The 144,179-nt window shown below is 37.5% G+C and overlaps 1 protein-coding gene across 1 annotated transcript; it reads left to right on the forward strand.

The window, feature by feature from the left end:
- Positions 1-3,120: 3,120 nt before the first annotated feature.
- Positions 3,121-117,232, forward strand: LOC127643218 (SET-binding protein-like). Its single transcript, XM_052125857.1, has 4 exons — positions 3,121-3,626; positions 29,463-30,105; positions 100,974-104,313; positions 113,576-117,232. Exons 2-4 carry the CDS (start codon positions 29,635-29,637, stop codon positions 113,968-113,970), a joined length of 4,206 nt encoding a protein of 1,401 aa, XP_051981817.1. The 5' UTR covers positions 3,121-3,626; positions 29,463-29,634; the 3' UTR covers positions 113,971-117,232.
- The last annotated feature ends 26,947 nt before the right edge of the window (positions 117,233-144,179 follow it).

Genomic DNA, 144,179 nt, shown 5'->3' on the forward strand with positions numbered 1-144,179 from the left:
GATTATGAGGGAGAAGAGTATAGTGGAGGTTAATGTTGATTCTGTGTATATATGTTTTGTTTTTCTATGTTAATTTACGTGAATCAAAAAAAATAAAAATAATTGGCATGCAGACCTGCAGCAGATGTGTTTTCCAATTTGAGAATACAATCAAGTTCAAGGGTCCATTGCAAATGTAGTGTCATGTTTTACTAATTCTGTTCTCTGAAGAGTTGATTCATTTCTTAACTACTAGATTTGATAGTGAGTAAGCAAAAAGGTACCAAATCAACTTCCTCAGTCAGAACACTCATTCTGAAAATCGAAACAGAACCTTTAAAGGGGTTTTTTGTGATGGGATGATATTGACATTGTAATACATTTTGCTGATCTCATGAAGTGAGACTTTAAATGCTAATCTTTGGGTTAATAATATAAATTATATTATGCACACTGAAATATGCCTATTTTTTTCCATGCTTACACAAAATAAATCTTTTAACAGCAAAATACTATTCTCAAAAGCATGATATGAGCTGGTCATATTGTTTCAAATAATTAGCTATACAACACAGCAATGTGAAGCCATATCAGAGCAAATACTGAACATGTATTCTGAAGAAGCATCCCTTGCACGGTGAGACTTTGCATACTGTACAACACATCTGCTCTGTGTAGAGTGCTGTGGGTAGAACTTACACTAAAACCACATGTAAGTGTGAGGAGCAAACTGCATAGATTAACCTGTTCTTTATCGGACTCTTCACAGATCTGACTACGACCTCAATGTTTGGTCTCAGTTTCATTTCTTAAGGCAAGGTGCAACTCAAACATTCTATATAGGCTACTGTATAGTCTTCATAAAAGATCATGAGCATTCAGACAGTTGGCAGGCATATACTGTACATGTCCAGGTCCATTATACACACCACTCAAACCTCTGCACTCTTAATCCGGTACAAAGTGTGGTATCCATGACAACATTTCCACAAGAAAAAAAAATGAATCTCCTTGAATAATTGGCAGCATCATTGATTTTCAAGGTTGACCCATGAGAAATATTTACTAACACAGTCAAGACATTGATTGACTGTCGAGGGAGCAGATGCTGACCACTATATTGGAAAGGTTTCAGAGTGTCATCACATTCTCCCTCAATCAATGCCCAGCTCAGATATAAACACTCATCCTGTCTAATAAGGTAAATAATGTGGGGATAAGCGACGACAGTTTAGCATTAAACATGCTTTTTATAAATCACACAGTCTCACTATTTACAGTATTTATTTACTACCAGATACTTTTGTATGTCAGTTGGCGAGCTGAGCAAACAAAACAATACTACGAATATTCAAGAGGCCAATAAAGTCATACCAGTTCACTTTGAGAAAGAAGCTTAATATAGGGTAAATTACCACAAATTAAATTGTTTTCATGAAACTACATCACATCATATGGAAAATGAAATGTGTGTACCTGAGCTACTTTATCCAAAACTATTAGGATTGCATAGATATAAATAACTGTGCCCAATGATGACACTAATATACACAAGTTAATAATACACATAATACACTGGACAGATATTGAAAATCAGTTAAGCATTATTTTAATAAGCATTAAGTAAACAGGTGATTCTCACAAAACATTGTCAAAAACAAAAATGTCCTGGTCCTATTTGACTCCAAAATTGAGAGAAATTATATATTGCATATAGAGAATGAATCCTATCTTTAGGGCCTTTAAGATTTTTTTCATTGTGACATTATTGGCATGACAGCTATGCACATTTTACCCCCCAATTATAATTATCGCAACATGTAAAAGATGGTCATTATAATATTCCCCTAACTACAATGAGACAAAATTATGTTTTTTAAATTGTAGCATCATAGCAGTACTCCCTGGGTAGGCCAATTGCTTTTCATTTGAGCTGATTTGAATAATAATAAAACAAACATTGTAAAACAGCATTTTTTGACACGACTCTGACTCTATGTGTTACGGTAATGAGAATTAACCCTTAACCGTATCCGTCAGGTACTTAGTGACCCTACTTTGTATCCCTCAACCCTATAAATAGTGTAACACAAAAAATGCCAAATTTGCAACAAAAAATAATAATTATAAAATAATAATAATATATATATATATATATATATATATATATATATATATATATATATATATATATATATATATATATATAAAACTGCTTAATTACCAAAAGTGTATAGGGTCATTAGAGACCTTAGGTATGCAATAGTGCCGCTTTTTTAGGCACTTCCATAAATCATATTTTTATGATATTTTAGATATTTCATATCTATATAAGTTTAATTTCAGAGGATATATATTTATTTGATTATGACAAAACTATGGAGTACTATACTCATACAAATGTATACTATATCATGTTGATTTTTTGTGCAATGTTGGTGAATCTTCAGGATTCCATATGGGTGTACACACAAATTATACATGCAATTTCTTACTCAAGGTGGTGCTGGTGTTTCAGTGATTGACTTGATTTACATTTGACATTGTTACTTGACGAAGAAGCACCATGAAAGCCAACTATAGCAAGTACAACACATGAACAGTATAAGATTTGGCTATTGTCATTTGGGTGTACTACTGAAATTATGTAATTTGTGTTAATAATGAAAGAGTGTCTATTTAGACTCAATAAGTGCCTGATAAAATGCACGTGTAGCTTTTGTGTATCTTAGGTGTTATATGTAGCTCGATACGTGTTTGACTGCCAGTTGCGTCTCATGAAATTTCCTGATTTGCTGATCTCTTTGATATAAGAATATTTGTTTCTATTATTTTTAAATCGTATTGAAAATTATTTGAACATTTTACACTATCTGGGCAATTTGTAGATTCACTGTGATATATACAAGTCCAGTATGCTAAACATCTGAGTATGCAGACAGACAGACAGACAGACAGACAGACAGACAGACAGACAGACGGACGGACGGACGGATGGATGGATGACTGACTGACAGATGTTGTTAAAAAGTGTTGTGCGCTACATTTGGCAGGCAGAGGGCGCCGGTGAGCAGTCAGTGCATTTGGTGAGAGCAGGGCTGACTGATCAATATCAAAAACTACTGCGGGAGTCCAGGAGGACTCACATCACACTCGTGATAGTCCGGTCAAACACGTCCAGAAACGGGAACGACAGCATCCATAAAGCCCTGGAAATTTGCCTTGCGTGGCCGCTCGGAGCCTGTCACCTAAAGCAGGACTTTGGATATTATCAAGGATCGCAAGAGAAGATTTGTTTTCTCCGCAGTGGGAAGGCTTGATCCACCCCCGAGCCTGATGATTTGAAGGGAATTCAATGCAGTGAGGCTGTACTGTACTGTAGCCCCACAGGTCACCATATTCCTGCTTTAATCCGCATTTCATCAGAATTTGCTCGCGCGCGTCTACACTCGCCGATTACAAATCAGTCTTTCTTTACGTGTGTTTCTCTTTTAAACAAATCTAACCCGAGATTTCAACTGACGCCATTTTAACGCTATAAACGCCGTTTGGTTGAGTTTGAGGGATTGTAAAGTGCTTGTCATGATCTCGATGTAAGTGGATGGATTTACTCTCGTAGACTTCAGTAGCAGCAGCTTCAGAAATGGGTGAGTTCACGTTCGCGCTCCTTCAACGAGCAGTCTCTAGTCAGCATTTACCAAGCATAACATTTGATTTCATCAAAGCATGTCGTTTTCAATATATTGTATTTACGTATGGTGTTGAAGCTCCTGCTGTAATGGAACTGAAAATATTAAGGAGATAGGGTTGTTTTGGATTTAAAAATACTACTGGAGCCCTTTTTGGTGAAGAACTTAAAAACTGCAAAGCTCCATCTTTTACCAAAGCAAAAAGTGGACTAACGCCAATCTGCATTTGAACATCAGAGTCTTATATTTTATAAACCTTACAGTCATTATGTTTGCCAATAACAGATGTGTAGTTTCATACCGAAGGTGGATGTTTATGTAACTCACCATGTGGGACACCAGCATTTGCTATATCTATATGTATATGTATTGCAATATTAAAGCTTAATTTACTATAATCGTGACCATGCATCAGTTTCCCGCTGACAGAGAGTAGGCGTGTATTTGCACTGTCAAGCGCCTATAGTAATTTCCACTGTAAGACGCTTACCATGTCATGTGTGTTCTTACTCATTGCTGAATGGCTGTGTCTCAAAACCTGGTTTGTTGCCCACTTAGACAGCATTTTTGGGCATCATACGCACGTTCTAACGTTGCGTTCTGTGATGACGTTAAGGCTGTCAGGTAGGCAGCTCGTTGGGTTTTCAGACACAAAAATAATCTTGTGTAATGGGTAGCAAATGCGTATAAAATGTTTGCCGTCTTCTGCTTGTTTCCATTCAAATGGCCTTTTATCGGTACAAATGGTGTGCGTTATGACGTCATGCTTAAACCACACTTTGTCGCATAAGTTTTGGTTTATAGCAAAAGAAATCTGCCCTTAAGACTTTTCCATAAAAGGGAACAGTTGCCCCTCTGATAGGACTGTAATATTGGTCCTGATGTTGCTTTTTGCCACTGGTTCCGACCGAAAGTGAGTCGTCATGGCCCTGTTCCAGCTGGCAACCTGTACCAAGTAGTGGGGGAAACTTTAGGTCTTAGTATAAGGAGCATCCATCCATGTGTATATTCTGTGTGCACAGCTATTAGGCTAAACAAAAATGGATGCAGCGTAATATCAGTGTTTACATATTCATTCCTGATTAGGGCTGCAAATAATGTTTATTATGACAATCGATTAATCTAACGATTATTTGAACGATAATTCAGCGATTATTACAATGATTAATCATTAGCTCATAACTGATTATACAGCTTGTACCCTGACTTAAAGGGTGTATTATTTGTGCTTACTAACCATAAAGAGAAAAAAAAAATCATCTTTTAAAAATGCCTCTAAATGACATTACTGAATTAAACTTAATAAAAAGTATTCTTCACTTTAATTCAGTGAAAGATATTCACTGCAAAAAATCCCATTTGTCTTGTTTTCCAAAGGTCTAATAATCCTTTAAAAAAAGATGCATTCACCTGAGACGCAGCATTTAAGATTTTTAGACTTAAAGAAAATGTGTCTTAAAAATAAGTGTATTTTGAATATCAGTGTATTTTTTTCACTGATTCACAGGAAAAACCCAGACCTTACTTCTTAAATGCAGTTACATGTATATTTAATGCGTTATAGCTGTATTAAAGTTAAAATAATATGGAAGCAGATCATGTAAATAACTACAAACTCCGAAATTGTCATTTTCCTGTGCAGTCAGCACCTCTTTTATGAGTTGCACGAATGCCCCAACCTAAGGGGAAGAGATTGAAACTGCATCCGGCTGATGCACACTCTGTCGTGGAGATGCTCATCCCTCGAGTGCACATGCTTAATGCAGCTAGATTATAACATGATGGCTCATGACTTATTGAATCATGATATGTGTCACTGGGCATAAAGAAAATAGAGAGTTTGTTTTTTTGTGAGTTTAAGATGGATTGAAGTGAACAGAAAGGTGAGAGAGTCTTCGCCCCATTATACACTGCAACAAAATATGTTTTTGATTTGTTTTTGTTTTGGCTTGTTTTCCAATATAAATATGTAAAACTCTTTTAAAACAACTTACATTTTTTAGAAACTATACTGCAGTAGAAAAAATTGTTATCTGAGAATGTTGAATATAATATTAAAAATACAAATATTTGCAAATATCTAAAAATCCTTTAACAAAAAAGATTAATTCAACTGAGAAGCAGCATGTAAGATATTCAGACTTACTTTTAGAGAATAGATCTTGAATATAAGTATATTTTGTCTTTACTGCACTCGCAGAAGTATAACCAAGTGAAAAAAATACACTGATATACAAAATACACTTATTTTTAAGATACATTTTCTTAAAGCAAGTCTATATATCTTATATGTTGCTTCTCAAGTAAATGTATCTTGTTGAGTACTTTTAGACATTTGTAAATGCAAAACAAGACAAAAACACTTGATAACAATGGGATGTTTTTATTTCTTTACTGAATTAAACTGATAGAAAGTATTTTTTTCCCTTTAATTCAATGAATGTCATTTAGAGGTATTTTTAAAAGATTATCTTTTTCCTCTTTATTGTTAGTAAGCACGTTTAACACAGTTTATGCGCTAGAGTAAAATGGAAAAATATTATGACGACACTTGTGAAATTCTAGCGATAATTTGCGTTTCCATCAGCTATATCGGTAAACTTTTTAATGCATTACACCATTTGCCGCAAAAAACCCTGGATGGAAATGTAGTTAATGATAAAACTGTTGTTGACCTAAGTACTTGGTTTCCTATCAGGTGTGTCATTAGTCTTTTCATCTTGTGTATGCCAGATACAATGTCACATTCACCTTTGTTGACATTTACTAAGATCAGATAAATCATATTGTTTAAGAGGGAAATCAGTTTACGTAGCCTGTAAGTTTAGAGTCCTGCACTAATTCCAGAAAGGGGAGGAGTTATGGCAAGGTGTTGCTATTCTAGGTGGTTGTCTCAGTATCTTTCTCTTGAAACTAATGTTTTGCATGCTTGTGCATTTTGTTTTTACAAGCCTATAGTTACTGCAAGCATACTTTGCAAGTGTGAAAGAATGAACAACTGAATAGTTAACAAAGTGACTGACTATCTTTGCACTATCCCATGAACTAGGGGTAGTAATTCTTTCAGATGCACGTTTGGCATTTAATTAGATGGAAATCACACAAATGCATAACAACTTCTCCTTTAGTTGCACCAAGGTTTGGTCAATGGCCCTGGTTAAACCTATACCCTCATTGGGGCCTTATGTCATGGATGAACATTTTATGTCATATGGTTGGAAATGAAGACTAGTTAGTAGGTTAATAAGTGCTGGGATAATATGAGAAATTAGAAAGTTTGTATGAGTAAGTACTTATGTAACATTTTGTTTATGTATTTTATGCATAAGCAGTTGAAACTGTCTTGATTTGAGAGCTGTGGTTCTGGCTATGACTTTATTGGTGTTTTAAAATGGAAGAACTGTTAGTAACTTTTCATAATTTAGTAGAAAGCCACTGGAAAAACCCAGGTCAGATGAGGAGACCAATCGCATTTATCATCAAAACATAAACATATCTACTACTTGTGGAGTGTTTGCCCACAAAAAGATTCCTTAAAACCTATTATATACATATATAGAGTATAGGATAACACAAAAGAACAGTATTTGAGCAAAGGATAAATCCAAAGTGATGTTTATGTATGTGAATAGATATCCCTCTGTTTCTGGCTATGGCTAGTTGCACTGGAGGACAGCCAAGTCCTGACAGGAGACAAAGTAAAGAGGGAGATATCCAAGGACATATCTAATTTTTGGCAGCCGATCCAAACCAAATAGCAGAACAAGAACACCTTTTGGCAGCATGCTATAAAGGGGGAGGTGGAGGGCCATTTAATTTTTTGACTACAGCCATTTTGTTTTCTCTGTGTTTGAAATTCCTATCTCTCCTCAGTTTAGAATTTACATTTTGGCAGTTATCATTTGCTTTTGTCATAGAAGAAAACAAGACAAGCATAGTTAGTCTTCTGCAATTTCAAGTGAGAAAGACTGCACAAAGTGTATGTGATCTTATCCAGCAAAATGTTTTTGTTACTCTGGAGGGCCAGCACCATTGATTTTGATGACTGATTACTTGCCGCTAATCAGTGGTCAAATTCAGAGTGGATTGTACTGCCAGCTCTAATCTGCCTTTTTGAGCTCAGGTTGATTCATAAATTAGATAAATTAACCTTATCTATCACAGCTATTGAAACCATTAAGAACATATTTTTTCTTATAGTGTGCTATGCTTTAAATAAATGGGAAGCCAGCAACTGAATGCTTGTATCCTGGGCTGCACGAATTGGTCCAAAAGTCATGTTTTCCCACATTTTGCGATTGCTATTTAAACTGCAAAACATTTGACATTTTATTTTGTTGCTGCCTGGATATCAAAACTAAAAGCACAAATGGCAAAAGAATCACAATGTAACAGCAGTTTTCAAGGTACATGAAAACTACTTAGCAGGCAATACTACAGTTTTGAAGAATTCCACATTCCAACAAATCAGTGTTGCGTCTTCTCTTTGACCAGTTTGTCCAGCACCACTGGATAGAATTTTATTTGATTAATTGTGTGTATTTTGTTTTTGTAATTTTTTTCAAAGCCTAAGTGTGTATTATATGTGCAGATAGTTCCATCACAAACTCATGCTATTGGTTGAGCCAGTGTTGCTGTTTCAGGCTTGTCGGGATGCTCAAATATACAGTTTGATAGCGCCACTAAGTGTTCATTGTTTTTTTTTTTCAGGGAAATCGACCTATGAATGTCTATTTATTTATAGCTTTCTCTCTGCATATTAATCTGGGATAAGTGAATGTATTTTAACCAGGGACTAAATATGGTTCAAGGAACGAAAACAGAAACAGAAAATGAACAAAATATTTAACAGAATGTAACCGAAAACTTGAACAAAGTGATTTTCAATTGCTCTGGAGTTAAAACGTATTAAATTTTAAATGCTGGTAACCGGTTATAACCGGTTAATTTTGTTCAGATAATTTTTTTCATGAAGTCAAGGTTTCTATCACAGAAGATGTTTGGTTCTACACCACTTCATGTTGCCCCAAAAAATGTAACGTGGTTTGATCCTGAAGGAAACTGCTGCATCACAAATGTTTTTGTCTAATTGCCTGTTGTGGATGAATCTTTTTAACAACTATGTTTAAATACTACATATACTGTACAAGCACAGCTAATCCAGATACAATGAAAACATTATTAGAGGTAAAAAGGACATGTCTCAGTTCCATTCTTCACTGAATTATTGTTAGATATGATGCATTAATACAGATTTGATGCTGCCGGGTTTTGACTCCAAAGCAAATCTGTAAATAAAATTCCACATAACTGTTAATTAATTGCTAGTTATGATTTCTATGCAGATAATTCCACCACACAGGAAAGCTCAGAAAAAACTGAAATGAAAAACTATTTTGTTTTTAAGTCCCTGATTTTAACCAGGGCTGGGAAATGTAACACAATTTCAATATTTTTTAATGCATAAACAACAACAACAACAACAACAACAACAAAAAAAAAAAAAAAAACAATTACGCTATTAAAGCAGTTAATGCATCTGTTTTTGTTTTGTTTTGTTTTTTTTAACTTCCTTTGACTTCGTGATAGGAGAAAGGTGTCCCAAGTTGCTGGAACAAACCCAGGCAATTTTTACAAATGACCACACTTCACTAATGTTTTTCCCCAATTTCAGTGGCTAACATTGGCATCTATGAATTTTCAGGAGGTACTCGCTTAAGTTAAGTACACATCCTTGCACAGAAATGGATTGTGTGAAGCAGTGCATGCTTATTCATTAATTCAGCTAATGGATTCTAAAGAAGCCAATGCAAACAAGGCAAACATGCCTTCCATTCTCTTTAGCAACTTGTCTCATTAGTGATGTCTGTTACGGCAGCTCTGTTATTCAAGAAACAAGATTTCCTTACTAAAATCAAAGTCATGGTCAGCCTGCCACTGTGCATGCCTTTGTGCTGCTGTGATTTTGTCTGGTCAATGGAAAATAAATCATGATTGTTAGACAGCACACACATTATTTGTTTTAATTCCGCTTCAGTCAGCCTCATACAACCAGTGTCTGTATATTTTTGTCTCACCACTGACTTAGAATATACTTTGTATAGCTGCCCAAAGCTACGGCACATAGGGTGCGTAATTGAGCTGTCATGACCATTGATGTCTGCCTTGGAACAAATATGGCTAGGATTGTGAAGTTTTCTTTTGTGCGTAGGACTGCTAGGCATGTGTTGACAGTGCCTCACATGTGGGGCCTTTTGATGGTAGTCACTTTATACACCTTATTTAATCCATGGATGAAAATAACACTGAGAGGGATAAAAGTAAAGTTTGTTCAATGTGCTCTGTTGTGTACGTTGAAATCAATCCCACTCTTCATAACTGTATATTAAACATCAAATATGTTGTGATTCCCTATTATTGTGCTGTGTCACACTGCAGTTTCACTTTCAGTGTGAACAGATAAATTGCTTGTCGCAGGAAACTTGTATGCTGAAAATTGTGCATTAGGATACGTTGTAAGATATGACTTAGGACTTTAAGACAATATGACATATTGAATGGACTGTACTTCTATCTCTCACAGCCTTTTTTTCATTGACTTCCAATTAGGGCTGTCGAGTTAACACATTAATTCAGTGCGTAGCCAAGATCGCTTTTGCACTGATGTTCTTGGCCAAATTGAGAATAGATACCAAGGATTGCTGCAAAATATTTACATTCCCACTGCAAGTAATGTCCTTCATAAAGTCAATGGAATGAGTAAGTTATTTTGTGATACTGTCTATGCAGTCAAGTGGACCTACATCAATGAACATTCACTTGTTTGTCCAAGGAACTGAGCGCCTTTGTTTTTTATTGAGCTTAGCGGCTGGAGTATGATTTGTGGAGTAACACTCCTTCGGAACAGTTTGTGGATGAATCTGCACATTATTTGTTCTTATGCCTCCTATTGGTTGGAGTTTGTTTTCTAGAATATTTCTTGCCATTATTGGAGTGATTAAGGTACTTGTTACTGTCATGTATCAGCCGAGTGGACCTCACTGACTGAACATTCACTTGATTGTCCGAGGAAACTGAGCACCTTTTTTTGTTTCTTTTTGTGCTGGTTCCGCCTATTGGCTGGAGTTTTAGTAGAGGAACACACCTTCAGAACAGTTGTGGATCTACACATCTTTGTGTTTATTATTAGCTATTAAGTCTACTATTATTCACATTTCACATTCTTAAAATATTGACCCTAACTGACCTAAGATAGGGAATATTTGATTGAATTATTAAATTTCAGGAATTGTGAAAAACAGGAGTTTAAATGTATTTGGCTAAGGTGTATGTAAATTTCTGTCTTCAGCTGTACATAGTTTACAAATTTTAAACCATGACTTGCACTGCACACAAGTAACTAATACTGGCATTATATTCATGCTGTCTAGCCTGAGGGAAACTGGCCCCTACAGTGAGCCTGGCTCCCTCTCAAGGGACTCGAGCTGCGTAATTGCTATGTGGTTATGCCTTGAGTTTAACATGGTCTGAAGCTCTTATAAAATCACGCCAATTTATTTGGCTAATGGTGCTTGGCGACGCCACCATGGAGCTATGTCACAAGCTCCATAAAGGCACACCATTCCCGTTATACCAACGACTCACGTCGAAGCAAGTTAGTGTACAGCGTGAGATGAAGATCCAGTTCACTGCCCTGCCGGTACAGTGCTGGAATTTTTAAGTTTTGGGGCTGGGTTTGCCTAAGTCTATATTGCCACTATAGCGGCTGAGCAAGTGCTTATTAATCGAGTCATTGTCGGTGGACATTCTCTTGTCTCTTGTTTTATGCATGGCGTACATAGGCTTTGACCTTTTTTCCTGTCCGCGTTCCCTTAGGGGATTTATCTGTTGTTTATGAGGCGCTCTCGGGAGCCTTGTTTGAGCCCCTGGCAACAGTTGCTGATAAGTTTCTGACTTTCAGAATGGCCCTGCTGGTGACATTGGCATCGCTTAAGAGGGTTGGTGATTTGCTTGCCCTGTCGGTCAATCCCTTATGTATGGATTTTATGGCAGGGTATTCAAGGGTGGTGTTAATACCTCGCTTGGGCTATTTGCCCAAGGTTGTGTCTACATCCTTTCGCTTGCAGACTATTCATTTTCAGGCTTTCTGTCCTCACTCATTTGAGTCTGAAGAGCATGAAAGGTTACATATGCTTTGCCTAGTTAAGGCGCTGCAAGTTTATTTTGACTGTTCTAGCCGGTGGGACAAGACAAAGCAGTTGTTTGTCTGCTTTGGTGGCCGCAACAGAGGTGTTTCATTGGCTTTGGCGTGCTTACGAAGCACACGGTTTATCTTCGCCTTCGGATATTCAAGCCCATTCTACAAGGAGCATTGCTTCCTCATGGTCTTTGGCTAGAGGTGCATCATTGGAAGACATTTGTATGGAGGCAGGAAATCAGACGCGAATGCACGAAGCGAGAGCCTTTATGGTGCTCGTGTAGTAGCTCCCTGGTGGCTTTGCTAAGCTCCATCAGCCAATAAATTGGTGTGATTGTATAAGGGCTTCAGACCATGTGACACTCAGGGCATGTCCCCATAGCGATTATGCAGCATCTGGTTAGCTCTCAGGCAACCAGGGTTATGCTTCACGTAACCAAGACATTTTCCCAAGGTTATTTTTTCCATCAACCAACATCTTATGGAGTTTTGTGTTTCTTGCCACATTAAGCGTACAGCTCTAAGAGCACACGCTTAATGTGCTCTTAGAGATCAGTTTTTGTTCTTAGGAGCTAGGACCATCCTGAGCCGAGATATTGAGGTTTCTTTAAATTGCAACACAAAGATGTGTTAATTTGTGATTTTGTGCATGATGCAATAAAAAAAATAAAATAACATCCCTGAATCGCCGATCACAGATTTTAGATGAAGATCGGCCTATTTAAATAGGTGGATGATAGATCTGTGCATCCCTAGAATCCATATAAATCTTTCTCAGGACTCTGTGACTGCCATCAGACTATATCAAACTCTGTATTCTGCCAACAATGTTGTGCAAAGATGTTCTGGTCAAAGAGGTTGTGAATACATCATGAGGGCTGTAACTGTCAATAGTTTCCTTTCTTCCCAGTTATGATGCCCCTATAAATAGTGCAATAAGACACAAACTGAATACAGCAAATTTGGCTGCTGGAAATAGGATTAGGGCTTTTTACACAAACCCTGGTTCAACATCTTTTTATACTTTCACTTAAGACCAATTATAACACTGTCATTCATGTCTCAGATGTGAATTAAAACGTGAAGCTGCTTTGTGTGTTTTTTTTAAATGATCTAATTCAATATGGCTTCAAAATGAATGTTTGAGACATAACTGTTTGTAATTTATGTTGTAGAGCAAAACATCCATGTATCGTCAAATAGTGTTGTTAACCACAGACCCTCATATAAAAAGATACATACACTCATATAAAAAGATACATGGTAGTCTAATAAAATTAATAATTTACATACTGTACATATATTTATACTAAAACACATTTTAATGAACAGGTTTTGCAAACGCTACAACTTCAATCATTTATTTTTTGGAACCCAGTTGAATATTATAGTTATTGTGGGACCCAGTCAAATGTATTATTATAATAATATAATACTGAATAAGTATACTATTATTTGAAGAGTTAAGATTTGTTTTATTCTATAGTAATATATTTGTCATGTTTATATCACCTGAAGCTTTTTTTTTTTCTGCTGAAAGTGCAGTGTGTATTTGACAGTTTAATGTTCCTCATTCCAAATCTGGTGAAACACTGTCATCTATATTTCTTTTATACTGTGTTGCTTTTTAAGATTCGTATAATAACATGTAGCAGTTGCAAATGTTTAGAATTGCATACATGTGTGAAGACAAGTTTGAATGTGTAACTAAACATGCACTTCTGTCTGGAACCGGACCATGGATTGCTTATTTTGACTGCTGATGCTATAGCACACGATGCTGAATGTTGTTAAACTCACCTCTGAGTTTTGTGCACAGACCGCTCGAATGTTTAAACTGTGACAAGATTTTTCAAAATCAGATAAAAGGGATTGGTGGACCATATCTAATCAACCACTGAAAATAAAGAAGATTATTAAATAAATAAATAAATAGATTATATCATACCGGGAGACTCTGAACAGTGGTGGTATGCAAGAAAAAGTGCTTCTACTCTGTAGACTTGAATATAGAAGTGCAGCGAGTACCCGTTAAATTCAATTATATTGTGCATATATATTGCCAAGCCCTACTCAGTGCTTACCTCTTTAAATATTTGCAGAGTTGTTGTATAGTCACAGAATTATTAGCTTAATGCGGGTTAGTTATAGCGTCTGAGGAAACCAGTAAAATATTTTGTTGAATTTCAAAAAACGTGGCAACTTTCCACAAATGTACAAGCAGTTAACTAAACAGATTGCATGCTTGTCGCATGCTGTACTTGTCAAATCTACTTTAACCTCATAAATATGCAAATAAACTGTAACAAACTCAGGCTTTACAAGTGAGCAGTGTGAAATTTGAGAAATTATAGAACTATTTCTGTAAACAATTAAGAATAAAATTAATCTCTATTGTATCTTTTTTTTTTTTTTTTCAAATTGATGATGCTACAACAACTTTTCTTATGCGTTTACAATAGGACCTCAACAAAGTGTGAACACATGGCGTGGCCAGAATTTACCTGCTATATCTGCATAGTTACCATAAACTTCACTACTTTAGGCTCTGCCTAACCAATCATCACTCTTAATGCCAAAACCTGAAATCCAATCCGACTCAGAGTAGGGCTGGGTTTTTTCAAGTTTGACAACTGGACACACTGCCAAACAAACTGCACATCGGAAAGCAAGCCTGAGGTAAGTTAGCTTACAATGTTAACTGTCCTGTCAGATACAGTGAAGTTGCCAATTTGATTAATTAACCCACTGTTATTAACCAATAATTTTAGCTAAGCTAATTGTTCATTTATGGAGACGAGTGGCAGCAACCTGGATGTAATATAGGCTAACGTCAACAACAGGATAAAACGTGTCGGTATCTTTCTCTTGTTGCACGTTATCTATACAACATGTAAGCTGATGCAAGCAGGAGCAAGCTCCAATCTGCTAGATTTTACAGAAATGAGCCTGACCTCCGTTTTACATGTTGAATACGATGCTGATAAATGAATAATGCACTTTATACATTTTAAACGATCATGGCCAGAAAGATACAGATTTTAATTTAATAATTGTATTGGCCCGAATATAAGACAATGTTTTTTCCCCCTCATAATCAAGTCAAGTCAATTTTATTTGTATAGCGCCTTTCACAACACACATCGTTTCAAAGCAGCTTTACAGAATATCAGCATTAACAGACGATAAAACTGTAATGTCTATGAAGTCGATTAATCATCATTGTGTAATTTAGATAAAATACGATTTTTAATAGTGTTTAAAAATAATTAAATGATAATTGTATTAATAACCCCAGTGAGCAAGCTGTAGGCGAATGTGGCAAGGAACACAAAACTCCATAAGATGTAGATTAATGGAGAAAAATAACCTTGGAAGAAACCAGACTTACTGTCTCCATCGCTGTGCAATGTTTTCAAATACTTTTAATATGCAGAATGTTAAAATCTCAGTCACAAAATTCAAAATGTACATTGATTAGAGACTGTCAAAAATTGTAATTGTTTTCTAAATTCTATTCTATCAGTCTATTAACATTTTTATTGCTTCTTTCCAATTAACATTTGTTTGTTTTTTGTACAGATAACAAAGAAAAACAAAACATAAATACACTGAATCAACATTTAACCCCCACTATTACCCCTCCCCAATCACCAACCCCACCCTGACCCTCAAAGAACATCCCTGTGGTCACATATAGGTACACACACACACACACACACACACACACACACACACACACACACACACACACACACACACACACAAAAAGCAAAAATAAATAAATAAATAAAATATATTAATCATTCAGATTTAAAACTATGCTTCTCTCTCCACAGCCCCTCCCCGAGGGTCCCCCAAAAATGGTAAATAACTGCCCCATTTCCCATCAAACTTCTACATGACACCTCCTTGAAAGCCACCACCCTCCTCATCTCCTTGCACCACTCCCGAAATTAGGGCGCTCCAGCCGACTTCCATCCCCTTAAAACAATCTGTCTGCCTATCATAACACTGGTCAGGACCCAATTTTTTATGTGTTTTTATGTATTAATTCTTGGATTTTAACACACCACCAAAAATCATGTGTTGTGTCCCCATCATCTGATTGGTATCACCAGCAGGTGGGGGTGTCTTTAAGACCCAGCCTATACAATCTAGAGGGGAATCTTTGTAAAATCTTAAATTACACTAGGAGCACCCTTGCATCCAGTGGTTGCATTAGACTTTCCCATCGTCATCACGTTCATTCTTTTTTTACCTTGTTGGATTAAGAGAGTGTCATGATGTTCAAGATCAAAAGTTAAAGGATTAAAGTTGAAGAAATCTAAAATAAAGTTCAAGAATTGGTTATATCTTAAATATTTATCAGAAATGGCCTATATTATAACCAAATATTGAACTACTTTTAATATTATCAATGCACCTAAATACCGTAAAACCGTAATACCATGGTAATTTTTGTGACTGTTATCACTGTTACACCCCTATTAGGCAGCAAAGACGGTGACAGGTCCACCTGCACTTGACCCATGTGTGTGCAGTTTGATTGACATCAAACACAGCCCATTGATGACAGCCTTCCCTGCTTTCTTCACAGCCATTGGATACAATTATTTTATTGACATTTTAGATTCGTTTCCATTGAGATATTGAGTTTATAAAGTGACTTTGCTGTTGTAAACATTACTGTTGCTACTCTAGAAATAACATTCTTTAAAAATAACATATTTTTAGCAATTATTTCGTAAAAAAAATAATAATCATTAAGAGTGGGACAACGTTCTTTATTAGTATATTAGTTTTTTGTATCCAGGTTGGCAATGAGCACGTACAAGCACTCTGCACAGTTTAACAGCCCCAATTTGGAAATGGTTGTCCCCCTGTAAATAAATACTGATGGCAGCTGAAGAGGAGAAGAGGGCAAGGCTGAGACATGCGGCCCTGGGTAGATCGCATGCTGCAAGAACATCCGTTCAGCAGGAACCACTAACAAACGAAAGCAGCAGCAGAGTCTGCTTGAAAAGAGACTCCTCTGTGGCCGCAAAGGATCCAGTAGGGCTCAGGATCTCAAAAAACAGGCAGCTGAAGAGGAGAAGAGGGCAAGGCTGAGACATGCTGCTAAACAGAGAAAACGGGCCCTTGAGAATATGGTTCAGGCAAAAAATAAAAACAGACCCCTCTTACGCTGTGCGTTATGTGGAATGACTTGCCTCCACATATTAGAATGGCCCCCATATTTTATGTGTTTTATATGTTCAGCACTTTGGTAACCTTGCTATTGTTTTAAAATGTGCTATATAGATAAAGTTGATTGGATTGGATTTTTTGCTTGCGTATCCTCACCCTCTACCCCTGACCAGTTTTCATGCCTGAAACATGTTCATGTCCATAAAAGGGACTGAGACAGCGAGGAATCTTTCACCATAGCACACAATCTTGAACACCCAGCTACTGATTGTGTCAGTTCAGAAAAGTGTTTGAGCTGTCCTTAGGCCAGAGGCTTTGAACAGATGCCCAGAACACATATTTCACCTCTAAACAATAGAATATTACATGTGTGCCACTTTTCTAAGTTCCAAAATACACAAAAAAAAAAACAACTTTTAAATGAAGTTAATCATGGACAGTGGTTCCACACAACCAAAATAGATTTATTAACATTACATTTATTTTTGCAATATATGCAAACGTGTGTTGTGAAAACACAACTGAAAAGTGAAAATCTATGTGAAATAGTAATGTCCAACCAAAACAATTTAATCACTTCCCTGCAACTTAAATTCATAGTTTTTTTTTTTTTACATATTTCTGTTTATTTGAAACTCTGCAAAAATATTTCACTTCACCAATGTAAGATGATTTCATTCAAACTACTCATTGATATTATGGACCGTGGTTCCAGTTCTAGTTACCTTAACTCAAATATTTTTCATTCCAAATCCCTTTATTTATTTTTAATGTTTTGTATAGTGAGTCATAAAAAGAACGCAAAGATAAGTAACAAATGCACAAACTGTGTTTATTGCACTCATGTGTGTGTTTAGGATATATGTGTCCCATTGGTACATTGATGATGTCCCGAAGAACTTCTACATTCTCCAATACCACTCCAACAGCTGCTGAGCTATCTTCAATATCTGAATCTTCAACTCATATCACACAGATTCCCAACACATTCTTCTGGATCTGTGTCCTACAGAGGAAAATTAAAAAGACTCGGAGTACACTGAAGTTCCACAGTGTATTAACAAACCATATCCATCCATCCATCCATCCATCCATCCATCGTCAACCGCTTATCCTGCGTACAGGGTCGCGGGGGGCTGGAGCCTATCCCAGCTAACATTGGGCGAAAGGCGGGGGACACCCTGGACAGGTCGCCAGTCCATCGCAGGGCAAAAAACCATATAAAATGATTGAAAATACAGCCAATGTTCAGGGACATATACATAATAAGACTGTTAGGCTCTTTATTCAGGTAGTCAAAGAAACAAGGGCATACATTCTCTCTTCATATCAGTGTCATCAGTCTCACATAAGTATGAGAATACCTAAATAAATCAATGAAGAATCAAAGCCTTAAAGTAAAGCAATAGTTCACCCTAAAAGTATTTACTTCAACTTATACTTTCACAAACTTTAAAAACTTTCCTTCTTCCATGGAAGGTATTTTGATGGAGATATGAGGTGAACATGCCCAGACAATTTACGTGAATGGGGGCCAAATTTTCAATCTCCTAAAACCACATAAAGGCAGCATAAAAGTCATTCACAAGACTGCAGTGGTTTATTCAATGTCTTCTGAAGCGATCCAATCGGTTTTGGGTGAAAAACAGATCAAAATATAATATTTTTTTTTTTCCTTTGTGCATCTTGCCATTGCAGTCTCGGGGCGCGATTATAATTTCAAGATTGATTGCACTTCCTAGTGCATGATGCATGTGCAGAGTGCTAGACGGCGCTTTAGGAAGTGTATCTGGCTGGTTCGATCCCCACAGCCACCACCATTGTGTCCTTGAGCAAGGCACTTAACTCCAGGTTGCTCCGGGGGGATTGTCCCTGTAATAAGTGCACTGTAAGTCGCTTTGGATAAAAGCGTCTGCCAAATGCATAAATGTAAATCTGAGCTTGAAATCATGATCTCCATGGAGACTGCTAGTGTCTAGATTTACAATTTGGTCTGTTTTAACCCAAAACTGATTGGATTGCTTTAGAAGAAATGGATTTAACTATTATGGATTGCTTTTATGTGATTTTTGGAGCGTCAAAGTTCTGGTCACCATTTACTTGTACTGAATAGATATTTTCACATCATCACTCCATCAAAATATCTCTGTGTTCAGCAGAGGAAAGAAAGTCATACAAGTTTGAGACAGCACAAGGGTAAGTTAAGGATGAGAAAAATTTATTTTTTGGGTGATATGTCCCTTTACTATGCAGAGACAACTATAAGCCATTCATAGGTCAAAAACTGTAAACACGGTGGCGCTATGAAAATTTCCCTGTTTGTTTTGAGCAGCCTGTCTAATGACGCAATAACATTTACACGAACAATGGCTTGAGTTGGGGTGGGACTATCTTTCTGTTCAATCAACTGCAGATGGGAGCTGTATTCGGAAAGCTGTTTTGAAAACCATGTTTATGTTTGCAATTCCATATGGTGGTGTAGAAATTGCACACTTCAGCTTTAAAGGGATAGTTCACCCAAAAATTAAAATTCTCATTTACTCACCCTCATGCCATCCCAGATGTGAATGACTTTCTTCTACTGAACAAATTGGAAGAAAAGCAGAAAAATAGCTCCGCTCAGTGTGTCCTTAAAATGCAAGTGAAAGGCGATTCGACTTCGGAAGCTCCAAAAAGCACAGACAGTCAGCAAAAACGTCAGCCATATGACTCCAGTGGTGTAAATAATGTCTTATAAAGAGAAAAAAATCATTTTAATGTGAAAAATATCAATATTTAAGTACTTTTAACTATAAATCGGTCAGCAGCAGTATGCGTGTGTTATGTAATCGCCAGAGCACTGAGTTCAAATGGTCCCTCATGTGACATTTGCGTTTGCATTTTACGGACATAATCTCATGTTCTTCTCTTGGTCGAGACATCTAGGATAAGCACACAAACACACCATTGTGAAAAACATACAGATACAAATACAGATCTAAACCAAAACCAACAAAGCTTCTGTAAGGCATTCCTCCTACTGCTCTTCCTGGTGTCGCCCGTGCGTCAGTTCTCGCGTGAACATGCCAACGCGAATAAGCGCTAACCTGAAAGTGATGCTTTATAGTTAAAAGGTACTTGAATATGAATCTTTTTCATACCAAAATGATCGTTTGTCTTTAGAATTTAACCGCTGGAGTCGTTTGGATGATGTTTATGCTGACTGCATGTTCTTTTTGGAGCTTCAAATGTCGAAATCACCATCCCATTTTTAAGGACCTACTGAACTGAGATATGTTTCTATTTTACTTCAAATGTGTTCAGCAGAGGAAAGCAAGTCATACACACCTGGAAATGGCATGAGGGTGAGTAAATGATGAGAGAATTTTCAGTTTTGGGTGAACTATCCCTTTAACACAGTACAAGTGTTGTTGAGTGGAGTTGTTCATACCTGTGTCATAGGCACCAAGAGGATTAACATTTTTTTGTCAATGGATGACTCCTTGCTTTGCAAACATCCATAAAACAGTATAAGGACGGGCAAGGTGGAGGCGGGAACCGGCTGAACAGTCAACATAAAGGTTTAATGATATAATGAACTTAAAACAACATAAAACAGAAAAGAACAGACACACATGCAGTGCGGCCACGTGCATCTCTCCCTCGATCTGGCTCATCTTTATCCCCCTCCCGGTTGATTAGCCCGAATCAGGGCCAGCCATGTGTCCTCATGGCCCGACCCGGCCCCACCCTCCTTCTCTTCAAGGTAATCTGTTACCATTAGGGATGGACACGAGTACTCGCGTACTTAGACGTGGCAGCAATGATTGATCATGAAAACAATGATCGATGGTGATCATGCATAATGTGACTTTTCACTTAATTCAAAATTCACTGACAATTACCTGACAACTTAACAAAAACATGTCAAAATGGGAGCTTATTTTTAATTTTGAGATTGATTACGGTGTAGTTTTGAGGGGTACATTGATTGTCAGAGACGTCTCATAGCAACCAAACTTATATACGACTTTGCAATGCTATTGTTACGATAATCAATAGAGAGTGTAATTTACCTGGTCTCAGCAAAAGGTTTAATAAACATGTTTTTATATACTAAGAACTTTGACTCGTCAATGGATATTATTTAATATGTGAATGTTTGTCACTGACTGTAAACCTCCCTGCCCTGGGTGCTGAAATGTTTGTGGGACGTAACACACACCTGCATCTAGACGAAATTGGAGTTGAAGATTTCCGCATGAGTTTCCAAGTTAGAAGTCCAACATAATGTGTCATTCAGTTGCACTTTCCCCAGTTGAAAGGTGGAAATTCAGACTCTCTGAGTTGAATGAAAGGCTTCATGAATCAACAGAGCAACATTAATATGGAGCTTTCTCATCAGGAGCGAACACTTGGGAAGACACATACACACAGTGGACTCTTCACATAATGACAAAATATGATGCATTATGCAATCTTTTGTATATTTTGTAACAGATTATTTTATAACAGCCTATAATAATGAATTAGATGATACACTGGAACAATACACAATGCAGCAGACAAAGACGTTTGTCAGGCATGTTATTATATATACAGTTATGCACATGTCATTCCCCCTCGAGTACTCAACGAGTAATTAGTCAGAGTACTCGAGTAGATAAAATGACTAAAATGCCCATCCATAGTTAACATGGCACCCATAATGTTTCATAGGGAAGACTAATTATTCACTTAAAAATGTTCACTTAACCTCTTCTGTTCTAAAAGGGCAGGCCATCTGGTTTTAAATTCTGCGACGTAGTGATTCCGTATCCACCTCATGCCTCCTGATTGAAAGACTCTTGTACATCAGCATTCTCATATTTGTACTCGTTGTTCTCTCTTCTTTTGGAGAGTTTTGGCTGTTTCTCATTGTGGATAGGAAGGGAATTTTACATTTCCACATTTCTAGAAGAGAAAATGCACAAAAGCATGACAGTTTGTTTATGGCAGAGGCAGATAACAACTATTGTAACTAGAGATGCAAAACTTGTTAACATGAAACACGAGTCAAATACAGTAAACATTTGAAGTGAAATGAACTGTTGTAAATTCACATACTGCTCCAAGGGGTTTGACCATTAGGCTATCTCACGATTCATTATGATGTACTTTCATGATTTAGTATAATCTCGATAGTCGATACACATGGAAGAGATGTTCTGTTTTAATTTCAAGCACTTAAAAAACAAGCTGATTATCTAGATATATCTAAAAGCTAAATGCTATCAGCACTTCAAGGACCTTGTGCGAACCCTTTAAATAGTGTAGAAAAAAGCAACAGAGCGATTTTGATGTATGACTGAACATTTCATTACATGGACAGAAAACAATTTTGAAGTTTTATGTTGTCTCATCATTACTGAACAAGCAAAAGAGCGCCATTTCGACTCACTGCATAACATCCATTAAGCACAATATATTGCGAAATATATCAAAGCTATACTTAACCTCTCATTCTATTCAACAAAACAATAACGCAACCCAAAAAAGAGCAATAAATTCAAGTTTCTGATTGTACAAAAATACTTTAAGAAAATTATTTTCTTACCTGGGATTTCTCACACTTTCTCCAACTCCTTCGCACAGTCTTCATCAACTGTCTGCGATGTAAATGGTCACATCCGTGATGTCATAAGTATGTGTTAAACAATTAATTTAATGAAACATGAATAATGTTTTGAAAGAACATACAATATATGAGTGTTTTCAATAGAATGTATTCGGATAAAACAAACATGAACAGTATACCAAATGTTTTGTCAACGGAAAGTGCAACTTTTGGTTTAAAAATTATTATTTTTTTAATTTTGAGTGAATATTTTTTTGTGTACATCAACTTTGGTGTCATTAAATTGTATAACATATATTACCATTATATTGGTCATCCCGTGAAATCAGTATTTACAGTTGGCACCTGTAAAAAAACAAAAACAAAAAAATACACCTGTATGCAACTACTTTTCCGAAGAATACCCAAACACCAGACATTTGATAGATCATTTTTTTTATAATGTTATCATTAACCCAGCTGAGCTGATTTTGTGTGGCAAGACAAATTCATTTAGATGCCTTCCAGTTCTATGATCATCTTAATTGAGATGTGTCAATAAAAAGGGCAGATCAGTAAATAAAGCCCCTTGAGGACAAGCGCCTGAATGTATCACCCTCTTTTGAGTCTGCCACAGGCAACACTGCTTACACAAAACTGTTTTATGCATCTTTTTGGAGGAGAACCCATGGTCTGTCCTGGGCGTATTTGTGATAATAATAATTCTGTTTATGAGCTGATTTCTTACACAATTAGTATGCCTACTTTGCCAGACAGGGTTTTTCATTACATAAACTGAGTGTTAGGGTTTAGCATTGTGGAAAGTGAAAAGAGTAAAGCCATTATGTTTGAGTGTGTGGATTAGACTGTCACACAATCAGGAAATCCTGAGTCAAGAAATCTCCTGCCTTGATTAGTGATTAGCCACAGAAATGCTGCATAGTTTTGAGAGTGACATATATTTGCAGAAGTATATATTTTTTATATATATTCATTTTGTAATGAAAAAATTGCAGTCTAAAAACATTTAGAAAGTTTTTCTGCCACAACTACCATAATACAGTACAATTAGTGTTACTGCAGTAAATCCATGGTAAAGTTTTGTAAATGTTGTGATCTTTGAATTGAAAAGTCATTAATTAATTTTTTCTCCTGTTTTCTTTGTCAGTGCCATTTAGTATGTGGGGACTGTTTGTTTTAAATTAGTTTCATCACCGAGACATAAGATTTTTGCAACAAACAATTCTGTACTGCATTCAAGCGGGTTTCGCAATCCCTGCAGCGCATCTCACTGCTTCACAGGCCCATTTAAAATCTGTGTCTGTGTGGTTTAGACCAGTCCGCGAATTACCGCACCTGCTCTGCCCTCGTGCTGCTATGATTAAGCCGTGTTAATAATTGACCCGTGTAGCGCTGTTTCATTCCGTTTTTGAAGCAAGCAAAATGCACTCCAAAATAATACAGATGAAGGCTCATTTATATTCACAAGGAAAGCACTAACTGATTGTTCAGTGAAACGTTGTAAACACCTGCCATCCTACGTTTCAGAAATGAGCTTGTGGGCCACTTGAAATGAAGCGAGTATGACATGTTGTTTTGTGGTAGCGTCACTGTGAGTAAGTGCATGTGTGTGTGTGTGTGTGTGTGTGTGTGTGTGTGTGTGTGTGTGTGTGTGTGTGTGTGTGTGTGTGTGTGTGTGTGTGTGTGTGTGTTTGTGTGTGTTTGTGTGTGTTTGTGTGTGTTTGTGTGTGTGTGTGTGTGTGTGTGTGTGTATGTGTGTGTGTGGTGGGGTCCCTTTCACAGTGTAGTAAGCGCACAGTTGACTGGGGCTGGCAAGCGTTATGCTTCGTCAAGAATATTAAATGAACCATCGGCGCTCAGAATTCAGCAGAGGCGCAGCATCGCTGCAAAATGCATATGGGGAAACACTGCGTCATCACCAAAGTTGTTTTTGAAACGGCGTGCATTTGAATGGACCATATTGACTGGGTTACCCTTAGATAAGCTTGTTTACATGTTAAATTTGTTTAACTTGTAAACTTGTTTGCTTTAACAAGTTCTCACATGTTCACACGAGAATTTGTGTATTTTAGTGCTAAAACAGTGCAAGTTCTCATGTGAACATACGTCACTGTGAATGAGTTTCTCTCATGCACTCATAAACGCCCAATGGATGTCAAGATTTTCACTGAAATCAATGATTTCTCATCAAAACCTATCCTATGTCTTCAGAAGACTTTGAATAAAATATAGAGTCCCATGGACAACTTTTAGGATTCTTTTGAGTCAAAACTTGCTGCAAGAATGCCAGGGTGTTGTGTGTGGTTGCTTGGACATTGTTTTGTGGTTGCTAAGGTGCTTTGAGTGTTTTTTTGCATGTTGTTATGCGTTGGTATGGGTGGTTGCCGGGGTGCTCTGCATTATTGCTAGGTGGTTACTGGCCCAAGTCAAAAGTGTTCGCTCCTAAGCCCAATTATGTTTTAAGTCATATCAATTCTGCACAATCAAGCTGCACAGTCTTGAGTTATTGTGAATGTCTGCAGCAAAAACCATATGAGTCCACAGCATAAGTTGCGTGGCAAAGTTTTATTCATACACTCAAAACTAACAACTAACACTCACAATTAACATTCACAATAAGAGAAATTATGACTGTATTTTGCTGCAGTGTGTACATGGCCATTGAGTTGAGTCATATTTTTGTTTTGTTTCGTTTTTGCCAAATTTCTAGAACACCCAAGATGTGCAAGGAAACTACTCGGACAAACCAAAATATAAACATTGTCAGTGTCATTGATGGTTTGTGAGTGGCTGTGTTTGAGTCTGCATGGATAGGAACATGAATCATGCCATTTTGACTGTCATGATATGATAGATAGATTGAGCTGTTTAGTCTAGCGTGGATCCAGGCTGTCTTGTGATAGCTGCTGTTGTTTTCAAAAGCCTCTCATCTGTCACCTGTCTTGTAGTTGAAAGGGTAAATGACACTGAGCTTTGTCTGACAACAGGCCAACAGTAGATGAGAGACTGAGCTCAACTCGCTTAACGCACTGTGGATATACATCAATACATACATCATGCTGCTGACACTCGTGGAATTGATTGTGTTGAACGTGTCTCCAAAATAGAAACAAGTTCTGTCTAGCTTTTGTCAACTTTGTTTTGTCAGGCTTATCAACTGCGAGTATCTCAATTAACATACACGTTATCAAGTAACGATTTCTTTTGTCTGTGCAAATAAATTACATAAATTTGATGACTAAACAGAAATCTGAAGAAACTGCCATCTACCACTTATTTTTTAGCTTTGTGTGAACAAGTAAAACATTTTTTTTTAGCAATTTTATGTTTGCTAATACTATATTAAATGTGTAATATATCGGCATTGTATCGGATACCCTGCTCTCTGGATATCACATCGGCCATTAAAAAAACCATATTGGTCAACCACTATAGTTATGTAATCAAAGGATTATGTAATTTAATTGTTAGTCATGGTTTGGATTAAAAACTGAAATATTGAAACCCAGTAGCCCATGTTTGTCATTACTGAATGAAAGAATAGTGCTAAATGAATTTGCCATTTGATGCTAAACGTCTTGGAGGTGTTATATTCTGCACTAATTGAGATTTTCCAGGTTGTGGTCTGTTTGATATCTGCAAAGTGTTTATCATTGAGCCAGAGGCCTCATTTGTTGACTCTCACACTGTGACTTGGATTACTCAACTGATCACTAAAGCAAATGAGCTGGTCACCAATGTAATTATGGTGCCTGGAGCCAGTGATAGAACTGTTCCAGGTAGAAGGCTGCATGCTTACAGATTATCCTGATTAATTGGTGGGTTGACAAGGACACATTTTTCTTGTTCAGTATTTTGCATTGCCTACTTAGCACAGAATTATGAGGAAAAGCATTTCTAGGCACTGGGTTTGATGTACTGAAGAAGAATATGCATAGCTGCTTCACAGAAGCTAAAGAAACATGTGAAAACGTGTCCTAATCAGGCGTGACAGGACAGGTAATTTTCCTGTCCGTACTAAAAGCAGAAATGCTGGCAACTTAACAAAATTACAGGCAATCAGAAAATGTTATATGTGCACAATTTTTATTGTAGATGATACGATTTGCGATTTTTAATTGTGATTTAGGGAAATCTTTTTCCTTATTCATACTTTTGCAGTCAAACATTTCAGGGCTCAAAGACACATGTCAGGAGGAAAACAATTGTCTTCATAACTGCTTGATGATAGTGCCAGTTAGATTGTGTCATCTTTTTTGTTTTTCTTTACTCTTTATCCACCTTCCCAATTTCTGTTCTGTTCTCTCACTGAGTTGATCATACACCTTTCACTATAAGAAAAGATCACAGACAAATAAGCTTTCAAACATAGTGGGATACATTCAGGCTGATCAGGTGCAGAACAAGCAATAGAACTGAACAGAACCTGTCCTGAAAAACGTATGTGTAAGAGAATATTTTATTTTCATTTGTCACTCATCATTATTATAATCACATTTTAACTTTGTAAAAAATAAGGCATTCTACATTCTATTAATTATTATTATATAGGGCTGCAACAAATACATTTTTTGATTATCGACTAATCTATTGATTATTAGAACGATTATTCGACTGTTTGGACGAGTATTGCAATGATTAATCATTAGTTCTTAACTGACTATTCAGCTTGTGTCTTGACTTAAAATGTTGTACTACTAATGTGCTTACTAGCAATAAAGAGGATCATATCATATATAAAAATACCTCTAAATGATATTCACTGAATTAAAGAAAAGAAAAATACTTTTTTATAAAGTTTAACTTATAAAAAATTCACTGCAAACAATCCCATTGTTATCAAATGTTTTGTCTTGTTTTCATTTAGAAATATCTACAAATCCTTAAAACAAGATACATTTACTTGAGAATTAACACATAAGATATTTAGACTTGCTTTAAGAGAATGTATTTTGTATATAAGTTTATTTCTTCTTGTTTATACTTCTGTGAGTGCACTAAAGACAAATTATACGTATATTCAAGATATATTCTGAAAACATCATATCTTATATGTTATGTAATATGTTGCTCCTAAAGTTAATGTAAATTTTTTTAAAGGAGTTTTAGACATTTATATTGGAAAAGAAGCCAAATCAAAAACATATTTTGTTACAGTGTATAATGGGGTGAAGACTACCCTCTCTCATCTTTCTGTTCACTTCAATCCATCTTTACCTCACTAAAGAAAAATAAAACTATCTTCTTAATAAAGCTGTGTATTGTCGATTTTCTTCATGATATGATACACATATACTGTATTAGTCGCAAGCCATCACATTTCCTTATAGCTGCATCAAGCGTGCGCACGAAGGAAAAGCATCAAAGTGTGCATCAGCAGGTTGCAGTTTAAATCTCTCCCCCTTAGATCGGATTACTTCACGTGACTCATTGAAGCGGCAGTGACTGCACAGAGAAAGTACTTTTTCAGGGTTTGTACTTATTTACATGACCTGCTTCCTTATTATTTTAACTTAAATAAAGCATGCATTAAAGATTTAATGCAGACTCGCTGAGGTGTTATCTTTAAAGATGCTCTGACATACAAGCTGAACGGCAGCTCCGGCTCCACTTCATTTCACAACGAGAGTGCTTCTGTATTTACTTATTTGTATTTTTTTATAATTTCCTAATACTTTGCGATCTACGTCACCTGAAGCTGTTTAGAAAGTCTGGACAATGTGTAAAAACATTGAGTTTATATTAATTTGTTTAAGAAACGTTAAAAAGTTACTGTCACTTTTAGTTTCAACATGCATTTCAGTGTTCTGGTTCAGTGAACATCAATGAGAATCTCTTGGTTTCTTTAGCACTTCGATGCTTGAGATTAAAATGTATATTTCTTTATACTTTTCTATCTGACTGTAAAGAACAGAAAGGATGTTAAGACACATTATTCCATGAAAGTGGAGTCACCTCATCTTCGATCGACACACACACATTACATGGAGGAAACAGTCAGTTTAAATCTCAAGAACTTTTCATCAAAACAAGGTGATTTTCCAGGTATTCCAGTACTTACATTTCTAAAAGCTAAATTCAAGCACTTTAAGAGCCTAGTGTGAACCCTGTAAACAGTGTAGAAAAAAGTGCTGTAGTGGTCAAATCAAAGAGATTATGATGTTTCACGGGTCATTTCATTTATGATCCCATGGACAGAAAACAATGTTGCAAAATTTGAAATATCGAGTCATGATATTGTTTGTCCTTTTTCGATTTTTGGTTTGTGATGCATCGAAATTCAATATATTGTGCTATCCCTACTAGACAGTGGCAGGTCTGTTAGACTGCATTTCAGGGGGTGGAGCAAAAAAGTTGAAAAAAATGCTGCTGAAATTCAAAATTTCGGTGCAAATTTTATTTTTTTTATTTTTAACATCTAATATTTTGAGACAGTTGTGCATATTATCACAAAAAATGGTAAATCTGCTACATGGCATGGCTTATACATATATTATGAATGCATGCTAAGTCAAGTATATCAGGTATTTGACATGAAAGAGCCAATTTTGTATGATTACAAAATAAATGCCTTTATAAAGGAACAAAATGCCCCAGATAATGAAACCACGAGCCAAAGATTGCCTTTAAAATAGAAAAGTACATTTCTGACTTGCAAAATGTCTTGTTGCTTGCTGTGGCTATTTAAGACATGGAGTGTTAAGAGGGTGGTTTGGGTATTTAATACAGACTTTTCTTAACTTTGTCTTATGATGGCATGTGTTGTGCTTTTAAAAAACTGATATTTTTTTTCTTTAAACTCTATTTTCAGTTTCACCTGGGAAAAATTCCACCTTAGCAAGATTTGTAAGATTCCGGGAGCAGTAAGGATACATAAGCCATCACATCCCTCTCTGATTAAACTCGATCACCAAAACTGGTGTCCAACTGTCCTTTTGGCTCCCTTTGCTTCCTCTTTCTTGAACCAAGCTTCAAGATTGGCAATGGAGCAAAGAGACCTTACTCGGACGGCACAGCCCAAAGGGAATGAGGAGTTCTTCTCCACTGTTACCACCATCAACAGAGCAGACCTTAGTGAGGTGGGTCTTCTGGCCAGCCCGATAAAGAGCCTCCCTCTGCCTGGGGAGCAGCAGGACCATGAAGAAGATGAAGATCTTGGTCTGGGGAAGGACGTAGATGCCATTTCCAATGCAGACAGTGAGAGATGGTGTCATGGAGATGGGCTGGAAGAGCAGGAGTTCTCCATCAAGGAGGCCAATTTCTCAGGAGGCAGCCTGAAGCTGAAGATTCAAACGACAAAGCGGGCCAAGAAGCCTCCAAAAAACCTGGAGAACTACATCTGTCCTCCTGAGATCCGTATCACCATCAAGCAGCCTGGGGAGCAGAAGACTACGAAATATGGCAAGAACAGCAAGGGAGCAAAAGAGGAGAACTTGGGACCCCCCAGAAAGAGGGTTAGTGTCACTCTCATGATGTTAAGAAATGTGTTTACTTTGTTGCATTGATGTCATGTAAATCATGTGGTATGGCTGCTTTAGCCACAGGTGTAGACCTTGAGTTGAAGGTTTATTAAATTTGATGTGAACGAAAATGAGGCTGTGAAGGATAGTTTGTTAAAGTGGTAGTGGTTCTCAACTGGTTTTGCTTCAGGACCCAGATTTTACATTGGATATCAAGTGGCGACCCACCATAGTAAAAAACATAACCTGTATTTAATCTGTCCTGGGTATAAATGCATGTAACAAGTGCATTTAAAAAAAAAATGATGTCAACAACAAAAGATACAGGTAGCTTTCTCTTCCCCCTTTTAAAAGTTGATGAGCATATGTATTTATATGAGCCAGTTATATTTATTATCCAGTTTATTTCCAAATTTCAAACATCATTCAAACAAAACATTTATTACACAGGAGGAAAACTTTGCTCATAATTTGTCCACAAGCCTTAGAGGTCCAGACGTAAAGCCCTTTATGTAGGCCTACTGGCCCATATATTTACCTTTCAATGACATATAAGCACAGGTAAGTCAGGATAGGTAGCTAGTCTTTCTACTACTACTACTACTACATAGTAATAATAATAATAATAACAACAAAAATAAACTATAGTTTTTGAAAAATAGTATAGATTCTACCCAAAATATTATTTAATATAAAACTAAAACATTTTTGGTCAAAATATCACAGTTACTGCTGTAAAATCATAAAATAGTTTAGTAAGGGTGATGATGTGTAATAATAATAATAATAATAATACACTTTTTTTATGGTGCATAGCACAGTGTTGCTCTGTTCCACTTCACTGCTGTTTATAATGTCGGGGCTGCTATTTTGAGAGGTTTTATTTCCTCCATAACAATTAAAACTAGAAAAATCTCGCTAGAATTGAAATGGCCATTGATGTGCACATGAGCGCCAGAGATACAGTGGAGCAGTGCAGATCATTGACATGATTTGCTCCATTACACTCGTGGGAAAAAACAGCTTTAATTGCACCGCGGAAATACCGCGTTGCAGATGAGAAGCCTTTAGCGTCAATTAAGCACTGAACTCGAGATTATCATTAAATTAGCCTCGGCATTCCTAGATGTTACTTAGGCTCCACCGAAAAATTTTAAGTGGGAGAACCATGGCATTGTTCTTTCCCTGCTGTCTGCAACACACCCCGAATAGACCTGCGACCCACCAGTTGAGAAACACTGTGTTCAAGTACAGTTAATTTAATATGCTGTACTGTTATACCAGAGTGTTGATTGTTCAGCTGATATATGAAATATTGAGAATATATATTTATATGTCTTTCCAACATGGCCAGGTGTAATGAAGACATTCCAAGTTTGTGTACTGTAGTAACATAATATTTTTGAATTTTTACCTTGGAATACCTTGTAAATACAACCATTGTACATGAATATGGTAATTTTTCGTCAGTAGTACCATAGTATTTATTGAAGTACCATTGTTTTACCATCTGATACCATAACTGTATCATGGAACTGCCACAGTATTTTTCTTGTAATGGGGGCTATAGAGGTTTCTGCTTATATTATTCAGTGTGTGATCACATGAGACACTAGAATGACATTTGGTAAACACATTCTGCACACCACAGTCTGCAGTGAATGAAGATATGTTGCATTTTCTTGCTTGAAAGAATGAAGGATTGTGGGAGAGAATGGGAGAAGCTGGTGATACCACAGTCAGAGTCTGTAATTTGACCATAATTAGGGTGAAAATCTGTGCTTACTGAAACTAAGAGGAACTACCAGCATCAGCATCTTTCAGTAAACGCACCACAGACTCAAAAGTAATCATGTTTTTGAGGAATCTCTGGCATTGAAACGTTCTCCTATATTTTTATTGTTACAGTAATCTCTTAGGGTATTAATTATTTGTAATGGAGAACTGACTCCTGCTGTTTCATGTGATGTACATTTAAAATCTTGTCCATTACTGCCAACTGCATTTTACTTCATCCAACAATTGATGGTTTGATTATCAGCCTTAAATATTGTATGTGGGTGCATGTTATCTGATTTCCCCATGGATTTCTCTTAGCTTGGAGTGAAATGAGATTGTTGCCATGTAGCCAAAGGGTCTTGACATTTTATTTTTATTTTAACTCTGAAATTTAGCCTTCAATAACATGATGAAAATTTCATCTGGAACTTATTGTTCCAAAAACCTAAATGCTTTTATTTATTTTTTGGAAGAATTATTTGGAAGAATCATTTGACGGCTCTTGCCATTGAGTGATGGCTCATTTATTGTCAGCAGGACTACCTTTTACTTTTGATATTTTTATGATGCTCTTTGAGTTTGACAGCCCCTTATCACTACAAATTTCTTAACAATAATGTTTTTGATTCCTTGACATATAACAAAGGAAAAACAACATATATACATTGAATCAACATTTAACATTTAACCCCCACTATAACATTTAACACCCCTAGAAAATAACAATCATGTATAATTAAAACTAAACTTCTCTTTCCACAGCCCCTCCCTGAGAGTCCCCCAAAAATATGAATAAAATAATTGTCCCATTTCCTATTAAAAAAAATCCCGAACCCCCAGCCTTCTGCTTGACACCTCCTCGAAAGCTGCCAGTGAGAGCGCTCCATCCGAATTACATCCCCTTAAAATAATCTGTTTGCCAATCATAATACTTCATAATAGCCAGAACCCAATTTTTTATGTGTTCATCCCCCAAATTTATGACTGCCTTATTGCCCAAAATGAGTCTGATGCACTTTAAATTTGAATGAGTCAAATGAAATTGGAGTGCTCAAAATGTCACATGTAAAACTCTTGAAACTCTTGAAAATTGTAAAACCAAAATTCTTGGATCTTAACACACCCCCAAAAAACATGGGTTGTGTCTGCTCCTTCTGATTGGCATCACCAGTAGATGTTGTGTCTTTAAGACCAAGCCTATGTAATCTAAAGTGGGTCCAATAGAATCTATGTAAAACTTTTAATTGCATAAGGTGAACCCTTGCATCTCTAGATGCAGACTTGACGTTTTTTTAGAATCCTAGCCCGCACTCCCTCATCCAATACCAAGTTTAAATCTTTCTCACATAATATCTTGATAGACACGACAGCGCCAACCTACGTCCATCCCTCTAAACTCAAACAATCCATGCATGCCTACGAGAGCCCCCGCAACAATTTTGCTGTCAGATTGCTCAAGTCTAATATGACAGAATAAAATCTATAAAACAAACTCCATCCAATAGGCGGGATAAATACAAAATGTTTAGATTCTTCCACATAACTGTCCCAAAGGTGTGTTCCTCCACAAAACAAACTTCAGCTGCTAGCGGAACCAACACAAAACAAAACAAAAAGCCAATCAATTTCCTCAGGCAGTCAAATTAATGTTCAGTGAGGTGGCCCATTGACTGTTACATGAGTGCAACAAATGACCTAATCACTCCAATTTCCTGCAAGAAATACTCAACAAAACAAACTCCAACCAATAGGAGGCATAAGCACAAAGAACGTGCAGATTCATCCACAACACTGACCCAAATGAGTGTTACTACACAAAACAAACTCTAGCCGCTATGCAGAACCAGCACAAAAAGAAATTAAAAGGCGCCCAGTTTCCTCGGACGGTCAAGTGAATGTTCAGTGAGTCATGCCCACTCGGCTGCAATGTGAGCATCACACAATGACTTACTCACTCCATTGACTTTATGAAGAACAATGCTTGTTGGGTAAATACTTTGCGGCAATCCTTAGCACCTATTCTCAATTTTGCCGGGAATATCAGTGCAAAATCGACCTTCCGTTGATGTAAGAGTTTCTTGCATTCCTAGAATCGATCACATTTCTCTCTCGCCAAAATCACAAAGTATGGGAAAAAGAAAATGTTGTGGTTCTTCCAAGAAAACCTTCCTTTACTCCTCGCCTCACGTAACACAAGATCTTTATCAGATTATCTTAGAAATTTGGCCAGATTCTCCCTCAGCGAATCGCCGAGCAGGAACTCTGTGTGCTCCCTCGATTTCCAGCTTATGGCCTGTTATGTCGAGCAGACTCTGAAAGAGCCCGGCCAGTTATTCCACCATATTCTGACCCTCTGTTCGCTCAGGAATTCCAACAATTCGGACGTTTTTCCACCGGTTACGACACTCCATATCTTCCAATTTTTCCCAAACATGCTCCAAGTCCACCTTGGTCGCTCGCTAGTGGATTAGCAGCTAATTCCCTCACTGATGACTCCAGATAATCGCCACTCAACATCCGCCACTCTTGTAACCATCTTAGTGAATTTCGTCTTCATGGCAGTGATTGAGCGACGTATTACAGCAATCTCCTCTAAGTCAGCATGACCTTTGTCAGCATTGCTGACATGTTCATCAATTGTTGCCTAATTTCCTTCACGTCACCGGCCAAATCGACTCCCGGGCATGCAACCTGCTGTTTGGCGGATTCAGCTTGAGTACATTAGTGTCTTTTAATGTCTCCAGAGCCCGAGGATTTTGAATTATTTGACATATTGTCTTCCTAGAAAAGCTAAGAATCAGGGTGTATCGAGTCTCACCGGTTTATGACACAAAAAGTATTAAAACTAGCATAGTGCGCTGAGCTCACTGTTCACAACAAGAGTTTTCAACCGTATCAGTGCATCTCTGGCGCTTAGACACACAGGTTATGAACAACATGAGGGCAAGTAAATAATGATTTTTTTTTTGGATTAACTATCCCTTTAAGAGCAACAGGGAGTGAGGCAGGAAGACTGAAGTGCAGCTGTCTCTTTCTGGCAGTCTCCACATTGACCACAGACAGAGTCAAAATGGGCAGAAGGAAGAACAGAAGAGGTGGCTTCATGCCAATGTCTAAATTGTAGCCATGTCTATTGAAAACCGCTCCAAAGAGCCAAAGAAAAGCTTTGCCCCATCCCCCTCAACACACACACACACACACTACAGATGGAATTCCATTTACTTTGAGAAGGGACAGTTCCACAAAATCCTCAGTTAAAGCCATCAAATCCCATTCTGTCCTCTCTGTTTGGAGCTTAGGCTCAAGCCCTGCACCTTTTCACATCTCTCAGTTACAAGCAGCGTGGGGTCAGGGGTTAGTGCGTAATTGAAACCGGCCAGGACTCGCTGAGAATAGGGGCTTACATCAACCCTCTCGGACTGCGACAGCTGCTCGCTGTGTCTTCAATTCGTGGCAACAACCTTTTGCCCCCTGCTAATGTAATCAGAATACTGGGGCCATCGCAGTTTAGACAAACTAGTCACTCTGATGAATTAACCTGATCGGCTACTGTGGATTAGAAGCACTCATCCACACATTCCAGTTGATGACCAGTTTGCACTTTGAGTCAGCATAAGTGTTGTCGTGGGCTGCAGTGCTGGAAAATTTGTGTAAAGCAGCAGAAGTTTGCTGCACTTACACAGTAGTTTGACAACGCAGCCAGAAATAGATTGCAGACTTCTCTCTGGCATTATAAAAGCACACAGTCTGGATGTGCAATTCGACGGTCTGAATATGCAGAGGTCAGGACACAATGTGTTTGTTGTTTCCATTAGGACTTAACCAAGATATTTTGAAAATTACATCTATTATTTTTCCTTTTTTTTTACCAGGCACTTATGAAAAGCATTAAGTATGAGTTTTATTTCAGTATGAGTCACAAAACTACTCAACTGCTATCTTGAAGGTGATGTCATTTATTCGATGTTAAAATATTTTCTCTGTTGCTAACTCAGCATGTAGGGACAACTACAAGTAAGCCATTTGTAGGTTGATTTTCCCTGCAAATTGTAAACAATGGGGTTCTGTGGTGCTATTAAAACATTGCTCTGTTTGTTTCAAGATCCAGAAGAGCCCAAAATGGCTTAATTGGCTCAAGAAGTTGCATTAGTTTGAGGCGGGATTATTTGTTTGACTGACCAATAGAGCTGTTCAGCCTTGACATCAATTTGTAGGCAAACCTGGAAGGCTAATTCACCATGGGTTCACTCAGGATTTTCCTTTGGGTTTTTGTATAGCTAATGGGGGTTTTCAATTAATGAGTAAAATACTGTAAGATCTGTGGTAAACATTACTTGATGATGCTTGGACGATTTGTTCTACAACATAAATTTCACACAATCACAAATGTGACTTTTTGAAGTGGCTATGTTTTTATGAAAATGTTGCTAACAAGTTGCTAGATAAGAACTACTAATACCACAACCATGTGAATGAACGTGCCTGATGAAATGCATAACCGTAGTACTTATCTAGCAACTTGTTAGCAACATACTTTCGACGGATTCAAAAATCTAATTTGTGGTATTACAATGTGTAATTTATTTGTAGCGCAAAAACTCCCAAGTACTGTATCTTAAAGTAATGTTTAACACAGACCTTATTTTACTCATAAATTCCTAACTGCCATTCTAAAAACCCAAGAAAATCCAGAGGAAAATCATAGCTCTCAAATGGTCATTCTTTTTCGGGTTTTTGAACTACAACCTGAACTACTCTACTGGCTGCGCTAACAGTGTCACCAACTGGAATGGCTAAAAATAATAAATATTTTCAAACAGGTTTACCATATGCTGATCCATCTAGCATTGGTTCGAATGAACAGATAGTCCCGCCCCAAACTCACATCATTGATTGAGGCAATGTTAATAACCGATTAATGAATCGAATGCTTAACAAAAAGAAAGACATTTTGATAGTGCCACAATACCTCAGTGTTTACACTTTCTGGGAAATCAACCAGCAGATTGCTAACTTGTAATTTCCTTGCACATTGAACAAAAAACCTGACAATTGTTTACACTTGCTTAAAATTATTATATATTGGCCAGATCACAGTGTTGTGTTTTAGATGTAGGACTTGTCCACTGCAGCCCAGCTGACTATAAGTTTATAATGTATTTGTATCCAGTATCACCCCTGTGGTATAACACAGTCATGAGTTCATTGTGATGACAAGCCAGATAGAAGCCAGATCAATGTGCAAGCATGTGCTTTCTAATGGCCAGACATCAGCGATCTTTGCCCTGTCACTACACCTTGTTTGACGACAACACTTTGATTGTCAGCCATTTCCGCCGGAGTGGGCATGCTCACTGGTGCACGTTCGTCAGGGGAGCGTGAGCAAGGCTTCGATGACTTGAGTTTCGACTTGAGGAGGGAGCTGAGTGGATAGTTTTCCCAGTCTCACCCACCACCCAACCAGACCTGTCAAGATGAGCTTGTAGGGCAGAATCCAGCCATGTTAATGAAAGTCTGTCAATTTCTCCTAATGCTTGATATGTAGTAGTTTAGTTGAAGAAAACTGGTTCATAATCAGATATAAGGATGGTTTTCTCTCCGAGGAAAGCAGAGAGGATAAGAGGTTTGAAAACAGCGGATTGTGTAGCAGGGTAAATGCAGCTTTTGTGTCGTAATGATTGGGGAGTCTGGCAGGGAGCAGATGGGATATCTCTCTGTCTCATTGTGTCTGACTCTTTCTTTTTTCATTTTGGCTGAACTAAAATGCCAGATGGTGGCAAAGAGGAAAGGCCAACGAGTGAGCCGGGGCATATGGGGAGCCTGGTTAAAATGGGACCCTACTGCGGCAGGGGATGGGCGAAAGATGTGTGATACAATAGCAGGTAATTAAGGGAAGGACTTGACTCCGCCGCTGAGCCTTTGTGCATGGCAAAATATTTTTCAGAGGACCTGCTGTCAGCATCAGACAACACTGCTGTATGTCAAATTATTCCAGTGATTTTGCACAATCAGCCATGATTCTTTTTTGAACGTCCACATCTGTGTTTGGGCCTTCATTAGGTGGGACAGTCTTTTGAGTAAGTCGGTTCATGGTTTGTGGCAGCACACTGATGGGAAATGTTTAGTGGCTGATACTGATATTTAGAGAGCATGGTGACAAATGTAATATGTCAGTATATAAACAATTCAATTTGATGATAGCACATGAGTTGCACAAAAAATCCTGAAATTAAGTGAAGATGGTTATCAGCCGAAGCTGATAATTTAAAAATGGTAAATTTATAGAGAGCAACTGTGTGGTTCCGGAAGTAAAAATCCCATTTTTTTCTCCATATGCAAATAGCTTTTTAACAATAACTTATAAACATTTAGGCTATGTTCACACAGGCAGACAAAAATCAGGTTTGTTTTTGGCCTATTTGACTCAAACATAAAATCAAATTTTTACAAGCCTGATCCAAACTACATTCATAGGTGGTTTGGAATCTGATCATGTGTTTGTTTGTTTTTTTTGTCAGTCATTGTGCGCGGCGGGTTGTTTCATCAGATGTTGTGATGAGAAGACAAACTGAGTTCCAATAATAATGGCCACTCTGTAGGATCTTTACAAGAGTATTTTCGATACACAATTTTCAAAGTTCACAATGACGTTTTATTACACCTTTCAGTTCTCCAACAGTAAAAGGAAAAATCTATGAGGGGAATATGGCATAGAGTAGGGATGTGCAAGACTAGTCAAAAGAAACCATTAAACTGTTCAGCATTTGTACAAATGTACGTTTCGCTTCATATTTTTTTACAAAGGCTGCTTTAAATATATAAAATATTAAAAATATGTATCAATTATATTAAATGTAATTTATAAAATATTTTAAAAGAGGATATCTGGAGCAGGTGTATACAAAGTTTAATTTCACCTCAGGACGTGCAAGCTTTTTCCCACTGTTTTGACGTGACTGACGTGTGCAGGAAAATATCCTCTCTCAAGATTAGCAAAGTAGCTATGGAAATCACTGAATGTTTTAGGCTAGGTATGCCATTGTTTTCTACCTGCTGATCAAAAAGTCTATTTTCAACGATGTGCCTTAACTGATTTTTTGGGTCTTAACAGGTTTATTGGTTAACAACTGAACAGTTGTCAGATTAAAGTAGATCATATACACATCAAGAAATACACGCCCAACTTTTCAGCGCATCTTGTAGATTTAGGTTACCTGTTCATTATTTTCAATAATGTCCTGAATGTTTTAATATGTTAAGTAACTTTTACTTGGTGATTTTTGTTTAGAACAGGCCATTCCTGCACTATTGCATTAGGGCTGGGTTTTGAAACAGATTTCCCAATTCAATTAGATTCCGATTCACAAACTCTTGGCTCGAATCTATTTTGATTTGATTCAATATTGATTCATTTGGGTTTATTTAAGTTATAATGTCCCTTTTCCTTACATATAAAAGAAACTATCTCCCAGCTAATGCTGTTAATTATGCATAGGACCTTTTAACTAGGTTCATTAGGAAAATATTGATTTTACTATTATATTTTATTACCTTTTCATTAATTTGGCTTTTAAAAATTAACAAATTAATGTATTCAATAAATAAGAAATTATATTTAATATGTTATTTTTGTTAAAATGTTATTGTTAAATTGCATAATTTGTACTGTCTCTTTAACATAAAACAGTATTTCTATAAACAATGGCTAAGAACAATTTAATGAAGGATTTTATGAAATTCCTTTTAGTAAAAATTTGTGCCCGGCCGATATTAGCCTTTCGCCGATATATTGGTATCAGCATATGTTTACTGATATGCGCAGATATTAAAACTTTTTTTCAGAACATATAATGCAGAAAATAATGTTTTAGAATTGGTGTCATAATGTAGTTTGTCCAGCAGAGCACGCTCCGAATCCATTGTTTACAGATCTGAGCTGACGGTGGTTCTGCAGACAGGGGCCGAGTTAAGCGGCGCGGAGTTAAGCGGCGCGGAGTTAAGCGGCGCGGAGTTAAGCGCGCGGGGTTATGCGGTGTCTTCTCGGTAAGTTGCTAACTAGTTTGTGAAATACATACTGGAAAGTTAATAAACAATGACCCCATCATTTTCCCTTTTCAATATAACTAATATAACATTAACCGTGTCCCTAACAACCATGTCACTCATGTTTATCACATCTGTTTGCTATGTTAGTCAGCTATAGTTTGTCAGTGCAGTCAGTAATGTAGCAGATTGAAAGGCAAACATCAAATCATCTTTTTGCAGCTCAGCAGACAACCGTGCAGTGGTGGATTGTGTCTGTTGAGTGTTGATTTCATGCTATGTTGTTACCTAGTTGGTTAGACGCAAAAAAAGTAAATAAAGTAAATAAAGTCCATCTTTTACTCTCTGTGGCAACAAGCTTATAGCTAACTAGCTAACTACGTAGCTACTTTCATTGCATGCCAGCTGAGTGGAAGCTAATGTGTAATTACAAGTATTTACATTGATTTGTTGAACATGTGCTAAAACTTAAAGAGACCGGTACAGTCTCTTTAACATAAAACAGTATTTCTATAAACAATGGCAAAGAACACTTTTATGAAGGATTTTATGAAATTCCTTTAGTAAAAATTTGTGCCTGACATGTACTCGCCAAACTGTTTGTTCAGGATTCACAGTTTGGTACCCCTTCAACCGAACAATTCCAGTTATTACATTTATAAAATTTAATATTTAAAAGTCTGGTTTTCCACCATTGAACGTTTCCCTGAACTTGTATAGCAGAATACAGTGTAACACCGCTGCCGCTGTTTATCTCTTGTCTCTGCAAAGTTTCTTGTCTCGTTCTTGTTTTACAACCTGCCCCTAATTGACTGGCAGTATTAATATAGTCAGTATTTGCCAGATACTAAACAGTACTGATGTTTATTTAGCTATTTATTGTATTTTTATTTATTCTTTATTTTCTCAGTGTTCAGTTCTAGAATTTGTTGACAATGTATAATAATAATTTCAAATATTCTTTGATAAAAATATTTGTTTAAGAAAGCAGCCTTCTGAGTACTTTTGCATAGTCATATCGGTGCAAAATCGGTGAATAATCCACATAGAAAATGTCTGTTTTCATTCCAGATCAAACTTTATCAGCCACCATATCCGTAATCAGTGATCCCCCCCCACCCTAAAAATCAGTATCGTTTCAAAAATCCCATATCGACCTCTGGTAAAATTGAATGGGAAAATTTACATTCTGAACAAAGACAGCTGAAAAACTGGCCGGGCACTGTTGCATTTTTTTGCCCTGAACAATATTTTGGCATGGCCCATTTTATCGGTCAACCCCTACTTTTTGAAAATGGTGCATTTTGTGATATATTTAAATTTTAATCTGTCTGTCTTTTGCATGTTATAATGTGGTGTCAAGTCACTGGAAAAGGTGGAAGGGTGTGTGTCTGTGCATGTGGTATGTTAAACTCAGGGTTAAAGCCCCTGTGAGACTTCCCCTCTCTGTTCAATATGTATCACTTCAACACCTCAACATCCACATCCACACACACAACACAGGCTCATCACTCAAGGTTACAGCCCATCAACTCTGTCTCTGTGTACACAAGCTAGTGCTTGTCCACTCGCCAAAAGTCTTGCCTTCATTCCCAAATGCATAGCTCACCCAAGTGATATCCCATGGACATATGTATCACATTTACTTTTGGCCTGTGTCTCCAAACCATAGTTGCCAGTGATATTAGGTATGTTCCAAAACCTAGTGAGCTGCCTCCAGAGGCAGCACTTTAAAACAATCATAGGCATGCTCCCTTTGCGAAGGCTTTTCCGAAATGTAAGTATCTCAGTTATACTTCCTCCTAAGATATCTTGATTTGGCCAGATTTTGCTGTAGCATTGTATGTATCCTTCAGTAGGCGATCCCAGAATGCACCATGATGAGCTCGGTGGAAAAATAAATCCATGATGGTGGACGAAGTGAGAGAAATTCTGGTTATAAATATAATTATAATTAATTACATACTAAAAAGTATCAATAGATAACAGTAAATATGATACAAAACTGGCACTTTTGTACAAAATGTGTGTGTTCCGTGCCTATTTTAGCATATTAGAGGATCGCAACTTTTCTCTCACGTTACCTGTATTGAATTCAGTTGTCCTTCTTAGGCTTCATTTCATTTAAGATGCAGGAGACCAAGGCAAGTCAGCTTACTAAATTTTGGAACAGACCCATAGAGTCAGCAGTAATCTCATCAAAATAAATATAGACTATCCTTTCCTGGCATTAACCGACTAGCAGGCATGTCAGGATTTCTTTCTTTTTCTTTTTCTTTTTCTTTTTTTTTATCTTGGTTTACTACCAGTATCACATTTTTCCTCCCAGTTACATGTTCATCTATCTCACCATCAGCTGGAGCTGGATTTTGGGTTTGAATCCATTTAAGGATATGTGAGGTATGATAAGAAAGCCCCTTTCAAGTGGGTCCAAAGCCCAGCCCTCCTGTTGGGTGGCCGTTTTTATGAACTAATGGCATTGGCCGCTCTCTTATCTGTCTGTCACACAACCCTTGGCTCTTAAAGCTTCATTACCCAGCACCCATGGAGTCATCTTTTAATACAGAGCTGTAATCATTAGGAGCCGAGCCAGTGTTTTCACCAGAAAATTAATTCAACATCTTGCGCTGAAGTCGATAGGTGACTCCCTCAGCCTCTTGATGTGAGGTATTTATAACAAGCTATTTGTCATTTGAGGAGTGTCTGTGGTGACCGGGGAGGAAATTGTGGGCAGTTGAGCAGTCAAATAAACGTGACCTCTGCATGTAGGAGATCGCCTGAGAAAAGCGATCCCTAAATGTGGTTTTATTTCCTTTATTTACTACTTTAGCTACTTTTTTCATTTCAGGGACACTCTAATCTGATCTGGAATAGCCTGTCTCTCTTAAGACATTTGTATTCAGAAGGTATTCATTTAGATTATTAAAAAAATAGTAATTTTTCCTAATAGGCTGGCAAACATCACTAACTCTGTTGCTCAATTTTAGGATTAGGGTTTTTCAAAATCCCTAACCCCTTAATATAAAATGTGATATTTAACCTGTGCCACACCTTTATGCTAGGGCTTGGTAAAAATACTGATTTTCTGATTAATCACAATCTTCATTTGAATGATCAAGTAATTAATTCTTTAAATCCCAAGATTTATTGTTTAATTTTAATATGAAGTTTACTTCAGTGTTGGTTGTGTTGATTATTATATCAGTTTCAAATTGCAGTTGAACTGCATAGTTTAGACCCTGTTGATAATTTTTTGTAATGTAAGAAGTTAGAAGGTTCACTGTAGAATTTAACTGAGAGCGAATTTATTTCATATGAAAGCAAAATTAACATTATAGTAGGGCTGACATGATTAGATTAATAAAATCTCAATGATTTGATTTAATAAGATTGTTAAGTTAAATGTAATGATTGTGTACATTTAACGTAACGATCTCATATGAAATTGTAATGATGACGCGAGAGAGGAGCACAGCAGCTCGTGCCTGACTGAGGAGAGGAAGAAAACACATGTACAGATGCACTCTAAACTTTCCAAACAGTTTCAGGTGATGTAGATCACAAAATATAACGGAATTATAATGCAAAAATGCAAAATAAGGAAATACAGAAGCACTGTCATCGTGAAAAAAAGCAGAGCCGGATCTGGCATTCCAAAACCTGTATGTCAGAGCATCTAAAAAGCAAACAACAACCTGGCATTATATCTTTAATGCATTCTTTATTAAAGTTCAAATAATAAGGAAGTGCATCATAAACAAACTACAAAAATGGCATTTCTCTGTGCGGTCAGCACCATAGACTTACCTGAAGGAGGGACCCTAAACATGTCTAGAGGCTAGAATATTTTATGTGGTTTTCCCACTTGGTTCTCAATCCATAGGGCATTTTGACTTGGGCCAGTTAGCTACCACCCAGAACACCCTAACAATCACATAGCAACCACCCATTACACTCTAACAAACCCATAGAAATGTGCTACAAACCACTCAGCAATGCCCTGGCAACCACTCACAACACCCTAGCACCCTGGTGGCGAGTTTTACATAGACAAGCACCAATGTAAATATATTGTTTTGACTACAGCTCTGCTCAGTCCTTTATAACATTTACATAATCTTTGATAATAGAATCTATGCCCTGTCCTGTGACTGTTATATTTTCAGTTGGAGGGTTTGTGACTTCTTGGTGTGACGGTTTGGTCCCAGGTGAAACTATCTGAGATTGCTCTTCGCATCAGGTGCTTTCAAGTGGTCCCTCTCTTTGTTTTTTGGGCCATTGGGCTGAAAGAGCTGTTTTTCTTTTTCTTTGGAGAGGTGTTGGGGGTTGGGTTTGGACTGTGTCTCTGTGATTTACTACAGCTGAAAGACCAGCTGCCTCTGTGTCAGTTTAAGCTAACCCTCCTCCTCCTCCTCAGCCAGCTCAGGCACTTTGCCATTGCATGTGTTCATCCTAGACCCGAGGGCAGTGAACATCACTACTGGTCTCTAATAAAGCTATCGCCTTTATGATTATGACTGGTGCTGTCAAATTAAATTCATGAGAGTACTATCATGAGTGTAGAATGATAGGAATGAAAAATAATTATTTTTAGATGTGATAAGTAAAAGGCCATATTTTGACCTGAGGTGAACTGTTAGGTTGGTAGGGCACTCTGGGGGATGGGCTGAGTGTGTTCAGGGGAGAGAGAAAGCCCAATTTCTGAGTGAAATACCATTTTCAGACTGGTGCAAATTATTAGACGGCATGAAGCAGACAATAGCCTTGTGTGGAAGTAAAATTAGGGACCCATTCAGCCAAAGAAAGCTTCACCAATTAGGACAAACATGAAACTGAATCTTTACATATAGAATTCAGCTGAAACATAAAGATCTAAATAAAATTCATAAAGTTGTTTTGTTATTATTATCAATAAATTAAAATGTGTCTAAAAAATTTGAAGGTAGTTTGGTACTTAAAAAGGTCTAGCATCATTTGGCACTTTTTGGACATTTTGTTATTAAATGCAATGAAATTCATACATTTCAAAGTGTGTCTTAAAAGGTAAGTTCACACAATAATGAAATTAATGTCATCATCATTTAATCTGTGGAACACTAAATGAGAATGTAAGCTTGTTAACAACATGAAGGTGAATAAGATTTTTATCCATTTTATTCCATTTTAATAGTTGGGTGAAATATCCATTCATTGCCCAAATGGGGCCACTTAATAACTCTGTAGCTGTTTGAATAGACCACATATAGGATATTCTTTACACCAACCTTTTTACCCTGCCATGTTCCTGCCACTTAGTACCACATCGGTCTATTTATTGAACTTTTTTACTTTATGCAGTTTCATTTAATTCACACAAATCTATTATGTCAGTACTTGAATGCTATGGCAATACTGAAAGCCTTACCAGTCATACCAGTAAATCTATTTTGACTGCATCTGTAAAAGACAGCCACAGGGTCAGGGTTTAGACAACTGGAATCTCCCCCCTGGTGAGACCTTTACATTTTGGTTGGTGGTTTCTATAAACAGACTGTTGCTAACCACATCTAATCTGAAAATATTTCTGTTACAAGCACACTATCCCTCACGTACACACAAAGAATATCATTTACTCATGTCTGTGTAGAGTGGTCCGTTTCAAGGCTTCTCATGGCATGCTCACAATCCCTCTGTTGTATGTATGCCAGTGCTGTGGGTGGACTGTATACATATGTTCTTATTTAAAACGTAAGCAAGCCTCACCTTACACCACATCTTCATCCAGTTTTTCAGCTTGCATGCCAATAATACATATTTTGTAAAGTAGTGCTAATCTCAATATTTTTCAAACTTTTGACAACATTTAACCTCACGGTTTGATAATGGCACTGGGTCATATCGTGATTTCGATTTCATTTCGATTAATCGTTTAGCCCTAGTTGACAGTGTAACTTTCTTGTGCTGGATTAATTTTTTATATATAGCCCGAAGAGAAACTTTTTCAATTTAAGATTAGATTAGATATACTTTATTGATCCTGTGAGGGAAATTTGTTATGTAACATCAGCATAATCAACAATAGATTAAGAATAACAATAATATTAAAAGCAGAATTGCAGATTCACATAACAAACACTGAATTCAATTAATATATATATATTATTCAAAATATTTATGTTTATTGTGAAAAGCACTAAATAAATAAATGTGTAAAAGTATACAAAACACATAAATATTGTTTTAAAGCATCTTTAAAGGGAATTATTTTATTAAATTTCCTTGTTTCTTTTATTTCTTAATTTATTGAATTATACTCTGATTTATATTTATTTGTATGGCTGTTAAAAAAATAAAATTATCTTGATTAAACTAATGATTTCAGAATGAAACGGTAATAATGTCAAATAATGTAAAGTTTTTTTACACATTTGTTCCCCACCTGAATGTTTTGTAGACCCCGTAGTACCCCCTTGCGGCCCCCAGTTTGAAAACCCCTGTAAAAGCGCATTTTCTAAAACAAAGTGTGAGGTTTTAGCCACATTTTAGTTGCTTACTCTCATACCCTGTGTCATCAGTACTCTCTCAAGCTGCTTGACTACTAGATTAATAATTTTCTTTGGCCTCTGGTCTCTGATTGATTGGAAATTGAGGTTTCTTCATGTGTATAATTCTTCATGCATATGCACAAACTGATCAAATGTATTCCTTGAATGCACTGTAAGTCAGTTTGGATAAAAGCCTCTGCAAAATGCAGAAATGCACAATAAATGTAGTACGATAAATTATAACATTTGTAATACAGGAGGGTGCTGTACAGAAGTGTGGACATACCTAACCTCTGAACTTTATGAAATAGTATGCATTTCAGCTCTTTACATGTTACCTTTTATTAATGTTTTAGGATAGGAAGTGCTGAAACAGAAGTTTGTCAATTCATATATTTATATGTTAAGCAACGGACTGCAGGCCAGTTACAAGTCGTGTGTCCTCTCGCCCCTTTAAACCTAGGCAAAGTTTCTTGCTTAAGTTACAGTTTGACCTCAATCTTAGTTACATTCTAATCGCTGGCTCACATCTCAGTGGCTTCAACTGCATTTAAACAGCTTGTTGATAGCAAGATTTTGAATTATCATATTGCACTGGTTATGAACTAGTTAAAGAAGCGCATCAAAGAGCACACACTGAGTTCTGGGCCTTTACATTGAGGCTCTATATTGCACACAATGGCAAGTATTGTGCTGTTCACTAACTACTGAACTGTTCATTTACTAGTGAAGATTCAGTAGAGTGTGAGGGTTAAAAGTATCCTACACTGCATTAGTAGTGTTTATTGTATGTGCTCCGTGGAGCAAAAAAGCGTATTTAGCCACAGTTTACATTAATATTGCCCAGATGTCAAATTACAGTTTTGGGACCAGAGAAATGCCCAAGGAATGTGGGAGGGCACCGGGTTACAGACTGTAATGTTATTGGTGTTTTGAGGAGGAGTAGATTTATTTTACACAGAGCACCACATTTCATGCTGTCTCAATGGGGATTGTGTTCAGTAGGTGGGGCAACAGTGGATATGGCCACCAGATTTTATAATAACAAATTAAACTGGCTGTATTTCCTGTTGTATAAAGGTAAATTAACTCACAAAGCCACCAATCAAATGCTTCAGAGAGCTATGGCATGCACATGTGATAGTGAGTCTAGACTATACAAAGATCCACATTGACCACATTGCCTGTTTATGTGCCATTAGTCATATACATGTACACCCTCTCTGCTCCTGAGGTTGAACCAGTGATAGAAAACTACTGTGTAAAAGGGCACTGCATTATCCTAAAGCCACCAAATTTGAGTGCTCGACGCACACTTTTGTGTCACTTGAGACTTAAGTCCCACTTCATTGATCCAGATCCCATCTTAAACCCTATAATCTCCTGATATCAACCAGTATATAAGGCTTAACATGTTGGACTTTGCATTGAAGGAACTGTGCCTGGGTTTGTTACGAAGTAGCCCATTATTCCATGTACACTTTTTGGGCTCAGAAAAATAGGAAGTGATTTATTCATCAGCTGAGGGAGAACAAATATTAGCTGTTCAACCAGATTTGGCATTGCAGCCTCTGCAGGAAGGGATGTTCACACTGATAGTGATAAAAATGATTTAGGCATTCCTTCATTCCAAATAAAATACTTAGATATTCTATCAAATAGTTTAAAATAAGAAAGAGGAACTTATAGAGGTAGCGACTGCAGTAAATAATTGAATTTGGTGATTCATTTTTTTAACATTGTCCTACCCAGCCATAGACAAATGTTGTGAAGCCCACCAATATTGCACGAGAAACATTTCATTAACGGGTCAAAAATCCCTCAATTTGGCTGGAAATTAAATGCCTAAATACCTAATTCCTTGCTTGGGCCACTGAAAGGCACCAGGTTGGAAAGCTATCTTCTGATTTAGACAAGTTCACCCTGTATCCTGGAAATTTGGAGAAATAATTAATAATTCTATGGAGGGAAGGCAAAAATCTTCTAGGGTTGTAGACATATAATAGTATATCATCTGTGTAGAGAGGAAGTTTATGCACCACACCTCCTGCAACAACACCAGGAAAATCATCTTCTTTTCTTATTGCGGCTGATAATGGTTACAGGGCAAGACAGAACAATAAAGGGGAGAGAGGACAGCCTTGCCGGTTCCCCTACACAGAGAAAAATAATCTGAAATTAATCCATTAGTTTGCACTGCTGCTAAGGTTTGTATATAAATTTACTTAATCCATCCAATAAAAGATTTCCCAAACCTGTAAATTTCCAAAATCTTAAAAAGATAGTCCCATTCCACCCTATCAAACTCCTCAGTATCAAGTGAGATGACAGTGATAGGGGTCTGATCATTCGCTACTGACCACATAATATTTATAAAATGTTTAATATTATCAGAAGAACTACGACCCTGAATAAACCCCACTTGATCTACATGTACAAGAGATGTAATTACTCTATTTAATCGATTAGATCAAATTTGAGACAATATTTTAACATCTAACTGGACCAGCGAAATTGGAACTTTTTTAGGAATGAGACTAATCAGGGCTTGTGTCATGGTTGGCAGTAGTTCACTCTTCTTTAATGACTCTGTGTAAACTTCTAACATAAGTGGAGCCAGTTCTGTGACATAAGATCTAAAATATTCTGCTGCAAAACCGTCTGGCAAGGCTTACCTGTTGGCAAGACTTTAATTACTTCTTGTAATATCTGAGCCAAGAGAGTTTTTTTGATCATTCGTCCATTTAGGAAGTTCTAATGGCTCAAAGAAATTGCTAATATCCTTATCGGTAGATGAAGACGTGGAACTATAAAGGTCAAAATAAAAATCTGTAAAGGCGTTATTAATATCTGTGGCAGAAGTAAGTGCCTTGCCCCCAGAACACTTCACTGAAGGAATGATGGAAGAAAACTCTCACTGATTTATGTATCTGGCAAGAAGTGTCCCAGCGTTGTCCCTCTTCTTGCCCTGAATAACCAAAACTGTACCTTCTGTGACAATATAGTGTTGTACCTATATTTTAGCTGATTGGCTCTCTAAGACCACTGGATGACATTCAGAACTTCAGCTCTGATGCAGCACTTTTAATATTCTTTTCCAATTCTGTGAATTCTTGTGCTTTGATATTCTTAATGAGTGAAGCATATTGTATGATCCACCCTTAAGGACTGCCTTAAGTGCCTCCCATGCCACGCCCACAGAGGACACTGAGGACTAATTGGTTTCTACATAAACATACATGACTACTGTCTTTAACATTTGTTGAAATGCTGGGTCCTGTAGAAGGGATGTATTAAAATGCCATCTACAGTTGAAGTCAGAAGTTTACATACATTTTGGTTGAAGTCATTAAAACTAATCTTTTAACCAATTCACAGATTTCATATTAGCAAACAATAGTTACATCTACTTTGTGCATGACACAAGTAATTTTTACAACAATGGTTTACAGACAGATTGTTTTACTTTTAATTGACTATATCACAATTCCATTGTACCAGAAGTTTACATATGCTAAGTTAACTGTGCCTTTAAGCGGCTTGGAAAATTCCAGTAAATTATGTCAAGCCTTTAGACAGTTAGCCAATTAGCTTCTGATAGGAGGTGTACTGAATTGGAGTTTTACCTATGGATATGTATTAAGGCCTACATTCAGTGCCTCCTTGCTTGACATCATGGGAAAATCAAAATAAATCAGCCAAGATTTCAGAAAAATATTTTGATCTCTAAAAGTCTGGTTCATGCTTGGGAGCATTTTCCAAACACCTGAAGTATAAACACCATGGGACCACGCAGCCATCATACCGCTCAGGAAGGAGACACATTCTGTGTCCTAGAGATGAACATAGTTTGGTGTGCGAAAAGTGCATATCAATGCCCGAACAACAGCAAAGGACCTTGTGAAGATGCTGGAGGAAACAGGTAGACAAGTATCTATAGCCACAGTAAAACAAGTCCTAAATCAACATGAAAGGCTACTCAGCAAGGAAGATGCCACTGCTCCAAATCCATCATAAAAAAGCCAGACTACAGTTTGCAAGTACACATTGGGACAAAGATCTTTGTGGAGAAATTTCCTCTGGTCTAACGAAACAAACATTGAACTTTCTGGCCATAATGGCCATTGTTATATTTGGAGGAAAAAGGTGAGGCTTGCAAGCCGAAGAACACCATCCCAACCATGAAGCATGGGGGTGGCAGCATCATGTTGTGGGGGGCTTTGCTGCAGGAGAGACTGGTGCACTTCACAAAATAAATGACATCATGAGGAAGGAAAATGATATGCATATATTGAAGCAACATCTCAAGACATCAGCCAACAAGTTAAAGCTCAGTCGGAAATGGGTCTTCCAAATGGACAATGACCCTAATCATATCTCCAAAGTTGTGGCAAAATGGCTTGAGGACAACAAAGTCAAGGTATTGGAGTGGCCATCACAAAGCCCTGATCTCAATCTGATAGAAAATATGTGTGCAGATCTGAAAAATCATGTGCGGGCAAGGAGGCCTACAATCCTGACTCAGTTACACCAGTTCTTTCTGGAGGAATGGGCCAAAATTCCAGCAGCTTATTGTGAGAAGCTTGTGAAAGGCTACCTAAAATGTTTGACCCAAGTTAAACAATTTAAAAGCAATGCTACCAAATACTAACAAATTGTATGTAAACGTCTGACCCACTGGGAATGTGATGAAAGAAATAAAAGCTGAAATAAATCTCTGCTGTTATTCTGATATTTCACATACAATAAAATAGTGATCCTAACTGACTTAAGACAGGGAAAGTTTTTTATAATTAAATGTCAGGAATTGTGAAAAACTGAGTTTAAATGTATTTGGTTAAGGTGCATGTAAACTTCTGCCTTCAACTGTATTTTATTTTATTTTCTCTATATGTGGCAACATCTCTAAACACACCAAATCATGATCTGAAACAAACATCCCAATTGAGCTCAAATGATCTTATGCGATGAAAAAAGGTATAATCCCTGCCATGTGGATTCAGAAGTCTCCAAATGTCTGTACACATTCTCTGAAGTGTCAACTTTGCTCTAAATGGTCTACACACATTTGCATCACTATGATCAAGGACTGGATCCATTCACAGATTGAAATTTTACCCCCAAAATATCATGAAGGATCCCAGCTGCTTGTAACTTTCCCTCAAGACCTATAAAAAAAATTCTGATGATAAAAAGATTTTGATGTGAGCGCTCAGCGTCTACGCACAGTCGAACACAAGCCTTTCAGAGTATACTCCATCTGACTGTGCGCGCATTTGCAGGAGATTGGCGCATGCAGGCTACGAATGCTGTGAGACAATGGACTATTTCTCTTCAGGAGTTTAGAGCCATACATGTCTTTGTATTCCTTCAGACTCGAGTTATACAAATGCAGGTATTTCCTGGCCTCCACTTGATGTGAGCATCCACTGTTATTTTTGGCCTTCATCTCTTATTATTTACCGGTGATTACATCATCTTCTAGCGCTTATTTGTGACTGCAACGGCTTAAATGTGAGTTTTGCCACCCTGTTGACCTACTAATTTGTGCAAATATTTCCAGACAAAATTGGGCTGCGCGCGTTCAGTGCTCGCATACTATGCTGATGATGAAATTTGCATCACACGTCCTGTATGGACTGCAGTAAGCAACTGTTTTAGACGGTGGATCATGTGAGCTTCACCATCTGCTTTCCAATTGGTAGTCACAGCATCAGGTTACTGTGTATTTGCATAAAGTAAATCTCTATTCTGTTGCATTGTGTGTGTTCCTGCCGCTCATGTCTTCTCAAACTGCCAACTCACTCAACAAAAATCACTTCAATTGATGTTTTGCTGCAAATCGCTGTCAGTGTGAACGCTCCTGTAGTCACTGCCAAATTTATAATGTTTGGTGTTTTCCTGGTGTTGGGATGCCCTTAAAAACTCACTGCAGACATTTGTTTTCTCAGCAGATGTCTCAAACATTCTTACTTCATCATTAGCTCATAACTGGTCTGTGAGTGGCACTTCATGACCTCATAGCTCAGCAGACTGGCTCTCAAGATAGATTCTGAAAAACAAAACCGTGTCAGTATTCTGGGTCGTCTCATGAATGTGACCTTCAGTTTGCTAATAGCTGGCTGTCCTGCTGGTACATTGGTAATCACTCACTACAAGCACCTGCTCTGTTTATGAGCTTCAGTGTTGGTTAATGTCAAGCGTACATACAGTTAATTTATTCAGCCACTTTGTTTGTCCTTGGAACCGATAAATTAATACTACAAAATTAAATGATCGTTATAGTGGCCACTCTCAGTCTCACATTTGCCACTTATACATGGCTTTAGGAGTCACAACATTATTTGTAAAAGTAAATCCTTTAAGTTCCCATTCCATATGTTTGCAGAAGGTCCATGATGTCACTCCTACTTCCTCGAACTTGTGATGGTTGACAAAGGATAACCACAACAACGTTTTGACACCTTGCATCCGTAAACAAGAACCTTGGATGCCAACAGATTAACTTGTTTGACATTAAAAGAATAGTTCACCCAAAAATGAAAATTCTCTCATTATTCACTTACCCTGATGCCATCTCTGATGTGTATGACACAGCATCTTCAGCAGAACACAAATAAAGATTTTCAGAAGATAGAGCTCTGTCAGGTCCTTATGATGTAAGTAAACGTGTGTCAGCAATTTGTTGGTCCAAAAATCATATTTAGGCAGCTGAGAAGTAATCAGCACAGCTCCAGACAATCAGAGAATGTCTTCTGAAGAGAATTGATAGGTTTATCTTAGAAACAAGTCGATAATTAAAATGTTTTTAACTTGAAATAGCCGCTTCTGTCCAGGGGCTGGTTTCATAATCATAGCCATTAACTTATAATTAGTCTGACTAGCTAAAGACACCTTAGAAAGCCTGTTGCATGAAACAAGCTCACAGTTGTCTTTAGATAGACTAATTTGCATTGCATTGTAGGAAAAGACACCAAACAGCTTAAAAAAATGTCCCGCAGTGGACCCTCAATACAGTTTTAATTTGCTGAACTTAGTTCCTTATTAGAGGAATACAGTGCTTCAAATTTTATTCTAATGAACAAATTTTGTGATTTTAACCCAAATAATAAAAACACATTTTGATACCATCATAGAAGTGAAATTCTCAACTCATGCTCTGTTTAGCCACTGATATATAAATAGAACTGGACACAATGTTAAACTACCAGCAGGATGTGAAGCCACCGGAAGTGTTCGAGCGGCCATCTTAGTATGCCCAACCTCTCATAGAGCATCAATGACTAACAGGAGAAAACACCCCAGGATATGACATTTGCATTGTTTTCGCCCTCTAGTGACAATCATGTTTAACGCTTGATTTGGTTGTGATGTATATAATATTCGTTACAGGGAAAAGATATATGTGATTGCCTTGAGCATTCACCTGGCACAGTGTTCAGTATATCAGTGCAGCACAAATTTCACCAAAGGAAAAGTGTTGTAATGTAAATAGGAATATATATTTTTTTAGGGTAACAATATGGGTCGAAATGGACTTTAAAAAAGTCACCAAAATGCCCGCAATTTGCTTGTTTTCACATTGAAGTGCTCTTTATATTCAGTTTAATTCATTATCCTCCAGTTGAACCCGTATCAGTTTAATTTTAACCAGTTTTGCTTTGCTTGTCTCCCTCAATCGCCGCGCCTGCTGCATGTGTGATAGAGGGAGTGAGAGCACGCGCTCTTATTCAAGTGACCGCGAGAACAAGGCACTTTTTGTTAAAAACATAAAACAAGTAACTCTGAACAAACACTTCGTTTATCACAATAAATAAGTCTGGAAATGACTGTTCGTTACTTACCTCAGTTTCAGTGAACTTGTTTACATTCAGCTGATCTGTTCGCTGATGAAGTTTGTTAGAGGTGGATACTGTTTGATATACAGTAGATATAGTACATAACTTGCTCAGGCTTTCAAGAAACAGGAAAAATTCCCAACTTTAAATACAAAGGCTATCTGGGCACTTAGTGACTTATTTTCTTAATTATTCGGCCCAAGTCATCCATTTAAAAAAACAAACATTTAAATAACATTTTAATTTTGTAATTAAATAAATGAATATGTTGGCACTATTATATTTTTATACAAGTCTACAAAACTTATTTCGAACATTAAGCATACAACTTCAGATCAAATGGTTTTTAAGATCATGAGAAACATTTCAGGCATGTGACCCCAAACTTCTGAACAGTAGTGTATATATGACAACATGGAATGTAAATGTCTCCGGTTACTCACGTAAACTCGGTTCCCTAAGATGAAGGGAAAGAGAAATTGCATTTGAACGCTATGGGGAAAATCCCTTTTTCACGACCTATTTGAAGCCCTTGTATCATAATGGCAATCTTGTGATTGGCAATGATGTTTGAGCTCCGCCCCTTTAGGTGTGCGTTTGCCCTTAATAAGCGGGCACACAAACATAAGTTCTTCAGAACTGAGGGACAAGAATGTGTCACACGTTCATCGAAACTCTGACATAGTAGTGCAGCCAAGTTTTGCAATGTCTCGTTCCCTTCATCTCAAGGAACCAAGGTTATGTGAGTAACCAGATACATTCCCTATCAATTCAGTTCACTCGACATTGCATTTGAACGCTATGGGGAATGGAGTCCCATCACACTGCACTACGTAGCATCATATCCTATATGTGCAGGATAGAAACACTTAGACAAATGTGTATATGAGGTCACAGCCTTTCATGAAGTGACTTACAAATTAACTGTTGGGTGCATCCGTGGTCACCACTTTTTGTCTGAAAACCCGACCCAGCATCACACCCTGCTGATAAAGGTTTGGAGCTGTCCATGGTGCTAGAGCTGTGGTGAGTCATGGTAATGTGTACGTGAATCTCAAGAAAAGCCTCGATTTTTAACAGTTTATTTACATGATATACTTACAAACTATTTTTTAAAGTATTTAATGCACGAGTAATTTTGCTCATCTACCCACAACAGGAAAAGAAAAGCCGTTAGTGCTCCTGTCTGATTCAATGCTTGTTCAGAGGCGTGCAGTGGGACCCTGTCTCATGAAACAAGTGCATGTAAAGAGTTATCACTCTTTTTTCTCTGTTTCGTTCAACTGAAAACTGTTTGCAAGAATAATGTAATCTTTGAGAATGTTGTACATGATCTCCGATCATCTCATGAGGTACTGCAAATTTAGTTCTCTCTTACACATTGTGAACGCAACTCTGCAGGTTCAGTAATATATTCAGGTATCTTTGCATTAAAAAAACAAAGACGAAAATGATTAAATCATAAAGTGATAAAAGACACATTCATCTTGAAGCTAAAACCTGAACCTGTTTTATTTTATTTTGGCAGCATTAACTGCATTAACAAACGCAATACAAACACATTCGATAATAACACACATTTGGCAGCATTTTTTGGGAACACAAGGGAATTTATTAGGCTTAATTATTATGATGATTATTATAATAATCTTTACATTTATAATTGTCTTTAGTTCTTAATTTGCACCTGTTGCCACATACTGATATTTGCATGATGGCAAATGGGTCTGTTGGAGATGGGAAATGTTTGGATTTGGGGAGGGGGTTATATATAATATTCTTTAATCACTTTGTTATTTCAATTGCTTTTTTCGTTTAGTTTAAAGTGCAATTTGAATTTAGAAATGTCTTTTGTTTAAGTTTTTCGTGTTTCAATCAATTAATAAAATTTTTAAAGCAAAATCAATCAAGCAACAATATTCACCATATAATCGGTTATCGCAATATTTTAAATACGATTATCAATATAATATTTTTAACATATCACCCAGCCCAAATGAAAAGTTACATTGTTCATAAACAATTATAAAAGTAAGTAGTTTTATGGAGACCCGCAAAAACTCAATTCCATATTGCAACATGTTACCAAATTAATGTTTGCTTATTTGTTTGTTTTTGAGTAGGCTAGTCTATGGGCAATATAAACATTTTATTTTATTGAAAAACTTTGTTTTTGAAAACAGTAAATTATTAGTTTGTGGTTTGGCTCTTTCGAAAATATGCATCAGCCAAAAATGTTAAAATTGGCTCCCAAGTGAAAAAAGGCTCACGACTCCTGCATTATACGGAGGTAAGATGAAAAGAAAATGCCATCGAAACTTTTCTGAAGACATTCAGTTCCCTTCAGAGATACGTTTATATAAAATAGGCATAATGGTTTGCATTCAAGGGCTTTAGTTAAAGTCTTCAGAAGTCATAATCACTATGAGAGCATTTGGATTTCATCACAAGTCATTCTGTATATTTTATACTACTTGTCACATTTAAATAAAGTTTTGTCACTGCAAATCTGCCTGTTATGTTTTTATATTGCCAACAAATGTTTATGGTGTATTGTTGACTGCTGAAAAGGTTTAGAAAAGGCTCACACACATTTAGAGGCAACGTCGGTTCATTTCAAACTTGTCGCGCTACAAAACATGAGATTAATCATGAATTAATTTAGTTAACTGACAACCTCAAACATTTCTGGATAATGAAATGATTTGCTTACCTTTCTTTGTGGTTTTAGAAATGTCTGTTGAAATTCAAGGTTGTGGTGGTTGTATCAGATATTTTTGCGTTGCATATTTTCATATGTTTTTAATTCACACTCCAATTCAAAATCTTTATATCCAAAGGAGATTCTTTTGGGAACTCAGCAATCATCTGTCATTTTGGTGCATTGTTAGCGCAGCGTGTACTGCGCAGATGCAGATCAGTGGTGCTGTCTGGCTGTAAACACATTTCATTACTCTTTATAATAAGTTATTGAAAATAATAATAATAAAAACATTCAAGTCATTGTCGAGTCATGCAGTTCAGGTCAAGTCAAGTCTCGAGTCACTGGTTCTCAAGTCAAAGTCAAGTCAAGTAATTTTCTTAATTTAGTCAAGCAAGTCACAAGTCCTTAAATTTGCGACTCGAGTCAAGTAACTTGAGTCCCCCACCTCTGGCGCAAGGAGAAGTGCTGCTCGCAGCATATGCACCCAGACTGTGGGTGTATTGTATGCTAATGAAGTGGCACAAATCACAATTTTATATTTTCTTGAGAAATAGTTAATTGCGCCAAGACTTCTGAGATTCAAATCTACTTCTGTCTAAACTGTCTAAAGGATGTAGTTAATGTACAAAAGAACATAAGCTACAAATGATCCATGTTTCTATTCTTCTATTGCATTGTATACGGACCATTTACACTACCAAATCCTTGTGAATAGGCTGTCTTTATTTAAATCAAAGTTGCTTGACAGTGAATGGAATATATAATAGGAGGCAGGCAGCACAATAACATGAGAAGAACCTCAGAATTAAATTACACTTGACTAATCCCATTCACGCTTTGTGTGCGCTATTTAGCAAACCAACTAATGCCTAAGGCTTAGCACATGCCTGCACAAAAATACCAAAATTTCATGGCCTTGACCACTAACTTTGTGTATATGACATTGCATAGCACTTAAGATGTAGCGGCCTTAAAACATGGGCCTAGATATATTTGAACTACCAATTGCTACCATAGATATATTATTGTCCGACAATTGTTAGTAAACCACCTCGGACTGAAGCGCAACTAGATATGCACCAATGTATCAGCCAAACAATGACAATCTGACATCGGACGATTATTTATCATCAAAGGGGGCAGAGAAACATGTAGGAGCTCTAGCCCACAACTCATGTTGTAGGCTAAAAAAACAGAACCACCAAACCATCAGTATTATCAGATATTGTTCTAAATAATAAGAAATCAATGTACATATTTTTTTTTATCTCTGTGCGTCCTTCGTGACAACCGTATTTAGCTGCAGTGTGTACGTGGCTTACCTAATTTTGTAATTTTAGCAACCATTACTGCATGAAATGAATGGAATGACCAAATATGATGGCATATTTACAGAAGAGCTTGTTGTGTCTCCGCAGTATAACAGCAGTTTGTTAATTGGGTCCCCAGTTAGAAGCAGAGCCCTGTAAGCTGTGAAATTGTGTTTCCTGCCTGTGCTGATGCCTGGAGGGCAGCTGCCTTTGGTAACCACAGGTTCTCTTGTGAGAGCCTTTGATTTGGTCAATAAAGAGTGTCTAGTGATTTCAGAAATCCTTTTGTGTATTTGTTGGTTTGGATTATGAAGGTTTGGGAAACCTCACATCTGGTGAGCTAGAATGTAGTGGTTGACTGTCTGTGCTCTATTTTTACTGTGTGTTTGTACATAATTGAAAGCTTTTTTAGCAGTCATGTTCAAATTCTGATTTGCATACTACTAGCTTAAAATGAATGTGTATTGAGTTTGGAATATTTGAGAATTTCAAAAATTTGTTTTTCCAAATTACTTAAACATATTTAAACATATTTGAACAAAATACAGTACACAGAAATAAATTATGGAAATAAGCACAAATAAATATCAGAAAAGTGAATAAGAGAAAAAGGAAAATATTTGACACAGCCATGGCCAAAAGAATTGGCAGAGACATACATTTTGTTTTTCGCAAATCTTTCTGCTTCAGTTGTTGTGGTGTTGATTCACATTGTTTCTAAATTATTGTGCATCAGAGTGATCAGATGCATTTTAAATAATTGCAAAAATCTTAATTGGCCAAAACAATTTACTTTATCACAAACACCCAAATTTCATAGTTTTTTGGTCCTGGCACAAAATGACCAGCCAACATAATTTCACTAATCATATCAGCAGCACCTGGGAAAGTGTGAACGGGTACTAGTCAGGTGAAATCACTCTATCGTTCTGATTGGATTATAAGAGCAGACTGATTGTTATAAAATGAGGGAAGAAGTGCTTCCAATCATTGTGTTCTTGTTAGCAATGAGATTGCTCTAAAAATTTGCATCAAAATGGCCTCACATGCAAGGAAATTGCTCCAAAGAATATTGCACTTGAAAGAACCATTTACCGGATAATCAAGAACTTCAAGGAGAGAGGTTCAACTGCAGTGAAGAAGGATTCAGGACATCCCAGAGTGTCCAGCAAATGCCAGGACCCTTTCCTACTGAGGAGTCATCTACAGAATCGTGTCACCACCAGTGCAGAGCTTGCTCAATATTGGCAGCAGGTTGGTGTGAGTGCATCTGCATGCACAGTGAGGCGAAGACTTTTGAACAATGGCCCTGGTGTCAAGAGGGTCAGCAAAGAAGCCACTTCTGTCCAAGAAAAACTTCAAGGACAGACTGAAATTCTCCAGGAAATACAAGGATTGGACAGCAGAAGACTGGTGAAAGTTATTTTCCCTGATGAATCCCCCTTCCAACTGTTTGGTACATCTGGAAAATCGATAGTCCGGAGAAGAAAAGGTGAACGCTACCATGAGTCCTGTGTTGTGCCAACAGTGAAGCATCCTGAGACCATCCATATGTGGGGTTGCTTTTGATCCAAGGGAGTGGGCTCTCTCACAATTCTGCCCAAAAATACTGCCATGAATAAAATATGGTATCAAAACATCCTGCAAGTACAACTTCTCCCAACGATCCAGGAGCAATTTGGTGATGAAGAGTAATAATGAAGTGGCTCGGAGATCAACTCCCCGGATCTTAATCCCATTGAGAACCTGTGGTCAATTCTCAAAAGGTGAGTGGACAAGCAGAAGCCCACAAAGTGTGATCAACTCCGAGCACTAAAAAGGCAAGAATGGATCGCCATCAGTCAAGATTTGGCCCAGAAGCGGCTATCCAGCATGCCAGAGTGAATTGTATAGGTTACGAAGAACAAGGGTCAACACTGTAAATATTGACTCTTTGCTTAAATTGAATGTTTTTGCCAATAAAAGACTTTAAAATTCATGTAATGCTTATCATTGTTTTCCAGTATACCATAGAAACATGTGAACAAATAATCTACAAATACTGAAGCAGCAAATTTTTCAAAACACAAAATGTATGTCACTGCCAATACTTTTGGCCACGGCTGTATAGATGAAGTCTAATGACTTTCACTGACACGTTATTTAGACGCAGAACTACATTAATTTATCAAAACAGGAAAGCCCACCATGATTTTTTTCAACAATAGTCCACCTTCACAGAAACACATAGTGACATGTGCATGTACACAAAATTTTACCAAAATATCCTGGTGCGACCCCACGTCCTCCTGCGCGAATATCATGCTGGTCTTCACTATATGCTATAATTTAATTTGATTTATACCGAATGATATCAGTTCAGGACACCATGGGCTGTGAGTAAAGGGTTAAACATATTACGCACTGAGTAACGTGACAAAACAGTTTGTTTCCACATTACATGATATTAAAACTTGTTTAACAAACGCCTGCAGAAACAGGTGTATAAAACATAATCTCTTTTGATAATCCTACACCTGTAGCACACATGCTAGCGCTGCAGCATTGTTTATCAGTTGGGTTGATAGAAGACATTTCTAATGACAGTCAATCCCCTGCTAAACTAACGGTAGCGTTGCAGTTCCGAATATCAGGGAATGGAATGCATTTATGGTCGGAAATATCAAGTAGGAATATCCCTCATCCAACTTGAATTGAACGCAGCATAACCGTGTACCCTGACAAAACGAAATTTATTGCAAGCAACATTTAAATCGCAAATATTATTAGATACATTTTTCCAAGTATTATAGACCTCCTTGGTAGATTCATATGAAAAAATATGATTTTTGATGTTCATTTCACAAAACATTCATGCTGCAGTTAAAACTAGGCTTGCTTGAGCATTAAGTGTAATTTCAAGTTTTGGCTTTCGTGGACATGTTTTTAAAATGTCAGTTGGAACTATTTTTTCCCCTTTTTCACCCAATTTGGAATGACCAAATCCCAATGCGCTTTTAAGACTTCATGGTCGCGTAGGATAAATCCCAGTGGCCTCTGAGACTGTCAATCCACACATTTTATCACGTGGCTTGTTGAGCACGTTGCCACAGAGACATATCGCGTGTGGAGGTTCATGCTCAACTCACCACGCGCCCCTCTGAGAACAAGCCACATTATAACGACCTCGAGGAGGTTACCCCATGTGATTCTACCCTCTCTAGCAACCGGTCCAATTTGGTTGCTTAGGAGACCTGGCTTGAGTCACTCAGCACACCCTGGGATTTGAACTAGTAAACTCCAGGGGTGGTAGCCAATATTTCTACCACTGAGCTACCCAGGCCCTTATGTGCATTGTCACATTGAGAATCATTGGTTAAACCAATAAATTATTCTTTATATTTAGAATGAAAGTGAGGTGCATTTCTTACTGTTCTGAGACTAGTGCAGACAGACAGCACACTGGAGGTTAAGTCATTCACTAAATCGGGAGCAAGAAGTTCTTCATAGAGTTTCATGTTGTCAATTTGTCTTAATAAAAAAATGTCTTAGCATCCTAAAGCTTTCCAATGCAGTGCATTCAGGAGTGCGTTCACGCCTAACATCCGACCAAAAGTTCAGTTTCAGGCTTCAGATGATGTTTGCACCTCTCAACATGGTTGACAGACATGGGACAATAGTAATCAGTACATAGATTTAGAATTTATAATGCTAAATTTTATTTTAACATGGTTGGCACTTGGCAGTGATTGGACGATGTTGGCGAAGTGTTTGATCAGCGTTTCATCACAACTTCCACTGGCTAAATAAACGCTGTTAAAGCATAATGCATAATGACAACTTTCTTTCGGAATAGATTTTCACCTGGGAACTTAAAACTCTGCGTGGAGATACTGTTGGAAATACACTGAATGAATGAGTGATATCGGGTCTTGGAGGGTTGACAATATATCCACGGGGGCCATGTACCATATTTTCTTTCATTAGATCTCACTGGAAGCACAATTGAGTTTGCCAGTGAAATGGAATCGGACCCATCAGCTGTCCAATGGAGATGCTCCCTGTCCCTGCCACTAATATGTTAATGGACCCAGATTCCTTTTCACAAAGCAACTGTTCATTTCCCTTCTCCCCCTCCTTCTTTTTCTCAACTTTAGAGACCTCTGAAGTCATATCTTGTAATTAATTGTGCCAGACTCTGCAGACAGGGTCATCTCAGGCTGGGGTATTTAGACCCTTTTCTACTATTAATAGTGCTTTATTAAATTGTATTGTGTATATACCTGTTTTATAAGTAATTTGGCTGTACCATGGCACAGTTATGGTGTCAGATGGTAACACTTTTGTGCTTTGATATATATACCATTGTACTGAGTGATTACCATTTTAATGTATCATGGAGTTTTTGTGGTACCCCAAAGTACAAAAAATATGACCCCAGTTATTCTCCAAACCATGAAGTACACCACGGTAGTACCATGATGCTTTTTGTTACTATTTGTTAGTGTATTATTGTTTATTATGAATTAATTATTATTTTATAGTTTTTTTTTATGTTAAAATGTTTTCAGCTTAATATGCAGAGATAGCTATAAGTAAGCTATTTGTACATTGATTTCCCCCAAAAGTGTAAAAACTGGCTCTGGGGTGCTATTAAAAATTGCTCTGACATAGCAGTATTGGCTCAACCAAAGGCATAAGTTTGAGGCTGGACTATCTGTTTATATGACCAATTGGAGAAACAGTTGCAAGAAAACTCTCAGTTGCCGTCAGTATGATATTAGCCATTGTTTTTCTTCCTAGCACAGGTTAATATATTGTACATGCCATCAAAACAAGACATTTTGAACTTGCTTACAAAAGCAGCCTACCAGTATATCTCAGATGGTTTCCCATCCTTGTGTCTGAGGAAAATGAATACTCCCATTGAAGTACTTAATATGCAGGATTTGTCCTCAAAGATGGACAATTACGGCAGAGGCCTGAGAAGGGGCCAAAAATATGGTGGACAAATGAAGAGAATAGTGTTTGTGTTAGCTATTTTGTTAGTGTGACACCAGGAGTGACCCTTCAGAGTATTCAGTGTCAGTCTAATTGTGAGGATAAAGCAGGGCGAGTAAACCAATTCAGTGGCCCTCTCAAACAGCCCTGAGCCATGAAAGGGCGCCTTTATTCCACAGGCCGCTCTCGGCTCATGGGAAACTACAGCCATGCCTGTGAACCTGGACTCGCTGTGATCAAAGTATCTTACACTGCTTTTTTTTTATTTTTATTTTTTTACTAAATACTCTGACAAATTGATTGTACTAACATTTGGTTATGTCAACGGGTCAAAACACCATGCTTAAAGAAACATTTAGTTGGTTTGGAGTCTAAATTGAATGAGATGAGCGAGAGAGAGACTAGGTGCTGCAAACAAATTTTGTTGTAAAAAATTAAACATTAAACATTAAAATGTTACTGAAAATGAGTGTGCCTATTGTTTTTGTTTATATGTGAACTTTACAGTTAGGAACAAATATTCCTCAACTACTAAATCAAATCAGTCTTCAATGCAGTTAAGGAACAGGAACGATTAAGTGTAATCGGAACCAGCATCATTACATTCCTTATGATTCCTACTGAGCCTTGCTCTGGGTTTTAATAAAATAATGTTGTTTAGTTTAAAATTTCAATGGGTTTTCCTTATGACTATTGTAAAGACATGAAGAAAGATGATATTATCCCAGTTGATTGTTTGACCACATATACACACACCGCAGGAGCTTTAGACGAGCTGTTAACCATAGCTTTTCACCGGGAATGGTTTGGATGTCCTTGCAAATCCTCCAGTCCCTTTTGGGATTAGGGACACTAAACCCCTTTTCCCCCTCTCCTCTTTTCTCAGCGCTGTGTCTCACTCTCTGTGGAATGCTACTTTACCATGACCTTTCACCCACATGCTCAAAGCGGGGGGAAGCATGTTTGTGTGTGTGTGTGTGTGTGTGCAGGCGTGTGTAATGGGAAAAAGGTGGTTTGTAATGAATGTGTATTCAGGTGACAGTACAGTAAACCTATTCATCTTTTTTGTGTTTATACTGGAAAGGAACGGTATAGTAATTTACACCACAGTAAGTAGAAACTGAAATTTCAACTCATTGTGGTTTGAATTAGAATTTTGAATTAAAAATAACTTGGGGAAGCATGCGTTGTAAAAATTGGTCAAGTACTGTATGTACAAATCTACCTGTTCAAACAACATGTTGTGTGCGGAGTTCACTCACCCATTTCACTTTATCTAATAGGATTTTTAAACCACTTTAATTGCATAATTAGAATGATTTCATGGGTTTAAATACGTAGTGTCTGCATTAATTAAGTTTGACAAGGAAAATTACTGTTCACCTAACCTACTGAATGCCATTTGATTATGAACATAGTCCACCCATTTCTATAGTTTGTATAGAGGGGTGAGTGCAACATTAATTGCTTTCTTGGGTCAAATTGTCAGCAAACAACGGAAGATCCTGCCCACTAAACTAATTTTAAGACTTTAATAGTCTCAGATAGCATTAGTCTCTGTCTGATGCATATTGCACACAGAAGTTGTGTTTACAAGGTACTAGGGCTGTGTATCATCAACACAATACTTTACGCATCATGATTCAGAGTCCACAATACTATACATATCACGTTACATGTTAATTTTGAACTAGATTTCTCATGCGCATAATTTAGTATAAGAGTTGTTTAAAGTGAACTGTTTAACAAAAACCTAACAGTCATGTTGTGCAATTCAAAATAAAATAAGATCCATAAAGATAAGGAAAGCAATAGAAATTAAATTACTTTTATTGGCCCTTTCTTCTTTCTGCTTTTAAAGTGTTTTTTGATACCCTTAATATAGTTTAAATCCTGTTTTTAAGTGTGCTAAAGGGAAGGCAATACTCCGTGATCAAACAATTGATGTCTAAATACAAGTGAAACAACTCTTAATTCTACACATTGATTTTATATTCAAATGAAAACTAGTTCAATAGTCATAACATGAAACTGTAATTAGTAAATTTAATAGAACTTACAAAGCTCATATTTCAGCAGTGTCTCATTAAATACAGCAGTGTCACAGATTAGGCAGTGCAAAATATGCTGTGCTAAAATCAACTAAAGAAACATTACCCTGCAATTTTCTTCTTAAAATAGTTAGTCTAACTCACCCTCGCAAGTGATGTTCACAATGTCTTAAGGGAATAGTTCACTCACAAATAAAATTCTCTCATCATTTACTCTTATGACATCTCAAATGTGTATAAACAAAAATTAAGAATTTTAGGAGACAATCTCAGCTCTTTTATCCTTACAATGCAAGTGAATGGGTGCCAAAATGTTTTAGCTCCAAAAATCACACAAGGCAGCATAAAAGTAATCCTTAAGGCTCCAGTGGTTAAATCAATGTCTTTAGAAGTGATATGATAGATGTGGGTGAGAAACAAATCACTTTCACATTCTTCTTCTTGTGTTTTTGATGATTCGTATTCTTCATGCATACCGCCCTCTACTGGGCAGGGAGAAGAAGTTCTAGCTAAAAAGGACTTTAATATTGATCTGGTTCCCACCCACACCTATCATGTTGCTTCTGAAAATATGGATTAAACACTGGAGTTGAATGGAATACTTTTTAAGTATCATAAAGTTACTTAATGAAATTCGGCTAAATACTGATTCAGTCAAAATATCAGTGATGGTATTACTAGATCTTGGTGCTGCTTTTGACAATGTTGACCACAACAAACATTTAGACAGACTGGAAAACTGGGTAGGGCTCTCTGGGACGGTCCTCAGCTGGTTCAGGTCATATCTAGAAGGGAGGGGGTTACTATATGAACATAGGTAACTATGAATCTGAGTGGACATCCATATCCCACGAGGCTCAATTCTTACACCGTTCCTGTTTAATATATATAGATATATGCTCCCACTTGGCCAAATTATGAAAAAGTAACCAAATTTAATACCATAGCTATGCAGACGACACCCAGATCTACCCAGCCCTATCGCCAAAAGACTACAGCCCCATAGACACTCATACAAATTAACAGTTCAGTTAAACAAAGACAAGACAGAGGTCATTGTATTTTGCAACTAATGTGAAATTCCAAAGGTGAGCACATACTTTGACTCCAGCGGTTTAAAGACAAAAAATCAAGTCAGGAATCTTGGTGTCATTTTGGAGTCAGAGCTTAGATTCAGTAGTCACATCAAAGCAATACATAAATCAGCCTACTATTGTTCATAATATATAACCAGAATAAAATGTTTTGTATCCACTCAAGACTTAGAGAAACTTGTTCATGCATTCATCACCAGTAGGGTGAACTACTGCAATGGACTTCTCACCGGGCTTCCCAAAAAGACCATTAGACACCTGCAGCTCATTCTGAATGCTGTTGCTAATATTCTCAAATCTGAAATCTGAGCATATTACTCCAGTCTTCAGGTCTTTGCATTGGCTTCCAGTTACATTTAGAATTGATTTTAAGGTACTATTACTCGTTTATAAATCAGTCAAAAGCATATGACCTAAATACATTGCTCTCAGATCATTAGAATCAAGTCAGCTAGAAGTAGAGTTTTCAATCAAAACAAGGTGCCAGCAGCGTTTAGCTATTATGCCACCCGCTGCTGGCACCAGCTTCCTGAAGAGGTCAGATGTGCTCCAACAGTAGCCATATTTCAGATCCAGACTGAAAACACATCTGTTCAGCTCTTCACTGAGCACTGTGCAGTACTCACTTTTGCACTGCATAATTTTATCTCTGTATTCTTTTTCTGTTTTATTAATTTTTACTTTTTTGCAATTATTTTATTTATTTGTATTCTTATTTCTTGTTCTTAACTGGTTTTAAATGTAATGTTGTATATTTCTTGTATTTCCTTTTTCCTTTTTATATAAAGCACTTTGAATTGCCATTGTGTGTGAAATGTGCTATATAAATAAACTCTCCTTGCCTTTATGTGATTTTTGGAGCGTCAAAATATTGGCACCCATTCACTTGTATTGTAAGGACCTATAGAGCTGAGATATTTTTCTAAAAATCTTCATTTGTGTTCTGCAGAAGATAAAAAGTCATACACATCTGGGATGGCATGAGAGTTAATGATTAGAGAATTTTCATTTTTGGAGGAACTATCCCTTGAATTGCAGACCTTTGACATTTTTTCGTACCTTGTTTATAAGCAAGTTCGGAACAAACTTTTTTATTTTTACCCAATTTTACCAGATAATGACTTTTAAAGCCACTTTTATCTGATTCATATTTATAGTATATAGGCTATTCACAATTCATGTTCAGTAAAATGCGAACTACTGGATTTAAAGTGATTTATACTCAGAGTTCCTCCTGAGATGGCCTGAGATCATTTGCAGTGCTAACATAAATAACAAAACTGTTCACTGGCGACTGACTTAGAGAAGATAGAAAACTCTTTATATATGCTTTCTGGGAGAAGCACTATTGGTAAGACAAAGTGCTATTGATAATCTCAACAAAAAGCTAATCAGACATTGGCACACTGGCCTCTTTATATTTTTTCTGTTCTTCAAATTATAATGTGTTCATTTAAGCACGTTTTCGTGTCTAAGAAACTATGTCTCTTGTCAAATGTAACTCTTGCCCTATTCAGACCTGGTATTAACATTTGTCTCGAGAGATCCTATCACAAGTGGACAGCACTAAATAAAGGTGCTAACAGGGTCTGAAATGTGCACGTGAGAGGGAAGGTGAGCTAAATTACCTGCCACTGCTCAAAAACTATTCATTTTTAAAAGTGCTAATTTGACTCCCTGGTTGACAATAAAAGAAGAGCATATCACTTTGTTGAGGCTCGTAGTAGCAAATGAATATCAATATCCAAGAGTAGAATTGTATATTCCACTTTTGTTGAGTTATGCTTGTGAAATACTCAGTACATATTACTTTTGTACTGACATAAATTCTGATTACAAAGTCTACAAAAATGTGTGTTATTGTGCAGTAAACTAACAGCATGGAAAAACAGTGCAAACTGTCGTTCATTGCTTAAAATGTTGTTTAAAAAGCCCCTTCCTGTGAAAATGTGCAATACTTGACCAGAATAAGATGCAAAGTTGACCAGACTTTACGTATGCTGATTGTCAAAAGATTGGTTAAGAGAGAATAAGCCTAAAATACATCACCTTGTCAAGTCCTGCATAAAGAAGCCTTTTCAAGGTTATTTCCACAGTGTGTCAACTAACACTTATTTATTCTTTGGAAACATGATTATAAAATGTGATTAGCCCTTGCCCTTTGGCTCATCATCTGAAGGCACTTAAACTTTGACTGTGCAGCTTTCGCATCGATCTAGTCATACATTTAAGCGCCTTTTGAGAGGTTGCTCTCATTTATTTTATCACTGTGTGACACTTTCACATCAGTCATGTTTAGAACATTGTTCTTCTGTTGAGACCATTGGATGCTGATTCAAGCACTGATTTGCCCCGTTTCTGCTCTTGTCCTGTATACAAACTCACAGGTGCTTTTATGGTTTTCTTTTTTGGGTTAGATCGATATCTTGTGGAAAAACTGCTGCCTGGGAGCCAAGTGCTCGCTGTCACAAAGCAGCCATTGTTCAGTTACTCAAGGATTGAAACTAAGAAATCCTTTTTATTGGTTTAAGCTCTTGTGCTCAGGTTTTCTTCATTCTTCCTTTTTTGGGCTGGATGAGTACTGCCAAGTGTTTTTGTACTACAATGTTGAGGGCATCATTCAGTGGTGTAGTAGTGTATGAAGAGGTGGGCATACACTACTACACCCCCCACATAGTCCCACATGAAAATGTTTATCAGGGTAGGGCTGGGACAACGCGGCGACGTCATCGATGACGTCGACACAAAAAATACGTCGACGCAAAATATGCGCGTCGATTCGTCAGACCCAAAACAAAGATGGCGGCGCCGGCGAGTAGTAGAAACACAAGTGGCTCCTCAGACTATCTGAAGTGCAAGGCGGCATGCACTCGTTCCTCTAAAGTATGGGAATTCTTTAATTTAAAAGGAAACAATTCCGTGATATGTCGTCTTTGCAAAATGGAGATGGCCTTCCATTCTAGCACCACGGCAATGCACCAGCACCTTAAGAAGCCACCGGTTGCAGCTGCAGATGACAGAGCACCGTAAGTCTTTTTCAACTCCCCACTTTGCACTTCGATGTTGGAGTAGGCTATAATACGTTGATCGACACCTAAAGTTTTAAACATAGCTATTAATAATACGCTTATAGCTATGAATGAATGTACGTGAAAAATACATAGAGGACACTGACAACGGCTGACAGACAGGACCAAGCAGGTAACATTTAATAAAGTCTCAACTTTCAAATTTGGTCATTCAAAGAAAATTAAACCATAAATAGGCCTACTATTTTGTGGCTCTTTAATGTGTAGTGACAGATTGCCTCAGTTAAAGCTGCTTCGTGAACCGATCATCTTTTCCTTGGTTAATTTATAGCATCAAATAGGCTAAACATGAATGAAGCCTACATCAGAAGGACTGTTGTTTTAACCGCGGAAAGATGTCAGTACAGTAGCCTACAATCCATTATTCAAATTCAAATCCATCGATGTTAATCTTCTCTCTCCTGACTACTTTGTCGGACAAAAATGGCGTATTATGATTGATTGATCAGATCGCCAGTCAATCAAACTCCCGGCAAATGTTTTTTTTTACATTTTATACACCCCCACCCCCGGTGAAACCGGTATTACCGGTGTTGTCACAAGTCGATTAATCGAATCGAAATCGAATCGGACTGGGAAAAATGAATCATTAGATTAATCGATGCATCGAAAAAAATAATCGCTAGATTAATCGTTTAAAAAATAATCGTTTATCCCAGCCCTATATCAGGGTAAGTTTCTTGGTGGCATGGTGTACAGTACACTACTAAGAACCATGGTATCAAAACTAGCACTTGTGCAAAAACATGCAGTATTTTCGGTTTCAAGTTTAATTGTGTAAGTTACATTTAAATGTACATATTTACATATAGCAGGGAAATAAATTTACAGCGCAAATTATGGTTACTCCAGGGATGCTTGTGCATCAGCATTAAATGCTGGATATGTCACGCCTAGGGCTGGGATAAACGATTATTTTTTAAACGATTAATCTAGCGATTATTTTTTTGGATGCATCGGTTAATCTAACGATTCATTTTTTCAGTCCGATTCGATTTCGATTCGATTAATCGACTTGTGACAACACCGGTAATACCGGTTTCATCGGGGGTGGGGGTGTATAAAATGTAAAAAAAAAAAAAACATTTGCTGGGAGTTTGATTGACTGGCGATCTGATCAATCAATCGTAATACGCCATTTTTGTCCGACAAAGTAGTCAGGAGAGAGAAGATTAACGTCGGTGGATTTGAATTTGAATAATGGATTGTAGGCTACTGTACTGACATCTTTCCGCGGTTAAAACAACAGTCCTTCTGATGTAGGCTACATTCATGTTTAGCCTATTTGATGCTATAAATTAACCAAGGAAAAGATGATCGGTTCACGAGCAGCTTTAACTGAGGCAATCTGTCACGACACATTAAAGAGCCACAAAATAGTATGCCTATTTATGGTTTAATTTTCTTTGAATGTCCAAATTTGAAAGTTGAGACTTTATTAAATGTTACCTGCTTGGTCCTGTCTGTCATCGCGTTGTCAGTGTCCTCTATGTATTTTTCACGACATTCATAGCTATAAGCGCATTATTAATAGCTATAAGCGAAAACTTTAGGTGTCGACAACGTATTATAGCCTACTCCAACATCGAGTGCAAAGTGGGGAGTTAAAAACTTACGGTGCTCTGTCATCTGCGGCTGCTCCCGGGTAGCGCTAGAATGGAAGGCCATCTCCATTTTGCAAAGACGACATATCACATAATTTTTTCCTTTTAAATTAAAGAATTCCCATACTTTAGAGGAACGAGTGCATGCCGCCTTGCACTTCTGATAGTCTGAGGAGCCACTCGTGTTGGCGCCGGCGCCGCCATCTTTGTTTTGGGTCCGACAATTCGACGCGCATATTTTGCGTCGACGTATTTTTTACTTTAGAGGAACGAGTGCATGCCGCCTTGCACGTCTGGTAGTCTGAGGAGCCACTCGTTTTGCTTCTACTCTCCGGCGCCGCCATCTTTGTTTGGTCTGACGAATCGACGCGCATATTTTGCGTCGACGTCATCGATTACGTCGACGCGTCGTCCCAGCCCTAGTCACGCCCCTTAATGAAATGGAAAATATGATTGGTTAGCAAATACCCAATCGCATCTGAAATGAGTGTGCTGATTGGTGGATCAGTTTAGTCAGACTGTCTGTCAGACTTGCCAGTGCCATCAGTTACGCTCCCGCCTCCCGCAGGTAAGTGTGCATTTAGAGAGTAGCTCTGTACCCTTTTTCAAATAAAATAAAAAACACTGTTCACTGACTGGTGCTGCGGCATCACGATAGTAGATTAAGAGTTCCAAGTCAAAAGCCTACTCATTGTTCTGGCGGTCATACGTATCATCACTTATTTTAGGTGGGCATACGCAAAATCTTAGGATAGTTCAGTGGGCATACGGCGTATGCCTACTTATGCCCTAGACTACACTACTGGAATCATTCTAAGAATTGTGTCTGTCTGGATTTGTTATTGAGCCGTAATGAGATGTGACACTGGGACATGTGGCCTGGGAGCAGTGTATTGGAAAACTAATGCCATATCCTTGCCCAACTTCTGGATTAGAGTGTTTCTAAATAAAGAGCAATTAGATTAATCTCTGTTTTCTGTTTTACCAAAATTACCAGTCATTCCATCTTTATCAAAGCTACACGCCAAAATTAAACCACTTGCTGTATAGTTTTAAGGCAAGGTGCAGTGTAGATAGCATAAACTGGTGGCTTAACATTCTGCAATGGACAGGCAGTACATCTTCCATTGTTGACATCAAAGGTCATGTCTCATATAAAACTCTATGGTATTTTGGAGAGTAATTAGCAAAACTAGATCATCCAAAATTGACATGTTGCCTGACATGGCCTCAATCTTGAAAACCTTGAACAAAACAGTGCATGGTTTATAGAAAGTACCATCTGTTTGAGGGCTCCTTGTACTTCTATTCAGTTCTAATTGCAAAGGGAATGTTAAAATCAAAAATGTATATTTCCTACTGAAACACTAAAAGCAGAATATATAAAATAAAAATTATAAGACAAACTATTTTGTAAAAAATATAATGTGCCTAAGACTTTTTCACAGTATCTAGGACAGTAAACATTTGTGGTACTGTGTTGGGTCACCACTTGATGTCCAAACGAAAATCTGTGTCACCAGAAATGGATTTATTGAACCTAGATTCTGTAAAATTGAATTTTTGATTGAGAAAGTATCTCACCTCCAGAAATTGATGTTCTCATTATTCTCTCACTTGGAGTAAAATCATCTCACAGCAGCAATACTTTTGCTTTAAATTGCGCCCTATGATTCTTCTGCAATCATGTTGTGTTAATTACACAGTGTTTGGCTTGTGGTGAGGAACACACTCCATCAAGTCTGTTCCTTTTTCTTTTCTTTTTTTTTATCCTGACATTTTGGTGCCTCAAGCATTTACACAAATTGAAATAACCCAGCATCTCACAGACCTGGAATAATTTCCTTTTCTTAAAATGGCTTCCTGGCTCTTTAACATTCTGCCTGTGTGGCTTTATAAGTTGTGGTTAAATTACTTTTCAGAAATGTATATCCTATAGTACTCGCCTGTGTGAAACTTTTTAAGTTTGGCTTAATTCTCCATAAGATGAATAGACAAAAACTGCATTTCGGAATACTGACATTACGTTACCTGGCAATTCTTACACCAGATCTACTCTTCTTTGATTTCACAATCAATAAATGGTCAACACTACTTTCTCTTGTGTTGTCCTTGCTGACGACATGCAACATAGTATGTACAGTGCAATATGCTGTCTAATTCACAAAAAAATCACTTGATTGGAGTATTATTCTCTATAATTAAAGATCTGCATAAGCATAACTGCAAAGTTTCTGAGTTGTGTTGTAATAACTGGTATTTTAATAAAAAATTAATAAAAAAGAAACATTAGAAAAATTGTGATAGTACCATGTGCCATATTACTGAATGATATTCATGTACAATGGCACTTTTTGGTATTTTTTTGATAGCAATATTAGCTTGATTGAGGTCAAGGTATAGAATCCCCCATTAGGTTTTTTTTTTAGTCAGCATTGCGTAATGTTAATAGCAGGCACTGTGTTAAGGCATTGTGTGATTTTTCTACAAAAAATTATTGACTTTGTTTAGCCCAGTTGTCTGGCATTGATAACTTGTCGTAGAACATCTGCTTGGGTCATTTAAATGCAAAACCATTTAAGACCCAGGTAAAATGAGCCAGTTACGGTGGAACATATAATTACCCGCGTTATTGCTAGAAAATTGAGGTAATTTCACTCACAAAAGAAATGTAACGTTTCATTATATGCATGTCTTTCACCAGTCATGAGTGCTGTGAATGGCTATTTATGTTTAGGGCAAATGTGTGAGAAATGCAATTACGGTTTGTCTTGTTCCAGAAACACATTATAGGTTTTCAGTGTTTATAATTTAGATATAGCTATGTTTGCTAATGTGTTGTTCATATTGACAAAACCCCAATTATTACACTATAGTTCTGCCTTTAAAGCCAATGTGTGTCATTTTATTCTTTAAATATTTTCTTATATCCCAGAAACAATTATGAGTAAATCATTTCTAGGTTTATTTCCCTAATCACTATGTAAGCACAATAGCACTATACAAATATTGGGGTAGGGTATCTGTTTATCCAGCCAATGGAAGATGAGGAGATTGTTCACTAAACCTGTTTGCAAATAATAATTATATTTGCAATTGGTGATATTAGTGGTGCAGATATGACAACATTAGAAAATTTTAAGATGGCTTGAGGTAGGCATAGCTTTTGAGATTTTGCTTTAAATGGAATAATCTGGGTTGAATCCAAGTTAAGGTCAGTCAACAGCATTTGTGGAGTAATGCTGATTACCACAAACAATTATTATGAGTATTTGAACTTTGGAAGCAAAAATCGGGGTTCCAGTGAGGCAGTTGCAATGGAAGTGAATGGGACCAATCCGTAAACTTTAAAATGCTTTGTGTTTCAAATGTAGTCTTAATAATCATAAAATCACTTACTAATATGGCTGGGTGATAAAACGTTCATGATATTTAATGTGATAAAGAAAAATCATCTAAATCTATGATAAGCTTTTGAGTAATTTTCATTATTTAGGTTTATGCTCTATATCTAGACACTCAGGTGCGTGTTGCTAAAATGCAAGCAGTTCGTCTTTCTCAGACAGCATGAATTTGCTAATGTTAGCTGAATATATTCAATTTTCTTCAAAATATTTTCACCGAACACACTTTATTTATTCCCTGTCCCACTCTGTATGCGTTGCCTTATTTCCCTGCATGTGATTAGACACAAGGTGCCGCATAAGTTAACTTGTTTCCAAAGTGCCTTTAGACAATAAGAATTTTTCCTTCTTAATTTAGCTTTATTAATTGGCATGTCATGAGCCTTTAATAATAAACAAATAGATTTCTGTTCTAATTTTGTGAAAATTAGAAAATCTGGCGTGGATGACATGGAAAGACAATAAAATTACTAGTTGGTAGCCTGGTCTTTCTCACTATAATGAAAATATAAAAATGGTCCATTCAGGCTTTTACATTTTCTACATTTCTCTCAGGGGATGCCCTTGAACCCCCATTATCATTCCTCAGTCACAAGGGCTTCTGTGCCCCCATACTTGGGTATCTGAATGAAAAAAAATATAAAAATATATAATTTGAATTTAAATATTCAAACAAATATGGGACTGCTGTTATTATGCTTCAAAAGCGAACAGATGATCTTTTAACATTCATATCCAACTGCCCAATGCAGTTTTGTAGAGACTATTTTGACTTTTTTCAAAATATTATTTATTGTGTCTTCTTTTCTTCAGCCAACTTGGAAATAAAATAAAAAAATGTTCAAATCAGAATGTACATCATAATAAATATCAAATGATATGATATAATATGATATGATTAAAGAATACTGTGATAATATTTCTGGCCACATCACCCAGCCTAACCTTTTCTGTGTAGTTATATCCTATTTTGTAACTCTGTTGCCTTAAATCCTAAAGCCTTAAAACAGCCATAAAAACTATGATTTAAACAACTTTACAGCTCAAATAATACATATATTTAACAGATTAAATAATTTAAGTGCTATTATAACATTATAATAGCAAATTTCTGCCTTTTAAAACCCTCCAAAAAGTGACCCCATTTACTTTGTTGTAAAGAGTTGGCTCACTGTAACCTTTTTTTTTTTTTTTAAGAAAATGGATGTTAATTAACATTTAACATTGTGTCACAAATGCTGTCAATTGAGCTTAACTTGTATTAAATTCTGAATATTCCTTCTGAATATTTCCGTTTCACCTTGCGCTTCAGAAGATGAGCTTCAAAATAAACTTATCAGACAGCACCGTCCTTGAGCCTTGTAATGTCTTACTCTTGTTCCCAGCTCTTGAACGAAAGCACGGCACTCAAGAGGTCATGAATGGAGGGCTGTGAATGTGTGGAGGTGTAGTCTGGGGGACTGACTTAGAGGCTGGTCATTGGCCCACTGCTGTCCAGCTTGTGACACACATCAGGCCAGACGCACCTTAAGACGCCTGCTAAATGGAGCTCTTTATTGTCATTGGAGGAAGGGAGCGAGTGGTGGTATTTTTGTCTATGTGGTATCAGCGTCTAGAGCCCCCCACATTCTTAAGTGCCGCTCTTTGGGAAGAGAACACAAAGGGGTGTTAGTATTCATTTTGTTTGTTTGCTCTGGACCTGTCAGCCTGTCACACAAAGCAGGCCAGATCAGAGAGGCCTGCTCCGCTCTCAATGGAACCCGAGGGGGTCTGCCGAGGAAAAGGGGAGGGGGGCGTCTCTGCCCAAGCGTTGTTCCCACAGGGTAGGGTGGTCCACTGCTGAAAGGGGCTTAGTGGAGGGGGGTGCAAGGGCTGGGCCTGGGTTTACTGAGGCAGAAAGGAGGGTGTAGGGTTATTTCAAAGCCAAGGGAGCTGTGCAAGGATCATATCAATCATGGGAGTTTTTGAAGGGAAGTGTTATGAAAGAAAAGGGAAGTTCTTTGAACAATCATTTTCTTAATAGGTATTTTCTTCCATTAAAATATCTATAAAATAGAAGCAAAATTGTCTCAATGCTTGTTTTCAGAGAATCTATATTAAATCAACTTTATTTTTGTTACCCCTTTGGCAAATAGTTTTTTTCTTTTTAAAAAAAAAAATAAAAAATTCTGTTTAAATTCAACTGCGTTTGTGGCTTAATGTTGATTACCGTGGAAAATTATTTAGACTTACAAAGGAAGTCAATGGGGCCAGTCCATTAATGCTAAAATATAAATTGTTTCAAAAGTATAGTTATACAACAAACATTAACATGACTTTAGTGTGATAATATCACTTGTTAACCTTATCTGTGTGAAACTATGTCCAATATTACTCCTTTGTTTTGTGACAGCAAAACCTTGTAATCCCTGTATTGGATATAACTTTATACAGATAACATAAGTAAACAATAATCATGCTGCCATGTTTAATGTTTAAGTCTTGTGGCTATAGTTTTTAAACAATTTGTATTTACTAGGGATGTGCACGAGTAGTCGAATATTCTTTCTGCAATAATTATTTGAATTGTAAAAATAATATTCGAATTTCGCAATGTTTTGCTTTGCTGACCATATATACAGTGAGATGCATGTTAATCCTGAACACACAAACTAAAACTGGCAGTTATAACAGAATGCACTGGGTAGCACTGTTGAGTGTGGACACAAGTTGATCACATTTGTTGAGCAAACGGTTCTGTCAGTACATTCAGATGGACACCAAAAAAGCGGGTTATTGTGAGAATGTGGCTTACTGTGAGAAAGCTGGGTTCCTGGGTTTAAATGTACTGAATGAGCGGTGCAAACTTTACTCTTGTATATGTGTAGCTCGTCAGAAAGCAGCGTCCCCGTTGCAATGTAATCCCCAAAACGCTTCTGTAAACAACAAACATGGCATCCGAGAAAGACTATGCTAGAGGAGGTAAGGGACATTCCATCATTTAAACTGGTGTGTATAAATTAGTATAGTTTACTGCGCTTGTTTTTCTCAACCAAAACATGACACGAGATACAATATAAATATGATAACTATTATATGCTGAGTGTTTATACTCGTCCTGTATGTTTACTGCGTCAGTCTACTTCATTAGCGGTTTCTTTTTTCGCTTTGTGTGAGCTTAAATGCTTTCACTTTATTCTTTTTTGTTCTCATGCATTGCTTGTTTAAATATAATAAAAAAAAACACAGGACATGATAAAAGCTTGTTTTTATTATGATTAGAAGATTGTTTTTTTAATGGTGATGCAACCTTTGAATAAATAATCATTTTACAACATCTCTTTGTCATTAATTACCTTAATTTAAATAATAGAATATTAGAATATAAAAAAATTTATTAGTTTAAATATTCAAATACCAAATTATTGATGAATGCTCATCCCTAGTATTTACACATTTATTGACTGGCCCCCATTCACTTCCATTGTAAATGCCATAATGTAATAGGGCTGTGCGATAGAATGATGTAATTGGATATAAACGATATCTAACAAATATCCCGATGCAGATTGCGACAGTCATTGACAGACGATGAACGGCAATATCGGAAAAATTACAAAACTATGGAGCTGGAAAGTCTTGAAAAAATGAAATAGTATCACAGTGTATAGACACCCACCTGTCAGATCTCTCGTAGTGACACATGACAAGAAATGCTGTTAGACACAAAGATGTGCGCTTATAGAAACACTTTATTTTCTTTTGAAAAATAGACAGGTGAAAAGCTGACGTGCATGTCTGATTCACTGTTTGTTCAGTGGTCCATGACACAGTGCCGTGTCTCGTGGAACTTGAACGTGTAAAGAGTTCTCACACTTTCTTTTCTGTTTCAGGCATCTTAAAACAGTTTGCAAGAAAAGTGTTGACTAGTGAACAAGCAAATTAATTTGTATTTCTGTAGCACTTTTCACAACATGCATTGTTTCAAAGCAGCTTTGCAGAAAATGAATATGTATAAAGTCTTGGAGTCATCATAGCTTGATTAAAACATGATTGTAAATTCTGTATAAAAATAAACAATGAAGTAAATAAGTAAATAATAATTGTATTTGAAATAGAATGCTGCAAATGACCTCAGACCATCTCAGGAGGTGCAAGTTCACTTTATTTCCACTGTAGACAGTTCATCTGCAGTATGGCCATTCTCTGTTGACCTTTCCGTCCACAGAACTGCCGCTCACCGCTTGGAGTAAATTCTAGAGACCGATTTGCGTAAAAATCACTAAATCTGGGACCAACAATCAGGCCAAATCACTGAGATCAAATTTTTTCCTCAATTCTGACTGTTGATATGAACATTAACTGAAGCTCCTGAACCATATCTGTCTGATTTTATGCACTGCACTTCTGCCACGCGACTGTCTGATTAGATAATCGCATTGTTTGTTGGTGCCAGACGGGCTGGTTTGAGTATTTCTGTAACTGCTGATCTTCTGGAATTTTCATGCCCAACAGTCTTTAGAATTTATTCGGAATGGTGCCAAAAAAAAAAAAAAACATCCAGTGAGGGGCTGTTCTGTGGATGGAAATGCCTTGTTGACGAGAGAGATCAACAGAGAATGGCCAGATTGGTTTGAACTGACAAAGTCTACGGTAACTCAGATAACCACTCTGTACAATTGTGGTGAGAAGAATATAATCTCTGAAGGCTATTTGGCGCACAATATTAGGCAGGTGGTTTTAATGTTGCGGCAGTTCGGTGAGTGTGTGTGTGTATGTGTATGTGTGTATCTATATATATATCCATCCATCCATCCATCCATCCATCTTCAACCACTTATCCAAAGTCAGGTTGTGGGGGCAGCAGCTCCAGCAGGGGGCCCCAAACTTTCCTATCCCGAGCCACTTTAACCAGCTCTGACTGGAGGACCCCGAGGAGTTCACAGGCCAGTGTGGAGATGTAATCTCTCCACCTAGTCCTGGGTCTTCCCCCAGCTGGACTTGCCTGAAAATCCTCCCTAGGGAGGCGCCCCAGAGGCATCCTTACCAGATGCCCAAACCACCCCAATTGGCTCCTTTTCAGAATCAGAATCAGAATCATAATCAGCTTTATTGCCAAGTATGCTTACACATACAAGAAATTTGTCTAGGTGACAGGAGCGTCCAGTCAACAACAATACAAACAATACCAAAAACAGCAGCAAGACATAGGTAATTAAAAACAAAAAAGAACACAAAATAAATAATTATACATATACGTACATACACTCACCTTCATACATACCCACATACAGACACGTAAGACGAAAAGGAGCAGCGGCTCTACTCCGAGCTCCTCACGGATGACTGAGCTCCTCACCCTATCTCTAAGTGAGAAGCCCGCCACCCTTCTGAGGAAACCCATTTCGGCCGCTGGCATTCGCGACCTAGTTCTTTCGGTCATAACCCAGCCTTCAAGAACATAGGTGAGGGTAGGAACGAAAATTGACTGGTAGATCGAGAGCTTTCCGGCTCAACTCCCTTTTCGAGACAACGGTGCGATGCTGCCCCGATTCTCCGGCCAAACTCCCGCTCCATTGTCCCCTCACTCGTGAACAAGACCCTGAGGTACTTGAACTTCACTTGTGGCAGTACCTCCTTCCCTACCCGGAGTACGCACTCCATCGGTTTCCTGCTGGGAACCATGGCCTCAGATTTAGAGGTGCTAATCCACTTCCCAGCCTCTTCACACTCGACTGCCAAGCGATCCAGTGAGAGCTGAAGGTCACGGACCGATGATGACATGAAGATCATCTGCAAAAAGCAGCGACGAGATCTCCAGCCCACCGATCCGCACCCCTTCCCCACCCTGACTATGCCTCGATATCCTGTCCATTAGTATCATAAACAGGTTTGGTGACAAAGCGCAGCCCTGGCGGAGACCAACCCCCACATGGGACAAACTCGACTTCGTGCTGAGGACCCGGACACAGCTCTCGCTTTGGATGTACAGGGATTGGATCGCCCTAAGCAGGGAACCCCCACCCTGTACTCCTGGGGGACCCGGTCATACGCCTTCTCCTGATCCACAAAACACATGTAGACTGGACATACTCCCTGGCCCCCTCCAGGATCCTTGCGAGAGTAAAGATCTGGAACTTGCATTGTTCCTCTTCAATCCGAGGTTCGACAATTGGCCGAACCCTCCTCTCCATCACCTTGGAGTAAGCTTTACCAGGGAGGCTGAGATGTGTGATACCCCTGTAGTTGGCACACACTCTCTAGTCCCCCTTTTGAAGAGGGGAACCACCACCCCGGTCTGCCACTCTTTTGGCACCATCCCGGACTTCCATGCAATGTTGAAGAGGCGTGTCATCCATGACACCCCCTCAACATCCAGAGCTTTTGCCATTTCTGGTCAGATCTCATCAATCCCCAGGGCTTTTCTACTGCAGAGTTGATTGACTACCTCACTGACCTCCCCAGGGAAATTTAATCTGATCCCCCATCAGCCTCTGGCTCTGCCTCTAGCATAGAGGGTGTGTTGGGATTTAGGAGTTCTTCAAAGTGTTCCTTCCACCGCCCAATAACCTCCTCGGTTGAGGTCAACAGCATCCCATCTTTGCTGTATACAGCTTGGATGGTTCCCTGTTTCCCCCTCCTACGGTGGTGGATGGTTTTCCAGAAGCACTTTGGTGCTTCTGGAAAGTCCTTCTCCATGGCTTCTCTGCACTTTTCCCACACTCTATATATATATATATATATATATATATATATATATATATATATATATATATATATATATCTTCAGTATTTAAGAAACAAACATAATAGATGAAATTATTAGGTAGCATGAATTGGGGAACACAATGGAAATTTTTAGGCTTACACCTAATAGGAAACTGGTGTTTTCTATCTGTTTAAGCATAGACTGATTGAAGTAACACTGTTGTAACTGTGTATATATATATATATATATATATATATATATATATATATATATAAATATAAATTATGTGAAATATGTTTCTTGCATATCACCTAGCCGTATAACTTTCTTTTAAATAAACAAGGGAGTCCTTAGTGTATAGTGTCGTGTCGTGTAGCAAACATTATGCTACAATTGTGGGAGGTTTTTAGCTTAACTTGTATTGAACCCGATCATTTAAGAATAAACCTCACAACATTTTTTAGATTTGTGGTTAAAACAAAAACTATTTGTAATACTATTTTCTAATGGCATAAGTAAACCTAATTCAGTATACATTTTTAAAACAAGTCTTAAGATCTGCAAGCTTGCTTTTAAGTGAATTTATCTTGTTTTTAGGATGTTTAGATATTTTCACTTGAAAAAGAAACTTAAAATAATGGTTAAAATAAAACCATTTTTACAGTGTTCATGTCTTTGCTCTCTTTCTCTCACTCTCCCTCTTTGTGCAGAGGTTTTTCTGGACATCTGCCCAGACCTATACACAGGAAAAAATGAAACACTCAAGCAACAAGGCATTTTGCCAAATAAAGGGCTGCAAAGATGTGTGTGTGTGTGTGCGTGTGTGTGTGTCCATGCATGAGTGTGTGAAAGAGAGACTCATTGTGTAGACAGGGAGATGTCAAGGGTGCTTTTATTTTGTAGATTTGGAAGATACATTTTTTTTTTGTCTCGGAGAAGGGACATCTCTTTCTTTCCATGTTTGGATGCACATCTATAAACCCAAAGTTCTGCTTGTTAAACCATAAAAGAGGTCAGCCAAACATTTTACTTGTACAATGTGGTCTGTCATTAAAGATTTCTTCTATTACAGAGATTTCATTCAACAAACAATTAAATGAAAAAATTTTCAGCAAGAGCAATTATCATGCTTTGTTTTAAGTGTTTTTCTGCTACATGTCTGTCATGTGTATATTATGTGCTTTAGGACTGTGTGATAGTCAAAAATAAACACTTGAATCTTTGTCCAAACAAGCTAATGGTGTTTAGTCTGGCTATATATGATCACACAGGTGAGGAAAAACCATCCATCTAAGAATATTTCACCTAACCAAATTAAAAGCTAAATCCAACTAACAGAATACATTCAACTCAAGAAATTAGCATGAAAGAATTGCTTACTATAAAGTAAAAGTAAAGGCCTTACATTATAGTTAATATAGGTAATATAACCTAACCTATAACGCAGACCTCTCCTGCAGCACCATTCTCTCATTCCTGCAGTGCATTCCACAAACACTAGAAATGGCAAATGGAGGAATTCTTCATCTGGATAAGGGGATTTAGTGAAGTGATCTATTGTAAATAGTCTGCAGCTGATTGATTTTCTTTAAACACCAGGGTGATGACATAATGACCCCTGGCTACATGCCACAATGTGTTTACAAAATGATGCTGAATTATGTCAAAAGGAAAGATCCCAGAGCCTCAACTTTGGAATGTTTTATGGTTCTTTGCTCATTCTGCTTCAAATATTGGTGCTTTTATTAGTGGTGCTTTCTAAGGTAAGCATCGCTATTACTGTTACTCATACTTGGTTTAGAAAATCCCCTAACCCAAAGTACTAAGCTTCATCACAAAACTGGCCCCATTTGTGCTACAGACCTCTGCTATTACCTTTTAAATTGCATTGCTCAGGTGGGGCTGCACAATAAAAATCACAATTGACTAATTGACGATCATTTCCCTTGATAAATGTAATTGCGATACATTTCAATTAAAGTCATTTTCATTAAAATGTTCATGACTGGCATGTCTATATTTGTTTAAAAATCTCTCATTTGGATAAGTACAATGTGGTCAGTTCTTGAAGTGCTCAATTATCCCAGTTCTCTCAGATAATCTTGGTTAAAACAAATGATAGCCATCAGGTGATGTAGTAATCGCAACTGGCCTAATATTGAATCCTTATTTGTATTTTTAGTTTACAGTTTTATTGTAGGTGTACTATTTTAACCTTTCCAAAGTTTGCTTGAATTGTCTGAGGCAGAATATTTAATATAAGAATAATTAAGGGTCATCCATTGAACTCCATATCTCGGGTTTCACATCTTATTTACAGTATATTGTATTTATAATTTATAATGCTTGCTAGCTGCATAATCAGTTGTCATTCACTAAAGTAATTACAGGCAGTTAGGGTCATTGACACAAATCATTGACATACAGTCATTGACACAAATTACATAAGTAATTTAGTCATAACCTAACCAAATTAGAAGTTAGTCATAACCTCTTATGAGGAAAGTTGCAGAATGAACACAGTTGAGGGAAGGCATTAATCACATTGCTGTATGTCTCCAGCTAATGACCCCTGCTGACTGCAGTCATTAGTGCAGTTGGAGGATACTTCATTTTACTGACGCCCTGCTCGCCATGTTGCCTCATTTTTTTAGGAGGGAGCTAAAAACACCTTTCTCTCTGCAAATATTTAGATTTCAATCATCAGATTTAAATTTCTGTGCTGCATTTATAAAGGAGCAATGAATCTTGAAAAAATTTCTTAAACACACAAGTTGCTTGCAGGTGATTGAAGACATCAAGCGATTCGAGATTATCACAAGAGAAACCTGTATGGAAAACGATAAAAATGTTCACAGTTCCTGCTAGTTGTGCAATTAATAAATCCATAGGTAAACTGCTGTGAATCTGCCTCTCCGCACAATGGCCATAAGCCAGGAAAGCAGTGCTCAATGGATTTCTTATTATTACTTGAGCTGCTGTTGAGAGTAGCTCAGAAAGTAACACAGATGTTTCGAATAGAACCGCGACGGCAGTTGTTACCGTCTGGCACTAGGTCTCCCCCTGCCGAAAGTCTGTGAATTTTTTTGCTTGATTGATTTTGCCTTAAAAATTTTATTTTTGGCTGCAAGGGCTCCATTTGCCATCACGCAAACATCCGTCAACACAGACGGAAAGTTACTAATAACCTACAGATTACAAACTAAATACAATAATAATCAAAATAAATAAGCCTAATAAATTCCCTTGTGCTCCCAAAATAAAGCTGCCAAATGTGTGTTCTTATCGAATTTGTGTTTGTATTGCGTTTGTTAATACAGTTAATGCTGCCTAAAGAAAAGAAAAGAAAACAACATTTTAGGTTCAAGGTGAATGCGTCTTGCATTGCTTTATGATTTAATCACTTTCGTCTTTGTTTATTTAATACAAAGATATATATTGCGTAACCTGCAGGGTTGCGTTCACAATGCGTTCCAACCGCGTGGAAATAATGTGAGCTAAACTCAGCACCTCCCGAGATGATCAGAGATAATTTGCAGCTTTCTCTCAGATGACATTATTCTTTTAAACAGTTTTCAGACAAATGAAACGGAGAAAAAGAGTGAAAACTCTTTACATGTGCTTGTTCCACATGACAGGCTCGTGCTGCATGCCTTTGAACAAACTGCGAATCAGGTGAATTTTTATGCTTTATTGATTTTCCTTCATCATTTTTATTTATTAATTGAAACATGAAAAATGTAAACAAAAGACATTTTTAAATTCAAATTGTACTTTAAACGAAAAGGCAATAAAACCACGAAGTGATCGAAAATCGTATTTAACCACCTCCCCCAAATCCAAATATTTACCATCTCCAGTGTCTCCATTTGCATCATGTAGTAATCCGCAATGCATTACAACTGTGAGGAAATAAAGTGAATTAAACTCACAGCACTTCCCGAAATGATCGGAGATAATTTGCGGCATTCTAATAGACAACATGTTTCTTGCAAACAGTTTTCAGACGAATGAAAAGTCTTTACATGCTTGTTCCACGAGACAGGCTTGCGCTGCACACCTTTGAACAAACAGCATGTCTTTGTGACTAACAGCATTTGCTGTCATCTGTCACTCCGAGACAGGTCGCCAGTCTGTTGCGAGTAGATGAGCAAAATCACCCACGCATGAAATACATTTGGACGAGGTGCTTGCGAACTGGTTTCAGCCTCGGCGCATTTGGCAGGTGGCAGGTGATAGTTTCACACCCTGGCCACTGTTTAATATATTTGGCGACTTCCCAGATCCATGGTTTTGCCATTTCCTGAAATTGTCGATCATCATTTGTTCACAATCGGCATCGGGATCTTTGTAAGACATTGTTGATGTCCAATTACATCGTCATATGGCCCAGCCCTATTTGGCACCAGAATGCTGCTATGTCCTATTATCCTCCATTCAGCCACTGAACTGCCACAAATGTTTCATTATCCATTTGCGTATTCATGTAGCATCTCTTGCAAACTGGGTGCTCTATTTTGTTTGTGCCAAATGCATTGTTAGAGCCATGGCTTAACAGATCCGTTGATGTTTTTTAAAGGGCCTCAGAATTAGTACAACTTTCCCACTCACTCATCGCCTGTGACCAGCCATCATCCAAATGGGTCTTCATTCAAGATGGAGGAACTGGCACATACTGTGATTGTGAAAAAATATCACACAGTTGCTGTTGTGGCAACTGATAGACTAGGGCTGGGCATTATGACAGAAGAAATTAGATATAGCATGAAAGTAGAAATGTGTAAACCAGTAGTTATTGTCCTGTACCGTTAAGCTATACTGTATTATATCCATGGCATGGTTTAAAAAAGAAACACTAAGCAAAAAACTATAGATACTCTGCAAACTGTTTCTTAGATGAGTGGGTCCAGGATAGGCAGCTTGGTTGATTATATTTGAAACCATTTTAATTTTGACGCAGTGAGACACAGTGTAAACACTGTAGGTTGAAACATAGCACGCTAATATAAAGTATTCAACTGATGTGTGGTCACAGATGTAATGCATATATCGGCTATTTTACAATGCTTCAAACATGGCTCATCCATTCAAATGTATTATGTATTTGAGTATTTTGATTTTCACTCAAAAAGTGAAGCAGCTGTTTTTGCACTTATGCCAGACATATCGTTAATTTGTTATTTACATTTACATTTATGCATTTGGCAGACACTTTTATCCAAAGCAACTTACGTGGCCCTTATTACAGGGACAATCCCCCTGGAGCAACCTGGAGTTAAGTGTCTTGCTCAAGGACACAATAGTGGTGGCTGTGGGGTTCGAACCAGTGTCCTTCTGATTACCAGATTACCAGTTATGTGCTTAGACCACTACACCACCACCACTCCTGTAATGAATAAAGTTATCTTGGGATTACTTCCATCAAGTTCCATATTAATAAGAAAATAATTATGATGATGAACCTTTCATTTGTGAAGTATTTGATTCACCAAAACAAATCACCAAACGTAAAATTTCCAAAAACAAATATAAAGCATTACAACATGGTTATGGAATAGACTATGTTGAAGTTGTTGTTGTATTTCCTGCAGAAACAACAATATTGTGTTAAAAACACAATTAAGCATGTAACTAGGGTTGCAACGGTATAAGAGTTTTTCACGGTATGATAACCGTCTCAGAAAATATCACGGTATTACACAATTACTATTATCAGTGGAAACAGAAGGGTTATTTTATTTATTTATTTATTTATTTTTGAGCAAACATTTTATTATAATTGAAACTTGAAACCATTTATTTTATTGAAGTATGTGTTACACTTTTAAGAATGATGCGGCATCCACTCTTGGTACATATGTGTAAAAAAGTCTCCCTTTTGACAATAAATAAATAAATAAATAGAAAAAAATAATTAAGCTAACAGAATTATAATAAACCGAATTATAAACATGATAAAACATAGCATGTAACTATAACATGTTATATAACTAAAGCATGTTTGTTTACATGTTAAATGAACTACTAAATGAAAAATAACATCAGCTGTGTGAGCTTTTGAATTAATGTCCTATACTGTAGGTGCGCAACCGTGAGGCCAGACTGCTCCTGTCTGTACCTTTAACTCAGTGTTCTCAACTGGTTTTGCTTCAGGACAGATTTTACATTGGAAATCAAGTGTCGACCTGCCATAGATTAAACTTAACCTGTATTTAATGTATCCTGGGTTGCATTTCCTTTTATGTTGTATAGTTTTTTTCATGGTTTTCCAGTACAAGGACATGCATGAAGTGACATTATTTTTGTTGATTATGTCAACAACAAAATTGAAGAGCATATTTACTTATATGAGCCCATTAGTATCCTGTTTGTTACATAATATTACATATTTATACACATATTACACAGAAGGAAAGGCTCCTCATTACCATGGTTAGTGTGCTGGTCTTAAATAATAGTAATAATAATAATAAATTAATGTATTTATGAAAAATAAATACTAGCTGAAACTCATCTTGAAACTTCAACTACAACTGCCACTGTTGATATAAAATGAGGTCTAATATATTCTACTTTTAGATTATTTCAAATGAAACTGAAAGATTTTGTCAAAATATAACTGTTTTTATAATATAAATAACAATTCTTTTACTCGTGAAAAATCCAGATTTTTTTTTTTAAAGGTGATGTGTGTAATTATTAATATTTTTAACTATTTTGTTTAAGGGGCCACATCGGGCTTTAAGTAGTGCATGGGGGGCCACATTGTATTCCTTTTGAGATACAATGTTCTGCATTGATTTGTTTTTTGTATTTTTTAAGCCCAGAAATAGTTGTGTACTAAATTTTCTGAAGTGTATCTGTGACTAATGGGACTATTCTGCAATTGCCTAAAGTATTATATTGCCCTACAAAGGTAGATGCTTTTCTATCAGGCATTAAAAAACTGAATAAAGATTATACATTTATTTTGCCATCTCTACTTCCCTGTTCATTTATTATTCAGTTTTAATAATAATAATAAAAAAAAAAGAAATTTATAAAACTTTTAATTTTTGGGCAAAGCATGCGAGTTGACTTTTTTTTTTTCTAAAACATTACCCGTTTAAATGCTAAAAGGGTCATGATGCAGGTCTCCTCGATGGATTGAGTTTCTGCACACACAACTGAATAACACAACTGCATGAATATGATAAATGATTACTGCAGGAGTTAGATTAACATACAGGTGCGAAGGGACTTCAGCATTTCTAAATTGCACAAATAAAAAATACATTTACATATTCGTCTCTGGCTTGCTTTTGCTCGCATGTCAATGATTACCCCTCCTTGTGTCAATGATGCCGAGATCTACTTTTATATTTAATTTAATCACTGAGAAGGTTTATCTGCAAAGTAACACCAAACATCACAAGCAGCCTCAGAAAGGACACAGATTAGCCGTATAACACTCTTCCTTGAGCAGAATATTGCACTACAGATCGCTAAATTTGTTCAAAGGGGAAAGCGAGACCTGCATGGTTGCCAGATTGCACAAAATAAGTATATCATTGGACAGAATATTTCCAATTTGCGCAAGTATACGCTTGTGGAAACGCGTTACGTCCCAATGCAAGTTAACTGAAATATCCAATGAAAAATAAAAATGCTTTTACGATAAATGAGCCGCAGGCCACATTAAACCATGTGGAGGGCCTGATCCAGCCTGCGGGTCATATGTTGCCCATGTCTGCTTAAGCTGTTTGCGAGATTATCATTAAATCTGCCTCGGCAGTCCTAAATAGTCTATCACTTGGGCGGCCGCCGAAATATCTTCAATGGGAGAATCATGGCATTGCTCTTTCCCTGCTGTCCGCGACCCAGTCCGAATAGACCAGTTGAGAAACACTGCTTTAACTCACACACACACACACACACACACACACACTCACTCATGTCAGACCCCCTCGCCTCACTTCTCTGAGACATTTTCACACTTGTGTACGTGCAATGATTGGCTTATGTTCAATAATATGGAATAAACAATATATTGGATTCTAAAGACAATTTTTTTATTTTTTAATCAATGCTTGTTTGTCACAATAATGTAATGCATTTTAATTTTATATATATATATATAGTATTTAGAATTATATAAATATAACTATTTATTATTATTTCTGACCACTTTATTACATAGGTGTACACCTATTTATTTATGTGTTGATCTAATCTGCCAATGGCGTGTCAACAGTGCAATGCATAAAATCATGCAGATACAGGTCAGGAGCTTCAGTCAATATTCACATCAACCATCAGAATGGGGAAAAAATATTATTTAGTGATTTCAAACATGGCATGTTTGTTGGTGCCAGACTGGCTGGTTTGAGTATTTCTGTTACTGTGGATCTCCTGGGATTTTCACACACAACATTCTCTAGAGTTTACTCAGAATGGTGCCAAACAACATCCAGTGAGCGGTAGTTATGTGGACAAAAATGCCTTGTTGATGAGAGAGGTCAATGGAGAATGGCCATACTGCTTCGAGCTGACTAAAAGGCTATGGTAACTCAGATAACCCCTCTGTACAATTGTAGTGAGCAGAATAGCACAATATAGTATAATATCTCAGAATGCACAACTTTGAGGCGGATGGGCTACAACAGCACAAGACCACCATAGTGTTCCTAATAAAGTGCTCTGTGAGTGTATATTGAATTATTGTTTTTTGAGGCGCTTTCTCAGCAAATATGTATATATGCGATTAATTTAATTAAGTGGCAAACCATGTAATTAATTTGATTTGAAAAAATGTAATCGAATGACAGCCATAATTGTGTTATTTATTGTTATATAAAATTACTTGTACTATGATAACATTTTGGTCATATCACCCACCTCTACAATAGACATGCTCTGAGATGGGAGTGGCCAAGACGATTTCATTTAATATCGCTCCAACAATGCTGGCAATCGATGGTGTGGTTAGAAATAGATTGAAAGCGTTGCTGCCTATGGTCTGTTAATCAGTCAGTTCAAGCAGGGCGGATGAGTTTAGAGGGCCTTGGGGGACTGCTCATAATTAATTATTCCTCACACCAACAAACACACAGCATGACTAGAACTTTAAAGCCAATTGCGGTGATTACTGAGGCTAATAGTATTAAAAGACAAATTAAGAGATGAGAGACTACAGTAGTGCAGCCAATGAGCGAGAAGGGCTCATATGCATTTGACCCTCTCCTCCAATCAATCTAATTCATCATTAAAAGCATTAGACTGAGAGAGTGCGAAATTGAAATGGCTGCTAATTGTTTCCTTTATCAAAGAGCTAATTTTCATGCTAATTTTGATGAATTAGAAAAGAGTGATGGTGGCTGAGAAGTAAGTTGGAGTTAAACGTGAACCATTTCTCACCTGCTTAGAGGAAAATTAATACTTGTCACAGTTATAACAAATATTTGTGATTTTTATTCTAGCAGTTTAAACTTTTTAAAGACATTTCCCAGGTTCAATGCAAATTAAGCTTAACTGACAGTATTATCATGTTGGCAGAATATCCATGACCACAGAAACAAATTTTGACTCGTCCCTCTGTTTTTCATGTTCGTTGTTATATTAAGACACTTGCAATTGAAGTAAATGGGGTCATGCGCTTGTACTTCAAGGAATTAAAAGCTGAAATGTGAAGCTTATATTTTTAATGCACTTACATAAAACATCTTCTTTAAATGAATGTTTATTATTTGAGTGGTAAAATTCATATTTTTTTGGTCAACAAGTTTGGTGGACGAATTCTAGTTATACATCACTGACGTAATTTCTGTTTACTTGTTGAAAAATTGGATAGAACTTTGAAGGGCAAGGTTAGATAGCGATTCCATCACGCCAGTCTCAGGTTAACACGTATAATGTCTGTGTTTTGTGGCTATGCTTTCTAAATAAATGGCATATTGTAGGTTAACGTTATTACCTTGCTACATCTACTTCCATCATAACTGCCTTGATGTAACAGCAATTTTTGCATAACAAAATGATTGAGTCCAAATAATTTTCTCTGGTAATGAACATTAACTTCTATTAAACATGGAACATTCATTTTTAAGGTATTTCTTTCTGCAGATTTTGGACAGTGAAATGCATTTATTGTAGCTTATTACCTTAATATGACATATGCTTGGCCTAAATACTAAAAACAAATTGTATGTCATTTATCACAATATTATCAAGCCAAACAAACAGCAAATAATTCTTCGAAAGGCAATATTTTGTGCCCATAAGGGGACAACAATGTAAAACTACTCTAATTTAATGTGTGTTGAGCATTTTAAGCCATGTTACTTGGAAAATTATATTTGAGCTGATGATATTGGATGGGACTTAATTGAAATTCATTGCTATTACAAATATGATGCCTTTCAAGCACTTACAGAAAAATACCCTTGATAAGAAGCTTTTTATATTTGTACGAGCATGCATTTCAGTCAACTGCATTATATATTTTTCAAATCTAGGATCAAGCATAATTTCCACACAGGTTATATCATATTAAATTGATGAAGCCCCTTCATAATACTCTGTCAAAGTAGTGTGCAATTTGTCCATATACTATGATGGATAAAGATGCCTCAGGTCCTGTAACTAGAGCTAGATTTTCCAGATCAGGTGAATGACACTCTATCCAGGTGTGTGTTGTCCTCAACCCGGTGTCACATTACCCAAGGCCACTGTGCCATAAGAGCTGTCTAACAAGTCAGCACTGGGTTTCACTAACGAATTCAGAAAGTGTTACAGAGACTGCCGATCAAAGGCTGTAATTTGACCAATTAGCCCTTTGGCTAGAACACTGCTGTTTGGTCAGAAAACAAAGCTGACCTGCTGCCATTTCAAAATGAATGAATGAAGGAAGTGACCTCTTTCAATACTGCATTTGTGGTGTGCCGGTTACAATTTTTGTACCACCTCAGCTCCTCCAAGCTGTTTGAATGTTATTGCATAATTTGTCAATGTCCAAACCTCAGCCTCATGCCAAGCCATGTTGATCTAACATCAGACTCATGGACTGCTCATCTGTCAGTCTAAAGGGCAAACAGTGAGCTCTTGCAACAGAACAGGCAGAATTTAGTGAGTAGAGCGAGTTTGGCCGGGTATCATTTGGGCAAAGTTGTATGTTTGGCTCTCTGCATTCCTGTCTATTTTCGGTGGCTCTGACTCAGAGTATCCCATAGTTACCAAACACACAAGAGGCCAATGATGCATTGTCTGGCCAATTACCATGGCAGTGATGGAGGGGATAAACGGAAGAGAACAACAAGAACTTGCAAAAAATGTAAGTGGGTGAAACCGGGTATCAAGGGCTCCATGAAGATGCCAAACCTTGCATATTATTATGCAAGGGACTTCGTAATCTCAGCTGCATTTTCACTGTCTGTTTATCTGTTTGGAGACTGACTCGTCTCCTGCAGTTCTGGGCTTTGAGTGCAATGGTGTCCGCCATGATTTGGTGCCTAGTGTGCCAGACTGCCCAGTGGCCCTGCCAGAACTGCTGCTCTGTTTACAGCAGATAGGAAGTGCTCATTAGAGGACTCATAAGTAATTTATGGCTGCAGAGATTTTTATTATCTGGTGAGGGATTCACTGTCAACACATTAACACAATATGTTCCGGTATATTTGTACCAAGCAATGGCATATTTGTAACAAACTCATTAACACATTCAAATGGGTGAAAAAGGAATTTTATGTTTGACATTTGTCATTTTGAAGTACCCATGAAATTGCTTGTCAAGTGAAGTTTCCTTTCCTGCGTTTACATATTTGAAACAAGAAATTTGGGCAGAACATATCAAAGGGCCATTTTTTTAATGGTCACATGCATGAACAATGATTTGCTACTTGCTAGTCAGTTGTAGGTAGGGGGAGGGATATTCTCATTTGATTGGACGAAAATCTCATCAACATTTTTCTTCTGTTTCCTGGAAAATATAGACTACCATATACATTGCTTTGACAAGTTTTGAGACTAGAGCAGCAACAGAACTCTTCCATTTTTATTTCAAAGGAATTCTATTTCTATCATATTCATGTCAGTCCATGAACTGGAAGAAACTGGATTTTTTTCCCCTTGTGAAACGAAAATAATATGACTGGCCAATAATGAAGATGATAATTGAGAATGCTGCTCCTTGTCGCTCACCTAGATGGATATTGAGTTTCATAGTGAGTTTGTAGAATAAGTTTACATGCTTTGTGCCAAGGTTACGCCATTTTCCTCAGATGTTGTTTTGGAGACGGGGGGGTATAATGCCATTTAGGCAAATTAATGGGTGTCCAAGATACTTGGCATTCAACAGCGGAGACTGTATCCTGAGGGCCGGGGGAGACGATTACAGGATAAGGAATCTGAAAGGTGATGTAGTTTCTCACAGATGGGTGGAAATAAAAAAGGACAAGTCTGGCAGAGGAGCGATCCCTCATTAATGTCTGCTTCTCTTTAATTAAAAACTACTGATTGAATGATATTGGAGAGGATTAGGCAGAGAAATGACTCCTGAAACAAACAAACACACACAAAATTCTTCCCAAAGCATGCAGGGATATTATATTCTAACAAAGTGTGAGGGCTGTGCAGAGCAGATAAAAGTCCTGCCGGTCTGGGCTCCTACGTATCTTGGTAAATTGGGCTGCAAATAACGATTATTATGATAATTGATTAATCTAATGTTTATTAGAACGATTGTTTGACTATTTGCCGATTACTGCAACAATCAATCATTAGCTGTTAACTGATTATGCAGCTTGTGCCCCGACTTAAATGGTTGTATTAAACGTGCTTACGAACAATAAAGAGGGCAAAATCGTCTTTTAAAAATACCTTTTAAGTGACATTCACTGAATTAAAGGGTAAAAAAAAAATGCTTTTTATTAAGTTTAATTCAGTAAAGAATTTCACTGCAAAAAAAATTTAAAATAAACCTATTGTTATCAAATGTTTCTGTCTTGTTTTCCATTTAAAATTGTCTAAAAATCCTTAAAACAAGATACATTTACATGAGAAGCAACATATAAGATACAGTGCATCCGGAAAGTATTCACAGCGCTTGGATTAAATTCATTTATTTTCCTCAAAATTCTACAAACAATACCCCATAATGACAAAATGAAAGAAGTTTGTTTGAAATCTTTGCAAATGTATTAAAAATAAAAAAACGAAAAAAATCACATGTACATAAATATTCACAGCCTTTGCTCAATAATTTGTTGAAGCACCTTTGGCACCAATTACAGCCTCAAGTCTTTTTGTGTATAATGCTACATGTATAAGGCTCTGGCTGGGCCACTGAAGGACATTCACAGAGTTGTCCCGTAGCCACTCCTTTGATATTTTGGCTGTGTGCTTAGAGTCATTGTCCTGTTGTAAGATTAACCTTCACCCCAGTCTGAGGTCCAGAGTGCTCTGGTGCAGGTTTTCATCAAGGATGTCTCTGTACATTGCTGCAGTTATCTTTCCCTCGATCCTGACTAGTCTCCCAGTTCCTGCCGCTGAAAAACATCCCCACAGCTCTGTCAGAGTGACCATCGGGTTCTTGGACACCTCCCTGACTAAGACACTTCTCCCCCAATCACTCAGTTTGGCCAGGCAGCCAGCTCTAGGAAGAGTCCTGGTGGTTCCAAACTTATCATTTACGGATGATGGAGGCCACTGTGCTCATTGGGAACTTCAATGCTGCAGAAATGTTTCTGTACCCTTCCTAAGATCTGTGCCTTGATACAATCCGTCTCGGAGGTCTACAGACAATTCCTTGGACTTCATGGCTTGATTTGTGCTCTGACATGCACTGTTAACTCTGGGACCTTATATAGACAGGTGTGTGCCATGCACAGTGCAAGCCTGCCATTGGGAGCAACTTGGGGTTCAGTGTCTTGCCCAAGGACTCTTCGGCATGTGGAGTCATGTGGGCCGGGAATTGAACTCTGCGATTAGTGGCCGACCCGCTCTACCACCTGAGCCACAGCCGCCCCTTTTTATTAGGGATGCACCGATCCGATACCTGGATCGGTGTCGGCTCTGATACTGAAGCTTTTAGACAGATCGGGTATCGGTTCGACGAGCCCGATCCAAATCCAATTCTATGTATTAGTCATGTTCGTCAAGCTCCAAAAAATTATAAAAGAACCATTAAAACACAATAAAAGTAGTTCATATGACTGGTGCATTTTATTCAAAACCACTTGAAGATGTGCGATAGCTCTGTGAATCACAAAAAGCTGTGTTTAATAAGTAAATTTATAAAATGTACGTGCAGCTCCAGTGAGTTATTGAATGGGTGCTCTGTTTACACACGCACTCGCGTCTATTTTTAGCCTTTACAGCGGTGTGCAACATTTGAGCGCTACTCACAAACAACATCTCAGATGTAGATGCTCGGTTCACTTATAATATGCATTTACTGTAGAATAGCACTGGAGGTTTGAATAAGATGCTAATTAAACTACTGTGAACTTGCCTACAAACAGACACACTTACAGGACTTCCTGGAGAGTTCAGAATGTCAAAATAAAAGTGTGAGGGTTTCAAAGTTAAAGGTGCACGATTATTATAATATACTAATATAATATATTATTATTATTTGTTTGTAAATTATAATAATATTTAAGTTGAATGGGTTCCAAATAACTGTGTGAATGAAAAGTGAGCTGATATCTCATAACTAAATTGAACAAAAAAAGAGATCTGAATCCTTTAAAGTCCAGATACAAGTTGAAAAAATTATTTCTGCTGTTGACTTATACTGGAATTACTGTTTATTTTCCTGCTACATTATCCAGTGTACTAGTTAATAACAATGTGTTTCTTAATAAGCTATACATTTATATTAAAATAATGTGTAGTTAGAGGTTTGTGTTTCTTTACATATTAAAGAGTACACCCAATTATTTCCACACAATAATGTAAAGATATTGTAAACTGATTATGCAAAAAACAACACTGGTATCGGGCTCGGCCGATACTGAGATATCCGATATCGGATCGGAAGAGAAAAAGTAATATCAGTGCATCCCTAATGTTTATATTTGAAAACAAGCCAAATCAAAAACGTATTTTGTTGTGGTGTATAATGTTGCAAAGACTACCCTCTCACATTTTTGTTCACTTCAATCCATTTTTAACTCTAAAAAACAAACTCTCTCGTATTAATAAAGCTGCGTATTGCCATTTTTCTTCACGATAAGAAATGCACAGTGACACATATATTATGATTCAATATATCACGAGCCATCATGTTATAATCTAGCTGCATTAAGCATGTGCACTCGAGGGATGAGCGTCCCCTCGACAGAGTGTGCATCAGCCGGATGCAGTTTCCATCTCTCCCACTTAGATCGGGACAATTGCCCAACACAAGAGGAGCTGACTGCACAGAGAAATGCTATTTTCACAGTTTGTATTTATTTACAAGATCTGCTTCCTTATTATTTGAAATTTAATAAAGTTATAACTGCATTTAAGATGTACTTGCCTGAAGGACAATCACATCACAATGCTTAATATCGTGCCCTGCATGTCTTCTGTAGGGAATGCCATAAACCGGTTGCATCCAAAAGTGGAAGCACTTCAAATCTCTTCCACCATTTACAACAGCACCATAAACTGCAGTATGTGTTAAACGTGCTGCTGCTGCTGCAACCTCGGCCACAAAGTATTCTGCCCCAATATAACGCATGTTGCATGCTTCACTTACCAGCTCACATGTGGCTTTCACTTGCAAAACATTTAGTAGAAAATACTGTGTATCGCCATTCAGCCTAAAATACAGAGATATGATTTTTGGTCCATATCCCCTAGCCCTATACACACCGGTCCATGCACACTTACCCAAATTTTTGAGGCTTTTACTTGATTACTTGAATACTTGACGTGTTCACTGTTGTACTATTCTGTTAAATTATAGAGAGTTGTTGAAAGAAAATATATTCAGAATCAGCAGGAAGAACAGTGAGAAGAAGTGGTTTGCCAGAATAAACAACAACAATGGCATCCCTCGTGCATTTGCTGGATTTGGATGGTGGATCATTATTTTCATTGATCTATGTGTACATTTGTTGTGCTTTTAAGCATTTAGTTTTTGTTTACCTTTGTAAAAACTTTGACAACATAAGTAAAACATCAAACTTCAGTCTGGTTTTGTTTTCATTCCATATCCAATAAAAGGCACTGGACAAATACTTGTATTTTATACCTTAAAAATTATTATTGTATATTTATTAACCTCAATAATATAGATATGGTGCAATATAAAACATAAAATGATTATTGTATATTTCTTGATCTTATACTCCTATAAAATTATAGAAACATATAGATACAATGCAATATAAAACATATAATGCTTACAGTAAATTTCTTGACCTTAAGCTTCTATAAAATGATACATGTAGATGTGCTACAATATCAAAAATGTTCACAAAATATATACAAAACTAAAGAGCAATGCTAGTCAATGTAACATTCAAGATACTGCTTGCACACAAATATACACTTGCAAAAGTGCAAACCTAAACATGCAGTGCAGTGACTGAGACAACTTATTCATGAAACATTAGCAAAACATTTGTGTAATACACTCTTTATGTAAATTGTCCCAGTAAACTTAATGGGGCAATTTATAAATTCAAGAACGTAATTTTTATAACGATTTACACAAAAAAAAGTGAGTTCTGCTCATGCCATGAATAAGACCAATTGACAACATTTTCATTAACCTGTGTTTTTTTTTTTTTTTTAAATAATAAAAGTTTCAAACTTCAGTCTAGTAGTTTATAACTCGGAACACAATAAAATGCTCCTGACAAATTAGTGTATGCCTTAAAACACTTAAAAATCCTTATAGAATATTTCTTGATTTAATACTCAAAGTTTTCCACACAAGCTTCACAAAATAATTTTAATATAAAGCGCAATGCTTCAGTCTGTGTCTGCAACAGTTTGTATGCACTGTTCCTATAGTTTACGCTTATAAAATTTACATTGAAATGCATACAAAAAATTACGCGCCGCATTCAATAATTTACACGGCACTGCGCACACTGAATCATACAAATTGAAGTTTGCACCCTTGCGCAAAACAAGGGCTTGCGTCACCAATACGCACTTCCGCCAACACTGCAATGATGTAATTTTTGCAGCACGCAAGCTCGCGAAGAATCGAATACGTAGAGTATAAATCAGGCTTAAGACCTGGGGCCTCATTTATACAGCTGTTCCTAAAATTATCGTGTGAACATACAACAGTTCCCTAAATGTTCCTACAAGCAATTTATAAAACATCTGTACGCATGAAAAAAAAAATCCTAAATGCATTCCACTTTATAAATCGCAATTCATCTTACAAACATGCACACATGAACGAGCACATGGACTTTACCTATAGAACGCCCACAAATATCCTAATATGGTGAGACAGAATACAATTAAAGTGCATAAGCAAGTTATTCATTCATACATATTCATTTATTTGAAATATTCTTGTATGGTCGGGAAGGTTTTCTATAAAGTGAGGGCAGCTACTAATCAGTTATTCATTTTCATTATCAATAATAAATCCATTAATTGACAGCATTTACAATAAATCCACAACATTCTTCAACAAATGTCCATATTTTTGCTAAACCTTAATTTCCAAAAAGAGGTTTATATGCTCTTTTACACATAGCCTAATGAAATATGCAGTCTACATGGCAGTCATGTTCTGTTTAAACTACATGCACATTCTTTTCCCACTGCTCTCTTTTTGCTCGCTCTTGCCATTAATTCTACTGCATTTTAGTCAAATCTTTTTTTTAATTTACATCCTTAACATCCACAGACAAGAGGCTGAAGTATGATTTGATAAATAAATGTAGGTGAGTTCTAAATATGAGACTGTTGTGGTGCATTCTAACCATCTGTATATTGATTTAGCTATGTTTAAATATAATCTCACCTCCTTGCTCCAAAAATGTGCTTGGCATATCACATACTGAATAGTACATCTGCTTGTTATCTTGTAGGTCTTTAAATTAATTTATTACAAAAACTTGCAGATAGGGCTAAATAAATATTCTGCTTCGGCAGATATCCAAAATAAAAAATGTTCAGTACATTACGCATAATCTAAACAAGACCACGTTTTGACTCGTATTGGAATATTCTTGTAAACGTGCTCACTCATCCATTAATACGTTCAGTTTGTCATTGACTCATGTTTGCATCACTAAAAATAGAAAAAAAAATCAAGTCAGTGCTCACTGGCACACCAGAGCATAGGCACAACCAAAATATGAGGTCCATGAAATGTTATGCCTTTTCACATTGCGGATGAAAAATGGGTAAAAAATCCTAAAAACTTATATTGAAGCAGGGAACTTAGCCATATCTGGGGATGATATTATCACAGACTTGGGGTTGGGCTATTTTGATTAGGTACAGTAAACAAGCACATAGAACAGTCTAACAACCACAAACACCTTAGCAACCACATAGCAATGCCATCGTGACCACCCACAACACCCTAACAGTATGGCTGCGAGTTTTAAAAGGCCATGCTTTTACTCAGCTCGGTTCGGCTCACTTTCACTGTTTGGAGACAGGTTTTTCAGGATGTTATTTTTCGAGGGCACTTACTTAAACTCTTCTTAACGCTTAGACTTTTTTCTTCCCACATTTGCCTCTCCACACAATAATTTTGGTTTATGTCAGAAATTATTCAATTTTTTGTCCTCTGACCCAAACAAACCAGACTCAACAAGACTACATTTTCTTCTTCTAATGTAATCAGGCATTCCAGTGCCAAAGAAACAAAACTCATTTCTACCTCTTTCTTTAAAGCTACATCTAAAGACTATTTGTATTTTCTTATCCCATTTTACTCAGTAAAATAAAAAAGAACAATTTGTATTTTCAAAAGGTACATTTTGCTTTTGGTCTTTTGAAGGCCTGATAGGAGCCTGTTGAAAACATTGGGACCCCAGATGTAAACTAATCTGAAACCACAGCATAGACTGCCTAAGCCTCATCTGCAGAGCTCTGAAATGGAAGTTGACCTGCTGAAAAACAAAACTGTGGTTAAACTTCATTACCACCTGTAGCTGTTGGCTTTGAAAACAGGATGGCTTTACAGAACATATCCTAGTATCAAGTGCTGATCTTGCAATACGTTATTTCTAACAGACCAAACCACAAGTCTCAAAGGCTTGCACAATGGTGAACAGTAATTTATTATTTTCTGTGGGTGTGGCACTCTAGCTAAACAAAATTGCAGCAAAACAGTAGTTGTAATCAGTAACAACATGTAGGTTCCTAGTTAAAGTTATTTTTTAATGGGGTGTGAAATTTTGTCTTTATCAAACAGCCTTGTGCAGAAGGATGGAGTTTGTGTTGTTTTTTCTCCAAATATCCCAAGGATGAGGCATCCAAAAAAATAAAAGATGTGGTACTTTTTTATGGTTATGGCACACTACACTTTGTAATGTACAGGGTCATTGAAAGCCATCAGGGAAATTTTAAATTGTGATTTTCAGGACTAGAAAATTCAAGAAAATCTTATAATATCATGGAAAAGTAATAGTAATTTCTACAGTCTATATACATTTATTTTTTTATGTTCAGTTCTAAAATATTTCACTGCCAAGAAATTGCTCTTCAATCTCTATAAAACTATTTTTAAAATCCTTATCCAGTATCCCCAAACAACTAGGCCCTTTTTCTAAATTCTTCCTTTTCTCTTTTAATTTCAGACCTATGAGAGGACTTATAAACGTGTGGGTAAAACTGATGGCATAATAATGGAAAGTACAAAACCAAAGCATGAGTCTACAAGCAACAACATTCACCAACTTGACTGGACAAAGCCGTTGGATACTGTTGTAGATGTAAAATCCCAAGAGCAACACAGGACAGAACCAGAATCAAAAAGAGAAACGGCATCCATTAACAAGAGCCATTTGTCGGAGACCAGCATCCCATTGTCAAAAAAGCAAGTTAAAAAGTTCACAGAGGGTTCATGTGGAAGTCTCTTTGCCTCTGCCATGGCTTCCCCAGGTGCTGACCCACTAGCATCATCTAAAGCTGATATAGCAATGAGTCCTCCAACTGACTCAAGTCTGTTGACACACTCTTCTGTCAGCAAGGACAGATGTTTGCAGGAAGTCACAGAGCAAGTGTTTGGGAACCTCAAACAGAAATATGGAAGGAAAGATCTAAAAAAGGACCTGACCACCCATAACTTAGACCTTCAGTGGGCCAAAAAGATTGATAGAGATACTGAAAGTCATGATAGTACTAATGTGAAACAACCCTACAAATCTGATAAAAGCAAATTTCAGGCAGAGAAGCCTGATCAGTCAAGCAATAGGGTGGATGATGAAAATAAGATGATATCAAGTGGTGGCACTCATCACTCAGATGATTCTAAGAGTAGGAGGAGAAGAAATCGAAAAACTGCTGAAGTTATAGATGATCCACAAACCACGCAGAAAGTTGAGATGACTGGTAAAGCTGACCAAGTTAGCACCAAACCTAAAATCACAAAGAAAATAGAATTCAGGGCACCAAAACAATTTAGTGTGAATGCACGGGAGACAGAGGAAGACCGTGCTGGGATAATGACTGATGATGTTGAAATGTTTCAGAATAGGCCGAGGAAAACTCCAGCTGGGAGACCAAGATCAATGATTGACACTTACAAACAAACAGATGCTAGGCAATGCAAGGTCAAGGACAGGTGGTCTTATATAAAGTCCCAGAACTCTGCTCCTCATAAAGATTTGAATCAATCTCGTTCCAATGAAGAGCCGCACTCTGCTTTCCCTGTAACTCCATCCAGCCCACTCTATACAAACACAAACAGTTTGACGGTCATTACCCCAGAAAAGAAAAAACGTGGGCGGCCCAAGAAGCAGCCGTTACTTACCGTAGAGACTATTCATGAAGGCACGGCAACAAGTCCTGTTAGCCCTATTGCCCAAGATTCATCAAGCACTTCAAAAAGAAAGAAAAAGCATATGTCAACCTTGGCGCAGTTGACCTTATACAAATCCAGTTTTTCTGCACAGCAGTTGAAACTCAAGAAATCAGGCCAAGAAGGTGTCCTTAAAAAGAGGGCCACTAAGAAAATGAAACTGGTGAAGATGCAAAGCATTTTGAATGAACTTTTGTCTACTCCGAGCACCGGCAATCTTACATTGAAGTCTAATGTTCCAGTTTCATGCACTATGTCAACTGTGGCATCAACAATCGAGGCCCGTTTTGGCAAGCAGATCAATGTAAGCAAGCGTGGGACTATTTACATAGGCAAAAAGCGAGGAAGGAAACCCAGAGCTGATCAGCAAACCCAACAAAATGAGCACAAAGCCAGTGACAAGCACTCGTTGCCTATTTCCAGTCAGTTCGAGAACCCTCTAGTGCCTTCTAATATATCATCCACAGCTGGAATGCCTTCTCCAAGGGTCATGTATTCTTTCTATGCTCATTCAGCAGCAGGTGGGATGGCTCACCCTTCCATCACAGATACCAGCCAGCATGACCTGAAGACAATGCCAAATCTACAGCCTATCAGTGCATTGCCCACTAAAACCCATAAGGGCTTGCTTGGTAGTAGTTGGAAGCTTTCTCCACCAAGACTAATGGCCAACTCACCATCTCACCTGTTTGAAGTGGCTTCTATCAAAGAAGTTACCCTGTCCCCAGTTAGTGAGTCCCACAGTGAAGAGACAATCCCTAGTGATAGTGGAATTGGCACTGACAACAACAGCACATCAGACCAGGCAGAGAAAGGCCAAGCGTCTCGCAGGAGATACTCATTTGATCTGTGCAATTTCGATGCCACAGAGGCTGCTATTCTAGAAGCTAAGAGCAAAGATGCAAGAGGGCACTACCAGAAGCGAGCCACCTCAGTTGCTGTGGAAAAATGTTTCGCTCAAGAGAGCCTGAGGAAGCAAAAGCATAGAAGAAAGCGTAAAGCACTTCAGAGCCGGGACAACCTGCAGTTTATTGCTGACCTCGAGGAGCTAGTCAGCAAATTCCAGGTCTTCCGAATCTCCCACCGCAGTTGCAAGTTTTACCATGAGAATTCATATCCCAGCATCTTCCGTCTCAACTTTGACCACTACTATCCTATGCCATACTATCCCTATGACCCTGTGCACTATCTTCGCAGGAGTTCAGAAAAGTCAAAGAGGAGGCGTGGTAGGCCAGCCAAATCAAACGAGCCAATATCAAATATGCCTTTCATTCAAGGGTTTGGCTGCCCAGTGCCTGGTGGCAATTACTATGCACCCTACGCAATGCCTTACACATCCATGCCTCTGGCCACAAGTATGATAAAAATGGGTTATTATGGTCAGTACCCTTCACCCTTTTACTTATCTCATGCACTTGGAACTTCGGGCTCTCATCTCATGAGACCACCAGTTCCACCTCCAAAGTTTCATCCTGGTGCGTCCTCCAGTCTCATTGCTACTAGCAGACATAGAACAAAGAGTATGCCACATGAGATGCCTTCGTCCAGAATGAGTGACTCCCATCACTCTTCGAGAAGTTGCTTGTCGAGTGTTTGTCTCCACAAACGCAAACACAAGCACAAACATAAAGAGGACCAGGACATTCCACAGAGTGAGGACCTTGGTGGACTCTTCAGTGGAACCCAGAATCCTGCCTTCCTCAGCCTACTAAACGAGAGGCTAGAGAAGAACTCTCTGTCCAAACTGAAGGACAAGCCAAGAGGCAAGCAAAGCACAGATGCTTCGCCACAAACTTCCAGGAACTACTTTGAAGTAGACACTCTGTCGTCATTGTCCTTATCTGACTCTCATCATTGTAAGCGCACTCGAGGAGAGACACTGAACAACTTCCTGAACATCTGCACTAGACAACCACACGAGCGCCTTCGAGCCAGCCAAGACCAGTCACTGGACTCGTTCAATGGGCAGCACTTAGGGGACAATGATTCCAGCATCCACAGCAGGAGGCATAGCTTGGAGGACTTTGTATCGTACAGAGAGGGAAGTATGGCATCTTTCCAAGGTAGAGATGAGAGGGCAGAGCAGATGTACCAGTGCTCGAACGCAGCAGTAGCAGGTAAATATATATCTGTTTCCGATTAAATGAAACGTGCATAATTATGTTTGATTACCGAGCTGTGATAAGTTGGGTACAAGTGAAAAATATTTCTGTTCATGTGTAAAAATCTAGAGGAACAAAATGTGCATGTCCAAATGCTTTGTGTTCTGTTCTCAGTATATCTGGGAAGGAAAATGAAATGCATGGATGGAGGCAACTATAATTCACAAATTTCTCTTTCCTCCCTTTCGCCCTATCTGCCAATGTTTTTTTTTCTAAGAGATATATTATTCACACTTTTTGATTTATATTCTACAGACATGCAATAAAACAAAAAACCTTGCCTCATGTTAAAAGAGCTGGTGAGAAGCCAGAGGTTTAATGAATCCAGTCTACTCCTCTGAAGGGGAATTGCAAGCCCTAGGCACAGTTAGATTACATTTTCACTCCCCTAGGGGAATTATGAGAATGACTCACATTCTGCCTGCTACCACCCACCTAACTCTGCACTTCAAAGACCTAGTTTGTTGTACTTAAACAGATAAAGTTTACGCACCTGTCACTCAGGTGTACGTCTGTGTTGATTTCAAAGAACATATAAGCGTGTTGTGACAGAATTGCTTTTTTATGGCAACCGCATTTTTTGCCAATGGCATTATGGCTCTCATGCAATAAATTGCAGCTAAGTGAGGCTTTTGAATGCTCAGATTTGCATTTAAAGTCACATCTCATTTAAGATTAATTAGATCTATTTGCTGCAGATTCAAGGCTTGACAACTGCACACTTTTTATAATAAGGCTATTAATCATTATTATGGGAATGTCTAGTTTGGGGCAGATGTTTTGGCATATAATAAACCTAAAACCATTATGTTGCGTATCTCCTGATAAAAACTAAGAAAGTTTTATAAAACAGTTTTGGCAGGTTTAAAAACGAAAAAGCATATATATGCAGCATATCTGTAAATCATTTTTAGCTTATGTATTTGTTTATTTATCAAGCAAATTCACATTCAGAGATACTTAGATTTATGCATTTGTCAGACACTTTTATCCAAAGCGATTAACAGCGCATTCAAGGTACAGTATACATTTTATCAGTATGTGTTCCATGGAAATCAGACCTCTGACCATGGTGCTCCCAGTAATGTGCTCTACCAATTGAGCTATAGGAACACATAAAAACTCAAAACTTGTTCTTGAGTTGAGCTTTAGCTCATGTATTGTCTCTCACTGGTAAATTTGACAAAGAATATGGTGATATAAAAGGCTAAATTTCTCCATTAGAAATATCACCGTTTGACAGGCTCTTGAACGTAATTCATCTTACTGCAGCGAGCACATATGGTATGGATTGAAATTCTGATGGAGCACTCAATGTACAGATCATTCAGCTTTCTAAGCCCTCTTTAAGTATGAGGCTTTAACTTTAAACATAATGGCCCTCATTTTCTAGCATAGGCATAACACAAAGGATTTCCCTTTGATCGAGCTTACTGGTACAGTGTCACCTTTTTTTACACTGCATACAAGTTTTGCTCTAATACTTTAGCTAGCAAGGAAACTCCTACTACAACTAGGGATGCACACAAGTAATTGAGTAATAGAATACTTGATCTGCACCAGCTACTCATGTATTAAAAACACTACTCGAATATCGCAAATTTATTTTTGACTTTCTGCATTTCCCTGCCGTGAGCAGCGCTGAATTACACTGTTTTCCCTCTGAATCTTTCACAAGATCTTGCAGCTACAATTGAGTTTGATTGAATTTAATGAATTTGAATTATTTAAATATGTAAATATTTTAGGATAAAGTTAATTACACATATTTTTACAGGTATTAATCTTTGATACTAGTATATGTATACAAGCCATAAAATCAGTGGACATGCTGTTATTAAAAGAAGGGCAAAACCTTCTTCTGTTTTCCAGTGGACTTTTTTAAAAGGTTTAGTATGTAAGATTCAGAAAGCCTTGCTATTAATGACGCCTGTGGCCATTAAGTGAACTTCACCTGTTGCTCACGCTCGTGCACACACTCCAAAGGGACCAAAACAATGACAGAACATACAAAGAGACAATGTGATTTACCGGCATCATGCTGACACATGAGGTAGCATAATTAAAATTACAAAGTTATGATTGTTTTGCTAAAAACTTTGAGACTGTTTATTATATTATATATTCTCCAGTGCTGGAACAGGGCTAAAACACAGTGTGGATACAGGTCTGAATATGAGAGACTGTAGTTTGAAGTAATCACTTTTCTTTGTGTGATACATTGACTGCAGTTATACGATAGACTATACATTAGTTAGCTAGCCAGCTTTATCAATATCGATAGATAAATTTGGTGGATAATGACAGTATCTGTTTATAAAATAGACTGTACATTATAAATATGTTGACATAATTCAGTATTGATGTGAGTCCATCACAACTGTCATTTTGATATATCGATGCACTATTGTTTTATAATAATAGACTGTATATATTTAATAGACTGTATATATTATATATTTATATAAGTTACTTTACACTAATTAATGGGTATTTTTGCATTATCTTGAACACTGTCTAGCATTCATTTCATGTGTTTTTGTAGTTTAGCTAAAATTACACAGATCAATCCTATTGGCACTATATTTCACATGCTTTGCAGTTATGTAAGCTTTCCTGTCCAATAAGAAGAACGCCAATTCAGGGTCGGTTTTGAACCACACAACCGAATGAAGATCCCTCCATAATCAAATGCCCAGCCAATGTTCACTCTAGTTTTCGCTCGACCACAATGTCCGCTTAGCCAGAAATGTTTTTGTTTTTTGGCTCACTCAGTGTTTGTATAGGAGTCAGTGTTTTGGTGGGAGCCGGACGTTTGCTGGATTCCATCTCTAAGATAATGTTACCTAGTGTTGCAGACATTTGTCGCTGTTGAATAGCAGAAGAGAAGTTATTACTGTCTTAGGCAAGGCTCTCAGGAGCGGTCATAAATGTCACATCCTTTGGATTTTCCCGGCAAAAGCGACCCGCTCCCTTCGCATTAAAGTCAATCTACAGGCTTTAATAGGCAACCTAGGAAGTCCGGGAAGGGCTAATTTTTTGTTAAGGTGCATTACAAGCCACTCACACATTGGCAAAAAAAAGGTGAAAATTATTACATATTGCACCTTTTAATAATAGGATTAAATAGGCAGATTCAATTCATATAAAACTTTATTGGCAAGAGAAACTTAAGTGTACATTGCCAACGTATTATTAGACACTATACATACAGATATAAAACATATTGAATGCTGAAGTTTAATTTGCTGAATTTTAAAATCTCAGATATTATTTTCTCTGGCTGCCGTTCAGTTTCTACAAGTACAACGCTCACATGGATCTTTCTTGGGCAGTTTCGCTTTTGAAACTTGTACAGATGATAGTAATTGAGCATTTTCTGGTGATGCGAAGAGAGAACATAAGTGGCGTTTCACCCATTGTACAAAGGTGCATAGGTTTATTCCTGGTAGGCAGTAGGTGCCCTAACCCCGCCCCCACCCTATTCCTAACCATATGGAGCCTGTGGCTGAGTAGGAAGTAAAAAGAAAATGGATACTGCATTAAATACAAACTATTAATTGCAGAGATGAACATGTTAAATTTCCCAGCAGTATTAGTAATATTATTTATGAATGATGATTTTTCAAGCATATCTATACAAACATCTGCATAAAGGGATAGTTCCCCCTAGGGATGTAGACGTTTAACTGATTAACCAGCATTAATGATTTGTTTAAAAAAAAATGATATTGGATATAAATTAACCGAGATGGGGAGCCTGGGTAGCTCAGCGAGTATTGGCATTAACTGCCACCCCTGGAGTCACGAGTTTGCATCCACGGTGTGCTGAGTGACTCCAGCCAGGTCTCCTAAGCAACCAAATTGGCCCGGTTGCTAGAGAAGGTAGAGTCACATGGGGTAACCACCTCGTGGTCTTTATAATGTGGTTCTCTCTCTCGATGGGGCCAGAGCCATATAGAGAGAGAGTTGCGACAACGGAAGTTCTAAATGTTGATCGTCACGTGATTCACGTAGACTTCAGATAGTTCCAGGAAGTGCTTTTGCGGTCATTCCAAACTGTTAGAGTAGAGTGACAGAACTGCGATTTCTGGTAATTAGTGGTCAATAAATGCATTTATTTTATATATTTATGTAACACACCAACATATGTATGTAGCATGAGTATGTTGTTACAGCGATGTTGTTTTTTTAAAGATCAAATCAGCTAATATTTGAGGATTAGTGTTCGCTTACCGTTATTTGCCTCAACTTATTTCAGGCTAGGGTTTCTGTTGCCTTTTTATGTTACCTCATGTTCATTGTTTTCACTAATCTCATGATAACTAATGTCATATTTATGACTTTTCAGATAGTACAGAGACAGGCTGGTAACAGGTGATTTCCAGCTCGCACCGCACAATGGGTCAATGAACTATTAACTATTAGCAGCAGTTACGTAAATGTAAAATTTAGTGAAATGAAGCTTATTGTTTACAATTCTTACAATTCTATATATAGTAATATAATTATTTATGTATTATAAATATTATATATCTAATGTATAATTCTTACAATACTTATTGATATACACAATATATTCAGCTTTAAAACAACTTAAGTATACTCGTATATAAACTGGCGTTCAAAAGTAATGAGGCTGAAAATTCAGCTTGGCATCTCAGGAGTAAATTACATTTTAAAATACATTAAAATAGAAAACAGTTATTTTAAATTGTAATAATATATTACGATATTACTTTATTTTTTATTTTTATTCAAATAAATGCAATAACTATTTACAGCAATTCATGAATACATTTCTAATAAATTAAATAGCATGCCAAGCATTTTGTATGTGTCCTTTCTTTCATGTTGTCGTTGCACAGTGCGTCGCAAGCGGTTTGTTCTGCTTCATCTCTACGGCGCGGCATGTGTTTGCTGCTACTTCCGGGAACTATTGAGGGGCTCCACGAGCCGCCATTGCTGTAAAAAAAACATTCCATTGGAGTCAATGGAGTTGTCGCAGCTCTCTCTCTATATGGCTCTGGGTGGGGCACGTGGTGAATTGTGCATGGATTCCACGGAGAATAGTGTGAAGCCTCCACATGTGCGTCGTCTCTGTGTTAATGTGCTCAACAAGCCACGTGTTAAGATGTGCGGATTGACAGTCTCAGACATGGAGGCAACTGAGTTTCGTCCTGCGTCAGCTGGATTGAGGTGAGTCAATCTGCCACCATGAGGACTTCGAGCACATAAGGAATTGGGCATTCCAAAACGGGGAGAAAAAATAAATAAATAAATTAACCGAAAGTTTAATTAAAGAAACAAAAGAGAGGTAATTTGATGGGTTTAAAATGCAGGGCATGTTATATACACACAAGTGCGCTGTTAACAGTTAAACCACTAGTTTCTACTCAGTCTGAATGACAAGGAAATATGAAGCATGCGCTGTGGTATAATTTTGTCCATAAATACATGTTCCAATGCAAATTATAAAATAGTTTAAGTTTAGTTGTAACAATAAAAATAAAAAAACATCTAAGAGCAAATATTTTATAGCCCCACAATCCGCATTTCTGTTATGTTGCAAGGGAGATGGGATTGCGATATGTGGCACGTTGGTCCCTTCGGAGTGGGTTCCCAGGCTTGCTGCCAACTGGCTGCGTACCACACTGGCCGCTGCCCATGTTTATATATATATATATATATATATATATATATATATATATATATATATATATATATATATATATATATATATATTTTTGTTTAGAAGAATCAACATATATATTTATATGTTGATTCTTCTAAACAAAATTATTGGATTGCCAAGCAGCACAAATTGTGGGTAGGCTTGCTGTTTTTATTCTTCTATTGTTAAACTGCCAAAATTTAATTTTGCTTGCTAGTGATCCATAAAAATTTTGTTATTAAATAAAAGAAGGAAAGATACGGTTGTTCATTCAAATGTTGACGTAATGACTACTGCTAAATATGCACATCTGTCATGTGAGCCTGTTTGTTTCAGCCAGTATAGACCTCTGTCATGCCTGTTTGACCACTTTTTTGATTCATGGCCAGTTATTAAGCTGTTAATACTAGCGGTTACTCAGTTAAAAGAATTTGGCAAAATTAGCAATTTTGCATCCCTAGTTCACCCATTTGCGCACCCTCATGTTGTTCCAAACACGTATGACTTGCTGTCTTCCCTGAAACTTGAGATGTTAGGCAATATGTTAGTCTCAATCACCACTCACTTTGATGGTATGGAAAAATTATGCAGAGAAGGTGAATGGTGACCAAGGCTTACATTCTGCTTAACATCTCCTTTTGTGTTTCACTGAAGTCAATGGGATTTCAATGATGACAGAATTTTCATTTTTGGATGAACTATCCCTTTAACAAGGATTTTATGGACTAAACGTGTAGCTTGACTTGGAAAACTATTAGAGAATATGCAGGGGCAAAAATGTGATTTTGAACCACTGGATTTCTTTTTTCTTTTAATTGTTTAGCTTTGAACTGTGGAATTCAGTTGCCATGACAACAGGAAGTAGGCCTCCACTTAACCGCGTAGAGCGAAGCTGTGGGGACAGCGGCAAGGCAAGTCCATAAATTACTGCCTCTAATGAAAACATTGTGTGCAGGATGCAGGTAGAGATTTCAGGGAATAAATGAGTTGTGACGCTCCCTTTGAAAATGAATGTCTCTGTCCAATGATTTGTTGGCACTTGGGAAGGCACTGCAAGTTTCCCAGTGGTAAACTGAGGCCAGAGAGGGAAGGGCTCATGTTTAGTCAGGCACACGTATTACTTTATTGAAACCAAATGGGCTGAAGGAGCCCGTGCACAGCTGGTTAGTGACCCATGCAAGTTTTTTTTCCCCCTTTTGTTTTGTTTTAACTTGGATCCAAACCAGCCCTGGTGATTTGTGATCTTATGCAATTGAATGATGATTATTCTTGTTGAATTAGTGAGGGAAAGTCATGTTACTATTCTATTTAACATCACACTTAAATTTATAATGAAAAGGTCATGCATAAAAAATGAAAATTCTGTCATCATTTACTCATCTTTATTTTGTTCCAAACCCATATGACTTTCTTTCTTCTGTGACACACAAAAGGAGATGTTAGGCAGAATGACAGTCTCAGTCAACATTGACTGTCATAGTATGGAATGTATAAGGTGACTGAGACTAACATAGCATTGCTTAATAATCATATGGGTTTGTAACAACATGAGGGTGAGTAAATGATAACAGAATTAAAAATGTTTGAGTGAACAATCCTTTAAAGGATTCATATACAGTATGTCGCTCACGGAGCATATCCTGTTTTCAAATTTGCACAGGTGCACTCTTTGCAAACTCATAAGAGAAACTTGTAAATGCATATTATCCCCCAGATCTCTATCCAGCTCTAAACATCTTCCACAAATTACAGCTCTTGTTTGTTTTCATGGAAACCTACAAATGGAGTGGCAATCAACATGAAAAGAGAAAAAGAGACATCTCCCGAGACATATGAAGAGAGTGCAGGAGAGATCTTAGATGTGGAACACACATTTTAGGCAGCTTTAGGCTGTCTGAACTCATTTCAAACAAGGCTGCCAGAAACCCAGCATATCCTCTGATCTGGGCTTCCTTCCAACGCTCCAACGTGAAGTGTAGAGGCAGTAAATTAATCACAAATGTATCTGAGGCCTCATAGTTTATTACTCACATTTACAGACAAGTCTATTCACTGTGGATGTGAACATTGACTATATTCACTGATGGACTGATAAGTGGGAGGCTTCTCTGTTCCCTAATTATGTTCCCGATTATGTGCATGTATGCAGTTATCCAAATGTCAAATGGTAAGTGAGTTGTTACTTCAGACTTCTCTCCTCTCGTGTGCTAGTTTATTAACAGTTCACTCTGTTAGACTGACAGGTGATTATGATAAACTGCTTAAGCTCATCAAATCTGTATGTATTGGTTGCTATCAACCTTAGAATAACATGAATATTTAAACATGTGCTGATACAAATTAAAGTGTTGACATATTGAATTGTCATGTCATTAACCACAAGAATAAAGTTTATATCTCTCAGTCTGGTTGGATATGTCATGACTCACTCAGGGGTCCTGAGTTTATTTTAGAAATATCAGTGCTTTGACTAGCCAGATCAGTTATATTATAACTGATGACTGTCCAAATGTTTATTGGACTGCACATTTTTCACAATCAGTGTCTCATTGGCCATGTCCACACTGCTACTAAAGACGGTTATCACTCCTCTTCTGTTTAATCCAGTTCTGTACATATAGTCCCTGTTAAAACCTGGTATTAAAAAAATGTTTTGGCAATCTGATCACAGGTGAACAGGCAAGAGACTACGAGAGGTCACATTTAATCACTCGTATTCAGATTTTTAAGGAGGGTCTCTGATTTCATGATGAGATGGCTAAATTCAAGCAGAATTCTCATTTATATTAGTGGAGTACACATTACACTTGTTTTAGCATTTGATTTACGAGCACTCAAGGCATTGTTTTGCTGCTGTTCGAATGGATAAGTGTTTACACTATGAGTCCAGTGTGGTCACATACGTGCTACCACATCCAAATGTGGTTGAAGTGGACATATTTTGGACCCCTTTACACCTATATTTAGTGTCGTCCCATTTCAAATGGATTGCCCACAACACATTAATATCAGGTGTGAACACGGCCACAGAGTTTAGACAACTAGATGTGTTAATGATTCTTCTGCAGGTGTAGTGAAAGCAAATCACTCTTTGCTCATTCGCAAATTTTGACATAATCCTGTCTTTCTCCACCGTAGATTTTCCAATCAGTTTTGTAGTCTAGTGGTAACCCATTCATTACAGTCCAGAGAGTGTAGTTCTGTGAGGCTATCAAATATTTCTGCTATCAAAGTATTCCTGTTTGTATGCCCTACTCAACCAGCCCAACACCGCAATGATTTCTCAATAACTGGTGTGTGTTTTGGGTGGGTCTGTCTGTTTGTATAACCAGTGGAAGATGGGAAGTTGAAAACAGTGATTGTTTTTGAAATTCAATGCAAGTGTAATGGTTTCATTGTATTACATAGATTGACTTTTGTATTGTATACACACTCAATACATTCACTCTCACATTTGAATGCGGTTGTCTCTTCCAAAACTTTGCAATGTTTACATGGCCATTGTATCTTCTCGTTCTTATTGTGTCTTTCTTTCATCACCAGGGTCCAGTTCCTACAAGAGGAGGCACAATCATGATGAAGTGGAAGAGATTCAGTGTGACATGCAAAAAATGTGTGCCTTCTCCAAGATCCTCACCACCAAGAAGAACCTGGATCACGTCAACAAGATTCTGAAAGTCAAGAGGCTTCAGAGGCAAGCCAAGACAGGGAATAACATAGTGAAGAGACGTAGGGGTAGGCCGAGGAAGCTGCCACTTTCTCTCGAGGAGGGATTGCTGGGGCAGATGCCAGTTCTAGAGAAGTGTGTGGACCTTCCTGGAAAGAGGAATCTTCACACCGGTCTGGTGCCTGCTCAGCTTGAGTTCTCCAATCACGACTCCATAACTGATGCCATTGAGTCAGTGGTATACATGGCCAGATCCCAAACCAGCCCATAGTCCACGCAGGGAGGCAAGCACTGGCACAAAGTTCAGCCAGAGCTTCAAATAGAGCATCCTAACCACAAAGGCAAAGGGAACAAGAGAGAAGCTAATCTTGCCTCTCATTAGAAAGGTTCTAACAGTGCACTGTGAGTTAGCCTTGTGCTTGGGTCTTTGTATCGTTTCTTTGCTTTGATTCTACTGGCACATTTTAATGGGCATTCCCTGAGAATTTGGATCATGGTTGTGGTCTAAACAGCTCCGCTTTTGTTTTCAGAAATGTTATTCTCCCAAAGCCCATAACTATGAGGATATTGAAACTATGGCTTTAGCCATAATCTACCAGCACATGTAAATGAATTTAAATTGGAGTACTGTGCACTTTTTTCTTCATTGTTTTTTTTCTTCTTCTTCTTCACTCAAGCACAAAGCATAGATCTTCTGGCAAAGGTTGATTTTAAAAAAACAAAAAATGCAAAAAGGTCAACAGTATCTCGCTAACTTGCATACACACACTTCCATACATTTGCCTGTGCTCAGGTTTGTTCCAGGCATGAACTAATGGCAATACTTTTAAATGAAACCCTTTTCAGAGGCGTTTTGATAGTTTGACTGTATATAGAAACGTATTCAACGAACATTTGAAAGTATTTTAGATCTACCTATACTGTCAGCATATCAAATCAAAAACCATATAATATTTGAAATAATGTTTTCTTTTTTAACCAAATAGAAGTAGATGTGACATAAGGAAGCTTGTGTTCAAATGGAGAAACATATTTACTAATGTAATCTCAACGAAGTGAAATCACTGCAGATTGAAGGGTTATTGAAGATAGGACAGCAAAATAAACCACAATAACCTGAAGACACTGTAGTTCACAGCAGATTCGATGAAAAATGCTAAGGTTGCGTTTAAAACCAACAAAGCACTTATTTCTTTTCCTTTTTTTGTAGAACAGCTTTGGGTGGGCTGAAGTATTACACAGTGTCACAATGTTGGTTTTCTCGCTTTAAATAAAAGTGAGCATCTGGACAATGTTTTCATTATCTGACTGGAAATCAAGTTCTTGCTTGGTTGCTCAACAGAGTAACCGAGTTGCCTTCTCCAGAGTCTATTTGAGAATGTGCCTGCTCTTGTTAACTAAACAATAATAGTGTGTCTATATACCTGTCAGTATTAGATATCCACTTGACCAAAGCTTCAATTTAGGCAGTATATCATAGGAAATATCAGTTTCAGTTTAGCTGCTTGTGTATTTTACTATGAATGGATACTAAGTGTGGTGGTGTGGTTATTTGTTGATTACTCTGTTGCTTGGATTGGAAAAATAGAAACCAGAATGTACACAGAAGACTATTTAGATCATCTAAACATAGGACATTGCAAACTAATCAAAAATGTGTCCTGCGCTATTTTAGGAGTTTTACTGATTTAATAATAAAAACACGTTGAGTCGGAATAGAATTTGAATGTGGTCCTAATTTGAATAGCTAGAAATGTGCCTTATGTTCGTCTATAAATCCATAACATATTTAGGTACAGGGAACTTTTCAGATATCAGTGCAGAATGTATATAAACAATAATCTTGTTCGCTCTCCTGGTTTTAATGTGTTAGATGTTATCATTTCAATACATCTTCAGAGCTTAGATCTTTCAGGTCAGTTGCCTTACTGTAATAGGCTTTATTCTGACTATAAATACATTTAAATACATGTATTTACCAAATCTGAATTTGGTAACACTTCAATGACCATCTATGTTACACACAAAATATATGTATAACCAAACCCACCAAGGGTTTTTGAAATGAATACATGCTTATTTACTATGCATCAGGTAATTGCTGTGAATCCACTGAGGCTTTTTAGCATTTTCTCTTTTGTAAGCTTTCCGTTTTCTTTAAACCAATTTAAACAATGAAGTGGTCTTACTGGGATTTTAAATTTGAATAATTGTACTGATCAATTGATTGTCAATTGTGCTGAAACTATCATTTCTTTTGCAATTCTAATCATTGTCTAGGGGAGGAAAAAGTGAACCTCTAAGCAGTGCAGCCTTAATCGAATGTTAAACTCAACAAATTGTCCCATGTAAATAGTCTACCATCTCTAGGTGGCTGAATAGCTGCATGAATCATGCCTAAGAATCATGTCAATATGTTTAACTCAAAGTTATCCAAAGCAAGACACATAGTGGCTTAAAATGCCATTTGGTGTTATGAACCATTCAGCCTTGTGATAACTTGCAGTGCATTTAAGCTAAAAGAAATAATAAATAATATAAGCTGGCAGCTACTGGAGTGGACATATTTGTAAGAAGCGTTCATTTGGACTGGTTTTGCTAATCACCTGGAAACATTGCCAAAAATGTTACCTTTATTAGTGCTTTAAGCACCGAAAGACGCCGTAATGTACACCGTAGCAGTTTTCAGAAATAAGAAATAGGTTTTGGTAACAAGGCCTGGCAGCTTAAATTTGCTTGGCTGATATGTGTGTGAAGATAAGGTGTATTTTTACGTTTTTGCTTTTACAATAGCGACTCAATTACATGGTGTTTGTGTCGAGGAAATGTTACCATTCACCAAGAGAATGTTATCCACTCAAATGTCGTCACTAGTATCATATTTAAATTTGAATTGTTATTAATGAAGTTATAATACAAATGAAGTGTTGATCAAAAAGGAATATTTGTGATAAGGACAACACATGCTCTTATCACGCTCAGATTTTTAATTCATACTTATGGTGTTATGATTAATTTGATAATTTGATTTCTGTATCTGCATGCCCTCTTTGATTGTATGCCTTCAAATTTTGAAGAATTGAATTTCGATTTTGGATAAGATCTTACACATTGTTTGATATGTTTTTTTTTTCTAATGGATTTTAAATTCATAAAGGATTTTGTAAATTGTATGGATATTAAAAACAGCGAACAATGGACGTATTTAGAAAAGATTAAATTCTGATATACACAAACATATACATTGTACATAGGATGTATGTATATATTCATGTTTTGTGTAACTGTGTATACAGACATGTTTATAAATACAAGTACTACGCTGTACATATGTACATACATATACGCTTGCATGTGTTTGGCCATGTTTGCCGTTCATGATCTTGTAGTTTTATTTTTTTATTTCTCCTTTTTCTTACTGTAAAGCTCATTTTAGTGCAAACCATCTCTGGTGAACAGTATTGAGCACTTAAAATACAGTTGATCTTGTTCATGTCATTCATTGTGCAAAAAAAGAATAAATGAATTATTGAGAGCTCATTTAAGCTTTGCCTTTTTGCATATATACTGACATTTTAGTCATCTCAGCAAAACCTTTATACTTATTCATATGTTTACGTCTACTATACAATGCTTTGATAATAATGTAATTCTATATGAAAAGTTGCTAAACTATATATAATTATTCTATGAATAATGTATCACATATTTACTATATTTGGTTTTATATAACATAATAGTACTTAATTATACTATTATAATAGTTTGTTACTACACAATGCAAGTACAAAATGGTAGTACCATATTATTTTAGTTATATTATAAATCAAGTTATTAAACTATATATGTTATTTAAATATCCTACGTTATAATAGTATTAGTAGTAGCAGTATTTTATTATTTCATTTAGTGTAAATAGGCATATTTTTACAAAGAAAAATGTGTGGCATTGATTAGGATTTTTTTCTGTTTTTATATAATAGGTCAAATTTTCCTTCATAAGCATATGCAATCTGTACTTCAAAACAGATGCAAATTCACATAAAAAATCTGAACAAAATTGGTGTCAGTGTGCTGTTTAGTGGAGGGAATCCCCACTCGTCAAGCTCCACACCTCATGAAGTCCCAATCTCTGCATTACTACTACACTGCATAGTACAGATAAATGGATTGGCCTAAATCCCAGCCATTGGTTGGTGAATGCAAAGTGAAAAGCATCTCACCATAGGCCTGTGCCTCTGTAAAATTCCTGTTGTCATGGCAGCTGGGAGAACTGCCCAAATATTTCAGTGCTCCACTTGGCTTGAATGAAATCTCAAGTCAGTCTAGTGAATGTGCACATCTACAGTCAGTGCTATGCATAGTGCAGAAAATTTGTACTTGACTGTAATTTCTGTTGAAAAGGCATAATTTGAAATAGAAAACAGATGACAGAGGTGTAGCTATAAGAGATAATGGGGTGCAGATGTTAATGAGGGTTGTTTGTGAGAATCATGTTTCCATGATCTCTAGCACTATTGCTATGCGTCACTCACAGCATGGCTGTGTTGGAGTTAATTGCGTGATATTTACCTATAAAAACATAAATAAACAAGTGAATGTTATTAGCATGTAATGTAAATTTTTGTTTTGTAATTAAGTTTTGTTTTGTGGTAGAGGGATTGATGACAGAACTGCATTCCAAGTAATTAAAAAAAAAAAGTGTGTGCATGTGTAGTTCATGTATACATAACATGTCAATGATCTTCTTCTTCTTCTTCTTTAGGTATTCTAGAGTACAAGTTTAGTTTTGAACTGATTGTAGCCTATCATTGCTTTTGGGATGACAGCCAAAACTCACATGATGCAAATGTTTTCTGGTAATCATGCTTGGATGTATCATTACCCACAGCATCTGCTAAAACCAAAGCCTAGATACAGCATATGTGTTCAAACTACATTAAAACAATGGCTGTTGTCAAATATATATAATTCAAATAGCATATTGATTAAATACATTTTGATATTTTTGGATTTCTTTAGATTTTAAAGCTTGAGTGAAAACACAGCAGCAAACAATATGAACATCTCACTGCGTAAAACTGATTGTAAATCCCTGAAGAAAGACGCAATATTCAACACTAAATCATTTCCTTTCCATCCATCTATAATTACTTCAGTTTGAATGTAGCCACCCATCCCTCTTGACTTCCATCCACTTTTATTCCTCAATGCACCACTTACTATTTTGGTTACACTTGACAATGTGCATATATGTTGCAGGATGCAAAGGATGCTATTCTGTTTGATTGGCAACTGGCAGGGTAGCAGCTGCAGTTGCTACGGTGACAGCCTGACTTGCAGCAATTTGGTTAGCGAATGAAGCTGTTAGTGTTTTCAGGACTACGTGATGGGGGTTTTAAAACACTGAATCTGTCAGCTACCACCCTCACTCAGAATTTTTGATTTGCATGTCAGAACACAGTCAGAATATGATATGCCCTCTCTTCCCTTAGGGAAATCCTTATTTATAGAGACGAATGCATCAAAACTCTTAGATTGTGTGAAGAAGAATGAAGATTCCAAGTTAGAGAATTAGTGTGTTTGATAAAGTGTAAAACATGTTGGTAGAGCTCATGGACAACTGATTGTTGAGCATGGGTTCCAAACTACTTGTCCAAATGCCAAATTTAGCCTACAACATAGTTTCATATGCACCCCTTCATATGGTCCTAGTTGATGAAGTTGTACACTAACATGTTAATTAAATCCTCAATTTTGATTATTGACTGTATATGGGTGATTCTCAAAAATCCTGGACAGAAATATATATATATATATATATATATATATATATATATATATTGTTTTATAAAATGTTGTTTCAAATGTTGTTTCAGTGAAATTGACAGTAGTGCCATACCATAGTTTATACTATGATATACTTTATAAATACTTTACAATTTAAATGGTATGATTTTTTTTACATTGTTTGTATGAAAATATCATCATGACCATTTTTTTTGCATTGTTAAATTAAATTATTAAATTAATATGACAATGTCAAATATACAAATCTTAATGGACCTAAAAAAAGGCTTTATTTTCTATATACAAAACTTAATTCTATTATTTGTTTCTTCATGAGTATCGCTGAATGATAGGAGAAAAACTTAAAAACTGGAACTGATTTAATAATCATTATAATATTTTAACGACAAGATTTCCAGGTGATTTTCATATTTCATATTTTCACTTCCATGATTAATGACCACTAAAACTATTTATTTTTATTTGGAATATGTTTGCACTCATGCTTGACTGTGTTGATGTGGATGCTCTGTGCATCCCTCATCCCTTTTGCACTCCACTTACATAAGGGAAATATTTCTAAGGGAATCATCAATCATACTTTCATTCCTTTTCCTTGTTCTATTTTTCCTGTGAGAAATGGTGACTTAAACTTGAGATTTACTTTTCTGTTCATTTTTTGTTGCTCCATGGTGACTCCAAGTCTTGGATTGCTCTTCCCGTGAGCTACTCACAGGAACGCTCTCCCAGTAGAGCACTCAGGTTACTCTTTAATAAAGAGGCGCTTTCATTCCCAGTAATTAGTGAGGCTAACCCAAGGTTTGAAGTAGGCACGCAAATCTCCTTCTCCTGGTCACTTTCCAAACATACAGCTAGGATCTGAAAGGTTTGGTCCTCAGACGCTGAGGTGAGACATTTTTCCTATGGCACAGCTCTTAAAACATTAGAACTACACTGTTATGGTAGTGTCGCATGTCTGTTTTGTGTTGGAAACACTTCACTTTCTCAGCTATTCATACATTTGAAATTTTTTTATTATGACTGGCTGATTATACATGTCCTACTTATTGCATGGCTGTTTGCCAAATAAATAAACATATAAATAAATACATGGACATGAAATATTAATTTGAGAAAAAACATTTTTTATCTTAGATTAGCTAAAACTTACACTGAGAAAAATATTGCATTGCAATGTAGAAAACAATTTCCCTAGCAACAAGATGAACACTGCAACAATATTACAATTTAATTTTATAAAATAATTAATATGCAATCCAAGTTACTATTTCTATAGTCTTGTTAGCTGACATATTTAGCCTCATTGACACATGTCTTCTTGTTTTTAAATTTCTCTCTCATCCAAATCTTTGTGCCTCTGCAGCATGATCACACAGGAAATTTCAGCTTCATTCCAACCAAATTCAGTCCTGATGTGACGATTGCCGATTGTTCCAAACTGGTCTCACAGAATAACTTTACTATAACTACCGGTACTTTTTTTTACAAAATGAGTTTTACAAGGCTTGTTACATATGTCACGGTAGTTTCCTGGTGAAATAGTATTAGAGACGCATTAACAACGTCTTTTATTCACTTTCACACAAATCAAGAGTAAAGTGCCAAATTATCAGTTCATAAACACTTACTTTTCACTCTTTTACTCACACAATTTATCTTATGATATCAAAGTGCTTTTTACTTTAGCGCATGACTTTTAACATTTGTATTACATTACCACCTACATTTACAAGCTTATTCAAACATGATTAGCTTCTGATGTTGCTAGAGTTGCTACAGCATTGTACTTGCAATGCATAAGACCCACAGCAAAGTACGCAAGTAACTCATGAGCTGAAAGTGAAAATGAATGGAAATTAAAATAATTGGTTGCTTCAGCAATTGCATTTTTCACCTGACATTTGCTTTAATTACACTATTGGTTACATTTAAGCTAAAGGTTTAGGGTAGGGACATGGGTTGTTTATTTAAAACTCGATAAAGCATTTACCCTAAATAGAACCTCATCTGTTTGGGAGAACATTTAACTTCCTTTTTAAAGGGTTAGTTCATCAATAAATGAAAATATCTCATAATTTACTCAATGATATCACAGGTGTATATGACTTTCTTTCTTCAGCAGAACATGTTAAAGAAAAACAGAAAAATATCTTAGCTCAGTAGGTCTTTAAACTGCAAGTGGATGGTGATTAGACTTTTGAAGCTCCAAAAAGAGCAGACAGTCAACATAAACGTCATCCATAAAAATCCAGCAGTTAAATTAATGTCTTCAAAAGCAACAAGATCGCTTTTGGTGTGAAAAAGATCAATATTTAAGTACTTTTAACTATTAACCATCGCTTCCATTGCATGTTCACACCAGAGCTGACGCACATGCGACACACCCGGAAGAGCAGCGCTGTTTACAACTGAGTAGGAGGAACACTGTACAGAAGCTTTGTTGGTTTTGGTTTGGATCTGTATTTGTATCGTCATGGTTACTGTTGTGTTGATTGTAGTGACACAAGGGGTCTTTCTTGAGAGCCTCACGTACCTCTGGATTTGAGAAAAGGCCAATGAGAAATTGGCAGACAGAATTTGCATGTCCAGCCCCTGGACATACGGGCATAAAGGGAAGTGGATGTGCGTCTGTCAGTCAGGATTTGCACTGAGGAGCCGAGAGTAAGGTTCGGCCTTTTACAGTAGGTCTAGTGTCGTGGCAAGGGGAACACAACTTCTCATTCCCTCCATCAGGGAACGGAGGTTACAACAGTAACCATGACATTCCCCTTCTGTCACTCACTCGACGTTGTGTCGATTGTAATGACACAAGGGGTCCCATTTAAAAACGGCATGCACTAAACCGTGTTATGTGAGCTGCTGACACAGGTGCAAGCAAGCTGATGCATGCAAAAAGCAACTGTATTGACCGCACATAGCAGGTTGAACTTCCTCAGCTTGCAAAGGAAGTACAACCTCTGATGGGCCTTTTTCACAATGGAGTCAATGTGTGTCTCCCTCTTCAGATCCTGTGAGATGGTAGTGCCCAGGAACCTGAATGACTCCACTGCTGCCACAGTGCTGTTTAGAATGGTGCGGTGGGTCAGTGTTGGGGTGATCCTCCTAAAGTCCACAATCATCTCCACCGTTTTGAGCATGTTCAGCTCTAGGTTGTTATGATTGCACCAGTGAGCCGGCCGTTCAACCTCCTTTCTGTATGCAGACTCATCGTCATCTCGGATGAGTCTGATGACAGTGGTGTCATCTACAAACTTCAGGAGCTTGACAGAGGGATCCCTGGTGGTGCAGTCATTAGTGTAGAGGGAGAAGAGTAGTGGGGAGAGCACACATCCCTAGGGGGCACCAGTGCTGATTGTACAGGTGCTGGAAGTGAATTTCACCTGTCTCAAAAGCTGCTGCCTGTCCGTCAGAAAGCTGGTAATCCACTGACAGATAGACATGGGAACAGGGAGTTGGTTTAACTTAGTCCGGAGAATAGCTGGGATGATGGGGTTGAAAGCTGAACTGAAGTCAACAAAAAGGATCCTTGCATAGGTATTGCATCTGTCTGTCCAGATGTTGCAGGACATGCTGCAATCCAATGTTGACTGCATCATCCACAGACCTGTTTGCACGATACAGACCTGTTTGCACACCAGAATAAACAAGAAAAACTCCCATGGTGAGTAGAACAACTTACAGTTAATAAAGAGTGCTTTCAGATTAGAACAGCACATCCTCTTTAACGTTGTTACATCTCTACACCAACTAGCATTGATGTAAAAGCATGTTCCACCGCATCTTGTTTTCCCCCTCAATTCCGCAATGAGATATTCCGAGATATTGACCACATCTAGGAACTACACAGAGGCGGAAGGGCATCTTTAAAAAGAAGCGTCCTGAAAAGGACGTTCAACGCTTGCTGTGTATTACTCTTTTATGAATGGAAAATACTCTCTTTTAGAGGAGAAAATACTTCCCTTTTAGAGGGTATTCACTTTTTACAGAAGCGCTGTTAAAGCGCCCAGGGGCTTGAACTGCTCAGAGTGCAGAGAAGGAGAAAGGCGCTGGAAACGTGCTGTAGATCCAACAGCAATGCTCTGGAAGAGGTGAGTGGAGAAGTAGTGAAACTCAGCTGGCTGCTGCACAACCACTCGGCAATTTCTCATTGGCCTTTTCTCAAATCCAGAGGTATGTGAGGCTCTCAAGAAAGACCCCTTGTGTCACTACAATCGACACAACTTTGAGTGAGTGACAGAAGGGGAACTGATTGTTTACTCACAATGGTGCTGTCACGATTCCCTGTTGTCTGCCCTGTGTTTCTCACAATGTAAACTGCTAGGCGAACTGCTAGATCCATTATTGGTCAGTTGATCTGTAATGAAACAGATGAGGAGTGAGGATCTAGATGCAGTTTTTAATGGAAAAACAAAAGATGAACAGGGTAACTAAAAACACAGGGAACAAATGAATCATCCACGATGGGAAAACCAAAATATAAACAAGAGAAACATCCACGAAGGGCACGGGCAGGAACACAGTCAAGGACATATGTTCTCATTTAGTCTTTGTGTATTTAATGCCCTGATTTCTGTTCAGCATTGTCAGTTGTTAAATGTAATGTATGTCCTTTATTGTGTTCCTGCCCGTGCCCTTCATGGATGTTTCTCTTGTTAATATTTTGGTTTTCCCATCGTGGATGTTTCATTTGTTCCCTGTGTTTTCAGTTACCCTGTTCATCTTTTGTTTTTCCATTAAAAACTTCGCCTAGATCCTCACTCCTCGTCTGTTTCGTTACAGGTGCATTTGTGTACTGATCCTGGATGTCTCAACCGAGAGAAAACGTGAGATTACATCTGTAACATGCCAATGCGAATTCTTCAAATAAGAGACCATATGAACTCAGCGCTCTCGTGAATGCATATACCACTGCTGACCTAGTGAGAGCTACTGAGCTGAGATATTTTTATTTTTTTTGTGTAATGAACTACGTAATTTCTTTTTGTAAAAATGTTCTACAGTCACATTATTTTAATCAGATCAGGCTGGTTTGTTCATGCCCCAAAATAGCCTGCACTGTTCCTTAGACGTCACATAAGTACACAGCTAATTTTAATCTCTGGCTAGCGTGATACTTCATTCGCATAGAAGTAAGTGAAAGCAAGGTGTTCCCAACTTTTGGAGTCAGGGTTAGGTTTAGGGTTTGGGTTACAATAAGTAAAATGTAATTGGCATATAAATCTTTCCAAAAATCAGACGAACTGTGCCTTTTACATCACATCTGTTCAAAGAAGCAAGTGAAAGTATGCAGTATAGGCAGTTTGGACAAGCTTAGCTCAATTTTAGCTGACAAAACAATCAATCTCTTGTCGTCGATTTTCATGTGAGTTCAATCTGGTCTCTCTCAGGTTCCCTTGTTCTTCTAAACAATGTTTTTGTTTACCTGCTTTAATTGGGGTCCCTTGAGGTGCTAGCTATGAGTGAGATTTATGCCCACCATTCATTTATTAACCCTTTGTGGCAGGGCGGAGGGCGGGGCCGGGTTGTGATCCTACACACCCGGTCCCGTATTAGGCTAATCAAGCCTTCGAGGGGGATAAAGGTCGACTGCAGAGGATCGTGCGGGAGAGAGATAGTTTACGGACATGTCCATCATGTGTGTGTGTTTGTCCTTCTGTTCTTCGAGAACGCGGCAGGGCGTACCTTCCACCCAAATGGAGCAGCCACGGCCATCTGCCGGGGGACGAGGAGCCCTGCCACACCCTTCCACAGTCTTCATTAAAGGCCGACACTTAGAATTCCCGATCAAATTTGACTGAATACAGTAATAATGTATTTTATTTATAGTTTTTTTAAAGAAATATAAACTAAGAAAACTTCACTAAAATAAAAACTTTAAACGTATGCGTTTCTTTTGGAATTATATGGTTATTTGACATAATTTCCCTAAATGACTAAATTGCACTATTCATTTTCATATAAAATAAACACATTTTATAAGACTTTCACTTAATTAAGAAACATACACTTCATGCTGAAAAAATAAGAAAATATCAAAATGTGTGTTTATAGAAAAGCTGGGCTGCATGTAGACAGCTCACGCGTAGTGTGTTGATGACAAAATTTGCGTTGCACGCTGTGAGTGAGACATAGCAACACATGGAAAACCGAAGTATACTGGAGTCTTAACATTACTGAGACCATTATGAGACCATAAAGTGTTATGTAGTATCTGGGATGCATGAACATTTTCCACATGGTGGCTCTTGTCTAGAATTGCGTGGCTAGACATTTGGAACACATTGATTTTAACTTAATCACTTAACACGCGATCGCTGCAGGCATACTGACCCTTAGTAACTCTGGAGAATTTAATTGAATTTGAAACGGTGCATTACAGTAACATTATGTAATGTTGATGAAGTCAGAAATGAAAGAAGATGTTTTCTGTTCATGTTGCTTAGGTTCCATCAGAGTGATGTTGTGTTGATTTTATTTCCACTTCGGTTGAGTTTTTTCTTCTCTTTATTCTTTTGGATTCAAGAGTCCTGAGCAAATCATTATATAACCCTTCATTTTTTTTTTCATTAACTTTTTTATTTGATGGAACCAGTAGCATCATTTAGATTTTTTGAGTAGGAAAAAGTACATGAGGAAAGAAATGTGGAAAAGCTAAAAGCTAAAACCCTAAAGATCCAAAACTGGCAATGTTTATGAAAAGAGTCTTCTGTCTACCCATCAGTACTTCAGATTTTTCAGACGTAGCCAAACCGGTTCTGACTAATCACAGCTGGTTTCATTTTCCCTCTCCTTTAGAAACTGCACCCCTGTGCCCCAGCAATAGCACACTATTTTAAACATATCATTTCATAGTGAAAGCAGCTCAGGTTGTTGGCTCTTTGCCGCCATTTCATTTAGAGTTAAACTGGGGATGTTGCCAACATCTGCTCTGTGTCAGTGTTAAGGGTTTCTTGCCATTGCAACTCAAACTAGACTCAGTTGCTAACTTGCCAGCATCAGGATACAAAGCAGATTTTTGTGATTAATCAGATGCACAGAGTTAATCGTAAGTGCCCCATTTTCAGTGCACTCTAAAGTAGGCCAGAGTCTACTTCTATTTCATGTTTACAAGTTATGTTGAGCAAATTAGATACATGAAAAATGCTAAACAAAGCTCAAAACACATCTGGTGATTGTATGTTATATTTCATTATATCTGGAATTAGGTGTTCAAATTTAGTAAAACTACCTTTGTTGTATATAAGACATGTTATAAAAACCAATCACTCTCACTTTAAATTCTGATTGGATAGGTCATGTTCAACGCCATTGTAATATGCTGATAATCGCACAAGTGTGAATGCACATTCAATATTAATGCACCAAGATGCTATTTTCCTTGGCAACCTTAAACGGACTAAAAATTAACTATATTACTTGTCAAAAGAATTGTTTATTCTTCTATTATAATCATTATAATTAATAATTAGGGCTGGGCTGGGTATTTATACAGATTTCCTGATTTGATTCAACTGATTCACAGGCTTTTGATTTGATTCTGAATTCATTATTATTATTATTATTATTTATTATTATTATTATTATTGTTATTATTATTTTTTAATCTGATTAATTTAGGTGGTTATAATGTCAATTTTCTTTACAAATTCTCTCTAAGCTAATGCTGTACATTATAAAGGGAACCTTCTAACTTGGTGCAAAACAAATTATTACAAAATTAAAATCAGGAACAAAACAATTCAGTTCAACTGCTATTTATTAACAGATATAATAATTAACACAACAGTAACTGAAGTAAACTTTAAAGTAAAAGTAAAAGATTGATCTCAAAGAAATTGATTTATTGCTCATAAACTGAAAGCATACAGACTGTACCCACTGCTAATGTTTGAGCTAAGAGTTCCAAAAGTTTCATGCCATTCATCAACTGGATAGAATTATGATCTTACAAGACCTCAATCTTTGAGGAATCTTCTCATGATACAGCAGAAGACACACATGTCTGTCAAGAACATGTATCTTGCCAAGGGCCATGTAGGCCTGCTTCACAACTGTCATATGGCTTTGTGGTTGTGTTTTGAATGCTAGTAGATATTGAGAATTCTTGGCATTGTGACCATTGGGAGGATCATATATAAATAGCCTCACTTCATGTCACTGCATAGTCACTGCGTCAAGGAAACATCAGGAATGTTGTCTGAGATGTCATGCTAGAAACTATTCAGAAACCATTGAAGAGACTGTCAGTAGGTGTTTTTCCTGGCAATAAATGAAGCATTTAGAAAAGATCTGCTGTTAATTTCAGTATGTACTTTTATTTATGCAATATAATGTACACTAAATATGTGAATTTGAAAGATAAATCCTAAAAGTTATGCTACATGAGATCAGAGACTAAATACGGTTCAAGGTACAAAAACAAAAGACATTTTTGCAGAACGTAAACAAAACAGGAACAAATTGATTTTCAATTGTTCCGGAGTGAAAACTATATTTTTAAATGCTGGTAACCGGTTATAAATAGTTTATTTCATTCCGATCATTTTTTCATGAAATCAAAGACCAAAGCATCTATTACAGTTCATTTTTGGATCTACACCACTTCATGTTGCCCTGAATCACACATTTCTTTGCTTAATTGCCTGTTGTGGATGTCGTATTCTGTAAATGAAGACCTTTTTAACAACTATGTATAAATACTACATATACATTTACAGCTAATCCAGATAAAATGAAAACATTATTCAAGGTAAAAAGGACATTGCTCAGTTGTTTCCAAGTCTTCACTTAATTATTGTTAGATATGATATATTAATACAGATTTGATGCTGCGGGTTGTAATAACTCTTAATTAACTGCTTATGATTTTTATGTTGATAAATCCACCACACAGGAAATTTTGCTTATTTTGGTGAGGCAAGTGGCTTATTTTGGGCTTGTTTTTCCAGACCAGGTTGCTTGTTTCTCTTGCAAGATCTGGCAACACTGCAAATGTTATATCACCCACTCCTTAGCACAGAGGATTGTCATTTTAAACGTCATTAACCGCTCTTTTATTTTGTTTTAACCCGTTACCTTTTGGAAGGTTACTCGGGGGTTACATTAACCGGAACGAAAAAATACTTTTTGCTCAGAACGAACCGAAATGAAAAAACATTTAGTTTTTAGTCCCTGCTTGGGATAGTAGAAAAATTGTCAATAAAGCTTCACATAATAAAACAAAACACAACAAAAAAACACAAAATATTGCTTTCACTATGTCATCTTTTCCCCACAAGATGGCAAAGTATGTTATTATTATTATTGTAAACCTTGCTGTGTGAGTTATGGCACAGAACATTCACTCCCTTTTGAGAATTCACTGGCTATGTTCCACAGCAGCTGGAAGCCATCACAAACTCCAATTACTGCCTGTCTGTGTCAACATCTGGAAACCACTTCTGCTCCTTTGGCTGTCTGCATCCTATTGCGAGTGAGGTAGTTGGCCATATATAGCCAACCTATTGTATATGGAATGTGGGCAAATAGATGTCTTTCAACTCGAACTTGACACTGACAAATGACCTGACAGATTCATCGAACATAATACATTTACTGGATTTTAGAATGGGTGTGGATCGGGGCTGAAGAGCCACAGGTGTTTATCCAAACAACATAAATATTAGGTTGCAAAAACTGTAATCTTTTGGGAACTGCCACCTGTGGTTTGTGTAATCTTCAGGACTTGACCTTAAAGAACTTATCCATTCTAGTCTTAGTTTAAAGGGCACCTATTATGGAATTTTGAAAATTACCTTTCATGTAGTGTGTAACATAGATTTAAGTGAACAAAAACATCCTGCAAAGTTTTATATATGTTATATAAAGTTAACCGTAAAAAAAGTTATTGTCTCTCAAAAGTAGGAGTCGACTCTGAGTCAATGTAATGAATCGTTTTTCCAATGAGTCATTTTGCTTTTCGTTGTGACGTCAAGACGAAAAGTTATCAAATTGGCCGCGCCCACTCATTGCACGCGCAGACACCAGGGAAAACTTGAAAACATCATGTCGACAACAAGACGCTGTGTTCTGAAGTGCATATCAAAAGCGACCTTTTTTTCACTGCCCAGGGACGAGCATGTGAAGAATCAGTGGCTAGAGTTTATATTTACAACTATACCACACAAGTATAGCCCGAACCTTGTGCCGTGTTCGTGTCATTTTAATGACGATTGCTTTACGAACATGAATGCTTTCAAGTGTGGATTCGCGAGCCGGTTGATACTGAAGGAAGGTTCAGTACCAAGTTTATTTGGATCAGCTTCCTCCGACGAATCACAACCTGTAAGTATTATTAATAATTGTTGCTTATATGTGTTTTTTAGCATGCTTAATAAGTATTTGTGTGTGTTGTGTAAGCTACGCTCAGCGCAGCTTCTAGGTCTCCAATGTCAATTTTTTTGAAATATGTGAAATGTTTGTCGATGTTATTGGAGTTGTCATAAATAATAGAGCAATAACTTGTAGTAATGCAGTGCTTTACCAATATGTTTATGCGTTGGGCTAACGCAAATAATAACTGATTGGGTGTTTACCACCGAACTTTGGGCTATGATCGCTAACATAAATCAACTCAAATTCCTTCTCTGATTTAGATTTTTTTTACTACAAAGCGGTGATTGGCGTTCCGTTTCCGACAATCTCTGCACAGAGTATACCAATCACAACTGACTGGGTCATCTGACCAATCACCGCAGATTAGCGTCACGCAAAGGAGGGGTTTGGAAAAATGAGTCCTTGAATGAATCATTTGGGAGTCGGTGAGCAAATCAGGTAAACATAAATGCATATTATAAGACAACAAAAGTGTTTTTCGTCATTGCATGCATGTAAAACTGTTGTTGGGGACTCCCAAAACAATATTAGGAACATTTTAAATGCCATAATAGGTGCCGTTTAAGGCATTCCCGTCATTCAATCTAGCATAAGGCTCCCAATTTAGACTTTTAATTATTGTGTTTTATAGTCAAAAACTCACTACGTAAATCCTACTTGTTTTACATCTAACAGATTCTTGGAAAATGAGAACATCACGATCTATCAGAATCACTCCCTCAGGTTTGTGCTTCATTCTGAGTGCATACTTACCTGCACTGCATGGGTAATGCTTTGTGTTATTGACTGGTCTATCATGAATCTATTGATGGAATTGTTACCACTCTGAATTTTAATGCAAAGGCAGAAATTTGCCCATGCAAATAAAACCGGCAATTCATATTGCATGTGTCCGCACAGGTTGACTAACGTTCTGCACTGTAGCAATCTGTCATACCAACTAGAGGTATTCACATTTTGATGTGATCTTCCAAATTGCAGACATGACAAAAGTGTATTTTATTGGAAGAATTGCATGTTTTCTTTATTTCATGATGCATAAGAAATTAGGCAGTGTAGTTTACCCCACACATGTTTTCAATTGAGTTACAGTATCTTTGATTATTTTGTGCACAGACAATCTGGAGTCTGACATTTTCTTTGATTAATTATTTTCAGCATGAGTCACACTTGAGAACGATTTGATTGGTTAATAAGACCAGTGCACGCTCAAAAATACAGACGAGCAAATCTGTTAAGTATGAATGAACCACAATCACCTATTGCTTGCAAACTGTAAATGTCTGGACTGAATATGTTGCATTTCAAATGCTCTCAAAAGGTGAACTTCCATATGGAAAGCTCATCAAGTTGCCTGCCAAACTCTCTCTTAAAAAATGAAAACTTGCATTCCTGTTATGGCGTGTCATAATGTATCAAGTTCAATTGACTCTGGTTGCATTAGAAAACACAGATGGAGAGATGAATGGTCTTATAGTACTTCTCTTCTGAGGCATCACTGGCATGGGACTCTGGGACTACAGACAATAATATATACAACTCATTAAATAGGCATACTTTTGAAAATAATTAATTAATAGGCTTTAATCAGGAACATCTGTAATAGTCAAGAATAAATACAAGAAACTTATCAGCTTTGAGGAAGCAATGCCCTCACAAAAAGAAATTGCACTGGAAATAAATGTTTTTCAAATAGGAGGTTTATTTATTTATTATTATTTACTTTTTATGACATTTAAACAAAATCACGAGTAAGAGAGCTGTTCTAATTAATATCAACATGCTTGCAGGCACAAGGCTGTATTCCTCCCTCAGTATGGCTTAATTTGACATGAAAACACAAAATGCTTTGCATGATCATAGCAGTAAAAGTGAAACTCTTCTGACCTCTGGTGTTCTCAAATGGACTTTGGCTTTTACATGTAGCCTACATTGGGGTGGAGCTGTACCTCTAATTTTTAAAAAGAAAATTAAGACAAAATCTTCCATGAAATCAACCAAATTCTGCAGTGAAATTTGAGCAATGTGAGGATTCTGTTTTCATGTAAGATGCTGGGAATCATTCCCACAGGTACTGTCGGTACCCAAGGAACAACAGTTGTGATTCATCCAAGGAAACAAACTTTGTTGGCCTATGCAACTTTATTCACCTTAGCCCTTTTAGACCCTGCATCAACTTTTCATACCCATTCCCAATTGTATTTCTTCATCACTTTTCAGTCTTGTTTTTCAGATTGTTAAAATGGATGCTGTCATACTATCAGTGTCACATTAAAAATGGTAGCTTTTTGAAAAATAAATTAATACATAAATCTTACTTTGAAATGAAGCATGGTGGCCTGTGACACAAGGCAGAAATATATGACATAATTCTAGCCATTGTATTCGCACCCTTAAACTACATAAATGGCCTAATGCTTTGACAGATTTAAGGGGAAGCTTAAAGAGGACGTTAGAAAGGCAAGTCATAATATCATATTAGTTACATGATACTTATAGATTATTTAAAAATCAAAGAGGTACATTGACAATTGAAGAAAAAAAAAAAAAACAAAGTATACCAAAAAGTGGTATACTACTGCAGAACAAATAATATTTAGTAATAATCCTCAAACAAATGTTGTCCAATCATTACTGAAACTGAGGCAGATTAAATTTAGACCATGACAAAAGTTATCAAATGCATCTTATTCTCTAGCAACTCTCAAGAAACATCTAAAGACACATCTCTTCCGTGTAGCAATTAACCCAATGCTACTAATCAACCACTGTATCTTCTTTCTTCTTCTTAAAATAAATAAATAAATTCATGAATTCACTGCTGTCGCCTTCCTTTCTACTTCACTTCTCTGAGCAATTTGAAACTTTGTATTGCAGTCTACATAGTACTGCCTAGTATTGAAAGGATAAATCGCTTTTGCCATATTCTTTATATTCAAAGGAATTTGTTCCTTTGGATAAAGTGTCTGCTAAATTAATAAATGTGAATGTAAATTGATATTTTGTTCTTACAACCAGTAGCAGTCTCTCTTAGCAACACTTATGTTTTGAAATGTATCTTGGGGTCTCTCTCAGTTGTCAAAAAAAGGTTGCGGGTTTGAATCTCAGAGAGGTTGATCCAAGAGCCTCAGTTTGTACCCATGAGAGAATTACATAACCTCATTTATCTCTAGGGTTTGTCCTTGTAGTAAGTATACATGCTTGACCGCATAATCACTGCTTGCTGTGGTAGTTTCTTTGTTTGCCATGTTTGTGAAATTTTAAATGATTTTAACTGTTTTAGTTGTTACAGTTATAATTACCTACCCTCAACTCCTAACAATAACATCAACAGTGTAATTACAGCAATTAATCTACAAATATTTAGTACTGATTATATTTTTGTTAAAACACAACAACCTGATTTTTTTTATATTTAAAATTTTCCTAAAATAACTTTTAGAAAATACACAAGCATAATTATCTGAATGTTGCTACTGTTTAGACCCAATGTCCATTGTATTATATTTAATGATATAATAATTAACAGTTTAAGTTTAAGCTAATAATTCTCTCAGTGGGCATACATGTATAAAAAAAAAATTGAATAAAAAAATTACGCATTTCAATTTCAAAAAAATTCAGTAAATTTAATTGAGCAATCTTTAATAAAATAAAATAAGTATTTTAAGTTTTATTTATTTAATAAACGTACACTATTCTTTTATTTTGTTTTAAACTATTATGCAAAACAATTACAATACCAAACATATACCATGTTTTAATTTTTATTTTTTTATTATGGTAGAAGAAATGAAATGAGAGAATCAACATATTTATTTTCTGTATCCAAAAAAGGACAAAGACCACAGGACACAAGATTGTTTGTTTCCCAAACAGCATAGGATACAACTAGTAGTATGTAAATGTAAATTACTTTCAAGCACTCTCTTGTACATTTGCGCAACATAACATCTGTTCTGTGGTCAATAAACAACGTTCAAAAGTTGAGGCAATATTCAAACAAAGCTGCTTACTTGCTTGTAAGAATATATGACATCCATGACACTATCTCACTTTATGGCAAAGATAGAATTAAGTCAAATCACATGCTTTTCAACACAGCAAACTGTAAGGAAACCAGGTAGATCCCTTTTGTGGCAAGGCGCCAATGTTACAACCATTGCCACCACTAGCCACGACAATTTCTCTGCAAACATGATGCCTTTTAATCAATGAGGTAGGCACAGGGATAAAAGCCAGCAAGAGAAACAGTTGGATGAGAAGTTTTTCGTGAGCTCGCATGTGACCTCGCTCACACATTCTTAACTGTTTTCACAAGCAGCGACTATGAGGAAGCAGACTTCATCCAGCTGGCATTTGTCTTACTCGAAGACTGAGAGACAGCAAGCTCAAATTGTGGCTACTAGTAGCGGCACATCCAGTGGCAAGCTCAGCTACCGCTGAATTTCTAAGGCAACTGCAGCGGTTTGCGGCAGCTGCCACTGACCTTCTATGGCAGATGCCATTGATCTTCTATGGTAGCTGCCGCGACTTGTAGCAGATGCCACTGACCATTTAAGGAAGCTGCCGCTGTTTGTGGCTGCTGCCAATGAGATTCTGGTATTTGTGGGAGACGCCAATGACTTTCCTCAGCAGCTGCCGTGGCTTGTAGCACATGCCACTAACTTTCTATGGCAGCTACAACAGCTTGTAACAGATGCCAATGACCTTCTACAGCAGCTGCCGCGGCTTGTAGCAGATGCCACTAACTTTCTATGGCAGCTGCCACATCTTGAAGCAGATGCCACTGACCTTCTATGGCAGCTGCCACAGCTTGAAGCAGATGCCACTGACCTTCTATGGCAGCTGCCACAGCTTGAAGCAGATGCCACTGACCTTCTATGGCAGCTGCCACAGCTTGAAGCAGATGCCACTGACCTTCTATGGCAGCTGCTGCAGCTTGTAGCAGATGCCACTGACCATCTACGGAAGCTCCCGCTGTTTGTGGCTGCTGCCAATGAGATTCTGGTATTTGTGGGAGACGCCACTGACTTTCCTCGGCAGCTGCTGCGGCTTGTAGCAGATGCCACTAACTTTATATGGCTGCTGCCACAGCTTGAAGCAGATGCCACTGACCTTCTATGGCAGCTGCCGCGGCTTGTAGCAGATGCCTCTAACGTTCTACAGCAGCTATCATGGTTTGTGGCAGCTGCCACAGCTTGTAACAGATGCCACTGACCATCTACGGAAGCTCCCGCTGTTTGTGGCTGCTGCCAATGAGATTCTGGTATTTGTGGGAGACGCCACTGACTTTCCTCAGCAGCTGCTGCGGCTTGTAGCAGATGCCACTAACTTTATATGGCTGCTGCCACAGCTTGAAGCAGATGCCACTGACCTTCTATGGCAGCTGCCGCAGCTTGTAGCAGATACCTCTAACGTTCTACGGCAGCTATCATGGTTTGTGGCAGCTGCCACAGCTTGTAACAGATGCCAATGACCTTCTACAGCAGCTGCCGCGGCTTGTAGCAGATGCCACTAACTTTCTATGGCAGCTGCCACAGCTTGAAGCAGATGCCACTGACCTTCTATGGCAGCTGCCACAGCTTGAAGCAGATGCCACTGACCTTCTATGGCAGCTGCTGCAGCTTGTAGCGGATGCCACTGACCATCTATGGAAGCTGCCGCTGTTTGTGGCTGCTGCCAATGTGATTCTGGTATTTGTGGGAGACGCCACCGACTTTCCTCGGCAGCTGCCGCGGCTTGTAGCAGATGCCACTGACCATCTACGGAAGCTCCCGCTGTTTGTGGCTGCTGCCAATGAGATACTGGAATTTGTGGGAGACGCCACTGACTTTCCTCGGCCGCTGCCGCTGTTTGTGGTGGGAGTATTGAGGGTTAGGTGTGCCAACATGGCATGGTTATGCGTGGCTTTCATTGTGGACTGGTCTAGGACAATGGTAATTTCATGAATTACTTATAATGAATTATCCCAGACATGGAAACAGGATCTGGATCTAACGGCAAATGATACTGTGTACTTTTCTTCACTTCAGACAGGTGAGCTGTTACACACAAATTCAGTTTATAAACTGCAGTCAAATTATTTGTTAAAAAGCAGCTGTCCTCAGATTCAGTCTTGAGCTCAATCACAGCTGTTTTGGGATATTATTTTACTGTTCCTAAAAGTCTGATCCGCTTGGCTACTTAAGTCTACTAAAGTACGTATGGGTGAGTTCTCATAACTACATATACATGGCCTTTCTAATCATTAAAGTATCAAAATATAGCAACAAGTAGACAATGAAAAAACATATTATTGTATAGTAAGTGGCTGTAGTTAGAAAAGTTATGATTACACATGGACAGAATTGTCAGTGTTTTTTTTGTCAGCAACACAGAGAGCAGATATGGTGTCATTATTAATTATTTATTTGGGATATTGTGTTATGGGACTTTCTGGGTGAAATTTTCATCCTGGCTCAAATAAAGGAATTGCTGTTTCTGGAGTATTACTATCGTGAAACAGAGATCGAACATCAATGTTGAACCCTTAGACCTTTGAAAAGATGTATCATTTGTTAACATTAATTACATTTATAGACGGAAAATTTTATATTAAATGTAAACAGAGTGACGTCACCACCGAGTGGTGCGTATGAACAGTTTTTAAATGTGTCTACTTTATTGAGTATAAACATTTCTTTAGACTTTTACTTTCACTTTACAATATTTTGAAGAGAAAATTTATACTTTTACTCCGATAAATTTCTCCAGACACTTTTCGTTACTTTTGTGACTGAATACAGCAAAAAAAAAAAAAAAAAAATAGCAACTGTAGGTGTAAAAAACGCATGCTGATTCGTAAAAGAACCAAAGGAGTCGAATCTTTTACATTAGATTCCTTTGAACTGAAAAAATTATTCAAAACGTTGTCTGAATGATTCATTTTGTGAATCTCAAATCTGAATCAAATTCACAAGCGAAACCCGCTCCAGATTGCGTGTTCCCTTCTGGGGGAGATAAGAATCTAATCATGTAAGTTATTTTTTAATTTTTTTTTTTTGACTAATTAATTTGAATAGTTTAGGCTTAAACATTATGAAAGCTGTGAAATAATGAAGTTGTGCGATCAGTCTCCCGACTTTCCAGGAGACCTGTTCAAAATTTGTTACAATTTGGTTTGTTCTCACCCAAAACCAGCTGAATCGCTTCAGAGGACATGGATTTAACCACTGTTGTAGTATGGATAAATGTATGCTCCCTTAATGTGCTTTTTGTAGCTTGAATTACCTGGCCACCTATAGAGCTGAAATATCCTTCCAAAAATCTTTGTGTTCTGCTGATGAAAGAAAGTCAAACACATTTGGGATAGCGTAAGGGTGAGTGAATGATGAGCACCAACAATCAAATAGGTTGCCATGGGTTTAATTAAATGTTCCGTAATTTATGCAGTTTACATGTACTTTTGATATTCAAGTAAATTTATTATCAGTTTCTTTAATTCTTTTACTTGAGTCGTTTTCTCATGAGCTACTTTAACTTTTACTGGAGTCATTTTCCATGAAGGTTACTTTACTTTTACTCAAGTATGACAAATGGATACTTTATACAACACTGGCCAAAGTGGATCAGACTTTTAGGAACAGTAAAATAATATCCCAAAACAGCTGTGATTGAGCTCAAGACTGAATCTGAGGACAGCTGCTTTTTAACAAATGATTTGACTGCAGCTTATAAACTGAATTTGTGTGTAACAGCTCACCTGTCTGAAGTGAAGAAAAGTACACGGTATCATTTGCCGTTAGATCCTGATTCCATATCTGGGATAATTCTATATATGTAATTCATGAAACCATGCCATGTCGGCACACCTAACCCTCAATACCCCCACCACAAACAGCGGCAGCGGCCGAGGAAAGTCAGTGGCATCTCCCACAAATACCGGTGTTGTGCCTAATTCCTACTGCCCGTCTAAAGCCTACCACTTAGCGTGCACGCGAACAGTACCGCTGTGCTTCCACTAGATGGCAGTAAAATGTGGGAATTTCGTCTTCACCCAAGCCATCTGAAAGGTCATTTAGGATGATAAGTTATACGTTTTCCAGTAGATGGCAGCACAGACTGTGAAATTTAATAAAAAGGATTTCAAACGTCATTGCCCTTCGTCCTTTTGATCCTTGTGGAAACAGTTATCAGGTTACACTGTGTGTCCCATAAAATATTCTATTTACTTAAACAGTTTTTCTTCTTGGTTGTTTTGAATTTATTTTAGCATACAGTAAGTGCACACACACATCCCATGTCAACACAAATAATAATAGCATTTCTTTATATTATTTGAGCAGGCAAGACAAAGAAACACAACAAAAGGAAAAGAGAGCATTAAACATGCGCAATTAGAAAACAAACATGACAGTAAAAAAAAAGAAAAACATAAAATAATTAAGCCCACCTGGATCCTGCCTCCCTCGTTATTCTGCATGGATGCCCAAATTAGTCATAAAAATAGGTATGGTCCATTGACACAAGAAGCACTCTATGTCTCATAACACATTTGATCTTATTGACTTAAACACCTTTATTATTCAGGGGGGTATTATCTTGGCAGGAAAAACAGAATACTTATCAACATGTAGAATTCTTTTATTAACAGTAGCATTCAGTGTTTGAAAAAAATTACATAATAAATATTAACAATATACAAATAAATAATAAACAAATTTCACAGATAAATATATTGAATAGAGAGAGAGAAAGAAATACAAACAAACAAAATTAGCCAGTAACACTGAAGAGGGTATATTCTTGTCACGATTCCCCGTTGTCTACTCAGTGTTTCTCCCCTGTCACCCGTCCCGAACTACACTTCCCATAATCCCTTGCCCTCTTCATTGCCAGTGTCATTGTTTCCACCTGTGTTTAATTTACTTATCATCATCCTTCTGTATTTAAGCCCTGTTGTTTGTTCATTTGTGGTCGGTCGTTGTATGTTATGGTTGTCTTTGACGGTTTTCCTGCCGGGCCCTCCGTGGTTGTTTCTAGTGTTTACATTTTTGTTATCCCCTCGTGGATGTTTTGTTTGTTCCCTGTGTTTTATTTATTCTGTGTTTTCTTGTTTATTTAATAAAGAGCTGCAATTAGATCCTCACTCCTCGTCTGCCCTCATCTGAATCCTAACAGAACGACCGACCACATAATGGATCTAGCATCTCGATTAACGGCGTACTTCGCAGAACTACGCCAGGCGGATTTGACAAACCGGGAGTACTCCCATTGCTTGTCCACCACAGCCATCCACTCCGATCTCGATGACAATACCCTGAAGGATATGTATCGGATCGGACTACCAACATGCCTGTGGAAGGAGTTGCCTAACACCGGAGACTTTACATGGAAGGAGTATGTGGGGCTCATCTTTGAGAGATTCGCCGCAGGAGAACCACCTCTCTCAGTCCCGGGTTCGGCTTCTGAGCCAACGCCCACGCCTGCCATGGCCAACGAGTTAGAAATCTCATCCGTCCCAGAGCCAGCGTGCTCAGCCTCGTCCGCCCGGAGGTGGAGAAGAGGAAAGGCTTCTGCTCTGCAGTCTCCACCTTCCATGGCTCCGTCCACAGAACCTTCCATGGCTCTGCCTTCCACGTTCAGCGAACCAGAGCTCACGAATGCCACGGTAAACGAATCCGCGCCTGTAGCCTCGACCGTCAGTGAGCCAGCGCCTGTAGCCTCGACCGTCAGTGAGCCAGCGCCTGTAGCCTCGACCGTCAGTGAGCCAGCGCCTGTAGCCTCGACCGTCAGTGAGCCAGCGCCTGTAGCCTCGACCGTCAGTGAGCCAGCACCTGTAACCTCGACTGTCCCAGAGCCAGCACCTGAAGCCTCGACAGTTCCCATGACCACGCCTCCTGCTGGCCGAGGGAGAAAGAGAAGAAAGAGGGCTCCTTCTCCCCAGTCTCTGCTAGTACTCGATTTTGTTTTTGTGGGGGTTTTTTTTTTCCTTTTTTTTAGGAGCGTCTGGAATCTGCTCCTTTGAGGGGGGGTTATGTCACAATTCCCTGTTGTCTGCTCAGTGTTTCTCCCCTGTCACCCGTCCCGAACTACACTTCCCATAATCCCCTGCCCTCATCATTTCCAGTGTCATTGTTTCCACCTGTGTTTAATTTACTTATCATCATCATCATCCTTCTGTATTTAAGCCCTGTTGTTTGTTCATTCGTGGTCGGTCGTTGTATGTTATGGTTGTCTTTGACGGTTTTCCTGCCGGGCCCTCCGTGGTTGTTTCTAGTGTTTACATTTTTGTTATCCCCTCGTGGATGTTTTGTTTGTTCCCTGTGTTTTATTTATTCTGTGTTTTCTTGTTTATTTAATAAAGAGCTGCATTTGATCCTCACTCCTCGTCTGCCCTCGTCTGAATCCTAACAATTCTGCCCAAGCATTCCAATTAAATAAACATCAGAGGAAACAAAATATGTACAAATATCCTAATTTACAAATAGCAGCCAGTGTTTGAACAATGTACAATGTAACTTATTAAATAAATAGATCTGTTTATTTTACATAAAAAAAACAAGGGTATTAAATTAACAAGAAACCACCAAAAAATGCTTATTTATTTCTGTTTTATTTTTTATGTAATTTACACAAGCCTCTTTGTATGTGTTCTTCATGTCAGCAGAATTTTAACAGGCAGGACACAGAAAATGCACTTTTGATTTCCCCTCGACGCATGATTGGTGGTACCAATGGTTGCAGGAGTCACAGGCAATCTAAAAGTTAATATATTTCAGCATTAAAAAGGACAGATACTATAACTGTTGGTAAAATTGCTCTAGAAGAAATGAGTGAACAATAATTGAAACATAGCTGTGATGTCCCAAGCACCATGGGTTCATTTCCACCTGTTGAAAAACAATGCATAATGGACACATGCATTTGGTCAAGTAATATCGGGGGTAATAATAAAATATACAATTACAGGCAAATACAAATATAAAAGTTGTTAACCACAATGCCTGAGAAAATGTAATAAATGTTTTTACAATAAGTGTTGAAAACCCTTGAGCAGTCCAAAAAAGAATATTATTTTTTCACTTGTGGATTTGATAATATCATTGAAGATATAAAAAAATCCTTTTGCCTCATCAAATTTGATATATACATATCAATATACATTACTGATCAAAAGTTTTGAAACACTCGTTTTTATTATAATTTTTCACATTTTAGAATAATAGTAAGTCATCAAAACTATGGAATAACATAACTCAGCCTTTCCACTGATGTCTCTGCCTCTCTTCCCACAATAAATGTATTTTCCATGCTTGATGTAAACACTGCCACAGACACACTTAGCTCTGCTTTAACAACCTGTCTAGACAACATCTGTCCTCTCTCCTCTAGACCAGCACAGACTACACCACCCAGCCCCTGGCTGTCTTCCGTCCTTCGTGAACATCGGACTGATCTCAGGGCAGCTGAGAGGAGATGGCGGAAATCTAAAGATCCAGCTGATCTAGGTAAACATTAGCTTCTGCTTGTAACTTTTTCAAATCACGTTAAAACTGCAAAAACTTCATATTACCAGACCAAGATCAACAGCACCACAGACACTTGTAGCTTGTTTAGAACATTCAACACACTTCTCTGCCCTCCCCCTCCACCACCTGACACATCACTGACAGCAGATATATTCGCCACATTCTTTACTGATAAGGTTACAGCCATCAGCAATACATTCACTGCACCACACCCTGTCAAACACCTGGCTTCTGTATGCAACTCTTCTTTCCCTATGTTCTCTCCTTTAACTGACACTGAGGTTTCTAAACTCCTCCTCTCCAACCACCCCACAACCTGTTCCCTTGACCCCATTCCATCACACCTTCTCCAGGCCATCTCGCCGTCCATCATACCGGCACTTACACACATAATTAACACATCCCTTCTTGCAGGCACTTTTCCCACTACATTTAAGCAGGCTCGAGTAACCCCACTGCTGAAAAAAATCTGCACTTAATCCCACACAGATAGAACACTACAGACCAGTCTCTCTCATCCCATTCATGGCAAAAACACTTGAAAGGGCAGTTTATAATCAGATCTCTGCATATCTCTCACAGAACAAGCTGCTGGATGACAATCAGTCAGGCTTCAAAAGTGGACACTCCACTGAGACTGCCCTGCTGTCTGTCACTGAGTCGCTGAGACAGGCGAAAGCTGAATACAGATCATCCGTTCTGATTCTGCTGGACCTTTCTGCTGCCTTTGACACAGTCAACCATCAGATCCTACTCTCCACACTCTCTAAACTGGGTATCACTGGAACTGTGCTTGACTGGTTCAACTCATCTCTCAGAAAGGTCCTTTGAGGTAGCCTGGAGAGGGGAGGTATCCAAGCCACACCAGTTACTTACTGGGGTACCTCAGGGATCAGTGCTTGGGCCACTTCTCTTCTCCAGATACACAACTTCACTGGGACCCATCATCCAGTCACATGGATTCTCTTACCACTGCTACGCTGATGACGCGCAACTCTACTTGTCTTTCCAGCCCAACGACACCACAGTGACCGCTCGAATCGCTGCCTGTCTGGCAGACATCTCAGCCTGGATGAAGGAACACCACCTTCAACTCAACCCAGCCAAGACCGAATTCCTTGTCTTTCCAGCCAACCCTGCTGTTGAACACAACATCACTGTGCAGCTTGGTCCAACTACAGTTTCACCTTCCAAAACGGTCAGAAATCTAGAGGTAACCATTGATGATGAGCTAAATTTCACAGACCACATTCGAAGACTGCAAGATCATGTAGATTTACACTACAATATCAGGAAGATAAGACCCTTCCTCTCTGTACATGCCACACAACTGCTCGTTCAGTCCCTTGTCATAACTAGACTGGACTACTGTAACGCTCTCATTGCAGGCCTTCCTGCATGTGCTATTAGACCTCTGCAAATGATCCAGAATGCAGCAGCACGTCTGGTCTTTAATGAACCTAAGAGAGCACATGTTACACCACTCTTTGTCTCTCTCCACTGGCTGCCGGTTCATGCACGTATTAAATTAAAGGCCCTGATGCTGGCATACAAAACAGTCACTGGGTCTGCTCCAGCATACCTAAAAACATTTATGCAGAGCTACGTTCCCACCAGAAGCCTGCGGTCGGCTAAGGAACGTCGCCTTGTCGTACCAAAACAAAGAGGCACCAAAACACTTTCCCGGACTTTCAGTTTCATCATACCACGGTGGTGGAATGACCTTCCCAACTCAATCCGGGAAGCTAACTCACTCTCTATCTTCAAAAAATGGCTAAAAACACATCTTTTCCAAAAGCACTTAACTGGTCACTTAAAAAAAAAAAATTATTATTTACATTTCTTGTTGCACTTAAATCTATTTTGTATACTATTCTGATGATAGTGAGACTTTGTAATATGGCACTTTTTGATTCGGTGATGTTTTTCATCTTTTGTAAGTCGCATTGGATAAAAGTGCCTGCCAAATGAATAAATGTAAATGTAAATTTGAACTATGGGAATTATGTGAATAAACAAAATCCAAAATAAATAAAAACTGTGTTATATTTTAGCATCTTCAAAGTAGTCACCTTTGCCTAGAATTTGCAGACATGTGACATGCAGTCACATGAATCCTGTTGAAAGTTGTCCAGCTTGATGAGAACAATCTATGTATCAAGTAAGTGAAACTGACCCCAATACTTGAGTTAAAAAGTGGCACTGAAAAGCCACAGGCATGGCACAGCTGGCTCTGATCATCTAAAATAAATATGAGAGTGGTAACACAAATGATCTAATTCAATCAATGTACACAATGCATTTTAAAATAAATTGTGCAACCTTTTAAAATTAAAATGTGCATCTTATGTTTTCTAACCAAACATATGCAGACTGGAAAATCAACGCGTTATATCAAATATTATGCAAATACATTACATTAAACACACCACAGTTTTGTAGAAGAGTGACAGCTATTGCTTTCCTTAATTATTCCACTCAGTCTGCTGTATTAAGAAAAACAATTGGCTCCTCTCCGAGTACACATTCTGCAAACTGAAAAAGAGCAAAGTAATAAAAAAAATTTGTAATATAGAGAAATCAAACATATATTACACATCAACTGACCATATATGCACTTTAAAAAAATGTCAGTAATTTTAACAGTAAAATAGTGTAAAAATGCTACAGAAATAAAATGTTAATTGATTAACAAATATTAACTGTAAAATATACAGTAAAATGTTTTAATATATTTTAAAAGTCAATACAGTAGTTTTTACAAGTTTTTGTCATTTCGAAT

The sequence above is a fragment of the Xyrauchen texanus genome, chromosome 4 (genome assembly GCF_025860055.1).
Source record: "Xyrauchen texanus isolate HMW12.3.18 chromosome 4, RBS_HiC_50CHRs, whole genome shotgun sequence".
Lineage (NCBI taxonomy): Eukaryota > Metazoa > Chordata > Actinopteri > Cypriniformes > Catostomidae > Xyrauchen > Xyrauchen texanus.

What these genes read in the sequence shown, in the direction of transcription:
- LOC127643218 (XM_052125857.1), top strand. Translation starts at nt 29,635, where the DNA reads ATGGAGCAAAGAGACCTTACTCGGACGGCACAGCCCAAAGGGAATGAG. An exon ending in TGGGACCCCCCAGAAAGAGG is followed by an intron (nt 30,106 to 100,973) that starts GTTAGTGTCACT and finishes TTTTAATTTCAG; the next exon opens with ACCTATGAGAGGACTTATAA. An exon ending in CTCGAACGCAGCAGTAGCAG is followed by an intron (nt 104,314 to 113,575) that starts GTAAATATATAT and finishes TTTCATCACCAG; the next exon opens with GGTCCAGTTCCTACAAGAGG.